Source organism: Lethenteron reissneri, chromosome 67, assembly GCF_015708825.2.
Source record: "Lethenteron reissneri isolate LAM-NWPU_2019-01 chromosome 67, ASM1570882v1, whole genome shotgun sequence".
Classification (NCBI taxonomy): Eukaryota; Metazoa; Chordata; class Hyperoartia; order Petromyzontiformes; family Petromyzontidae; genus Lethenteron; species Lethenteron reissneri.
The window spans coordinates 2,894,025-3,038,203 of record NC_083845.1 but is presented as its reverse complement, the minus strand read 5'-3'; the positions used below and the strand labels follow the sequence as shown (position 1 = coordinate 3,038,203).

The following is a 144,179-nucleotide window of genomic DNA, read 5'->3' as shown; positions in this document are numbered from 1 at the left end:
ATATTATTTTATTATGTTTTATTTTTATTATTTTATTATTTCCATTCTACGTGACTTTTTCCGAAAGAACCAAGAAGATATTGCAAAGACCCCCCTGTAGGTTTTGAACAGACTATTGGGGCGAGTGCTATTAGCTGTTAGCGAGCGCCTATGAAGGGGGTGGGTGGCCACAGCACCACGCCCGGCCGCCTTTGTCTCCCTAGTAGCGATGTTTTTACACAGTGAATAGGTACTAATCTGCGGCTGAGTCGACATAGGAGAGGCCCAGGACCGGTTCAGTTAATCGTCACTGGTGTTGGCCGTGAGCGTGAATCAAACTCGGACCACCGAGTTCGTAGCGCAGCGTTAACCGTTGCACTACCGCTCTCTACAAAGACAGAGACCCCCCGCGCACAGAGACACACACACAGACAAAGACACACAGACAAAGATCCCCCGTATAGCCTTAACAGACTGTAGGGGCAAGTGCCGTTAGCGAGCACCTATGAAGGCGGGGGGTGGGTGGCCAACACCACGCCCGGCCCCCTTTGTCTCACCAGTGGCGATGTTTACACATCGCACCACGTACTCATTCGAGGCTGAGTCGACCTAGGGGAGGCCCGGGACCGGTTCAGATAATCGTCACCGGTGTTGACCGTGAGCGGGAATTGAACCCGGGTCGCCAGGTTCGTAGCGCAGCGGAGCGCTTATCACTACACTACAGACAAAGACACATACACATACAGACATACACACAGACACACACACAAACACAGACACAACAACTACTACGCCACAAAGTGGCGGTGACGTCACCACGGCGCCTGTGCCAGGCTAGGTGCATGTTAAGGCCACGTGAAGTGTCGAACGCCCGCTAGCAGGAGGTCACAGAACAAACCCAGCAGGTGCCACGGGTTGACTGACTGAGACGACTGGCTGACGCACCACCTGTGCCCCCTACTGTGCCAACTTGATGCGCATTAGCCACCCGGCGCTCCTCTGCCCTCCGTTGTTGCTGTAGGGCGACTGCCTGAATACACACAGACACACACACACACACAAACAGACACACAGACACACACACACAGACACACACACAAACAGACAACAACAACCGCCATTCGCCACTAAGTGGCGGTGTCGTCACCACGACGCTTGTGCCAGGCCATGTGCACCTTGAGGCCACGTGAAGTGTTGAACGCCCGCTGGCAGGAGGTCACGGAGCAGACCCAGCAGGTGCCACGGGTCGACTGACTGAGATGAACGCTGAGGTTTGTAAAGGCACCACGGGATGACCAATAAGCTCTGAATTGGTCTGTAACAAGGTCGGGCGCTGATAAGGGTTTGACAAGCTACGTGTTACTTGACACCTGACGGAACAGTTCACCTGCCAACGTTCCCACAACGTTGGCAGTGACAACGTTCCACGTGGACTGGGAGGTCAGGGGGCGATGCAGTTCCGAATGTTTCCGAAAGTTCGCTCACGATCCGGAAATGTTGCGGCACGCTCTGACCGAGCGCACGAGCCGCGCGTGTGAGGCCTTCATCCAGCAGTGGATTGACCATCGCTGCTGCTGCTACTGCCACTGCCGCTGACGACGAAGATTAAATACTCCACCAGCGCCACACGCCCGTGTCGCGGCTGAACCCGAGGGGTCACGACGCACGTGGCATTTGCCAACTCGTCGTCGGAATGTCTCAAATGTAGTTTTCTCATCCGTCCGGTGCGGGAGGGAAGAGGAGTGCGGGCGGGAGCGGGTGTCAACAATTAGTCGACGGTAAACACGACACTTGACCGACACAATTCTCACTCATGGCTCCTCGGCTGTGATTATTTTATCTTGGGGGAGGGGGTGAGATTTGTGGGGGGGGGGGGGGGTTAACGAGAGCCCCCCCCACCCTCTGGCTTCTGTCGTCAGAGTTCGCTGCTGCACGTGGCCGCCTCCGACCCAGCGCTGCGTGTGGAGGTGGCAGCAGCAGCAGTAGTAGCAGCAGCAGCAACAGCAGTAGCAGCAGTAGCAGCAGCAGCAACGGCAGTAGCAGCAGTAGCAGCAGCAGCAACGGCAGTAGCAGCAGTAGTAGCAGCAGCAACAGCAGTAGCAGCAGTAGCAGCAGCAGCAGCAACAGCAGTAGCAGCAGCAGCAACAGCAGTAGCAGCAGCAGCAACAGCAGTAGCAGCAGCAGCAACAGCAGTAGCAGCAGCAGCAACAGCAGCAGCACAGCAGTAGCAGCAGCAACAGCAGCAGCAGCAACAGCAGCAGCAACAGCAGCAGCAGCAACAGCAGTAGCAGCAGCAGTAGCAGCAGCAACAGCAGTAGCAGCAGCAGCAACAGCAGTAGCAGCAGCAGCAACAACAGCAGTAGCAGCAGCAACAGCAGTAGCAGCAGCAGCAACAGCAGTAGCAGCAGCAGCAACAACAGTAGTAGCAGCAGCAACAGCAGTAGCAGCAGCAGCAGCGTCGGTGTCGTGGTCTTGGTGGATCACCGCACACACAGACGTCACGTGACACCCTCCGCCTCCCTCCCCCGTGGGTGCGCGTTGAGCAGGAGGGGGGGTCGAAGGGGGTGATGCAAATGTGCGTGGACTAATCCCCATCTGTTCCACACTCCCTTCCCTCCGTGGGGGGGGGGGGGTGAAGATGCGAGTAGGGAGCTGCTGTGAATTGGCTCGCCAGGTAGAGAAGGGGGCCCCAGAGAAAAGTGCGTGGACTCCATCTGTCCCACCTCCATGGACACGCGCAGATTCCCCCCCCCCCCCCCTCTTCTGGCACGCGTGCACGAAGCGCTCATTCGGGTCGCCAGCTTCGTGCGGCTGGCCGAGAACGCCTAGGGCAGTGCGCACAGGCCGGGGGAGACGTCTCAGCGCCCCCGAGGCGCGGGCTCGCTCGCTCTGCTGTTGCCCCCCCCCCCCCGCCAACTCGCTCCGTGAAGTCGTCGCGCGTCCTCCACGGAATCCACAGAACGGACGTCAGCGGCGTGCGGTGCGCGCGTGTCGCGTCGCGGAGCTCGATGGGGGCGGTGATGAGCGCGCTGCCAATACCCCCCGTTCACGCTCAGCGTCAGCGTGGGATGTACAAAACTCGTCCTGGGCCTCCCTTCGGTCAACTCGGCCGTCAATGAGTGAAAAGGGACAGAAACAAACACCATCGCTGGGGAGACAAAGGTGGCGGAGCACCGGCCTTCACGGACAGTTGCTCTGCTAGCAGGCAGCACTCGCCCCAGCGGACTCGTGTGGGCTACGCGGGGGGTGCGGGCGCGGGTGGAAATGCGTTCAGCGAGAAGGCGTGAGCGTGTATATGCGCGTGGGTGTTGGAAATGCACCTCGGTCGTTGGGGCCTAAATCTCTTCCAGACTTCCCCTGCCCCCCCACCACCCCCTGGTGAACTGTGCTCCGTTTCTACAGCTACGATTGTTTGGGGAGCGAAAGGGAGAGTGGGGAAAGATTGGGGGGGGGGGGGGGGTAGGGGTGGGCAGCGTCTCTAAATTGCTGGGTTGAATCCCTGGGGCTTGGTGTTGTCCCAATAATTACAGATTGTTGTTGTTGCGTTGTAGTCACTTTAAGATGTTTCTTATTTGTTCGTGTTTTTGTTTTGTTGCGGTTGCACCCGAGTCAAGAGCCGCATGGCTCACGGGGTTTTACCTAATAAATGAAACTGAAACTGAAAACTACAACTTAGGACAGTCGGCGTTAATCGGTTGCACAGTGCGGAGCGAGCATCACGAGTTGAGTGCGCTGCCGATGTTTCGCAGACAGCCGGCGGTAGTTTCACCGCAGCTGGCCCAGCCTAGGGCACCCTCAGTGGCAGCTGTCTCTGTGTGGCGCAAGTGGACTGCGAGTCGGCATTAGTCTGCCGCTAGGGTGGCGATGATCGCTGCTGCTTGTGCGGCCCAGCCTAGGGCACCCTCAGTGGCAGCTGTCTCTGTGCATGACTCTGGCATCCCGCTGCTGCCGTGTGCGATCCCGAATGAACACATTTTGATATGCATTCTTTTGCTTTTTCGAATTTGGTAAAACGCGGACCCGTGGCACACGCTGTGGCACACACTGGCATTCGCTGTGGCACAAGCTGTGGCACAAGTTGTGGCACAAGCTGTGGCACACGCTGTGGCACACGCTGTCGCACACGCTGTGGCACAAGCTGTGGCACACACTGGCACACGCTGTGGCACACGCTGTGGCACACGCTGTGGCACACGCTGTGGCACGTGCTGTGGCACAAGCTGTGGCACACGCTGTGGCACACGCTGTGGCACGAGCTGTGGCACACGCTGTGGCACGAGCTGTGGCACACGCTGTGGCACAAGCTGTGGCACACGCTGTGGCACGAGCTGTGGCACACGCTGTGGCACGAGCTGTGGCACACGCTGTGGCACACGCTGTGGCACAAGCTGTGGCACACGCTGTGGCACGAGCTGTGGCACAAGCTGTGGCACGAGCTGTGGCACACGCTGTGGCACACGCTGTGGCACAAGCTGTGGCACACGCTGTGGCACGAGCTGTGGCACAAGCTGTGGCACGAGCTGTGGCACACGCTGTGGCACACGCTGTGGCACACGCTGTGGCACGAGCTGTGGCACACGCTGTGGCACACGCTGTGGCACAAGCTGTGGCACGAGCTGTGGCACACACTGGCACACGCTGTGGCACGAGCTGTGGCACACGCTGTGGCACACGCTGTGGCACACACTGGCACACGCTGTGGCACACGCTGTGGCACGAGCTGTGGCACACACTGGCACACGCTGTGGCACACGCTGTGGCACAAGCTGTGGCACACGCTGTGGAACACACTGGCACACGCTGTGGCACACGCTGTGGCACGAGCTGTGGCACACACTGGCACACGCTGTGGCACAAGCTGTGGCACACGCTGTGGCACACGCTGTGGCACAAGCTGTGGCACACGCTGTGGCACGAGCTGTGGCACACGCTGTGGCACAAGCTGTGGCACACGCTGTGGCACAAGCTGTGGCACGAGCTGTGGCACACGCTGTGGCACACGCTGTGGCACACGCTGTGGCACACACTGGCACACGCTGTGGCACAAGCTGTGGCACACGCTGTGGCACACGCTGTGGCACACGCTGTGGCACAAGCTGTGGCACACACTGTGGCACACACTGTGGCACGAGCTGTGGCACAAGCTGTGGCACAAGCTGTGGCACACGCTGTGGCACACACTGGCACACGCTGTGGCACAAGCTGTGGCACGAGCTGTGGCACACACTGTGGCACACACTGTGGCACGAGCTGTGGCACACGCTGTGGCACGAGCTGTGGCACACGCTGTGGCACAAGCTGTGGCACACGCTGTGGCACAAGCTGTGGCACGAGCTGTGGCACACGCTGTGGCACAAGCTGTGGCACACGCTGACCTCACTTCTGCGAACCACGTTACAGGGCGGGGGGTCTTTAACGTCCACTGAGCACCACATGATTAACCAGGAGGAGGAGGAGGGGGGGGAGGCGAGTGGATTGCCACCGTGGCGGCGACGACGCCGACGGCCGCGTGCTGCAGCTGCTCCGCGTCACCGCTCCTGCTGAATCAGCGAGGTTCGAAACCCCGGGGGGGGGAAGAGTGGGGGGGGGCTCTCTCCCTGCTGCTCCCCCCCCCCCTCCCTCACTGCGCTGTGGCTCGCCTCGTGTGGGAGCTCCGCCAGGCGAGCTCGGGAGGAGCGCGGCCCCCCCAAGTCCCGCGGAGGGCGGCCGGGAGAGACGAGGAGAGACACCAACCCCCTCGCTCACCACGTCGACCCTGACAGGCGTGGCGAGCGACAGGTGAGGGGGGGGGCATTGCCTCGCCCGGCGCACGCAACGAAGGAGCCCCCCCCCCCCCCGTGTCGGTGGTAGCGGCAAGTTGCCGCGAGCGAGCGGCACGGCAACACGTGGTGTGTGGGGGGGGGGGGTCAGAAAACCACGCCCGGCCGCCTTAGGGGTCGTCCATAAATGACGTCACGCACCTAGGGGGGGTCATACATTCGTAGCGATGTGTGTCGAGGGGGGGGGGGTGGTGGTTGAGAAATGTGACGTCGCATAAAAATGCGCAACTTTAAATAAATATAGACAACACCTTCTACGTAATTAATTAGACTTTTTAATAAATGTTTTTCCTACAACATTAGAGTGCAGCGCCACATTAAATACGCACTACAATGACAATAGTTTAAAGCGATTTGAAGCATGTTTTTTTTTTTTCGGGGGGGGGGGGCAGAGCTTTGTGACGTCATATTTGAGGGGGGGTCTGACTTTTCGTGATGCCGTGTGACTCGGGGGGGGGGGGGGGAGTCAAAAATCGTACAAAATCGCGTGACGTCATTTATGGACGGCCGCCTTTGTCGCCCGACGTTTACACAGCGGAGCGGGGACCCAGAGACCGGTTCCAGATAACAATCGCCGCCGGTGTTGCCCGCGAGCCGGAATCGAACTCGGGCCACAGCGCTCACGTGCCCCAACAGTGCGAGGCAGGCTACACGGGGGGACCTGTCGGGTGCTTGGTGCCTTTGGTGGACGTCGTGCGCCACGTGATAACCCACTGCGGACATAAGCAGCGCCTTGTTTGAGCAGCTGGCACACCACCCCCACTACCCCCACCACCGCCACCACCACCACCGCCGCCACCACCACCACCGCCGCCACCACCACCGCCGCCACCACCACCACCACCGCCACCACCACCCCCACTCCACCACTCCCCCACTCCACCACTCCCCCACTCCCCCACTCCACCACTCCCCCACTCCACCACTCCACCACTCCCCCACTCCACCACTCCCCCACTCCACCACTCCACCACTCCCCCACTCCACCACTCCCCCACTCCACCACTCCACCACTCCACCACTCCACCACTCCCCTACTCCACCACTCCACCACTCCCCCACTCCACCACTCCACCACTCCACCACTCCACCACTCCCCCACTCCACCACTCCCCCACTCCCCCACTCCACCACTCCCCCACTCCACCACTCCACCACTCCCCCACTCCCCCAATCCACCACTCCCCCACTCCACCACTCCCCCACTCCACCACTCCACCACTCCACCACTCCCCCACTCCACCACTCCCCCCACTCCACTACTCCACCACTCCCCCACTCCCCCACTCCCCCAATCCACCACTCCCCCACTCCACCACTCCCCCACTCCACCACTCCCCCACTCCACCACTCCACCACTCCCCCACTCCCCCACTCTACTACTCCACCACTCCCCCACTCCACCACTTCCCCCACTCCCCCACTCCCCCACTCCACCACTCCCCCACTCCACCACTCCCCCACTCCACCACTCCACCACTCCACCACTCCCCACTCCACCACTCCCCCACTCCACTACTCCACCACTCCCCCACTCCACCACTCCCCCACTCCCCCAATCCCCCACTCCACCACTCCCTCACTCCACCACTCCCCCACTCCACCACTCCACCACTCCCCCACTCCCCCAATCCCCCACTCCACCACTCCACCACTCCACCACTCCACCACTCCACCACTCCCCCACTCCCCCACTCCACCACTCCCCCACTCCACCACTCCACCACTCCCCCACTCCCCCACTCCACCACTCCACCACTCCACCACTCCACCACTCCCCCACTCCACCACTCCACCACTCCCCCACTCCACCACTCCACCACTCCCCCACTCCCCCACTCCACCACTCCACCACTCCACCACTCCACCACTCCACCACTCCCCCACTCCACCACTCCCCCACTCCCCCACTCCCCCAATCCCCCACTCCCCCACTCCCCCACTCCACCACTCCCCCACTCCACCACTCCACCACTCCCCCACTCCCCCAATCCCCCACTCCCCCACTCCCCCACTCCACCACTCCCCCACTCCACCATCCCCCACTCCCCCACTCCACCACTCCCCCACTCCACCACTCCCCCACTCCACTACTCCCCCACTCCACCACTCCCCCACTCCACCACTCCCCCACTCCCCCACTCCCCCACTCCACCACTCCCCCACTCCACCACTCCCCCACTGCGCCTCCTACCTTCACCTCCCCCCCACCACCTCGCACCCTCCTCTCCATCGCCACCCAAGGGCCTTCCCCGTCGCAGATGTAAAACATAAAAATCCCACATAAATAGCTTTTCTTTTTTCAACTAAAAGTAAAATGTATTTTTGTTGTTATTATCCATCCAGGTTTTTTTTACCGACCAATTCGCCTTGCTGATCGCCATTGTCGCCCTTCAAGTGACGCTAAAGTCACGCACGGATCGGGCACGGGGAAGTGGATATCACAGAACCACCTCTAAGATCTCCCGCCCTTCAAGTGACGCTAAAGTCACGCACGGATCGGGCACGGGGAAGTGGATATCACAGAGCCACCTCTGAGATGACACCAGAGCCCTGCGTACGATCATCAACGGGCTACCGCGGGGCAAATTGAGGCGGAGGTCAGCCACCCGGCGGAACCGAGCTCAATTCCCGCTCCACAGCCAATGACGGTGGCTCGTAATCTGAACCGATCTTGGTCCTCCCTTAGGTCGACTCGGCCTGAGATAAGTACCCAGCATCGTGGTTGATAAAACATCATCGTTGGAGAAGACAAAGGCGGCCGGGCGTTTGGTGCTAGCCACCGACCACGACCGTGTGGCCGTTAGCGGTCCTTCGTAGGCGGTCATTAGCTGCAGCACTTGCCCCAGAAAGGGATCTCAGGGGTATCTTTCTGTTTGTGTGTTAAAGCGGATATGGGGGTGGGGTGGAACAAGCGGTGGCCACGGATGGGGAGGAAGGAGGGTGGAGAAGGAGGGGGGAGGAGGAGGAGGGGGCGGGGGAGGAGGGGGGGAGGAGAAGGGGAAGGAGGGAGGAGAGCGGACAAATGTATCACATTGGCACCCCCCCAAAATACATCACCACCAAATGTCACCGTTTCATCGCCGCAGCTCTTCACCTGCGTGCCCGTGCCAACCGCGACCCATCTGCTGCCCGTGGCGCATGGCGAGCAAGCGGTGCTGGGTCACTGGGTCTGAGGCCTCGCAAGACTCCACCCCCCTCTCTGCCTATCCTCGCTTCGTTTACAGACGGTCCGGCGGGGTCGTCGGCTTCCTGCTGAACGTCGCCGATGAGTGCCGTCGTTGAGCAGCGGTGGGATTTTAACTCCCACTTTTTGTTGAATCATCACCGAGTTCTGCAGCACAACTTTGTTTTTTCAAGAGGGTGCAATGCCGCTTGTCCCAGTCCCATGAGTGGTTCATAGCACGCGGCAGGACACCGGAGAACGCGGATGAAACCCAGAGCTCGCGCGAGGGGGCAACGCTCGATCCCCTCCTCCCGGTACAGATGGAGAAGAGATGGCGACCAGTCAGCACGCGTTGCTGTACCGCCTTCTCCTGGCGGGCCGGGGTAACGGCACCTCATCCTCACCGACGCTCACGTGAAGGGCAATCTCACGCAACATATGTCTGTGTTCGTTTGCTATACAGCCAGATAATACGACAAATCGCTAACCTTAAACACGCAGTCGTTTATAAAAGTTGAAGCCGGTGTAGTACTAAAGCAATAGAGCGAGTGCAGAATCACTGAACCGGAATTGATTGCTTGAAAGTATTTAGCGCGGAGCTCTTGAAAGTGCGGGGCCCGTAGCTACTAGTAGTAGTAGCTACTACTAGTAGCTAGTAGTATCTACTACCACATAGTAGCAGCTACTACTACATAGCAGAGGTGGGACAAAGTCATTGTTATGCAAGTCCAAGTCGAGTCTGAAGTCATCAAATTCATGACTCGAGTCTGACTCGAGTCCAAGTCACATGACTCGAGTCCACACCTCAGAGGTGGGACAAAGTCATTGTTATGCAAGTCCAAGTCGAGTCTGAAGTCATCAAATTCATGACTCGAGTCTGACTCGAGTCCAAGTCACATGACTCGAGTCCACACCTCTGCTACATAGTACTGCACCAACCCCTCACGTTGTTGCTTCCTCGACAGAGCTGGATCGAGACAGGCTGATGCGGTTCGCGCTCCGAGCGATGACGTCGTTGCGTGACGTCATCTCGTCGTGCATCTTCCGGCGACGTTTCGTTACCGTCGCTCACTCAGCAGCACTTCACCCTGCGGGCGGACGCGCGATTTTATAGATTTTTTTTTTGAAAACCGTTACATAATCCGAGCAAGTGGCATGCTTTTTCTTCCTTGTTTTTTTGCGTTTAGCTTGTTGTCATTCTTGAAAACACAACAACGCTTTTCAAAGTTCACGATTCCCGGACTAACCACGCATTCCTTTGGCTCCTGAGACAGCGGCACCGCAACCCGCAGGGCCAACGGCAGCAACAAAGGGCGTCGGCGAACCGGCGACCAACGCGATGGGGTGAGCGGAATTCCACCACCAACACCACCACCAACACCAACACCACCACCAACACCAACACCACCACCAACACCAACACCAACACCACCACCAACACCAACACCACCACCAACACCAACACCACCACCAACACCAACACCACCACCAACACCAACACCACCACCAACACCAACACCACCACCAACACCAACACGACCACCAACACCAACACCAACACCAACACCAACACCACCACCAACACCAACACCACCACCAACACCAACACCAACACCACCACCAACACCAACACCAACACCACCACCAACACCAACACCACCACCAACACCAACACCACCACCAACACCAACACGACCACCAACACCAACACCGCCACTACCACCAACACCGCCACCACCACCAACACCACCGCCACCACTGACACCACCAACACCACCAACACCAACACCACCACCAACACCGCCACCACCAACACCACCACCAACAACGCCACCAACACCGCCACCACCACCAACACCGCCACCACCACCAACACCGCCACCACTGACACCACCAACACCGCCACCAACACCAACACCGCCAACACCGCCACCAACACCAACAACACCACAAACACCGCCACTAACACCGCCACCAATACCACCACCAACACTGCCACCACCGCCACCACCACTGCCACCAACACCATCGCCACCACTGCCACCACCACCAACACCATCGCAACCAACACCAACACTGCCACCACCACCACCGCTGCCACAGCTGCAGCCGCCGGAACGCGTGATTAAGCCAATTTGGTTTTTGCCGAGACGTTTGAGAAACACCGGTGGGGGGGGGGGAGGGGGGGGCACGTCTCTGGCAAGCAGCGCGAGGCGGCGGTGGTGGCAGGGGGGCACGCCGGGGGACAGGCCGGGGGACAGGCCGGGGGACAGGCCGGGGGACAGGCCGGGCGCATCCCTTGGCACTGCCCACCGCTGTGAGCTCTGGTCTCGGTGGGCAAAACCAAGCGAAGAAGCGGCGTGGGGTGAAGGTGACGTCACAGGCGGGTGAAGGTGACGTCACAGAAGGGTGAAGGTGACGTCACAGGCGGGTAAAGGTGATGTCACAGGCGTGTGAAGGTGACGTCACAGAAGGGTGAAGGTGACGTCAAAGATGGGTGAAGGTGACGTCACAGGCGTGTGAAGGTGACGTCACAGAAGGGTGAAGGTGACGTCAAAGATGGGTGAAGGTGACGTCACAGGCGCGTGAAGGTGGCGTCACAGGCAGGTGAAGGTGGCGTCACAGGCGCGTGAAGGTGGCATCACAGGCAGGTGAAGGTGATGTCACAGGCGGGTGAAGGTGATGTCACAGGCGTGTGAAGGTGACGTCACAGAAGGGTGAAGGTGACGTCAAAGATGGGTGAAGGTGGCATTACAGGTGCGTGAAGGTGGCGTCACAGGCAGGTGAAGGTGGCGTCACAGGCGGGTGAATGTGACGTCACAGGCGGGTGAATGTGACGTCACAGGCAGGTGAAGGTGGCGTCACAGGCAGGTGAAGGTGACGTCACAGGCGGGTGAATGTGACGTCACAGGCGGGTGAATGTGACGTCACAGGCAGGTGAAGGTGGCGTCACAGGCAGGTGAAGGTGGCGTCACAGGCAGGTGAAGGTGACGTCACAGGCGGGTGAATGTGACGTCACAGGCAGGTGAAGGTGGCGTCACAGGCAGGTGAAGGTGACGTCACAGGCGGGTGAATGTGACGTCACAGGCAGGTGAAGGTGACGTCACAGGCGGGTGAAGGTGACGTCACAGGCGGGTGAAGGTGACATCACAGATGGGTGAAGGTGACGTCACAGGAGGGTGAAGGTGACGTCACAGGTAGGTGTAGGTGGTGTGGTAGTTACGCTACTGCTGCTGCAAGTGGTTGAAGGCAGCAATCAGCAGCGAGCGGTTTGTGTATCACTGCACACACACACATGTGTTGTGTGTGTGTGTGTCACCACACACATACACAGGTGTTGTTGTGTGTGTGTGTCACCACACACATACACACACATGTGTTGTGTGTGTGTGTCACCACATAACACACAGGTGTTGTGTGTGTGTGTGTGTCACCACACACAACACACAGGTGTTGTGTGTGTGTGTCACCACACACACACAACACCTGTGTGTTGTGTGTGTCACCACACACAACACACAGGTGTTGTGTGTGTGTGTGTCACCACACACAACACACATGTGTTGTTGTGTGTGTGTCACCACACACAACACACAGGTGTTGTGTGTGTGTGTGTCACCACACACAACACACAGGTGTTGTTGTGTGTGTGTCACCACACACAACACACAGGTGTTGTTGTGTGTGTGTCACCACACACAACACACAGGTGTTGTGTGTGTGTGTGTCACCACACACAACACACAGGTGTTGTTGTGTGTGTGTCACCACACACAACACACAGGTGTTGTGTGTGTGTGTGTCACCACACACAACACACAGGTGTTGTTGTGTGTGTGTGTCACCACACACAACACACAGGTGTTGTGTGTGTGTGTGTGTGTCACCACACACAACACACAGGTGTTGTGTGTGTGTGTGTGTCACCACACACAACACACAGGTGTTGTGTGTGTGTGTGTCACCACACACAACACACAGGTGTTGTGTGTGTGTGTGTGTCACCACACACAACACACAGGTGTTGTTGTGTGTGTGTGTCACCACACACAACACACAGGTGTTGTGTGTGTGTGTGTGTCACCACACACAACACACAGGTGTTGTGTGTGTGTGTGTGTGTCACCACACACAACACACAGGTGTTGTGTGTGTGTGTGTGTCACCACACACAACACACAGGTGTTGTGTGTGTGTCACCACACACAACACACAGGTGTTGTGTGTGTGTGTGTGTGTCACCACACACAACACATAGGTGTTGTGTGTGTGTGTGTGTGTCACCACACACAACACACAAGTGTTGTGTGTGTGTATGTGTGTCACCACACACAACACACAGGTGTTGTGTGTGTGTGTGTCACCACACAACACACAGGTGTTGTGTGTGTGTGTCACCACACATACACAGGTGTTGTGTGTGTGTGTGTGTGTCACCACACAACACACAGGTGTTGTGTGTGTGTGTGTCACCACACAACACACACACAGGTGTTGTGTGTGTATGTGTGTCACCACACACATACACACACACACATGTGTTGTTGTGTGTGTGTGTGTCACTGTACATACACACAGGTGTTGTGTGTGTGTCACCTTTGAGTCGTCCCCACTCTCTGAGTCTTCCAATCTCTCTCTAAGTCGTCCCCTCTCTCTCTGAGTCGTCCCCTCTCTCTCTCTGAGTCGTCCTCTCTCTCTCTGAGTCGTCCCCTCTCTCTCTCTCTGAGTCGTCCTCTCTTTTTCTCGGAGTCGTCCTCTCTCTCTGAGTCGTCCTCTCTTTTTCTCTACGAGAGTGAAAAGATGATACTGGGCAGGAGCAGCGCAGCGTTAGGTCCTCGCTAACACGGCACACGAGGGGGTGGGTGGCCAACACCACGCTCGGCCGCCTTTGTCTCCCCGGTGGCGATGTTTACACATCGCACCAGCTACTCATTTGAGGCTGAGTCGACCTAGGGGAAGGCGCAGGACCGGTTCAGAAAATCGTCACCGGCGGTGTTGGCTGTGAGCGGGAATCGAACTCGTGTCGCCGGGTTTGGGGCGCTAACCGCTGCGCCACCGCTCCCTACCACCGCATTCGCGTGCATTGAGCGGAGGCGTCACGCCGATGTTTGTTTTCTTTGACCGCGTCGATCGTGACACGAATGGCTAGAAGCCTAAAGTGCATTTTAAGTTGTTTCATTGACTCACTAAACTTTTATAGACAGGCTGCCTCTCTGTCTGTAAATGAAATACTTGCTGTGTTTACGGGAAGCCCTTTTGACAAGCCCTCACGTCGAGAAGCCGTATACATCCACATTGTGACTGAGACCTGTGGCCTCACACAGAGGCCCCGAGGCTCACACAGAGAATCATAGACTTACACAGAGAATCATAGACTCACACAGAGAATCATAGACTTACACAGAGACCCATAGACTCACACAGAGAATCATAGACTCACACAGAGACCCATAGACTCACACAGAGAATCATAGACTTACACAGAGAATCATAGACTCACACAGAGAAGCATAGACTTACACAGAGACCCATAGACTCACACAGAGAATCATAGACTCACACAGAGACTCATAGACTCACACAGAGACACATAAACTCACACAGAGACCCATAGACTCACACAGAGACCCATAGACTCACACAAAGACCCATAGACTCACACAGAGACTCAGAGACTCACACAGAGACCCATAGACTCACACAGAGACTCATAGACTCACACAGAGACTCGTAGACTCACACATAGACTCAGAGACTCACACAGAGACCCATAGACTCACACAGAGAATCATAGACTTACACAGAGACTATAGACTCACACAGAGACCCGTAGACTCACACAGAGACCCGTAGGCTTACACAGAGACCTATAGACTCACACAGAGACTCAGAGACTCACACAGAGACCCATAGACTCACACAGAGACCCATAGACTCACACAGAGAGAGACATAGACTCACACAGATAATCATAGACTTACACAGAGACCCATAGACTCACACAGAGACTCATATACTTACACAGAAATCCATAGACTCGCACAGAGACCCATGGTGTCATAGAGACATGTCGACTCAGACTGAGACCCAAAGACTCACACAGATGCCCATTATCTCACATAAAGACCCATAAACTCACACAGAAACCCATAGACTCGCATAGAGACCCGTAGACTCGCACAGAGACACAGAAACTCACACAGAGACACATATACTCGCATAGAGACCCGTAGACTCGCACAGAGACACAGAGACTCACACAGAGACCCATAGACTCGCATAGAGACCCGTAGACTCGCACATAGGCCCATAGACTCACACAGAGACCCATGGCTTCATGGAGACTTGTAGACTCACATAGAGACCCACATACTCACACAGAGACCCATAGACTCACACAGACCAGTAGACTAAGAGACCCATAGACTCACACTGAGACCAATAGGCTCACACTGGGACCCATAGACTCACACAAAAGCCATTAGACTCACACAAAGTCCCATAGACTAAGAGACCCGTAGACTCACAAGAGACCCATAGACTCATAGAGACCTGTAAACTTACATAGATATCCACAGACTCACACAAAGACCCATAGACTCCGACAGAGGCCCATCGACTCACACATAGACCCATAGACCCACACTGAGGCCCATACATTCACACAAAGACCCATAGACTAAAAGACACGTAGACTCACACAAATACCCATGGACTCATAGAGACCCGTAGACTCACACTGAGACCCATAGACTTCACTGTAAATGTCCCCTCCATAAACAAAAATTCAGCCGGGTTGTTAAATAACAACAGGTAAAACCGGTAACCGTTTTAATAATCGATCACCGGTTTCCGAAAGTCAGGATAATTACAGCAAGAACGACTGGGGAGAGACATCTCCACCTCCACCATCCCTCCTCCCTGCTCCGGCGATCAACCTGCTTGCAGGACCCTCCTGCAACAGCATCACGAGCCTCTCCCGGATAGCCAAGCGGGGGTGGGGATCGGGGGGGAGGGGGGATAGCCCCCACCCCCCCTCACCTCCCCTTCTGCCCGGGGCTCCACTCTGTATTGTTGTTTTATCCCCCACTCGGCACTCGGGAGGAGATGGTGAATGTTTAGGGTGAGTGGCTCGTTGATGTTAACCATCACAGCTGCTTGTTGGTGGTGGTGATAATGGTAGTGGTGGTGGTGATGGTGGTGGTGATGGTGGTGATGATGGTGGTGGTGATATTGATGATGATGGTGGTGGTGATGGTGGTGGTGGTGATGGTGGTGGTGATGGTGGTGGTGGTGATGATGGTGATGGTGATGATGGTGATGGTGGTGATGAACATGATGCTCGCCTCCATCATTGGCTCCACGTGTCTCGCGCATTGGGATTTGGATTTTTTTCGAGGAATTTTATGCAGCAGTGACCCCCCCCACCCCCCCCACATTGAGTTTGAGGCAGGCACGCGACAGGGCAGTGATCACGTGACAGGGCAGATGGGTAAATAGTTGGTCAGATGGGTAAATAGTTGGTCAGATTGACAAATAGTTGGTCAGATTGACAAATAGATGGTCAGATGGACAAATCGTCCTCTGCTCAGCCGCGTCGCCCGGTTCAGACAATCATCACCGGTGTTGGCCGTGAGCGGGAATCGAACCCGGGCCGCCGGGTTCGTAGCGCAGTGTAGCGCTAACCACTGCGCCACCGCTCCCCACTACACGCACACACGCAGCTGTAAGTCCACCAACACGAGCATTATACTCTCATATCGCAATGACACGCGTGGTGGGGTGACGGAATGGCCCCGTGAATTTGCGGTTGGGGGCCGACGTTGACAGCTCTTGGAAACAAAAACACATTACGAGTGAAAGTTATTATTTTAATAATACATATATAGCGTCATGGTAGAATTAGAGAGCCCGGCTCTCATTGTGCCTTCGGCGAGCCGGAGTTGACAATGGAAAGTATCTCAACGATGTGTCCATTCACAAAAAAAACCTCAAATCACGGAACGAAAAACCTAAAAGTGCACAAAGTTGCGTGGGGATGAGACGCGTGCTAGGAATGACGCCTCGAGACAGAACCCAGGGGCGCATGGATCGGAGATCGCGCGCAGGATACCAATTCCAGCATCACCACCACATTCATCACCGGAATGACACCACGAGACAGACCCCAGGAGCGCATGGATCGGAGATCGCGTGCAGGATACCGATTCCGACATCGCCATCGTCGTCATCAACATTCACACGGGGCAGGAGGCGTCACGGCCAGAAGGGACAGCGGCCGATGGTCGAGGCCGATCGCGGAGCGGCAGACCAAGGTGGGGGAGGATTTGGAACTAGCCCAGCTCGATATTGCGAACCAGCTCACCGCTACGTCGCGAACGAGACCCATCCCGCGGCTGAACGAGCAACGTGGACCGCAGCGCGTTCGAGGTCGAGGACGCCCGCCGTGGAGACGGAGCGGCGAAAAGTTCGGCTCGTCGCTTCTGGACGCGACGCATCCCGCCCGAGACCACCCCTCCTCCACTCGACGTCTCTCACCTGTGTGTCTCTGTGTGTGTCTGTGTGTCTCTGTGTCTGTGTGTGTCTCTGTGTGTGTCTGTGTGTCTCTGTGTCTGTGTGTGTCTCTGTGTGTCTGTGTCTCTGTGTCTGTGTGTCTCTGTGCCTGTGTGTATCTCTGTGTCTGTGTGTGTCTGTGTCTCTGTGTCTGTGTGTGTCTCTGTGCCTGTGTGTCTATGTGTCTGTCTGTGTGTGTGTGTATATATCTGTGTCTGTGTGTGTCTGGGGAGCGGTAGTGTAGCGGTTTGCGCGCTGCGCTACAAACCTGGCCACCCGAGTTCGATTCCCGCTCACGGCCAACACCAGTGACGATTATCTGAACCCTGTTCTGGGCCTCCGCTACGTCGACTCAACCTCAAATGAGTACCTGGTGTGTAAACATCGCCATTATGGAGACAAAGGCGGCCGGGCGTGGTGTTGGGCACCCACCCGACCTTCATAGGTGCTCGCTAACAGCACTTTCCCCAACAGTCTGTTAAGGATATATGGGGCATCTTTGTCTTGTGTCTAACCCTCGAAAGGCCTTGGGGGCACACACAGAGAGAGTTGAGAGCACTCCCCATCATCACCATCATCATCACCACCACCATCACCACCACCACCATCATCACCACCATCATCACCACCACCACCATCATCACCACCATCACCACCATCACCATCACCACTATCACCACCATCACCACCATCACCACCATCACCACCACCACCACCATCACCACCATCACCACCACCATCACCACCATCATCACCATCATCACCATCATCACCACCATCACCATCATCACCACCACCATCACCATCATCACCACCACCATCACCATCATCACCACCATCACCATCATCACCATCATCACCACCACCATCACCATCATCACCACCACCATCACCATCATCACCACCATCACCATCATCACCATCACCATCACCACCATCATCACCAGCATTATCACCATCATCACCATCATCACCATCATCACAATCGTCGTGCTGCCGTCAAACCTCCAATGGTTCCCAATGGCGTGGCGGCGCTCACTCACTCGCGCACACTCCTGACGATGTCTTACCGGCGAACGCGGCCCCCATCCTCTGCACGCGAGTGAAGAACACCGACTTTGAAGCTGCGTGTGCTCTAACCCTCTGCCGTGTCGCGGACATCGCGGTGATGGTGATGCCGCTCGCGGAACAAGAAGAATTAACAAATTCCTAATCAACGATTTTTGGGTTTAGATCGCGTCTAAACCCAAAAATCGTTGATTATGAATAACATTGGTCGCGAAAGCCTACGTGTTAAACTGAAGAATTAACAAAGATGACGCCAACACGCTCATCAAGAACACTGGGTGACCTCAACATGAAGACCAATACACACATGCAATAGGCGACGTTCCGGGAAATGGGCCTTCCGCGTAGCACATAGCACACATTGCATCGCAGGATCGAAAAAAGTAGCGGTGCCATGTGGTGGCCTTCATCCAGCAGTGGATTTGCCATGGCTAATGAGTTGACGAAGGACGACATAGCCGTGTGGAGGGCTTTGTTGAGATGCGTTGGGATATTCGTGGGGAGAGCCTGTGGAGATTAGTGGGGAGAGCCGTGGGGGAAATTCGTGGGAAGAGCCGTGGGGAGAGCCGTGGGGGAAATTCGTGGGAAGAGCCGTGGGGAGAGCCGTGGGGGAAATTCGTGGAGAGAGCCGTGGGGGAAATTCGTGGAGAGAGCCGTGGGGAGAGCCGTGGGAGAGCCGTGGGAGAGCCGTGGGGGAATTCGTGGGGAGAGCCGTGGGGAGACGATGAGCAGGTGTCTGGGATGTCCACGAGCGTGTGCCGAGCGCACGTGTGACCCGCAGTCTCCACGTCGCATTCCTCATCGGTTTGCTTTGAACGACGCCGCCGAGATCCACGTTGGCCTCCTGCCCCGTCCGCTCATGCGGTTTGACTTCGTCGCAGTCCTTGACCGCTAAGTCGCCGACATCCTTCGCGTCCGACGATATATTAAATCGGCTTCATATCGACGGATCATGTTTCCTCAAAGTACACGCGCATCGAATAAAGTAACCAGTCCCCAGAACTGTCTGCGGATTTTTTTCCTCCCCTCGGCTTTTAAAGCGATTGCCTTGGCGTGGTATTTATTAACTTTATTACAAAAAGGAAGGGAAGAAGAAGAAGAGAAAGAGAGCCGCATTAAAACTCGTAAAGTTGCAATAACATTTGAGGGGCGGCGAACACGCGTGTGTTCGAGAGAGCGAGCGAACACGAGCAAGGCGCATGACGCGATTCGAACGCTGATGAAGAACGCGTGGCGGGGGGCTCGGGTGGAGGAGGAGGAGGAGGAGGGAGAAGGGAGGAGGAGGGAGGAGGAGGGAGGGGGGATGAGGAGGGAGGAGGAGGGAGGGGGGATGAGGAGGGAGGAGGGATGAAGGGGGAGGAGGAGGGAGAATGAGGGAGGATGAGGGAGGAGGAGGGAGGGGGGGATGAGGAGGAAGAAGGAGGAAAGAGGAGGGGGGATGAGGAGGTAGGAGGGAGGAGGAAGAAGGAAGGAGGAGGAGGGAGGGGGGATGAGGAGAGAGGAGGAGGAAAGAAGAGGAGGGATGAGGAGGGGGAGGTGAGAGGAGGAGGTAGAAGGAGGGAGGAGGAGGGAGGAGGAGGGGGTAGGAGGAAGGAGGGGGAGGAAGGGAGAAGGAGGGAGGAGTCTCTGTGTGAGTGTCTCTGAGTCTCTGTGTGTGAGGTTCTGAGTCTCTGTGTGAGTGTCTGAGTCGTTTTGATAGTCTCTGAGTGTTTGTGTGAGAGTCTCGGTGTCTCTTTGATCATCTCTGTGTGAGAGTTTCTGAGATAGTCTCTGAGTCTCTGTAAGAGTCTCTGAGTCTCTGTATGAGACTCTGTGTGAGTCTGAGTTTCTGTGAGAGTCTCTGAGTCTCTGTATGAGACTCTGTGTGAGTCTCTGTGAGAGTCTCTGAGTCTCTGTATGAGACTATGTGTGAGTCTCTGAGTCTCTGTGAGAGTCTCTAAGTCTCTGTATGAGACTCTGTGTGAGTCTCTGATTCTCTGTGAGAGTCTCTGAGTCTCTGTATGAGACTATGTGTGAGTCTCTGAGTCTCTGTGAGAGTCTCTAAGTCTCTGTATGAGACTCTGTGTGAGTCTCTGAGTCTCTGTGAGAGTCTCTGAGTCTCTGTATGAGACTCTGTGTGAGTCTCTGAGTCTCTGTGAGAGTGTCTGTGAGTCTGTATGAAACTCTGTGAGTCTCTGTGAGAGTCTCTGAGTCTCTGTATGAGACTATGTGTGAGTCTCTGAGTCTCTGTGAGAGTCTCTAAGTCTCTGTATGAGACTCTGTGTGAGTCTCTGAGTCTCTGTGAGAGTCTCTGAGTCTCTGTATGAGACTCTGTGTGAGTCTCTGAGTCTCTGTGAGAGTGTCTGTGAGTCTGTATGAAACTCTGTGAGTCTCTGTATGAGTCTCTGAGTCTCTGTGATAATCTCATCCCGAGCCGCTCCACTCCGATCGCGCCCTCCAACTCTGCTCCACCGTCTCCCCGCCTGTCCTATGATCCGCCAGTCTCCCTCTCTGCTTCTTTTTTTAATGGCAAATTTCATTCTTTGATAGAAGTGTGTGAGAGAGCCGGGGCGTAGCGATGTGACTACCTGGTCAGGCTTGGGTGACCACAACTCTCAAGGCCGCACAGACCATGGCAGGTGTTAACGCACATCCTTCATACAAGGCCACCCATGCAGTAGCATCCCAGTGCAATAAAAAAAGACAACTCCCAATTAACACATCTAATTAACCCCTCTATTTCAACAACAAAAAATTATACAAGTTATGGATTGAGACTTTTTAAAACCATAAACTACAGAATAAGTTCCTCAAATACAGTAACTGATTTCAAACGCTTTGCATGGAGCATGTCATTGTAAGACAAAATAATGATTCAACAGTTATCAAAGTAAAATCTGCACATTGTAAATTGCACGAAATGACGACCAGAACGTGCTGTGGCTTAAATAACGAAATGTGAGGGGTGGACAATAACCGGTGGTTAACAGACGAAGAAAGCTTGGCAATGGTTAAGCTTAAGCATGAAGGGCATGCTTCTGTTACAGGCAAGGGTCACGCTAAGGGCATATCAGTGTCGGTCCCGGTCGCAGTATGCCACTGCAAGAGACACGGTGAATCACGTTACGGATAAAGGTCACGCGTGGCGTTGGGTAGATGGATGTGTTCGACGCACAGCGGCGTTACAAGCGCTCCGGTTCATGTTTCCACTTGGGGGCCGTCCATAAATGACGTCACGCACCTAGGGGTTGGGGGGGGTCAGACATTTGTGACGATGTGTGACGAGGGAGGGGAGGGTATTTGAGAAATGTGACGTCATAATCAAAATTCGCAACTTTAAATGAATATAGACAACACGTTCTACTTAATTAAATAGACGTTTTAATAAATGTTTTCTCCTACATCAGAGTGCAGCGCCACATTAAATACGCACTACAATGACAATCGTTTAAAGCGATTTGAAGCATGTTTTATTTTTTGGGGGGGGGGGGCAGAGCTTTGTGACGTCATATTTGAGGTGGGGGGGGGGTCTGACTTTTTGTAACGCCGTGTGACGAGGGGGGGGGGGTAAAACATCGACCAAAATCGCGTGACGTCATTTACGGACGGCCCCTTGATGATGCTCCACTCCTCGTCCGGCAGCTTCAGCACGGGGTCCGCACCGCGCACCGACCTTGATCGTGAGACCTTCCAAACGCGCTGGGCTTGTTACTCCGCACAAATCCTGCAGCCTGCACTTGCGGCAAACCGGCCCAGTTCTCATCCACACACTTCAAGAACTGCTGCACGATAAAGCTGCAGAGCGCACTCTTCCAGCGGCGCTTGCAGCCAGGGTCCAGTTGGTCGAGCCCAACCTGGGACAGCGAGTCGCACGGGCTGCAGGTTACTACTGGAGAAGCACAGGTCTCTCTGCATGCTTCCGGCGTTAACTCCGTGGCATACAAAGACATCGCCTTGAGCAGCAGCAGCAGCAGGAGCACAGGCCACACCGCCCGCCATGTCTGCCGCTCTCCCTCCCAGTCTCCCTCTCTGCTTCTTTCGCCTCCTCTCTGTAAGCCACGCTGTAATCGTGAATATTTAAACACGACGTGGTAACGGTGATAAAAACATTGTCTGCACAAAAACCCCACGCCTGTTTGCCCCTCGCCTGTTTGATGCTTGCCCGAGGCATCGTGGCAGGGTCTCGTATTCCCTCCCTCCCTCTACATCTACAGAACATGACGATTTCGTGGCATCTACATCTAAATAAGATTATACAACTTTTGAAGTCATTCCCCGTGTTTAGTGTACACGCCGTACAACATGTTTGGAATCGACGGGAGTAATGTTGGACTTACGAACAAATCGACTTACGAACAGACCTCTGGAACCTAACTAGTTCGTAAGTAGATGGATGAATCGCTGTTTCGAATTCATCAGAGATTGAATTGTGCCAAATTAAGTGCAGACAATGTTTTGAACATCACAGTTTATGAGTGTGTGTATGTGTGTGTACAATTGTACTCCCAATTGGTAACGGGGCAGTTGTGGAGAGAGTGGAGAGTTTCCAATACCTGGGCAGTGTGCTCATGACCGGCTCCAGTTTGGCAGCAGAGGTCTCACTCAGAATCAGTCGAGCGGCATTATCTTTACATCGGTTACGTAACGCTGTGTGGAAGCTACCTGGTCTGTCACTCCACACGAAGCTTCAGGTCTTCTCGGCCACAGTCATGCCCTCCCTCCTCTATGCTTGCGAAACACGGACCCCCCTAATGGAGCATCTTCGCAGGTTAGAAACATTTAGGTTGGCCTGCCTACGATCCATCTTGGGTTTAACCAGGATGGATTGTGCGAGGAGCTTACGAATCCCTGAAAGATCTGGGAAAAGTTCCATCGGTGAGCTCCTCCGGCAGGCAAGGCTGCGCTGGCTGAGTCATGTAGCCCGCATGCCCAGCCACCGCATGCCTAAACAGCTTTTGTTCGGCCGGATCGAGGGGGCTAAACTGGCGCGGCACGGGCTGGAGAAGAGATGTAATGATGTGGTACAGGAGGACGTGGAGCTGAGTGGACTTGCCGATGACTGGTGCCAGCGGTGTCAAGATCGGCCTCTGTGGAGGAGGCTCGTGAAGGACGCTACTGGGCAGTTGGAGGCAGTCGCCCTCCAACAACAACAGAGGGCAGAGGAGCGATGCTCACAACAACGAGCGGACCGCCGGGTGGCTAAAGCACATCAAGTTGGCACGGTAGGGTGAACAGGTGGTGCATCGACCAGTCATCTCAGTCAGTCGACCCGTGGCACCTGGGTCTGCCCCGTGACCTCCTGCCAGTGGGTGTTCGACACTTCACGTGGCCTCAACGTGCACCTAGCCTGGCACAAGCGCCGTGGTGACGTCACCGCCACTCAGTGGCGAATGGCGGTTGTTGGTTGTGGTAGGTGTACGTATGTGCAGTCATTGGGGAGCGGTGGTGCAGCGGTTAGCGCGCTGTGCTACGAACCCGGCGACCGGAGTTTGATTCCCCCTCACAGCCAACACCGGCGACTATTATCTGAACCGGTCCAGGGCCTCCCCTAGGTCGACTCAGCCTCAAACGAGTACCTAGTGCGGTGTGTAAACTTCGCGACTGGGGGAGACAAAGGCGGCCGGGCGTGGTGCTGGCCACCCACCCCCTCGTGTGACGTGCCGGCCTTCATAGGTGCTATTCGCTAACAGCACTTGACCCAACAGTCTTATACAGGCTATACGGAGGATCTTTGTCTTTTTTTTTGGGCAGTCATTGGTAACTGGACTGATGTCATTAACGCGTGACAATTGAGGGCCCAGTTTAATCGCAGCGTCGCTCTCCTCCATCTCTCTCAGCCTTCGCCACGCGGTCTACCCCGGAGTCTCCGTGTAGGGTTTCACCAACACCCGAATGTGACTCGTTCGTCGTGTGCAGGGAGTCAGTCGGTGGCTGGGTTGAGACCGTCATCTCCACGTGCACTTCCCGCACGTGGTTTAATTACGATCAGACGGACGCCTGTTCCTCCGAGGAGGCTTCGCTGAGCACACCCTCGTCTCTGTGTTTTCTCACGAGGGTCCTTGCCAAGCGTTTCGCATTTGGGGTGCGACATCGCTGCTGTGTGATCCCCGATCGAGTGATGCTGCGGGGTATTGCTGCGCTCGTATTGGGATGTTTTGGCTAATGCCCGTCACAATGTTGGGTTGTTGTTGTTTTTAATACCTATGAGAGGGAGCTGGAGAACTCGGAGAGAAAAAAAACCCCATTCAGGTGGTGGGTGGTTGGGTGAGTGGATGAGTGGGTGGATTAGTGAGTGGGTGGGTGGATGAGTGGGTGGGTGAGTGGGTGGGTGGGTGAGTGGGTGGGTGGGTGGGTGGATGAATGAGTGGGCGGATGAGTGAGTGAGCGGATGAGTGAGTGGGTGGGTGAGTGGGTGGATGAGTGGGTGGGTGGGTGAGTGAGTGGGTAGATGAGGGGGTGGATGAATGGGTGGATGAATGGGTGGGTGGATGAGTGAGTGGTTAGTGGGTGGGTGAGTGGGTGGGTGGATGGGTGGGCGGGTGAGTGAGTGGGTGGATGAGTGGGTGGATGAGTGGGTGGATGAGTGAGTGGGTTAGTGGTTGGGTGAGTGGGTGGGTGGATGGGCGGGTCGGTGAGTGGGTAGGTGAGTGGGTGGATGAGTGAGTGGGTGGGTGGATGAGTGAGTGGATGAGTGGGTGGATGGGTGAGTGGGTGGGGAGAATATACAAACTCCGCAAAGGGCACCCGAGTCGGGAATCGAGCCCAGGCCCTTCTTGCTGTGAGCCACGGGACCGCCGCCACCACCCGGGCCGCGCTGGAGCAGCGCAACGCCTCTGGACGAGAGGATTCCAGATCTCAGGAGTGGTTTTACCATCTGATGGAGGGGGATGGCAGGGATGGCTTTCCCGTTTTAATTTGTGGTAACGTCCAAATAACCCTGGCACCGTATTAAACAGCGCCGCCTCCTACCGCATTTGTTTTTTTTCTTCATCAAAAGGACCGAAGCCTAAACCTCATCAAAGATTTTGCTTTTCAGACCAACTCTTACGAGCACTGTATGTCTGCTCTCTTTCACTACAAACTCGCAACGGACCAGTCAATGGGGCGGAGGGGGGAGACGGAATTTGTGGTCCCATGATTCCGTCTCTCCCTGGCTAGATCCGCGTTCATGTGATGAGAGAGCGTGTGAATGTGAGTGTGTAAGTGTATGTGTGGGTGGGTGGGTGAGTGAGTGGGTGGGTGAGTGTGTGGGTGAGTGTGGGTGAGCGTGTGTGGGTGAGTGTGTGTGTGAGTGTGTGGGTGAGTGTGTGGATGTGTGAGTGTGTGTGGGTGAGTGGGTGGGTGAGTGTGTGGGTGAGTGTGTGTGGGGGTGAGTGTGTGGGTGGGTGAGTGTGTGTCTGTGGGTGAGTGTGTAAGTGTGTGGGTGGGTATGTGGGTGAGTGTGTGGATGTGTGTCTGTGGGTGAGTGTCTAGGTGTACCGTGCAGGCCTTCATAGGTGCTCGCTAACAGCACTTGTCCCAACCGTCTGTTCAGGCTATAGGGGGGATCTTTGTCTTTGTATGAGTGAGTGTGTGGGTGAGTGTGTGTCTGTGTGGAGTGGTATAATATCGGCTAGCGCACCGCGCTATGAACCCAGCGACCTGAGTTCGATTCCCGCTCACGGCCAACACCAGTGACGATTGTCTAAACCGGCCCTGGGCCTCCCCTAGGTGAACTCAGCCTCAAATTATTGCCCGGTACGATGTGTAGTAAACATCGCCACTGGGGAGACAAAGGCGTCCGGGCGTGGTGCTGGCCACCCACCCCCTCGTGTGCCGCAGTGCCGGCAGCCTTCAGAGCTGCTACTCGCTAACAGCACTTGGCCCTACAGTCTGCACAGGCTACAAGGAGGTTCGTCGTTGTTTGTGGTGCTCGTGTTGAGTTTGCACGATCATCACAAATGAATTATTGCAGCGCCAGGGCTCCGTCTGCCGTTGTTGCCGCGTCAAAGCGTCGCCGTCATCACGGCGCCGTTATTGGTGCGTGGCTAATATCTTGGCATTGCTCTGAGGATCTTGATTTAGTTTTTTGTGGGGGTTTTTTGTAGCACGAAAAACATGGGGACTGGCTTCAAAATGTACCAAGCGCGAAGTTCAAGTGGGAGTTTGCGGAGGGGGGTGGGAAGTGTTTTCTGGAATTCGGCCCCTGACAACTCCCGCGGACATTTAAGCCCTGGGGGTTACTGTTTTGGTGTACCCGTGCCAACCTGGGGTCGGGCCAGTTGTGCAGCGGGGGACAGCGTTACGTTTCATTTCCGGCCGCGGCTAACATCAGTGGCGACAGAGATCTTGAGCCCTTGCTGGGCCTCTCCGCCTTTCACGAAGCGGCACTCGCTCCCCGCGTGAGCGCGGATTTCGCCCCTTTTGGAACAAACGTTCCGCGCGACTCACCCGCCGAGATGGCGCCCTCAACTGGGTGAAAGTCGCTCTGGTTTTTACCGAAAGGAACAGAGAGTATGGATTCCTGCAGTCACGAAAGCTTCAAATCAAGATTGTTGAAAGTCGCCTACCCGCCGGGCGCGACCGCGCACTTCGTACGAACGCGACGAATCCCAGCGTCGAGCGAGCCGGAAGTGTGACGTCACGAAGACGTCACAATGGTAACGTCACTTCCGTGTGGTTGTTTTTTCTCTCTTCCCCCCCCTCAGCGAAGGTGGTGCCACGTGGCGTTGAGATGCGTTCATTTACTACAAAGTAAATGTTTCGTGAGAAAGCAATAAAAACTCCATTTATATCGCGTAAATATAACTGTGTTGTTCAACCCGCCACCACCCAACACAGCCACTTAGTAAAGTTTGTCACGTTCCTAGTACAGCACACCGGTGTGTAGGAGAGTGAACCCACAACATACTCTTGGGTTCTTTCGGTAAAGTCACGTAGGTATAAAATAAAATAAATCACGACGTTTCGGGCGCAACACAAGCGTCCGTCATCAGGTGTGAAAACTACGGCAAGAAAAGTTTAGCTGAAGTGGGAGAGATGCTGTGGTAAGGGGTATATATAACCCCAAACGTCGTGAGAATTTTTGTTTTATTTTTATTACTTTATCTTTCCCTTCTACGTGACTTTACCGAAAGAACCAAGAATATGAAACTTACTAATTGGCTGCATCGGGTTGGTGGCGGGCTTAACGACGCATTTATATTTACGCAATCTCACCCCAAAAAAAACCCTGCGCTATGGATATTGGTCGTGAAAGCCTCCGACTCAAGCGTTCAACTCGTTTTACACCACGTGTCAACACGGCAAGAGTTTAGAACTGGCAATATTTGGGGTCTCACTGCCACCTTGTGGCCTACAGCAAAATAAAAACCCTGACCAGTCACACTCGGGCGTTCCTCAACATCCAGGGTGACCTGCAGACCCACCCCCCACCACCCCCGCAATTCATCGTCAGAGTGATTTCCTGCTCAAATGAGCATCGAGGGATGTTTACTTCCCGTTCACAGCCCCTGAAGCCAGTGGTGACACTTACACGTTCCTATGGCAGGTGTGAGTGGGGGAGCGAGGCTATTCCGTAGAGCAGTGCTTCTTCTCCACCACCCAACACAACCAGTGCGAGATGCCCTTTCTGGGGGGACGTGGGCAGATTTTTTCGTGTAGAAGGTAAGTCATTGAAAACGCAATTTCAGCACGGGGCATGCAAGTTACAACTTGCTTTGTTTCTACATCGTTAGACCTCCTTTGCCAGTACCAAAATATAATTGGGTTTTGGCAAAGAAGGTCTAATGGTGTAGATTATTACCCCGAGCTCTCATTACTTTCATAGTGCATTGTCTTGGAGCTGTACGCCTTTTGGCGTCCTCTGGTCTAGCACCAATTGAGACGAGGCTCCAAAGTAAGCCGTCTCTGGTGTGGACCAATCAGTTTCAAGGACAATGCATATATTACACTGGTCAACACACTTTTTCTGGCTAAAGGTATTCCAACGGTTCTAATGTAATTGTGGGGTGCTGATTCCAAATCTGGCATCAATTTTTGTCTATCACATCAGGTTTTTGAGATATCAAATATTGCATTTTCAATCAAAACTGCATAAGAAAAATATTAAATAAACGTGGACATCTACATAAAATGATATTAAAAACACACTATCCTAAAATACAGCACCATATTTTAACATTAAAGCAGTCACTGACTCGCAACAACTTGCAATCATAAGTGACAGAGTTAATTTCGGGTAAAATCAATGAAAATGGGGTATGACGATAGCATAAAAATGAGATGTGGTAGAGCAAATCTGAGACCAGATTTGGAATCAGCACCCTGAAATTAGTCTAGAACAGCTGCAAAAGTCCAGGACAGAAAAAAATGTTTTTGTTTTGTTGACCAGTGTTATCAGTGTTTTTTGTTTGCATTTTGACCACAAGTATTGTGGTTAATGCACGCATGATTCCTCGTAAAAAGGTTTCAGTTTTGTTGCCAGAATAAAGGGGAAACCCCTATTATTCCTTTGTTCCATCAAACCCTGTGCATTTATAAAAAAAAAATATGATTGAGAACCAAGCGGGTACAAGGCTGCAGCAATAGGTGAAAAACCACTGCAACAACGCATCCATCAATCCATCCGCTGTCGACTTCTCCAGAGTGGCTACTCGTATTTAGAAGCGAACCCGGAGGGTTGATGGGGTCGAGCCAACTCCCCCCCCCCCCAGCCAGAATGTGAACTCGCGAACTTTTCCCGATCGCGAAGCCACTGGGCCACCCCCCGTAGCACCACGTCCATCTCCAACGAGCCCGGAGCCGTTCTTTCTCGCCCAGTGGCATTCGCAACGAGAGATATTTTTCGAACGGATTTTTGTAATTCAATACTTTTCGTTGGAGATTGGTGGGTGGTGGTGGGGGGAGACGTGTAAAGAGGCCTTGAAATAAAGTGTGCATTGTCTTTGTCGTGTAATCACCCACCTGTTGTAACGTGTTTTTTTCGAGTGGGGTATCTGTAAATGGATCGCCCTGTATAATTGGCAATTCGTAAAAAATAATAGGTATTCTTGGTTCTTTCGGTAAAGTCATGTAGAAGGGAAATAATAAAATAATAAAAATAAAACAATGAAATTCTCACGACGTTTCGATTGCAACACAAGCAATCGTCATCAGGTGTGAAAACCACAGCAAGAAAAACATTTTCACAGAAATGTTTTATTACATTTTCTTGCTGTGGTTTTCACACCTGACGATGATTGCTTGTGTTGCAATCGAAACGTCGTGAGAATTGTATTGGTTTATTATTTTATTATTTCCCTTCTACGTGACTTTCCCGAAAGAACCACGAATATGAATCCCTGCAGTCACGAAAGCTTTAAATCGAAATATAATAATCGGCGTTTACCATTTTGCGTAAATAAAACAGGAGTTGCGTTAAGGATGCTCAAACACCAAAATAGAAACCTTCTTGCCAGGAATCAAGTTATTGCATTAACCACACAAACAGTAGTAGGGTGAACATGCAGACAGACACGGCTCTGATACTAATGTATGATGCGTTGTCTTTGAGACTGATTGGCCTACACCAGAGAGAAAGCCGCGTTCTTCACGTCCCAGTCCCACCATCAGTGTCAGACCAGAGAACAACGCCAAAAGGCGAACAGGACAATGACAATGCCACGCGTCTCAGAGCATTCATAGCTCGGTGTGAGCAGCTATAGCATGGGACCTTTTTCCAGTTTTAAAGTATCAAAAATAAGAGTAGATTTGATCCTTTCTGGCAATAGGAGGTATTACATTCCAACACCACAATAGAAACCTTTTGCAAGCAATCAAGTTGCTGCATTGACCACACACACTAGTTGAGGTGAACATGCAATAAATGTACTCTGGTAATCTATGACGCGTTGTCTTTGAGACTGATTGGTGGCTGCTAACGAGCACTGCCGTCAGAAGGGCCTCCGGTAGAGCGAGCTCCGTAGGGGGAGGAGCTCCTCTATCTCGGGAGGTTGTTTTTGGTCGACTCTTCCATTGTGTCTCTGTGCGTCTCTCTGCGTGTCTCTCTATGGCTCTACCCCATGTGTGTCTCTCTCTCTGTCTCTCCATGTCTCTCTCTCCCCGATGTCTCTCCGTGTCTGTTTGTCTCTGTCTCTCTGTGTCTCTGTCTCTCCCCGATGTGTCTCTGTGTCTCTCGGTCTCTCTCTCCGTGTCTCTGTTTGTCTCTCTCCCCGATGTGTCTCTCCCCGGTGTCTCTCTCTCTGTTTGTCTCTCTCCCCAATGTGTATGTCTCTGTCTCTCTCCGCGTCTCTGTGTATGTCTCTGTCTCCGTGTCTGTGTTTGTCTCTCTCTCCCCGAGCTTGCATTCATTCACACCTGATGGCGGTTGCTTGTGTTGCAATCGAAACGTCACATTCTATTATTTATTTTATTTTCTTTCTACGTGACTTTACCGAAAAAACCAAAGAGTAATTCCTGCAGTCACGAAAGCTTCAACTAAAGTTTCTTCCATTCAAGGCCAGACGTCTTGGTAAGAGGGTGGTAGTGCCCACCACACTTTTCCCCACCTGCAGATTCACCAACTGCGGAGTTACCCATCTGCACTGACGAGCGGACAGAAAACAGAAACTGCCACCAATTATTTCAAACGCCGTGCCGGACGATCGTACCGATCCGACGACCTCTGGATTCATCAAAGAGAAGAGAAAACAAGACCCCGACGTCGTTTAAAAGTCTACAGTTTAATGTGTTCACAACCTGCCTCTGATCCTTCTAAAACACGTTACAAAAAAACCCTCAAACCGTTTCAACAAATGCCCAACAGTTTCGCTCCAGCTTAGCGGAGGCACGCAGACCAGAGCCATCGCTCCAGACTGGCGTCTCTCAAAACTCCAGTCCCACCGGTGTGCTGGCTTTCCTCGGTGACCAAATGCCGAGCATGTGCAGCGCGTAGCAGAACAATCCGTAGACCAATTAAATGTTTACGGCAAGGGCGGGGAACCTTTTTTTTGCCAAGGGCCATTTGGATATTTATAACATCACTCGCGGGCCATACAAAATTATCAACTTAAAAATTAGCCCGTTATATTCGGTCAAACATTTAATTAACTCGCCCCTAATGCGATGGCTGGAACTGCTTCTCTTTGGCGAGGCGTGTGATGTTAGCTGGTATTGATGATGTTGCTGCTACTCGCAACTGCTTTTCCAGGTTGGCTCCGAGATTTATTGAATTTCGAGTCCCGCCTGCGGTTGCCTTGGCAGGGCCACACCAAATGATTTCGCGGGCCTCATACGGCCCGCGGGCCGAACGTTCCCCACCCCTGGTTAACGGGGCAATTGTATGAGAGGGTTCGCGGCGCGAGCCCAGCGACCACCCTGGTCAATACCTGCGAATGCAATGGCCAGCTGGAATGGCCGCGTGTTAAAGAACGCCGCGACGTTATTCGAGAAGGGAAGGTCAAGGTATGCTGGCGTCACGTTTAGAAACCCGGCAACTTTGAAAACTAAATCTCGCAAATTACTCAACCGGGTAAAAACCGCGTGGCAACATCGCCCCCAACAGGCAGCCGAAACATCGTGGCAGCCTTGCGCTATGAGTGCGTCGCAAATATCAAACATTTTCAATTGTCATTATTAAAATTATTAATAGTAGTGGAGACGGGAGTTCGAGAAACACTGCGGGTTTGGATTGACATGTCAAGATCGTGCGGGGGGGGGGGATCACAATCGCCGTTGCCAGATCACCGAGCCAGCATCGCTGCCTGGGATCGTGGGTTCGAGTCCGGGTTCTAAAGCCACGCGTGATTCAACCGCATCCCCAGGGGAGAGTGGTCTGCTGGTCTCAGACCCGGCACGCCGTCGAATGCACGCAAGTAATTAGGACGTCAATAAAAATTAGGTTATCGACCGTTTGCATATTCCATTTAGCGAGTTACAAAACTTTCAGTTTCACCATCGACGCGTGACGAACCACGCTCTTTTAAGGATATATAAAAAGGTTTAGCACCTCGCGTAGACGGACAGATACGTCGGGCCTGACCACTCGGGGGACGGTCTCTCCGCTGTAGACGTGTGGTGGCACTGCCGGGTAGGTTTACAGAAGATGTGCGCTACCCCCCCCGCGCGCTCCGACGCGTTTCACTTCCGTCACGTTGCGACGTGCGCCGCTCCGCGGGCGAACCGCGCTACGAAGCCGGCGGCCCGAGTTCGATTCACAGCCACGGACAGAACATCGGCGACGAAATATCTGAACTAGTCCTGGGCCTCCCTCAAGGTCAGCTTGGCCTCAAGCGAGTACCTGTGCAGGGTCAGTTGACATCAGCAGCGGGGAGACAAAGGCGGTCGTGCGTGGTGCTACCCACTCCTCGTGACGTTCAACACGTAGGCTTTCGCGAACCAACATCATCCATAATGGGTTTTTTTTCATAGGTTAGAGCGCGCAAATATAAATGCGTCATTACCCCACCACCAATCGCCAAAGCCAATGAATGAAGTTTGTCACGTGAACAAAACGTGTCAGTTTCTACTTCAGCACACCGGCTGTGTCGGAAAGGAAAACCCACAACATTTACAATCCGAGTGCCGTGAAGTTTCGCCGGGGATTGCCACGTTGGCCTTCACAGGTGCTGCGCTGACAGCACTTGCCCCAAATGTGGGAGTCTCTGTTTGTTTGCCCTCCGCCAGGAAAAAGCGGGTTAGCTTATTGTTTAGGGTCGCTTCAGAAACTGAGAGTATTGGGTCCAGAATGTCCACAGGCCGATAGGCTAAGACGTGGGTTCATGGGTTTCTTGTATTTGCACGTGGAGAGACTTATGTCTGTATTACTTTATTACCCATCACCGTCCATGGTGGGGGGGGGGAGTAGTGGCACAGTGGTTAGTACGCTTCACTATGAACCTGGCGACCGGAGTTTCATTCCCAACCATTGCAAACATCAGTTGTGGAGTGGGGGGGGGACAGAATATGAATTTCTCTTCACCAACTCGTACTAACCAGCATGGTGAAGTATGGTCAAACAATCCCCGCGACCGAAGCTGCACTGGGAGGCCTTCATCCAGCAGTGGATTAACAAAGAGGTTGAAAATCATCTCACCGATCTTCCAGGACGGTGCACGCTGAGTTCGCGTACGGAACGACGCAGCTCCTACTCATTCACCGCAATCCTAAATGAAGGAAAAAAAAGAACCACGAGCGAATTTGTCGGGTAGCAGGGTGGCGTGGCATATGCTCGTGCCTCACTGCATGAAGGGCCTGGGTTCGATTCCCGACTTGGGGCAAACCGTTCCTTCGCGCAAAAGTTCCAAAATCTCTCCCCTGTTCTGCGCGGGGTTTTCTCCGCGTTCTCTGGTTCCCCCTCCCCCATAGTTAATCACGTACAAGTCATACTGGCCAAGACATCACCAAAAGTAGAACCCTCCCAGAAACAGACTCAAGTCTTCAAGACTTCAAGTGTGGGCCAAAAAAAATAACAACGTAATTACAGCATTCCACTTCCTGGTCATGCGCGTGGAATTAATGTTTTTTTGGTTTCGATTGGCTTTCAAACTCACGTAAGACCACGCGCCTCCCACCGGGTCAAACGCCGTTACATTGCCGGCAAATTCGAAACTGGGCACATTCACCCACTCCCATGCGTTGGCGCGGAGACTGGCGAGAGAGACGTCAACTCCTGCCCAGAGAGGTTCGTGAGAGCCACGGCGCCCACGGCCTCCCGTCCACGGTGAACCTTGCGCGCCCCAAAGCGGAACGAGGCGGCGGGAAAAATGTCTAAATCCGTGTGCTGCCAGAGAGCACGACAACTCGTAAAAACCCCGACACCGCAACGGATTTAAAAACAAAAATCTAGATTGTAAAGTAATTAAATTTCTGAAGAACTGATTTTCGTGTGTTTAGTTTGTTGTCATTCCTCCCCCCCTCCCCCGCACCTCCGATTAGCACGGTTAGCGACGTACTGTGCGGAAGATGGTCAGCGTACGCACGCGCACGTGCCAACAGGTAGAGGCGCAGCCCTGGAGCGTCTAGCTCTCGCCCCTGCTGGCGGATGGGCTCCCACCAGCAGGAGCTCCACGGTGGGAGTTGGCCTACGGTTCCACGCTGCCCCAGACGTGCTGGAAGAGGTGAGGGCAACCACGGCTTGACCCCACCAAAACGCAACCTTCCGATCACAAGGCATAACTGTGGTGGATCCGCTTACACTGCTGGGCGGACAGCGGCAGCAGGAAACGGCATTGACTAACCGGCGACCCCCGTAGTGCGTTGTCCATTGAGCTTCCAAGCGTTAAACCAGTGGCAGGCAACCATCTGTACCTTGCTGGTGTAGCCCCTGATCACGACGTTTCTAGCACCTTCGCTTGAAATAAAACAGCGAAATTCCACCACGAGCCGAGCACATTTTTTTTTTCCATGGGATAGTGACATCGCCACTCCAGATGGGAACGCAATGACTACCATCATCACCATCATCATCGTCGTCATCACACACCTGACCTCTTGCAGGACACTCTTTATAAATATTCGAGGTGTCTCCAAAACAGGAGCAGGTGAATAGTGTGAAGGTGCTCATATCAATTGGGCCAATGGTGGAAATTCTACATTTCTATGGCAAGAGCAAGTCTCTCCAAAGAGCAGCCACTGCTGACTTCTCAGAAAGTAGTACCGTTTCATGAACCGAAACTAAAAACTAAATTTTTTTTTTACTTTTTTTACCGATCTAAACACATTTTCTATCTACCAGGTAAGGCCCACTGAGATATGTAATTATTTTTATGAAGCAAACCTGACCATCACAATTGATAGCCCAATGAAGCGGCTTAGCTCGCGGGAAAAATATAATAGCAGCCGAATAACTCTAAACGCATAGTGACATTGATTCTAAATGTAGAGGGGAAAACACGGAGGACCCGGACATAAATCCACGCGACCACGGGGAGAACACGCACTTTACCGGAAGAACCAAGAATATTCCTTTGTTTCGTCAAACCCTATGAATTTCCTCACAATTCTTTTTACGATTCAGAAACAAAGGGGGTGCAAGGCTGCAGTAAATGTTAAGAACCACTGCTCTGGGAACTGCCCCGATGGCAGTGACATAACATCACTACTACTGGACACGATAACACCACGGCTATAAATGTGGGCCATGCCTCACACATACCGTCAACATGAGCTGGCCCCATAGCTGCAACATCACTCATGTAGTGTACAATTACTGCAATATGAATGTAAAAGAGCTTTTAGAAATGTGATAGGAGGAATGGGGAGCCTAGGACCAGACCACCCGGAATGCACCCGATACGGTGATTCCAAGCTAAGCAGCGTCGAGCTTGGACAGTGCTTGGATGGGTTATCGCCATGCATAACAGGCGTTATAGGCGTTGTGGTTAGCGGGAAGGCAGCGCAGAAAATCTGTCGCGCGTCCCGCACTCCCACTAAAACCTTCACCGACCTGCATTGACCAGCGTGAAGTATGATCAAAATCTCACATGTGGCCCGCAAGGTGCGGGGGAAGGCCCCCCCCCCCTTGTGCAGCAATGTAATGACAAACGGGCAGAGTGGGCCAGCACTCCCGAGACGGCGATTAAAACACAGCGTAGTGGTCATCTCCCTCCTCCGACAATGACAACAGAGATATCATGGGGGACCTCTTTTGCCAGTGTCGAAGTATGACAAATAAAATTATGCTTTAACCTTTCTGGCAATAAAACAGGTGGTGTGAAGATGCTCAAAAAACCAAATAGATGCCGTTTGTAAGGAATCAAGACTGCATTGACCACACACGGAAGGCAAATGGAGTCCGGAAGATCCGGTAGAGCTCACCAAATCGGCCAGAATGGGATTCAAGCCTGCCAAGTCCAGAAGCCTAGTCCTGAAAACGGCACTTGTCCAGGAAAGGTACCGATTTAAGATCGGAGAAGAGACCATCCCTCACCGTCAAGAAGCCTGTGAAGAGGTGGCACAGGGCCGAGCTCAACGACAAGAAGAGTTTGAAGGAGACGCTCTTGCAAGCCAACACTTGGATGACATCTCTGGAGAAGAGTGGCCTACCTGGCAAGTTTACGGCCTGGGGCTACCAACACGGGGGACTCCTCTGCTGCCCGCTGCCTATCTATGGAGATACCTCTGTCAACCCTTCTGGAGGCTCTAGAGAGGACAACCAACAACTTCCTCGGGAGATGGACGGCGCTCCCAAGAAGCTTCCGCTCCATCGGCCTGTACAAGGCAACGAAAGCTCGTAAGGCCACGATGCTGCGGGGGACATCATGCACGATAACGTTCGCCAGGCAAGAGATCCGAGTAAGAACGGTTCGCAAGTGGTCCAGCCAGCAGAGCGCTCGGGGAGGCGGAGGAATGGCCGCAACGCGCGGACATTGTCGGGTCGGTGAATCGAGGAGGCAGGCTGGGCCGGGGATGTACGACCAGGTGAAGCTGGAACAAAGCGGATCCAAAAGAGCGCCGTGGCATAGTGCAGAGAGAGGTCCGACACGCTGACGAAGCTGTAGCCGTGAAAGAAAATGGCAGCTGGACACGCCAGGAGAGCGTACGAGAGAGGGCACAGACCGAGCAAGACATCGGGAACATGGAAGGGTAGCGGATTATGTTTCTGCCCTGCTCTGTGTATGATGTGTTGCCCACACCAACAAATCTCCACACGTGGGGGCTGGAGGAAGGCCAGCCAGCCTGGAACACGTGGCTCTCCTCCTGCCAAGCAGGTCTGGCAGATGCAAAGTTCAGGTGGCGACATGACCAAATCCTCACTCAGCTGGCCGCGGGACTGGAGAAGCAGGTAGATAGCCAAGCCAACTAACCCAGGGCCCCTGTTTCATCCACTCAGGTCAGGAGAGAGGCTCCTTGCTACAGCAGGTGACTGGGAGATGTTGGCAGACCGCCGGAAGCAACATTGGTTCCCAGAGGTGATAGCCAGCACAAGCCTCAGACTGGACATCGTCCTTTGGTCTCGAGGAACCAAGCAGGTGGTCCTCATCAAGCTCACAGTGCCCTAGGGGGAGAGGATCGAGGAATCCCCATGAGCGGAGGCTCAGGAAATATCAGTGCCTCATCCTTGAGAGCCAGCAGGATGGACGGAGAGCATGGAATCTACCAGTCGAGCTCAGCTGCAGGGGGCTTGGCAGGACAAACACTGCGGAGGGCCCTGGGTGCTGCTCGGCATCGAAGGGGTGGCAAGGAAGGAGTCGGTGGCCGACGTCGGCAAGCAGGCTGAAGCGGCAACCCGTTGGATCTGGCTCAAGAGGAACGAGCGGTGGCAGAGCCAAACAGGCAGCAGGGAGGGGCAGGGCTGAGCGGAGGGGCGGATCGAGGGGCAAGTTCCAGGACGCTGGTTCTGCCATCGAGCCCCCCCTGAGGTGTCGTGGGCTCATCGACGAAACACCGGTGAAGGGGGAGGAGGGGTGCCCACTTGAGAACTCAGCTCAGTCCCAGTTAGGGGAGCAGTGTCTTGAATGAGGAACGGGGAGCGATTGAAGTGACACTTGGCCAACAGAAGCCACAGGGAAGCGAGTGCCTGTCAGGTGAGCCGGCAGCGATGATCCCCATCGCATTTCGGTTGTGGTGAACATGCAAACAAACATCATCCGATAATTTCTGCATTGTTTTTGAAACTGACTGACCACAAGTATTTGTGGTTAATCTATTTTGTGTTTGAACATCTGGACACCTGATTTTATTGCCTGAAAGGGTAAACTATTCTTATTTTTCAGACGTTCACAATAGCTTCGATACAAACTGAAGTTGTCAGCGAACGAACGCTTCAGATAGTGTTCGGCAGGACGCACAAAAGGCGCGCCTATCCGTCAAAGTCACGCATCGATTCTTGCGCTTCGCGACAGCGTGGCGCACCGGAGTCCTGATGGGTCTGCTTGTTGCAGGCGACCAGTTCGCATCAACCTCGCGGCCACGGGAGGCGGCCGGCTTCGCTCACCACCATGACCGGGAGAAACAAAATAATTCGATTGAAGCGCGACCCCTTCCCCCTCGATTCGTGACAAATCAAGCGAATCGCTCCCGGTTGATGGCCATAAATCGTTACCATTACAAAATGTTCGTCATGGGCGTACAAACGATATAAACCACACGTGACGTCCGTGTGGCCACCCCCCACTCTGACCCCCCCCCATACCCTCCACCGCCCACTGTGAAAACAGACTCCACTCCTATGCACAGCAGCAGTGGCAGCGTCCAGGCGCTGATGCAACCTCTCCCTCCTCCCTCTTCTCTACTCTGTTGAACCCTCCTTGACTCTACTCTCCTTCCTGTGGTGTAGCCACCAGTAAAAAGTTGCAAGTGCTTTTTCTTTTTTAGCACAGAAATGCTGATCCAACTACACGTTGTCCGCAAACGTTTCATGCACTGTCAAAATTATAATTGTGGCAATCTGGGCCAAGTCAACACAACTGCACACAAACGCGTCCACACACACACACGCACACACACATGCGCAGACACGTGCCTACACACACGCGCGTGCGGTAGCGTACGAGTCCAGTCCCACTAAACCTCCACGGTGCAAGCACAAATCCCATCATGCCTTGCGTGCACCTCCCATTAATGTAACAGCCGCATTGAATGAGCAACGCTCTCAGCGTTGTCCAGACCGCCAACTCAAGGGCTGAATGTGCGACACCCCTGAACACTCGTTAGGCCACCCACATCTACAAGTTGGAAAAATGTGGCCATCCCAACATGCTGCTCAGCGGAACGGAGACCCAATAGGAAGCATTGAAAACAGAGAGGGCTGCAAACGGGCTCCGTCCTAATTAGGTTCGGGATGGCCACACTTTAGGGATGGCTGGGCGGGCGTTTCATAGGCTACGGAAACCACTTTGGATCCGGGAGCTGGACACTCAGCAGCTGGAAAGGAATTCGCTGACATATAAGCACGTGTGCCCAAGACATCTGCTGTGAAGTTAGTGACAAGACAGGAAAGGCAATGCACACGTCCGCAAGAGAACATGGCAGGTAAGTGGTGCAGATGGGAAGCAGGAAGGTGAAGGTTGCGCTGCAGGACATGCGTGCAGGATGTTAGAGGGCCGATTACCGTGACCTGCGATGGAGGGGTCTCCACGAGTCCGGTGACCTGGGGGAGGAAAACACCGAAAAGCAAGTGGTGGGATACTCTTGTCAGGTGCAGATCTATGGGTCTCTGTGTGAGTCTGTGGGTCTCGATGAGTCTGTGGTTTTCTGTGTCAGCATGTGTGGGTCTCGGTGTAAGTCTGTGTAAGTCTGTGGGTCTCGGTGTGAGTCTGTGGGTCTCTGTGTAAGTCTGTGGGTCTCGATGTGAGTATGTGGGTCTTTGTGCGAGTCTGTAGTTCTCGATGAGTCTGTGGCTCTCTGTGTGAGTCTGTAGGTCTTGGTGTGAGACTGCGGGTCGCTATGCGAGTTTGTGGGTGTCTGTGTGAGAGTGTGGGTCACTTAGAGTCTTCAAATGTATTCCAGGACACTGTTAAGTGCAGAGCTTGGGAGGTCGCTCTGCGTGTACTGTGCAGAAGCAGTGGGTAGAAAGCATTTGTTGCAAGGTGTGGTGGTCACATAAATGGCTTTGAATGTTGATCTTGAATGAACCCCAGGTTTGGCGGAGTGGGTGGATGGGTAGGCGTTGAGCTCTGGGTTGGCGTTGGCGACCGATTTCCAGAATCGATTCTCAGAATCTGCCGCAGGCGAACGCGTTGATCACGTCCAGGGCGGCCGCGTCGAAGCCGCACACGTGAAGCACGCCGGCGTCGTCGGCGTCGCCGGCGGCGGCCACCGCCACGTCGCGGGTGAGGGTGCACACGACCAGCCGCGATGCCAGCCCCGTCTCCTACGACCGTCGCGGCACCGGGGAGGGAGCGGGCAGTCGAGAGTCGTCCGCTAACAGCTACTATTTGTTAAATGATTTTAATCGGGTGTAAGGCCCCCCACTGAGCTGCATAGCTCTTATTCAGAAGTGACGTGGCTGTCGCAAACGATAACTCGACAAAGTGACGCATCGTCGTCGTCGTGTGGTAATTCATAGTGGCAGCCAAACACTCTGAAGGCGTGTTGGTTGATAAACGTGGAGGTGAAAAAAAATCAGAGGACTCGAAGAAAAATCCACGCGACCAGGAGTAGAGCATGCAAACTATGTACAGCAGGCATCACCGTCACGATCGAAGGCACGGCCTCCTGTATACCAGGCGAGGTAGTTAACATCCCGCCATCATGGCCTAGTTATAGTCACGCGCGGCATGTTCACCAGCAAGACGCATGCCATCCGCCGCAACTTTCCGCTGGTGGGTTACCGGAACAACGCCACACAGCGAGTCGATTTTTATTTAACGAGGTGGGAGCTCAAGAGACCAGGTCGAGGCCTCGTTTGCAACAGTGACCTGGGACATTGCGTATAGCGTGATCCCAGCTGGGTCGTCCGTGGTCTCGCTTTCACGAGTTCGGCAAATTTGGGCCCTGGCGCCAACGCACGATGGCCAGCGCCGAGAGGGTGAAAGTTGGGGCGAGAGTTAACAAGAGATATAACATGACGATACCATGAGGGGTGATGGAAATTACATTTAGCCGTTTTTTTATTGGCATATGAACAGTTAATACTAATTGGTGGCTATCTAATAACAGACAAACCCTTCAATAATCCCAAAAATATTACTCCTAACATAAACCCGTTCGCATTAAAAGTAAAATGTTAACATGTTGAGGTCAGAGGAGCGACGCTCACAACAACGAGCGGAGCACCGGGCGGTTAAACCACAGCGAGTTGGCACAGTGGGGGGCACAGGTGGTTTATCGGCCAGTTATCTCAGTCAACCCATGGCACCTGCTGGGTCTGCCCCGTGACCTGCCAGCGAGCAGTCGACATTTCACATGGCCTTAAAGTGCAAATAGCCTGGCACACGCGCCATGGTGACGTCACCACCACTTCGTGGCGAATAGCGGCTGTTGTTGTGGGAATATCTGGTGCGGTAAGAAAAAGGGCACGGGGCATTGCCGAGTGGAGTGGCGATGGCAGCGTCACCGAATAATGTCGTCTCTTTCAGTCGGCCTGAGCGGCGCACGGGGTGGGGGGGGTGAGGGGAGGTGAGGGGGGGTCGGGGGTCGAACCTTGCGGTATTCCTGCAGGGCGACGGTCGGGTGGACGGCTCCCCAGGCGGCCTTCCTGTCGGTGAGAACCAGGAAGACGTCGACCGGCGTCCCCGTGTCACGTGCCCACGCCAGGAGCTGTGCGCAGTCCGTCGCGCCACGCGGGACCTGCTCAAACGCCGAGGCGGGCACCACAGTGGTTTAGAGGTGTTAACTACCTCGCCTGGTATGCGGTAGGGACGTGGGGTCGTTCCTGACCCTGACGCCACGGTGGCTAGGAGATGTTAACTACCTCGCCTGGTATGCGGGAGGGTCGTGGGGTCGATCCAGACCCTAATGCCACGGTGGCTTAGAGATGTTAACTACCTCGCCTGGTATGCGGGAGGGTCGTGGGGTCGATCCCGACCCTGACACCACGGTGGCTTAGAGATGTTAACTACCTCGCCTGGTATGCGGTAGGGTCGTAGGGTCGATCCCGACCCTGACGCCACGGTGGTTTAGAGATGTTAACTACCTTGCTTGGTATGCGGGAGGGTCGTGGGGTCGATCCTGACCCTGACACCACGGTGGCTTAGAGATGTTAACTACCTTGCTTGTTATGCGGGAGGGTCGTGGGGTCGATCCCGACCCTGACACCACGGTGGTTTAGAGATGTTAACTACCTTGCCTGGTATGCGGGAGGGTCGTGGGGTCGATCCCGACCCTGACGCCTGCTGCTGTATATTTTGCACGCACTGGAAGAGGCCGTCGCATGGCTCTGTGGCTACGTGGGCTCACGTCCACTGACGTAGCATTGACATGCGTACATATACATTTTATTTAGTGTTCTCGTGTATCTGGTGCTCTGTGTAAAAGTTATATGTAAAAGCATTCATTTTAACACGTAGGCTTTTAACACGTAGGCTTTCGCGACCAATATCATCCATAATACAGATTTCTTTTTTGGGTTAGATCGCGTAAATATAAAAAAAAGCATTCGCTAAATAAAAAAAATGTCTCTCTCCCCGTGGCCGTGTGGATTTTTCTCCACGTCCTCTGGTTTTTCCCCTTCCACATTTAGAATCAACGTCACGTGTTTAGAGTACTTAGCTGCTCATGTAGATTTCCACGTGGTAAGCCACTTCATTGAGCTATCATTTGTGGCCAGGTAAGTTCTGAAAAAGATCTCAATAGCTCAGTGGACACTTACCTGGTAAATAAACAAAAATGTTAAAATAGTTTATTTTACTCATAATAATGATGGTTTGCACTTATTAGGCGCCTTTCGCCGTCGCCAGGAAAGCGGAGATCAATGCGTTTTAGGAACCATCACAGAAAGCAGTCTAGTCCACGATTGCGTTTTGAAGGTCTCCTTTTTAACCCAGGTGAGGAACTTTCACCACAGCACAGAGAGGTGGCAAGACGCGCACAGCAAACGAGCGGAGCGCCGGGCGGCTAGAACGCAGCGAGTTGCCACAGAGTGCGGCACGGGTGGCGCATCTGCCGGTCATCTCGGTCAGTCAACCTATAGGCCCTAGGTCTGGCCAGTGACCTCCTTTCAGCCACGCTTCGAGCGATAGCCTCAAAAGTGCACCGCCACTGACAGTCATCGCCAGAGAGAGCGGTGGTGCAGCGGTTATGGCGCCGCGCTAGGAACCCGGCGATCCGAGTCCGATTCCCGCTCACGGCCAACACCGGTGACAATCATTTTAACCGGTCCTAGGCCTCTCCTAGGTTGCCTCAGCCTCAAATGAGTACATGTTGAGGTGTGCAGTAAACATCGTCACTGGGGAGACAAAGGCGACCGGGTGTGGTGCTGGCCACCCACCCCCTCGTGCGCCGTGTCAGCCTTCATAGGTGCTCGCTAACAGCACTTGCCCCAACAGCCTGTTAAGGCTACACGGGGGGGGGATCTGTCTTTTTTGCAGTGTTAGGGTCACCGTGCTCGGAACCCGACAGCCTGAGTTCAAGTCTCGGCCGCTGTTAACACATCGTTGGCAAGCAGCATCTCATTTGACCATGGGCCTCGAGTTGACTCGAGTCTTTTTTTTTCATCTGCACCTAGCCTGGCACAAGCACTCTGTGGGCAACGGCACCGTCACTTTGCGGCGAACGGCTGCTGCCGCCGCTGTTTTTAGTAGGAGACGTCCGGCGCCCACCTGGTCCATGATCCTCAGCACCTGGTCGAGCCGTAGGGAGGGGTCGATGGGCAGGGGGAGGAGCGTCTGCGAGAACGCCAGCACGGTGGCGCTCTGCTCCGTGTTGACGATCACCTGCAATCCCGCACGCGCGCGGACGCAAGCTGAGTGACGTAGTGCCCGCCGTACGTACGTACGATACATAGGCAACCGTGCTAATCGGAGGTGCGGGGGGAAGCACAACAAACTAAAGGCGACACAACCTACGACAAAAGTACATGCTAAACGATGAAAACTCATGCGCGCGCAAAGACCTGCCGTATCGTCCGTAACAGACTATTGGGGCAAGTGCTGTTAGCGAGCAGCACCGCGCCCGGCCGCCTTTGTCTCCCTAGCGGCGATGTTTACACACCTCACCAGGTATTCATTGAGGCTGAGTCGACCTAGAGAAGGCCCAGGAGTGGTTGAGATAATCGCCACTGGGTGTTGGCCGTGAGTGGGAATCGAACCCGGGTCGCCAGGTTCGTAGAGCAGCGTGAAAAACCGCTACACTACCGCTCCCCCCCCCCCCCACATACACACACACGTGGATTCTGAAACGCTATCCATGGCGCATTTGTCCCAGTAAAGTATTTATTTGGCGGTAATTAATTGGTAGCACTCTGCCAGGGGGGGATGCATCCCGTTATTACTCCGTCGCGAGTTCTCGACAGGGGGACACGTAACTTCACGCTGAAGTTTCGTTCAGATCGAATCGTCTTAACGAGCGCTACCGTAGTTGCCATGATTGTAAAGCATTAAACGGCAAGATTTAAAATATGAAAGTTCTATTGGAAAATATTTGTTTCTTTGGCAGCAAACGGTGGCGCAATGGGTCAATACACTTAAGCGAAGTGCGCTATGAACCCGGTGACCTGGGTTATAAACCCAACCGAGGCTAACATCAGTGGCGAGTGATGCTGGTACCCATCCCACCCCCAACCCCTTCACCAACACGCGCTCAACAAAAGAAACCCCACAACGTGTGCGGCACGTGGTGAAAAATCCACGGAAAAAAAATTCCACGGTCAAAAAAATCCGCCCACGTCACTCTGAAGGCACGCTGGCGCTTCAGCTCGTCGCACGAGCCCCTCTCGTCCACGTGGCCCCTGCTGCGTCTCACCCAGGCTAAACGATGAACCAGGTCGGTGTTGCACTCGTGGCTTTGTGCGTGCGTCGCTCGCTGCCTGTGCGGATGGCCGGGTCTTGAAAAAAAACACCAATTTTTACCGCGCGGGTGCCCAGTTCTTTTCTGCGCCGGTGGTTCTGGGCGAAGGCCAAGAGCTGTTGCGCACGCGACGCTACACACCGCACATGCGCCCCCGTCGCGTCTCATCGAATCCGTCTCACCAGGCTCAGAGCGGCCGCCAGGGTCTTGGCCATGAGCACCGGGGTGCCCAGGACGCCGCCGCACATCGAGATGCTCACGTCCACCGCCAGCAGGAAGCGCTTGCCCGTCGGCTGCACAACCTGGACGGCAAAGATTCAGGATGACATCAACGATGACATCCACAATTACATCCACAATGAGATCCGCGATGACATCCACGATATCATTGTGGATGTCATTGTGGATATCATTGTGGATGACATCCACCCACCCTCCCCATCCCCCATCCCCCTCCCCGACCTGCATGGAGGAGTAGAAGGTGGCGTCCAGGGCCTGCAGCACCGCCGGGTTGGGCCTCCACTTGAGCCGCCCTGTGCCCGCTTGGCCACGCTCGTAGGTCCTCAATGCCACCAATACGTGGAGTGGGTGCACGCGGGCCTTGTGGTGGGGGCGGACGGGCGGTAGAGGTCAAGGGCAATTGGGGATGGGTCGCGTTCGCTCGCTTCGTTGTCAATGACTGGTGGTCCGGTGTCTTTGTGCGTGTGTGGTTGGGGAGCGGTGGTGTAGTGGCCAGCGCACTGCCCTACGAACCCGGCTATGACCCGAGTTCGATTCCCGCCCACGGCCAACCCCGGTGATGATCATCTGATTCGGTCCTGGACCTCCCCTAGGTCGACTCAGCATTAAATGAGTAACCGGTGCGGTGTGTAAACATCGCCACTCGGGAGACAAAGGCGGCCGGGCGTGGTGTGACCCACCCACCCCCTTCGTGCGCCGTGCCAGCCTTCATAGGTGCTCGCTAACAGCAATTGCCCCGATGGTCTCTTACAGGTTATATGGGGGATCTCTGCGTTAGGCACAGAGGGGAGTACAGTCGATGCATCTGCCGGTCATCTCAGTCAGTGAACCCATGGCACCTGCTGGGTCTGTCCCGTGACCTCCGGCAGTAAATTTTCCTGCATTGCCCTCGACTGCCCACCGCGTAGCGCAGCCCCGCAGCTGCCGATGACGTCGAGGCATACACGGTACCATCTCCCACTCCCGCCCCCATCCCTCTTCCTCCCTACTACGCCTCCTCCACCCAAATTCATCCGTGCTTGGTCGCTCTGCTCCGATCGGGAAGGAGCGGTGTGAACTGAGATGATTTCGATGATTTCGCCGCTTTAAATGTCCACGTGATGATAGGCCGCTTCATTGAGCTATCATTTGTGGCCAGGTAGCTTCTGAAAAAACACATTCCTGCGGAGGGAGCTGGTAGTAACGTTGGGTTGCTCGGTCAATGGCCAGGGTCAACGGCGGCGTGGTGTATTCCGCAAATATGCCCGACTGTAAGGGCGGGCACAAGCCGACGTGAGTAGGTTAAACGTTGAGTTTTACAAAGGCACCACGGGGTGACAAAGCCCTCCCCACCCAGCCCCACCCCTCCCACCCAGCCCCTCCCCACCTTCCCCACCCAGCCCCTCCCCACCGTCCCCTCTCCACCCAGCCCCACCCCTCCCATTTTTGGATGCACGACGGACGACAGAATAATTCCCTGTGGGCTGGTGGAACCAGGAGGTTCCTACCAGTATAAGTTTACATCTCAGAAAGCTTTACTTGGTAAGATGCAAAATAACTTAGCTGTATTCACAGCGATTTTTTACCTTTCCTAAACTTGGCACTCCTATCGTGCTTATCGTGTCATTTGTTGTTGTAACGTTCTGACCCCGTGCCCCCTACTGGACATCTGTGATAAGTATAACCAGTAAAAACAAAGTTTTTCACTATAAATCCTTTATATGCATGGCGGCTAGAGTCCTCTCGTCCTCTGGCTTGAGATGGCTGCCACCTATGGGTCAGATGATTGCATCGCAGCATTAAGAAATTGGTAATTAAATACAATATTTTTGTCCTAAAAAGTGTAAAAAAATTTTTTCACGAACATTGTCGCGCACAACGAGTCTGTGTGGAAAATGTCAGCTCGATTGGATCACGGGAAGTGGGTTAAAAAACGACCGAAAATTTTACACGGTCGTAAGCAAGCAAGCAAGCACGCAAGCAAGCAAGCAAGCGAACTTAATATAAAGGATTTAAAAAAAGAGCTCTCATCGGATTCCTCCTCCGAGGATAAATACGATAGAGGGACTCCTCTGCTTACGAGCGAGTTAGGTTCTAGAAGTCTGTTCGTAAGTCGATTTGTTTGTAAGTCCAAATTTACTCCTGTCGATTCCAAACATGCTGTACGGCATGTACTCTAAACACGCGGAATGGCTTCATAAGTTGTTAAATCTCCTGTAGGCGTAGATGCCACTGGTTCATCATGTTCTATAGATATAGATGCCACTGGTTCTTCACATTCCGCAGATGTAGATGCCACTAATTTGTCACGTTCTGCAGAAGTAGATGCCACTGGTTGTTCATGTTCTACAGATGTAGATGCCACTGGTTCTTCATGTTCTGCAGATGTAGATGCCACTGGTTCTTCACGTTCTGCAGATGTAGATGCCACTGGTTCTTCACGTTCTGCAGATGTAGATGCCACTGGTTCTTCACATTCTGCAGATGTAGATGCCACTGGTTCTTCAGGTTCTGCAGATGCAGATGCTACTGGTTCTTCATGTTCTGCAGATGTAGATGTCACTGGTTCTTCACGTTCTGCAGATGTCACTGGTTCTTCACGTTCTAGAGATGTAGATGCCACCACCGCCATCTATTGCACGGCGGTTGAACTTACGACTCTCGGTCCGAACAGGCAACTGGACATACGGACCAGGTTTGTTTGTGTTTCTGAAAGCTTTTTAGTCGAATGTCCATAAGTCGAGGAGTCACTGAACCCTGATACTGATTCTGAACGCTTGTTAATGTCGTCCGTCGAAGCTATGCTAAACAGTTCTCTCCGGCTATCGGCAAGGAATATTCCCTGCTCCCCTCCCTTGCCTCTGCCTGAACGGTTCCTGGGGGGGAGCGCAGCGTCACACCCAGCGCGGCTCTGCACCCAGCGCGGCTCCGCACCCAGCATGGCACGGTACCTCGCGCAGCTCGTCGGTCTCCGCAAGCCTCTGGCACACGAGCGCCGCACCGGCGCTCTCGGGAGCCAGCAGGTCCAGCGCGGCCATCTTGCCCAGGCTCCTCAGCATGGCCGACACCGGCATCTCCTTCAGCAGCGCCAACCACACCTGGCATGGACCCCCCCCCCCACCCCAGCACCGTGAGCAGAACCCAACGCACGAATCTGGTCTCGTGTGCGTACGTTCAACACGTGACGATAACCACCGTTTGTTTTGATGGAACCGCCCGATACACCGGGGCGTCTCGGAGCACTTCACAATGCAATAGGCTCCTCAACACAATTGAAACATGGGGTGCCCAATCACCTACACACAACAACAACAACCGCCATTCGCCACAAAGTGGAGGTGACGTCACCACGACGCTTGTGCCAGGCCATGTGCACCTTAAGGCCACGTGAAGTGTCGAACGCCCGCTGGCAGGAGGTCACGGGGCAGACCTAGGTTCCACGGGTCGACTGACTGAGATGACCGAGATGACTGGCTGATGCACCACCTGTGCCCCCTACTGTACCAACTTGCTGTGCTTTAGCCACCCGGCGCTCCGCTAGTTGTTGTGAGCGTCGCTCCTCCGCCATCCGTTGTTGTTGGAGGGCGACTGCCTCCAACTGCCCAGTGTCGTCCTTCACGAGCCTCCTCCACAGAGGCCGATCTTGACACCGCTGGTACCAGTCATCGGCAAGTCCACTCAGTGCCACGTCCTCCTGTACCACATCACTCCATCTCTTCTCTAGCCCGTGCCGCGCCCATTTAGCCCCCTCGATCCGGCCGAACAAAAGCTGTTTAGGCATGTGATGGCTGGGCATGCGGGCTACATGACCCAGCCAACGCAGCCTTGCCTGCCGGAGGAGCTCACCGATGGGACTTTGCCCAGATCTTTCAAGGATTTGTGAGCTCCTCACACAATCCAGCCTGGTTAAACCCAGGATGGATCGTAGGCAAGCCAGCCTAAATGTTTCCAACCGGCGAAGATGCTCCATTAGGGGGGTCCACGTTTCGCAAGCGTAGAGAAGGGAGGGAATGACCATGGCCGAGAAGACCTAAAGCTTCGTGCGGAGCGACAGAACAGGTAGCTTCCACACAGCGTTACGCAACAGATGAAAATATATTGCCGTTCGACTGATTCGGAGTGAGACCTCTGCTGTTAAACTGGAGCCGGTCATAAGCACACTGCCCAGGTATGGGAAACTCTCCACTCTTCCACTACGTGCCCCATCACCGATTGGGAGTTGTGGGGGTGGAGTGTCCGATGGTACAAAATACCCAGGCAGGTGCTTAGTTTTGGTGGGGCTGATGGTAAGGCCACACCTCTTAGTGGCACGCTCCAGTCTCAGCAGCAGCAGTCTCCAACTCCTCTTCTGAATGAGCAGCTATTACCAAATCATCGGCATACATAACGTGGTTGACCAATAGTGAGCCATCCCTTGATCGCACCCGGGCATCGATCAGCCTCACATTATATCTGTACCAAATGGAAATTCCCCCGGTACAGCTATTGAAGGCTTCATGAACTACGTGGTCAAAATAGATGTTAAATAATGTGGGAGCCAGAGGACATCCCTGTCGCACCCCAAGGTATACAGGGAAAGGCTCCGACTCCCGGCCAGGTAGTTTTACCTGGGCCCGCTCACCATCATGAAGGTCCTTAATGATCGTGAGCAGAGGGTCAGGGACTCCAAAAGCACGAAGAACAACCCAGAGCCCAGGCCTACTGATGGTATCATAGGCCTTGACCAAGTCAATAAAGCAGAGATGTAGGTCTTGTTGGAATTCCCTACATCTCTGCTGTAGCAGACGGACAGAAAATATGGCATCCGTGCAGGACCGCCCTTTCCTGAAACCGCATTGGGGCTCCGCAAGCCTCTCGTCAGCGTGCCTAGCAAGGCGATATTGAATAATCCTTGCCAGGACCTTTCCCGGCACACTGAGGAGTGAGATGCCCCTGTAGTTGTTACAGTCTGTGCGGTCCCCCTTCTTAAAGATGGGGACCACCAAGGGCATCCTTCCAATCCTGCGGAACCCATGCAGTGGTCCAGACTGTTGTTATGATGTCATGTAGGGCAGTCTGTGCACAAACGCCATCCTCTGCCCGATGCCTTTCCTAGTCTCAGACTCCGGATTGCCTTCAGTACTTCCTCAACAGATGGCACCTCAGCCGGCCACTCACAGGGGGTGACCTCCAACACATACACACACAATCACCTACCCACACACACACACAATCACATGCCCACCCACACACACACACAATTACCTGCCCACCCACCCACACACACACCCACCCACCCACCAACCCAACCACCAGCCCGCCGAACTGCCCACCCGGGCGCGTGCCTCGCTCGCTTCGCCCGCCCAACAGCGCGCCCGCAGCGCCCACCTGCGGTGACTTGAGATGCTGGGTAAGCAGATGCTGCCACACCAGGCCGTGCTCGGCCACCAGCACCTCCACCTCTCCGCAGTCGCTGGCCCTGCGCACGCGTTCCACGGCGCTCAGGTAGCGCAGCATCGCGCGCAGCTCCTCGTGTCCATGGCCGGGCGCCCACGCTCCGTCTCCTGCCACCGCCGCCGGGCCCAAGCCGTCGCTCGGCCTCTCCCCGCCACCATCCTCCCGCTCCTCCTTCTCCCGCTCCTCCTCCAGCTGCCGCCGCCGCTGGGCGCGAGCGCCGCTTCCGCCTCCGCCGCCGGCGCCGGCACCGTCCGCGACTTTCTCACAGCCATCGTCGACCCCCGGGGGGCAGCGGTCGTTGTCCGCGCTGGCGACGTGCGCGTAGGCCTCCCTGGTCGCCTTCCAGCCGCGCGTGACGTACTTCGCCACCAGCTGCACGGCTAAGGGCGTGAGGGTGCGAGCGTGCAAAACGTTGGGGACGACCGGGGCACGTTTGGCGTTGGCGTCATGGGGGGGGGGGGGGGGTAACGTTGCTGCTGCTCTTGTGCAAAATCCCAATTGAGTAACGTGCCAGTTACCTTACATTGTTTTCTTAGCTATGGGAGGAAATCGGAGAACCCGTAAGAAACCCACGCAGATGGGCGGGAGAGAACACACGGAACTCCACGCCAGGAAGGCGCCCGGGTCGGGAATCGAACCCAGGCGCTTCTTACTGCGAGGAAAAAAATTGTTCCTGCCGGGCCGCCACCCTGCCACCCTCGCGACGACGACGGCGACGGACCGCAGTGGGAGCCTCACCGGGCGTGGACGGCTTGACATGCGCCAGACGCAGCAGGTCGCGGTGCGCGTAGCCGCAGCGCGCCCGGCACGCGGTGACGGCGCCGACGAGCGAGCGGCCCGTCTGGCCGTGGTACCAGCGGGACACGGCGCGGCGCTGGGCGCGGCCCCAGCGGCCCACGGCACCCCTGCCGCCTCCACCGCCTGCCCGACCTGAGCCACGCAATCACCGAGTCACCGCCGAGCGTTTAAACCCAGGGGTGGGGAATCAATGGCCCGCAAGATATTATCCAGCCCACACGGCCTTCATCCAGCAGTGGATTACTAAAGCCCCGAAAAAAGCATTATTTGAAGATAAAGGTGCAGCCCTGCAATTGCTCGCTCACGCTACTGCTGGTGACAGGGCATCCACTGGAGGGAAATCTGGAAGGTGTTTGACCGACTTTTTCACGTTGGTCAAGATGTACGTATGTAGAACTTCTTTCGCACCGCACGTAGCCAACCGCGCATTAGCGCGGTTGGCTAGGTGCAGGGGAAGGACAACAGTTTAAAGAAATTAGTTTTCAATTTGCATGACTTAGGAGAGAACAGTACACAATCTTTACCCCACTCTTTACCCCACCACCACAAAACCTACTGAGCGGAAGATTAAGAAACTTGCAACATTCTTTCAACTGGTTGGCGAGGCAGCGGAGAGACGTCTCGCCGTAGTGGATGAGTAGGCCAAGCAGCCCTCCTCGAGGGGAGGACAGTCCGCCACCAGCAGAGGCACGAGCATCCAATGGCAAGCGCTGTACCTTTACCCACTGGGCACCCTTGCGGACACCCTGCACACTCCATAACTTCCTTCAACACTCAACTCTGGCCACCTTGTCAACGTTCAACAGCAACAACAACAGCCCCCCCCCCGCCGCCCCCCCCACCTTTGGCAATCTCGTCGCGGCACTTCACGAACAAGAAGAGTTGTGCCGGGGTGCGGCACACGTCCGGCAGAGCCGCAAATGCCGCCCGCCGAGTCCTCTCCGCGGGTCCCGGCTCCCGGTCCTCTCGGCTCCGCTCTCCGGCAGCGCCGGCTCCCCCTTCTCCCCACCCCGGGGTTGCCTCCTCCGTGCCGGCGTTCGGCGCCGGCCGGTCCGCCGGATTTGCCGCGACGGTCTCTTCGGCGCCGTCGGGGCCGGCGCAGGAGGAACAGACGGCGAGGGCCAGAGCGGCGGCGTCGGCGTTGACCGGGGACCCGACGGCGGCGGCTGAGACGATCTCCCGGACGGCCGCCTCGCCCTGCCCGCTCTCGACGAGGTGCAGCAGCAGCAGAGCCTGCGCCAGCGAGCGCCGGCAGAAGTGGGGACAGCGGAAGTTATCCCCGGGCCGATACGGGTTTCACTCGTAACTGCATAAAGTGTGATACAGGGACTCCTCTACTTACGGACATTCGACTTACGAACTTTCAGAGACACGAACAAACCTGGTCCGTGTGTCCAGTTGCCTGTTCGGACCGAGAGTCGTAAGTTCAACCGCCGCGCAATAGATGGCGGTGGTGGCATCTACATCTCTAGAACGTGAAGAAGCAGTGGCATCTACATCTCTAGAACATGAAGAACCAGTGGTATCTACATCTGCAGAACATGAAGAACCAGTGGTATCTACAATATGAAAGTGACTCTTGTAGAATACGCTGACGACTTTCTCCTCTTCTTACAAAGCCTTTGACGATGTTGAACGGCTCTGCGATTGCCAGGGAGGTATATTCTCGTGCGACCTGCTCCAGGATTAATTGGGAGAAATGCAGCGGGATAATCGCGTGGGGAAGCGTGACGAGGCCCATTTTACCCCCGAGTTGGCCAACACCGTTGTGTGGAGCGAGGGAAGCCTTCGACATCTTGGCGTGCTCCTGGGGCCTGGAGAGAAACCACTCCAGAGAAACTGGGATCTCTTGGAAGGGTGTGGAAATGACTGGAACATTGGGGGGCCGCCTAACGTCAAACCCTCACGTTCAGAGGCAAAAACCCTGGCAGTGAACCGGTTTGGTTGCGTCCGCATTGTGGCACCGATTTTTGTTCCATCACTCCGCCCGCTCAATTGATCGTCAAGCTTCAGAGGATGACAGCGAATTTATTTTGGTCACATAGGAAGCACCGGGGGGTTGTTTTAGCTTTGCCACGGCGGGGAGGCGGGCAAGGTCTAACGTGCGTACGGAGTCAACTGTCCACCTTCTGCTTGCAAGCCGTGCAATTTGTTCCTGTACACAGCCCCACCACCCAAGTGATGTTTCACAGCACCTCTTTTTCTAAGTAATTTGGGGGGCTGCAGTGCAGCAAACAACTCGTCTATATGAACATTACGGGTGTCACGCTCGCTAAAGTGGATTCCCCATTTGTAGAGACCAGGGATTTCCTCGTCACTACCCGGGTGAATATACCCCGGTCAGCATGGGACCGCTGTTGCGGAATCCTGACAGGCGACTCCCCTCCCTCGTGGGTTTAGCTATAGAGAAGCGTTACAGTTGATGCGCGTCTCACCAAGGTAGGCGATCTGGTGAAACCAGGCACGCACGGTCAGTGACTTCTCCCGACTGATGGCTGCAATGACGGGACTGCATTCAATAAGAACTGAAACAGATGCCCATCAGCATGTACATTGTAAAAGCCTAGGCTCGCTTTTCAAGCTCCTACGCAATATCTTACTGAAATGTAAACTTTATAGAGGGCTTGGTGAACTTCGTCACAATGCGAAATTGGTGATCTAGAGGCCGAAAAATGCACAATTGAGGGAAACGGCTTAGACAGCCACTGTCGCATAATCAAGGTCCTGGTTTCTGCCAGAATTTGGCTGGAACGTCGGTATGCTCAGTTCATGAGGGGGTGTTGCAACCTTTTTGACACGTTGGGCTATAGAGGGTGCTCTGTGTAATGTGACTGACGGAGGGAATCTAGCAATGAGTTTTTTAAGGTGATTGTTTGTTTGTGTCTGCGAACACAGCAGTACACAATGGGACTTACGTTACATTGGAAAAGGTGTAAATGTGTTATATTTTTTGTGTAAAAAAGGCCATTAAAGCCAAAAATTTCAAACAAAAACGACATGATGAACGAAGCCAAGTGCCGAATAACCAATCTTGATTTGAAGTTTTCGTGACTGCGGGGATACATACTCTTTGGTTCTTTCGGTAAAGTCACGTAGGTATAAAATTAAATAAATTAAATCATAAATTGTGATTTAATTTATTTTAACCGAGCATCTTTTTCCTTCTTCTGATCGTAATAAAAGGAAGGAGGGAGGGAGGTCAAAGACTCCTCCGCTGTACATGCACAATCCGCTCTCTGGATGAGGGCCTCCCCACGCCGTGCTCATTGCCTCACAGGCACTTCACCTGAGCGTGCTCCTTAGTTGGTGGATCCACGCGCGCACGGTAAACGCTGCCCTCCGAGCCAAAGCAGAGGAAGCGGCGCAGGCGAGTGAGGCCGCTCACTCCCCAGCTCACGGGGCAGGAAGAACGTGCGGGATCCATGCGGCTGCCTCCTGAGAAGTGGGGGGGGGGGGTGGAGGAAATTGCGCTTTATTAACAGTCCTAATCAAAGGGCAGCCCATGACCAAATTAGCCGGCAATGCATACAATCTCGTCAGATCTCGAAGCTAAGCAGGGCTATGCCTGCTTAGTACTTGGATGAAAGGACTGCCTGGGAATATCGTGTGACGTAATCTTGGCATGCAAGATGGCCAGGAAATAGCAGGGCAGCAAGGGATGACATTTATATCCATCTGTGTGGCTTTTTCATTCAGGTTTTTACCCCTGCTATGTGTGGGCGCTTTGTCCGTGCGCTCCCGTTTCCTCAGACGCGGGGCCAATCTCTAATTCCATGGGATTGGCTGCACATCGCAATGTGGCAGCTGCCTTAGTGATGCTTGTTTTCCTGGACAAAGGGCATTACTCATCTCTGAGAGAAGCCACAAATTACGCCTCCTTTTTTTTATTTGAATGGATGCAAAAATGACACAACATTCACTCGTGAAAATCTCATTAAGGAATGGGCTGATATTCAACACGGTTTCCATCATTCTCTCATCGCCTGTGCCAATATGGAACCAGGCCCACGCTTGCCGTGGCCGCGTGTAAATATTAAGCCGCAGGCGTTACGGAGTGAAGTCTCGCGCCATGTGAAATTAAGTCATCGTATTCAAAGTAAGTCAGGAGCGTATAGAATTGAAGTTGCGGTTAGCAAGCGGGTTCAACACCCCTGGTTGATGCTCACAACAATGATCCTCGCCCGATCGAGCAACCCTTGAATTTTTCAAAGCACGTACAGTCAGCCACACACACCCGGCTCTTATGATTATATTAATACCTGCCGAGCCATTCACAATCTCAAGAATGACCATAACGGACGTGAGGGCCTGGTTACTAGGGTTCAATCACCAGCTATACCATGTGAGATATATCATAGCCTCAGGTACCTTTCTTTAGACACACGATGGTGCACTACTCACTGTGAGAGTTCCCAATGCACATGTTCTTAGTTCAATGACTTGATACAGACGGTAGAAAATAGAATGATTGGAGAAATGTGTTTTAACAAAGGGGCCGTCCATAAATGACGTCACGCGATTTTGGACGATTTTGACCCCTCCCCCCCCCCCCTCATCGTCACACGGCGTCACAAAAAGTCAGACCCCCCCCTCAAACGTAACGTCACAAAGCTCTGCCCCCCCCAACAAAAAAACATGCTTCAAATCGCTTTAAACTATTGTCATTGTAGTGCGTATTTAATGTGGAGCTGCATTCTGATGTTGTAGGAGAAAACATTTATTTAAAAGTATATTTAATTAAGTAGAACGTGTTGTCTATATTTATTTAAAGCTAGCGGAAGTACCCGGCGTTGCCCGGGTAAAAAATATATTTCTTAAAAACCTTACATATATACACAGATACTAAGGTATTGTCAAAGCCTGGTGGGCCGTTTGAACATTTCTATACCAACAAATATATAAGAGGCTTGCACAAGTCCAAAAAGTTGTAGAAAGTGTGGGATAAATAGTTGATGTAAAAGGTTTCCGAAAATTGTGGACCCCCCCCACTCAAAAAATATCTTTACCCGTCGTAGGTATATATACCTACACACCTTACATACAACAGAGGAAGTAGTATCTATTGACTCTGTAGTAGTATCTACTGACTGTACCGTCGTATCTACTGAGCCAGTAGTAGCTACTGACTGTGTAGTAGTATTTACTGACTGTAGTAACTACTGACCATCGTAGTATTTACTGGGCCTACAGTATCTACCGACTATATAGTAGTAACGACTAACTGTATTGTATCTGCTGACTCTATAGTAGTATCCACTGACTATAGTAGTAAGTACTAACTCTATAGCAGTATATACTCACTCTATAATAGTATCTACTGACTCTAGTAGCTACTCACCGTGGTAATATGTACTGACTGTATAGTAGTATATACTGACTGTAGCAGTATTGACTGACTGTAGTGTTATATACAGACTGTTTTAGTATCTACTAACTCTATAAAGCATTATCTACCAACTCGATAGCAGTATCTACTATCACTACAGCAGTGTATACCGACTGAGGTGGTACCTGCTATGATTACAGCAGTGCATACCGACTGTGGTGGAACCTGCTATCACTACAGCAATGCATACTGTGTTGGTACCTATGACAGCAGTACATACCGAGTGTGGTGGTACCTGCTGTGATGACAGCAGTACATACCGAGTGTGGTAGTACATTCTAGATTTGAAGCTTTCGTGACTGCAAGGATTCATATTCTTAAAAAATAATAAAAGTAAAATAAAAAATATTTTTATTTTACTTTTATTAATTAAAATGTTTTACCTACGTGACTTTACCGAAAAAACCTAAGAATATGTGGTAGTACATATATTACATACACAAATACAAAAAGTTAAATGTACGTAAAAAGTATTTGTGTATGAATTTAACGTGTTTAGGAGAATAAAAACTGTAATACTAAATAAGCAATGCAACTGTGAACCCAAATGATGGACCACATAATAAGCCAGTGTAGTCTCCGTCTCTTCAATGTAGGAATAGCAGGACTTGCATAAGCTCTCTGCTGAAGCCTTTTCGTTGCCAGCAGACCTGAACATTGACATTTAGCTCTCCAAAAGTGCCATACGCAAGAAGGCAAACAGAAACATGTATTTAATTGTAGTTAACATTTATTTAGTGCCTTTTTATACAGCTTTTGACTCAGGTGCAACCGCAACAAACAAAAACATGAACAAAGAACATCTTAAAGTGACGACGCGCGACAGAAACATCCAGGAAAAAACAGCAAAATCTTCCTGAAAAAACACCGTATATTAACGCTGTGCGCAAAAATCCCAGTGGGATGCAAGTCTAACAAAAACAACCACAAAACAATTTTGATTAAAGTTATCAGGCTAACTCTGTACTACTACATAACATGTACATGCCTTTGTCTTATATCGAATCCAATGAGTCATAAGTATATGGTCAATGGTAGAAAAACATGTATATATTTGTACTATAGTAAGGCACTACAAAAAACACAAGACTATGTAACTTGTAATAGGAAAAAGGGGGAAATGGGGAGAAGGGAAGTAGGGCAGGTAAGATCCGAGGCAAAAGAACAACAGCGCACGGGCGGTGCCGCAAACAACCTCTGGCTGCAAGATCGCGGACAAGAAAAACTGCCACTTTTTTCTGACCAACACCCCCCTATCAAAGAGCTTCTTTGTAAACAATATTTCTGGTCCTGCCTGCTGGTGCAAAGTAATGTAAAGAATTTCCATTGCCTACACGAGAGCATCCAACATAAAGTTGGCCATGAGAAAAGCACTGATTTGCCAAATTCAGTCCCACCACTTTTAAAGATTGTCCTTGCGCCTTGTTAATGGACATGGTAAAGCTAAGCTGGATGGGGAATTGAAGCCTCTTAAATTCAAAGACTGTGTCATTTGGGATTATAGGTATGCGAGGGATAAAGACGTCCTCACCTTTAGAATGGCCTGTAATGATTGTAGCTTTGATAACATTTGAATGTAAATCTTTCACAATTAACCTTGTGCCATTGCACAGTTTAGGTGGGTCCAAGTTTCTCAATAGCAAGACAGGTGCCCCAATTTTTTGTCGTAAGTTGTGTGGTGGAACAACCGGGAGCTGCAGAGAATTCAAGAATTCTACTGGATAGTTAACAATTTGATCATGGTCCAACACTGTCAATAGATTTGTAGGACTTGCTTTCTCCAGATAATTTCTGCAACAACATAGAATTTATTCTGTGAACGGCATCATTTTTTGGAGCCAAAATGGCCCTCTCCTCTAGCCAGACAACATCTTGAAAGTGTTGTTGCATGTTTGGGTAAGCTTTTTCCTCCAGTTCCTCTTCTGAAGTGGAAAGGATGCCTTTAGGCATGGTGATAAGTCCATCTGTTCCGTCAGCAAGAATTCTGCCATTTCCAATATCAAGAAGAGCTTCAGCAAAGTTTCCTGCCTCTTGGTCTCCATGGAGATATACACGCATGTTTGTAGTTAGTCTCAGTTTCAATACGTGGCTCCAGAAGAATGCAGACTTGATGCAGGCATTTAACTCATCAGCTTTGGTTCCTCGAAGTACCACAGGTAAGGTTTGTCGGAAGTCACCAGCCATGAGAAAAGTTACACCACCCATAATCCTGGAATTGTTGCGGAGGTCCTGCAATGTTGTGTTGACAGCCTCAAATGCTCCCTTGTGGGACATGGTGCATTCATCCCACACTATTAATTCACAATTAACCAGGACTTGTACAAGGGCAGTCCCCTTTGAAATATTGCAAACAGGGTTTTCTTGTCAGGATAGATCTAATGGAAGCTTGAATGTGGAATGGGCAGTTCTTCCTCCAGTAAGCAGAGTTGCCGCAATCCCTGATGATGCCACAGCCAGGGAAATTTTCTCCTTTTGGTGAACCTTAGCCAGGAGCAGGTTGAGGACAAAAGTCTTCCCAGTACTGCCAGGTGCATCAAGGAAAAAAATGCCTCCATTTTTTGACTAAATGTCTTCCAAGATGTTTGTGTAGGCTTCTCTTTGTGCATCCATCAGCTTTGGTTCATTTTCCTCAATAAATTTAAGAAGCTCTAAACCATCATAGGATGTTTCACGTAGGATCTCTTGTGCAAGGCCATGCATATTTTCCCTGGAGGGTGTGGGTAGTCCGATAGCCCGGATGTCTTTCCCAGCAATGGATTGAAGTTTATTCTCCAGGAGGATGAGGGTCTGGTTAAAGATGTCATTATTAAAGTGCACATCGATGTTTGGATTTTCTCGCTGAGCTTTGTGGAGGATGTCCTCACTCATGACCTCTTTGTATTTTTCCCAAAGTCCTGTGGGGTTTGAAGGGCTGCAAACTTGAATAATAATGCAAAAGAGCATTCTGAGTTGAGAAGAGGATTGACTAACAGAAGCCTCTGTGATAGCTTTGTCAAGATGCTGGTCATCCTCAAGTATTCCACGAAGACTGCAAGCTTCCCTGTATGTTTCGCACACAACCCCTTGCACAGTTTTTAGGTCTTGGAAAGATTTGGGCCCTTTGACAACATGGAGAAGCATTCTCAGAAAGTAGCACTCCTGATAGTTGGGATGAACCGTGTAGACTCTTCCCAAAGCATCAGATGCACCGTCACGAGCATGCCGCTTAAATGTTTTTTGCGCAGTCCACGTATAGTAGGAGGGAACCTCATGGTAGAGCAGGTTAGCAGCAAATGGGTCACTTTGGCACAAACTAAAAAACGCCATGAGGGTTGTATCGCGTGGAGCCAGGGCTTGTTGTTGGGCATTTCTTTCGCTGAAGTTGATGCGTTGACCATTTTCTAGGTGGACTGCCAATTGGACGACTGTGGGGTAACGTTCATGGATGGGGAAGCCTAAAATTCTCCAAATGGCCTCATTGCTGATGTATCTTCCTTTGACAAAAAGTTCAAGTTCATCCACACTTTGGCCCTCTTTTTGTAAGGCAAACATGGCCATGTCAGAGCCTTTGTTGATGTATTTGCAAACATATTTGATGGCTTTCACAGAATTGCAGAATTCGACGTTAATGTGCGCCTCGAAGATCTTGCACAGAAGAGGGCAGTACGGAACGATCCACTGGTTGTCAATCTTCATTTCAGAGTTTGTGCCAGGTCTGAGCGTAGTTTGAAATCCACCGTCGTCAGTATTTCTGCGACGATATAGAGGATTGCCATCATGGCCTGCCTGAGTGTCTTTTAGGAAGTGTCTGGGATACTTTTTGGTACACTTGCGGTCTTGCATACATGGCAAATTAGGATTGAACTCTCCACATGGGCCATGGACCATTTGCTTGTAGACGACATCAAAGAGGGCAGGGTCTTGATCGGGGTCTGGTAGCTCGGCACTGATAAAAGTGTCTATGTCACTTGCATGTATTTTTTCCCTCATCCATAGCAATATGTGAACATGAGGAAGACCACGTTTTTGCCACTCAATGGTGTGCAAGTCACATCTTGTCTTCCCAAAGACGCCGCCTTCCTCTATAGTGAAAAGCCTCATGAGTGCATGAACTTTGAGTTTAAAAACCCTTGCTATGATGTCATGTCTATCGGTTGGTTTTTGGTTTTGATAAAGCTCAAACTGTATCTCTTTCCATTTAGGATTGCAAGTGAAGGTGATGAAGAGACCGGGTCTGCCATATTGCCTGATGTAGGTCATGGCATCTTGAGTCCTCTCGTGCATGTAACTTGGTCCACCTGTGAAGGATGAAGGCAAAATAACTAATCTCCCCACATTCTGAGCATTTGCATCTCCGTCAGCATTGATAGCATCCCTGAGATGAGCATACTGTTCAACACGCAAGCGTGTTTGATTGAGTCGAATGTAAAGAAGGCGCTCACTCTCAATTTTGGCATACTCATCGACAACATACTGGTGAAAGAGGTTGGCGCACCTGAGTATGTGGTTTCCTCCTTCTCTGTGCATTATCATGAAGGAATAGAAGTCTTTAGAGGAAACAGTTTTGTGAGGATGACTTAGTCCTGTAGCTTTGATATTTTGAGGTATCTGGATGTGGTAGCCATCTTGTCCTTGCCACAGAATAATGGGGTATTTTAGGGCATCATATGCTGTTTGTCTCCGAAATTTGCTTGATGGTGTTGTCTTGTCTTCTTGGTTCTTTCGGTAAAGTCACGTAGAAGGGAAGTAATAAAATAATAAAAATAAAACATAATAAAATTATTCTCATGACGTTTCGGCCACAACGCAAGCAGCCGTCCTCAGAGTCTTGGTAGCGAAGCACAATGTCTCTCTTACCATGTTCCTCACCCACCATAATAACAGCAACCTCACCACAAGTTGGGGCATTGAACCTCCGTGCATGCTCCCCAATTGGGACCTTGGATGCACTGATGACAACCTGATAATCATGCGAGGTGACTTGTTGTGCTGCATGTTTGAAGCTTGAAATCAATAAATTGTGTTGGCTGAGCATCCCTTGGAGTGAGAGGACAATTTTGAGTCTTACACCAGGAATATTGCTGCAGCGCTGGTTGCCTTGCTGACCGTCATCTCCCATGAAGTATATCTGCAAAAACTTTGGTTGTTTGCCAGTCAGTGGCTGAATGGATCCGATTCGATGATAGACTTGTCCCTGAACCTTGAATGTGGGCATAAAGCCTGTCTCCACTATCTCCTTAGTCGCACCAAAAGAAGTCATTTGAAAGCAGGAAGTGTACTTCCTGATGTTGGTGAGAAAGTGTTTAGACTCAGTGGTTTGTCCCAAGACTAAGGATTTAAGTGGCTCAGGGGGCGTCTGCACAAGGCAAAGTTTTACTTTGCCATCACTGCAGCACATTCCCTTGCTTTCTGCTTTCCATTTTTTTGCACCACAATCTACGCAAGTAATCGACATACAGCCTAATATGGCCATCGATTGAAAATCAATATCTGGTTGGTAGATAAAAGCTGCTCTGTTCCATTCCGGGTTATTTGCTCTTGTTCTAGATGCAGCAGCATGACGGACTTGCGTTATGCGCGCCACCTGGTGATGTTGTGGTTCGTCAGCCCGTGCTGACGCAGTGGCTATGCGGTCCGTTGTTTGGCGAGATGCACGATGTTCATAGTTTTCTTCAACCCGTGCTGCCGCAGTGGCTGTGCGGTCCGTTGTTAGGCGAGATGCACGATGTTGAGGGTTTTCTTCAACCCGTGCTGCTGCAGTGGCTGTGCAAACCCTTGTTTGGCGAGATGCACGATATTCAGGAATTTCGGCAGCCCGTGCTGCTGCAGTGGATGTGCGGTTTCTGGCTTGCCGAGATGCACGCTTTTCAGGATTTTCTTTAGTCCGTGCTGCTGCAGTGCATGTGCGGTTTCTGGCTTGTCGAGATGTACCCTATTCAGGATTGACTTCAGCTTGGGTTGCTGCAGTGGCTGTGCAGTCAGTCGTTTGTTTTAGTGCACGCTGCTCATCAGTTTTTTCAACCTGTGCTGCTGAGACACCTGCGTTGTTTGTTTGAGAAAGTTGCTGCTCCTGCGTTGTTTGTTTTGCGTGGTACAGCGCCACTCTATTCGGATGTTTATTTTTCTTGGAAAGGCTTGATTTTTTTCTTTTTGGCATTTTTTCCGCGAAGAAAAACCTCACTCCCGTCACCACTCGGCAAGTTTGTTAGCGTAATCGGCCTGGCCTATGTCTCTCCTCCTGTGATTTTTATTTCCAAGTTTTCTTCAGAGGAGCATTCATGTATCTGTAATTATGAGATGCACACCAACGAAATTTTTTTAAAGCATAAAAATGTGACACCTATCATTTTACCAACATAACAATACAATAACCTCAGTACTATATCTAAAAAAATATTATTCACTTATCAAACTATAAGTGGATAATAAATGAAGTAGAATCATGAGGGTTTTTCCGGCAGGTTGTTTTTCAACTTTGCCAAGGAATAATTTCAAAACGAAACAAATAATGAAAAGGGAAAAAAAGTATCATACCTGTAAATATGAGCAGATGCGCAGCAATCAAAGCCGGAGTGAAAAATAAATCTGTATTAATTTATAATTTATTTTAAAACTGAAAAAAGTTAAAAAAGATCTAATTTTGTATCGTTAATAAACACTGTGTAAAAGAAAAGTGATGCTTTTTTTAATTCCCTGGGTAGTCAGTGTTACACACACACTTGGACTTACACACCTAAAAAAAATGCTTCAAACAAACAGAATGTATTGTCCTTATGTTTCTATTTACATGACATTACCGAAAGAGGCAAATAATAAATGAAAGGCACCCGTTGTAAATAATAAATTAAGTACGATAATACATTTTCCGCCATTTTGATTATTAAATTTACTGCCAGCGAAAGTGTGAAATAAAAAGTTACTCATATTAATAAACTTATGTTACCTGTAACTATGTCCAAATGCACACAAATTAACCAGAATCAACAAACCTTACTGACCAACCCCCGCAAGGAGGAGGGAAGTGTGAATAAGCTGGAGCGAAAAAGAGATGTATTTATTCTTTATTTAAGAAATGAAAAAAGTCGAAAAAGATAAAATGTTGATTCGTTAATAAACACTGTGCAAAGGAAAAGTGATGATTTTTTTAGTCCCTGGGTAGTCAGTGTTAAACACACACTTGGACTTACACACCTAAAAAAAGGCTTAAAACAAACTGAATGTATTGTCGTTATGTTTCTATTTACGTGACATCACCGAAAGAGGGAAATAATAAATGTAAGGCACCCGTTTTAAATAATAAATTAAGTATGATACATTTTCCGCCATTTTGATTTTAAATTTGCCGCGAGCTAAAGTGTGAAAATAAATTTTAGTCATCTTAATAAACTTATGGTACTTGTAACTATGTCCAAATGCACACAAATTAACCCGAATAAACAAATCTCACTGACCAACCACCGCAAGGAGGGGGGAAGTGTGAATAAGCTGGAGCGAAAAAGAGATTTATTTATAATTTATTTAAAATAAAACTCTTAAAAGATCAAATTTTGTACCGATAATAAACACTGTGCAACAGAAAAGTGATGATTGTTTTAGTCCCTGGGTAGTCAGTGTTACTTTTTACATGCTTATGCCTCAAAAGTACCAAAAAGGCTATAATTCCCCTCAAACTTGATATTTAGAAATATAGCTATGTTCAAAGATAAAACGCGGTGTGCATTTGTGTCATTCCTTCACGTAAAGTCCTGGTCACAAAAGCAAAGTTTGTGGGGAATTGTAGCCTTTTTTGAACTTTTGAGGCATAAGCACGTAAAAGTTAACATTTATTACCCAGGGTAAAAAATCGTGTTACATCGTGTACGATCATCGAACATTGCTCAACCTCTATCATCTTATTACCTAATAATTCAGAGTAAGAAAAAGTAGTAAACAGTAATATCTATCTATGTTTTAACGGAGATGTTAATAAGCGCGACCCACCTTGTAAGCTTGCCCACGGAATGAAAATGCCCCTCCCCATCCACCGACGGCAACCCCCGTCAACGTTTCGCGCATGCGCAAATGTCGCGCGAGGAGCGGCACGGAAAAGAAATAAATAATGTTGAATATCATTTAATCGATAATTAAACCACTTTAAAGGTGACGGATAAAAAAACGGACATGCCTATTCCCACCGCGGGGCAAGGGACGTGCCTCCCGGCAAAAAAAATTCGGCCTAAACCCCACGGTCCGAGCGCCAAATCCCTCGCAAGCGAGCGTACACAGACGGACAGACAAAAAATGACTAACTTTACTTAATAATAAGGCTACAGTCTACATTATAGACTGCCAGTACGCTCACCCAGCTTTAAAAACAGGCTACAGTCTACATTATAGACTGCCAGTACGCTCACCCAGCTTAATAACCAGGCTACAGTCTACATTATAGACTGCCAGTACATTCACTCAGATTAATAACCAGGCTACAGTCTGCATTATAGACTGCCAGTACACTCACTCAGCTTAATAACCAGGCTACAGTCTGCATTATAGACTGCCAGTACACTCACTCAGCTTAATAACCAGGCTACAGTCTGCATTATAGACTGCCAGTACACTCACCCAGCTTAATAACCAGGCTACAGTCTGCATTATAGACTGCCAGTACCTCACTCAACTTAATAACCAGGCTACAGTCTACATTATAGACTGCCAGTAGACTCACCCAGCTTAATAACCAGGCTACAGTCTACATTATAGACTTCCAGTACGCTCACCCAGCTTAATAACCAGGCTACAGTCTACATTTTAGACTGCCAGTACACTCACTCAGCTTAATAACCAGGCTACAGTCTACATTATAAACTGCCAGTAGACTCACCCAGCTTAATAACCAGGATACAGTCTACATTATAGACTGCCAGTACACTTCTAGATTTGAAGCTTTCGTGACTGCAATGATTCATACTCTTAGTTTTTTCGGAAAAGTCACGTAGGTAAAAAATGAGTGGTGGTGGTGAGGGTGAGTGTTGAGGGTGAGTGTTGAGGGTGAGTGAGGGTGAGTGGTGGTGGTGAGGGTGAGTGTTGAGTGTGAGTGGTCAGGGTGAGTGGTGGTGGTGAGGGTGAGGATGATTGGTGAGGGTGAGTGGAGAGTGTGAGTGGTGAGGGGTGAGCGGTGAGGGTGAGTGGGGAGGGAGAGTGGTGAATGTGAGGGTGAGGATGGTTGGTGAGGGTGAGTGGTGAGCGTGAGTGGTGAGGGAAAGGAGTGAGTGGTGAGGGAGAGTGGTGAGGGTGAGTAGTGGTGGTGAGGGTGAGTAGTGAGTGGTGAGGGTGAGTAGTGAGGGTGAGTGGTGAGCGTGAGTGGTGAGCGTGAGTGGTGAGTGGTGAGGAGTGAGGAAGAGTGGTGAGTGGTGAGGGTGAGTGGTGAGCGTGAGTGGTGAGGGAGAGGGGTGAGTGGTGAGGGAGAGGGGTGAGCGTGAGTGCTGAGTGGTGAGGGTGAGTAGTGAGGATGATTGGTGAGGGTGAGTACAGTCAACATGCACTGCTGTAATCATAGCAGGTACCACCACCACCACAGTATGTACTGCTCTCATTAGAGCAGGTACCACCACCACAGTATGTACTGCTGTCATCATAGCAGGTACCACCACAGTATGTACTGCTGTCGTCATAGCAGGTGCCACCACACTCGGTATGTACTGCTGTCATCATAGCAGGTACCACCACCACAATATGTACTCCTTTCATCATAGCAGATACCACCACAATATGCACTGCTGTAATCATAGCAGGTACCACCACAGCAGTATGCACTGCTGTAATCATAGCAGGTATCACCACAGCAGTATGCACTGCTGTTATCATAGCAGGTACCACCACAATATGCACTGCTGTCATAATAACAGGTACCAACACAGTCAGTATGCACTGCTGTAATCATAGCAGGTTCCACCACAATATGCACTGCTGTAATCATAGCAGGTATCAACACAGCAGTATGCACTGCTGTAATCATAAAAGCTATCATTACAGCAGTATGCACTGCTGTAGTGATAGCAGGTACCACCTCAGTCGGTATACACTGCTGTATTGATAGTAGATACTGCTATCGAGTTGGCAGATACTGCTATATAGAGTTAGTAGATACTAAAACAGTCAGTATATACCACTACAGTCAGTACATACTACCACGGTGAGTACCTATTAGAGTCAGTAGATCATATTATAGAGTGAGTAGATACTGCTATAGAGTTAGTAGTTACTACTATAGTCAGTGGATACTACAATAGAGTCAGCGGATACTATACACTTAGTCGTTACTACTATATAGTCGGTAGATACTACTGTAGGTCCAGTAAATACTACTATGGTCAGTAGTTACTACAGTCACTAAATACTACTACACAGTCAGTAGCTACTACTGGCTCAGTAGATACTATGGTACAGTCAGTAGATAATACTACAGAGCCAATAGATACTACTTACTCTGTTGTATGTAAGGTGTGTAGGTATATATACCTATGCGAGGGTAAAGATATTTTTTGAGGGAGGGGGGTCCACAATTTTCGGAAACCTTTTACATCAACTATTTACCCCACACTTTCTACAACTTTTTGGACTTGTGCAAGACTCTTATATATTCGTTGGTGGAGAAATGTACAAACGGCCCACCAGGCTTTGACAATACCTTAGTATCTGTGTATATATATGTAAGGTTTTTAAGAAATATATTTTTCACCCGGACAACGCCGGGTACTTCCGCTAGTTTTAATATATATTGGGGGGGACAAACCCCCCCCCCGCCCCCCAATATTCAAATATGCTCAAAATGTCCCCCCGCAATATATTCCTATAAAAAATGTTATTGCTATGCTATGTAAATAAAAACAACAATTTGCTAAACCTTGGCCACAATATCTGGCATTGTCTTCATATAAATCAATGCGTAGATTTATGTGTATATGATTGTGGATATAGGTTGTGCTTTATTAATCCCTAATCTCTGCCATTACATTCAATGAAACAAGAAATGGTAAAAAAAAAGTAAAAACAGAGCAATGTAATACAATACACTATTAGACATTATTGTTAAAAATAAACAAAAAGTTTATCCCATGTGTTAGTGAATGTTTTAATATTTTAGGCAGGAAATTAGTTTCCAAATGTAGATATTTTTCTGGGTTGGGACCCCAAGACACCTTGGAAGATTTGGTCCCCCCCAATGTTGACACCATGGCTACGGCCTTGACTTAAAGTGCAAACTGATTGCAATACTTCATGGCAAAATGTTTGACTGCACCGTATAAAATAATGCACGCCAGATTTAAGAATGAACTACTCTGTGTGTGGAAGAGTAGGCCAAATACCCTCTCTAGAAGGGCTCTAGCGGAGACCATTCTGAACCGGTCCCGTGCCGTGTGTAAACATCGCCGCTAGGTGAGACAAAGGCGGTCGGGCGTAATTTGAGGCCGAGTCGACCTAGGGGAGGCCCGGGACCGGTTCAGATAATCGTCACTGGTGGTGTTGGCCGTGAGCGGGAATCGAACTCGGGTCACCAGGTTCGTAGCGAAGCGCGCTAATCGCTGCACCACCGCTCCCCACCACCACCACCATCATCACCAACCCGCATTGACCAGGGTGGTGAAGTATGGTCAACCAACCCCCCCAATACGAACCCGTACGGCGTCAAGAACCCCTCGTTATCCAGCAGAATATTTATATTTTGTTATCGCAAAATATAAAAATTAGATGCCAGTGCAGCGTGTGGGTTGGTGAACCCATCTGCGCGGATATTCGAGATATTGTGGTGGTGGTGATGATAAGGGTCATATTAAGAGGCCTTCATCCAGCAGTGGATCGATTATGGCCGATGGATGGATGGTAATTGACGCCGGTGGTTACGTAAGATCACATTTAATTGCTGTTCACGAAGTAAACTTAATGTGGTTACCAATAAGCGCATCGGCTAACGGGTATCATTGCATGCACACTGTACGCGATTGTACTTTGATAGGATCATTATAAAACGTACGTTATGAATGAGTAAAACAATAACGTCTCGGTCAGAAACACAACAGCAGCAGTAACAAAATAAAAAAGCGACGATAATAATCATAATACAATAAAAATATTTAATAACATTAAACTCACCGGAGCCAGGATTCGAACCGCGCTCAGCCGCTAACGACGGGGAGTGACTCGGGCGGCGCGCGGACCAATCAGGGGGCGGCGTTGCACGCGCGCCGACCAATGAGCGTGGGCCTTGTTGAGAATTGTGACGCCTTCTTCCGAGGGACCGAACTCTTTGTTTTTTATGACGTAAGATTTCTTCCTATTCCAGAAGATAACTTCCCATTCCGGAAGATATTTTATACCTATTCCAAGGAGACCGCTTCCTATTTCAAGTTCATTTATTAGGTACAGCCCTGTGAGCCATTCGGCTCTTGAATCGGGTGCAACCGCAACAAACAAAAGCATGAACAAGAAAACATATTAAAGTGACTATGTGACTAAGTGCAAACAGAAAATCCAAGAAAAGACAGCAAAATATTGCAGAAAAGGCACCGTACACCAACACTGTGTGCATAAATCCTAGTGGGATGCAAGTCAAACAACAACAACCACAAGAAAACTTAGATTAAGGCCATCAGTCTAACTCTGTACTACAACAAACAAACATGGCCAAACCAAAAAACTCTTCGAAAATCACCAAAATAACGCCATGAAAGCAATGAAACAGTGATCATAGGAACTGTGACCGAATTTTCACAATAAACGACATAAACAACATGTACTTCTAAACTCTGCAGCCATAGCTGGCTGCATGAGTCACTCCACAACAGTAGGAGCATCAGTCGGAGTATCAACATTTTTCAATGCACCTTTAAGATCATCACACTAAATCAAAACACAGATCATACTTTGCAGCGATCATCCGGAGCGAAACATTGTATTTTAGGCCACTGAATTGCAGTGGCAGCTAGGGGTGTACAGCTCCTCTAGAGCAGTTTTGAGTGAAGATCTCATAGATAGTGATTCAAGTTGCAGTTTATTGGCAATAGCATTCCAGACTCTGGGGGCATCAATAGCAAAGGCCCTTCCTCCAGTATTTGTACAGCAATAGGGAATGTGAAGCTGGTAAATGAGCGAAGACCTTAGGTCAAATTTGTTTTTTGAAACAGAGAGGAGATCCAGCAGGTAATCTGCGGATTTTTTTGTAAGTACATCATGAATAAATAAGATCTAATGCACAAGCCGTCGAAAATTGAGAGATGTTAAGTTTGACCCAATGTAGAGATCACAGTGGTGAGTCCTATATGGGAAGTTCAATGCAAATCTTAAGGCCGAGTGATACATTGAGTCAAGCTTCTTCAGTACAGTACTTGGGGTTGATTTATACACGATGTCACAGTAATCAAGTAGAGGCAGTACGGTAGCTTTTATCAATTCCAAACGGAACATAGGGGGGGAAGCAGTGCTTGTGTCGATATAGAAAAACAATTTTTATTTTTGTCTTTTTACCAATATAATCAATGTGATCTTCAAAATTCAGTTTTGAATCAAGAATGACCCCATGATACTTATAGATCTTGACTTGCTCTATTTGATCATTATTTAAGGAATGTAATTGGGGAAAAATAACTTCCTGCTTTAGTCCTGGTGAGAAGCATAGCACCTTGGTTTTGGAGGTATTCTGGACTAGTTTAAGAGCAACTAGCTGATGTTGTAGTTTGTTGAAATCACACTGGAGCTTAGAAATTCCTGTCCATTCCGGAAGATCACTTCTTATTCCAGAAGAAGTATTTCAATTCCGGGAGATATTTTTTACCTATTCCAGGAGACCGCTTCCTATTTCAAAAGATGATCAGCATATTCCGGAAGATTACTTCCTATTCCAGAAGAAATTCCTGTCTATTCCGAAAGATCACTTCCTATTCTAGAAGAAGTATTTCAATTCAGGAAGAGCACTTCCTGTTCCGGGAGATTGCCTCTTCATTCCGGAATGGTGCTACCTATTCCAGAAGAACATTTCCCTTATTCCAGAAGTTGCCTTTACATGCCGGAAGATATTCACCTATTTCGGAAGATGTCTTCCTATAACGGAAGAAAGTTTTGGGCGAACGTTGCAGCAACGTTGCCGTGCGTTTCAAGTTTCATTTATTAGGTGCCATGTGGCTCTGAAGTCGGGTGCAACCGCAACGAACAAAATTTGAACGGAAAACATCTTAAAGCGACGACGCGCAACAGACACATCCTGAATAAACCAGCAAATCTTCCCCCCAAAAAAACCGCTGTGTGCAAAAAATCCCAATGTGATGCAAGTCAAACAATAACAACCATAAGACAATTTAGATTACCCATATGTTTTCGAAATCACCAAAATAACACTATAAAAACAATGTAACAACAGTAATCATAGGAACTGTGATTTAAATTTTACAATAAACGATGTACTGTATATAACATGTACGACCAAACTTTGCAGCCATAGCTGGCAGCATGACACTCCCAGTGTATGATGCGTGAGTGAGTCAGTGGTAGTGTGAGTGAGTTAGTGGTAGTGTGAGTGAGTGTATGATGCGTGATTGAGTCAGTGGTAGTGTGAGTGAGTTAGTGGTAGTGTGAGTGTATGATGTGTGAGTGAGTCAGCGTACGATGAGTGAGTCAGTGTATGATGTGTGAGTGAGTCGGTGTATGATGTGTGAGTCAGTGTAAGATGAGTGAGTGTATCACGGCCTCCTCCACGCCATCACGGCTTCTCCCCCTCGGCTTCATGAGCCCCCTCGGCTCCCCCGGCTCCGTCGGCTCGCGCCTCTCGCCCACCGCACGCCATCACAGCCAAGAGGCTGCGTCGTCGCAGGAGCTTCTCCTCGGCAGAGAGATGCGGGAGCCGCTGCCTCTTGCGGGGCCGCCAAGGCCGCACGCACGCCCAGCGCCTCGTCCCTCATCCTCCGAGCCCGAAGCGTCCTCGGAGCTCGAGTTCCGGCCGGACCACGGTGAGCCGAACCCTGCCGCCGAGCTAGGCGAGACCGAGGCTCCCCGGGGCACCAGGCCGCAGTGCTGGGACTCCACCACGACCATTGTCATCCCCTAACCCCCCACACACTCATTCCCTCACTCATTCCCTCAAACACTCACCCCCTAACCCCTCACACACACTAATTTCCATCCACACTCCCTCACACATTCATTCCCTCACACATTCGCCACTCGGGTCGACTCCTCGCTCGCTATCCACAGCGAGCGAGGAGGCGGCCATCTTGCACGTGTGCAGGAATCATTCCAGTGCTTTCTATCCTCAAGAAACTTTAACTTGCGGCTCCCTTCGTTGCACGAGCCTGAAACTAAAGGCGCGTGTGTGTGTGAGAAAGAGAAGCGGAGAAATTAAAAATGTACAAACGCTTGTGTGATATATTTGAAAGAAATCGTCAATAAACCACCACCATCATCATCATCCACGAGACGACCATCACTCACGATTGCACGGACAAGAAAGTTTTCCCGCGACAAAAGTCTGCAACAGATATTCTGCGGTTCAGCCATCCCTAAAGCACGATTTCGTGACAGTGATTTTACTACGATTTAGAATGCACGAAACGGCTTAGGGGCCGTCCATAAATGACGTCACGCGATTTTGGACGATTTTTTACCCCCCTCGTCACACGGCGTCACAAAGTCGGATCCCCCCTCAAATATGACGTCATAAAGCTCTGCCCCCCCCCCCCCCTAAAATACAACATGCTTCAAATTGCTTTAAACTATTGTCATTGTAGTGCGTATTTAATGTGGCGCTGTACTCTGATGTAGGAGAAAATATCAAAAAGTCTATTTAATTAAGTAGAACGTGTTATCTATAATTTAATAATTTATTTAAAGTTGCGCATTTTGATGTGACATCACATTTCTCACCCCCCCCCCCCCCCCATCGTCACACATCGTCACAAATGTCTGATCCCCCCCCCCCGAGGTGCGTGACGTCATTTATGGACGGCCCCTTAATACGAACACATGTATACGGTACTGCGTTGATCCGAAACTAACGTCAAAAGTTAGGCCGCTACCAAATAAGCCTCGGCGAAATTTCCGAAAATAAACCCTCCATCGCCAAACCCGGACCTTAAAGCCAAACATTCGAATCGTCAGGGCCGGTGGAGAGGGCCTCGTGGTGACAGGAAAATATCGGAGGGGGGTTGAAGTGGCCAGACTCCCCCCCCCCCCCCCCCCCAAAAAAAAACTAAAACAGTTGCGAATAATATTGGCTGCGGAAAAATAAAATCCCACAAAACTACTGTTTACACGAACACGTCTACCGCAGCCCACTGGCACATACGGCATTCGAAATATATAAATTCTAAGTCTTCTTCTTCTTCCTAGCGTTGTTCCCGCTGTGGCGCAGGGTCCGCTTTTCGGCATTGTCTTCTCCATTTGGCTCAGTACAGGGCATCTTCAGGGGATGCGTTGACCATCTTCATGTCTTGCTTTATTCGATCCATCGCTTCTTCGGACGTCCGCGTGGACGGCGGCCCTCTGGTGGTGTCGTGACCCTGCCCAATGCCTACCACGCCCACTGACCCCCGCCGGAAGAAGGAGGTGGGGCCTGCACTGAAAGAGGCGGAGGCTAAACAGAAAGAGGCGGGGCTCACGCAAAAAGAGGCGTGGCCTAAAAAGGAAAGGCGCAGAGCCTCAAGAGGAAGAGGAGATGCTAAAGGAAGGGGGAGGGAGTCTAAGGAGTTAAGTATGGTGGGGCCTAGCGAGGAATTGGTAGGACCTGCAGAGGTTGAACTCTCCTGTTAATTCAAGGTAATATAGGCATAGAATCACACCCAAGTAGCAAAGCTTGGAGTGTCGCAGATGCGGTCAAGGCCAAATGGTCAGTACGTTCGCGCGCATTGTCACTTTTTCACAATAACATGTCAATTTTCACGATTTTGACGATCATCACGATATCAGGAAGGCACCTTAGCTCCGGCCACCACGCGGCGAGTAGCTACGGCTCGCATGGAAAGTCCCTCCTGGTACGAAATTGGAAAGTCGTATTAACTTCCACCGTCTGGTTCATATCCACGAAATTATGAGTATGGAAAATCGCCTCCATCCAGTGGCGTAGCGGGGTTGGGCAATGAGCCCCAGCGAAACGAATAAAAAACGAGGAATCACCCCCACGACAGACAACTCTCCGCCTCTCTGTCGCCCGCCCGCTGGGCCTGTTCCAGCCTCGCAGAGGAAGAGAGAGCGAGAGAGAATGACTCAGAGGCGCCGGAAGCAACGACGAAACGAGTGTGAAGGGCAGGAAGGAGCCACCAAGCCAGGTGGTAAACCGGTGCCAACAATTATCCAAGCTTTGCCCTCTATATATCAAGGTGTTATCGGCCAATTGATGTGTTTACACATAGGTAAGTATTTCTCCCGTCTGTATTGGGGAAACACTCTATCCCATATAGACAGAACAGATGGCATCATACCTGTCAACCCATATTGTGTACTCCGTATTATTGTAGAGGGATATTGAGTTTTCAGGTCCATAAGGCAGAAAGCTGTTTCAATATGGGCATTTTTGGTCTATTTGTTTGTGTTTCTCCCTTGTGATGGTACTTTGTAGAATGAACGTTGAGATGTATAAGGGCAACAGGGTGACCAATAAGGTCTGAATTTGTCTGTAATAAGGCAGGGAGGGCACTGATAAAGGATTGACAGGTATGAGATGGAGTCCACATTTTTGCTGTGCCGCCATCTCCTGGCAGAGCCAGGGTACGGCTCTTCCTCGACCCCCACGGGAAGGGAGGTGTCACACATCGCCTCTGTCTGCGGTGATCCACCAACCCTCTCTGCTGCTGCCTCCACAGCGCTCGATCACTGCAGGCAGCCACGTGCAGCAGCAGCAGCGTAGCCACCGCCGCCACCGCCGCCGCCACCACCACCGCCACCACCACCACCCCGGCTAATATCACAATATGAGGCTGACCGATCCAGGTAATATCTAAGCAAAGGCGTAAGTCAAGCTACGATAATATTCACAGCAAAGCGACGCGTGAAAATTAATCTTCTACGTGCACACACTTAGCTTCACAACAACGTTATACATGTCTAACCTTTTTCTTATGACATTTGCTACTTTTTTGGTTAATTGGGTTTCTTTATTCTATGTAAAATATTTATTTTAGATGTAATATCTCTATTTCGAATACTTTAATGTGTCCATGTCTCTATGTGGGTCTGTGTTTACGTAAATATATTGAAGTCTGTGGGTCTGTATGGGAATCTGTGGGTCTCTATTGGAATCTGGGCATCTCTATGCGAGTGGTTTGTGCGATATGAATTGTCTGCCGATCTCTTTTCTTCGAAATTTTGGAGTGGAACTGATGAGCGCACGTCGTCTCACCAGGACCACAACCTTGAAATGAGATGTACATATTATTTAAGGTCAACTGGTAGCCCACAACGCACAGGCAAGTAAGCCACCACTGCCAACAATTAGCCTAACTCTCTGGCCCTCGATATATTAACGTACCTGTCAACCCATACGGTTTACCCTGTATTCCTGTACAGGGAAATTGAGTTTTCAGGTCCATACGGCGTACAGCCGTTTCAATACGGGCAAAACGATTTTGTCTGTTTGTGTTTCTCCCTTATGACGGGACTTTGTAGGATGAACGTTGAGATTTGTAAGGGCACGGGGTGACCAATACGGTCTGAATTGGTCTGTAATAAGGTAGGCACTGATAAGGGGTTGACAGGTTTGGATTAAATAAGCGCATTTTGGAGGGAACTGGAGCATGTGAAGGAAGCTCACGTATATTAGGGAGTGACACTAAATCCCACACGGAATGGACGGATGACGGCATGCACGTCCGTAACTTATGTACTGGGTGATTAATATGATTTGTCGAGCATTATTATATCACACAAATTGTATTTGGTATAGTTGCGGTATTTGACCCAATTCGCATTTTCGCCAACGGTAATGAGAAATTACTACTGCCGATCACACATTTCTAAAACAAAATATGTAAATGTAAAATTGGCTTGCTTAGAAAATGTAACGAAACTGAAAGCTTTCCTGTTGTTTAGATATATGCATCGTTTTTAAATGCACGTCACAAACGAACACACAACAGAGGTCGCAACCGGGTACCCGATACCCGTACCCTACCCGATACCTGGCTACCTGTACCCGGCCGGGTACGGGTACCTGTTTGCGACCCTGGTGCGGCCGGGTACGGGTACGGGTAGACCGTGAGTCACTGGTGAGTAACTGTTTGTCACTCATTTCCCAACGTCTTGTCTCTTCTCACAATTCAACTTCCTAGAATCAACCCACCCGCGCCTGCAACATGGCTTCATCCCAGAGGTCGCAATCAGGTACCCGATACCCGTACCCGGCCGGGTACGGTTAGGGTACGGGTGCGGCCGGGTACGGTTAAGGAATCAAAACCCGTTTGCGACCTCTGACACACAATCCTGCCACACAAGCCACGATACACTTGGAAGAGTTGGGGGGGCGGGGCTGGTTGGGGGTGGGCTCAATTTTGACACACGTGGGGAGCTGTAAGCCCCTCCCACGTTACTTTTACATAGCCACGGCCACCCAGCTGCTGGCCACGCCCACAGCTCCACGTAGCTCCGCCCACTGCTCAGGTGGCGCCACCTACCGCTCGCATCTTTAACTCAGGAGGTTTTCTATGTGTTCAGACAAAAATGAAAACTTGGGGCGGGCGGGGGAGGGGATAGTGGGTGGGGGTGTGACACTGGAAGTGGATAATGTGGCCAGCAACACACAGGAGCGAACCCTCTTAACGACCAGCCCAATGTGTAGTGTATAGTGTAGTGTATAATATCGGAGTATAAAGTGTAGTGTATAGTAGTGTAGTGTATATTAGTATAGTGTATAGTGGTGTACAGTAGAACTCCTCTTAACGACCACACGTGTTAATGACGAATCACATAACGACGGACCTCCATAGAGCCGAATGTGTAGTGTATAGTGTAGTGTATAGTCGTGTATAGTGTCGTGCATAGTAATGTAGTGTATAGTATTGTAGTGTATAGTAGTGTAGTGTATAGTGTAGTGTATAGTAGTGTAGTGTATAGCGTAGTGTATAGCGTAGTATAGTGTATAGTAGTGTAGTGTATAGTAGTGTATAGTGTAGTGTACAGTAGTGTAGTGTATAGCAGTGTAGTGTATAGTAGTGTAGTGCCTCCATAGTGCCCAATGTGTTCGCTTACCGATCATTCCCCTGTTAACGACGGGCTGTTGTATGTACAGTAAATATGTATTAGTGCATTTAATAACCATGTTTATTTTAATATTACGTGTTTACAATGTTGTTAGTATATTTACGTTTTATTATCCATTGTTTAAATACGATAAAGTACGTTTTTTTGTGTGAAAATGGGGTAACTTTCGATGCTATTGGAACGAATTAAGCATTTCACGTGTATTTACTATACTCGCTTAACGACCAAATCGCTTAACAACTGGTTCCGTTGAACCAATTACCATCGTTAAGAGGGGTTCTACGCACCCTAAGTGAGTACAGTATGTTTATGAATACGCAACGCTCGTAACCTAGGTTGTCTCGCCAGCGCAGTCATTGACAACGTCGCTGCCGTGTGCTCATTTACTCTCAAGTCAAGCGAACCGAGGCGGGAATGACGACTTCGGGTCAGGGGTCAACCGGACAACCCACGTAGCCGGCATTGTGGCTCAGTACAGGACAAGGCGAGCGTCAGGGCGAGGTTTTCGCGTCTTGTTTCGCCCTCCCCTCTTCCTCGGCTTCCATCTCGGTCACAGCTTGGTGTCGCCTGCGTCCAGGGCGCTTGAATCGCGTTGCGAAAGATCCTGAGCCACGGAGGTCAGAGGGTCGGGCCGGATCACGTAGCTAAAACGAAAGATAACAAAATAATTCATCATTGTCATCACGATCCATGGGGCAGATAGCCCATAGGTGGGTGTCCCCTTCACATATCGTCATTTTGTTTTCGCTTTTCTCTGCCTTGTGGCAATATGCTCAAGTAGTAGCCACATTCTACTGGCACCAATCTCTTATGTCATCAAGGCTTTCTCTGGTAGGTCTTCCTCTCTTTCCACAAAATAATTACAAACTTGTAGCGACTGGCTTTCCAAGCTTATTTTGATTAACCTGACGCAGTTTCAGAAGAGCAACTTCATATAACCTATTGATCTAACTTTGCTTGTGAGAATTATCCAAGTTACCACCAGTGAGTGAGCCAAAGTGAGAATTGGTGCACGGTTTAACGCTTGTACACCACGTGACAATTACATTTCTTTGGCTATGTTGGGTGGCGGAGGGTCTTAACACACAGATTTGGTCAGATCATTTCAAATTTGGTCAGATCAAATTGGTCAGGCCCTAACTGTAAAATCGATTCTGAATCAAGACAACAATGATTCAATCTTCTGCAAAGCTTTGGGGCGACAACCCTAACCGCATCCGTACACAAACCATGGCAGCGGCAAATGCAGAGGCTTGACGCACAAATGTAAAATGTAAAAACTCTCCGATCGGTGTGCGAAGAGACCGTGGTCACCACCCTGGGAGAATATTAACGTCGACTCAAGGCCCGATTTCACAAACGAGGAGAAGGAGAAGAAGGAAGGATGCAGGCAAGGGAGTTAATGATGACGTCACCCTGCTGCTGCTCTATATAAGAACGGGAGACACAGGAGAGCCTCACCATTCTGGCGAATTGCCCGATGATGCTGGTTGCAATTACCAGCGAAACGTCGTACTCAAATTGTAAATGTTGTGGCTTCAACACACCGGTGGGCTAAAGCAGTGAACTATTTGTCTTTGTCAACGTGACACATTTTTACTGATTGGCCGTGTCGGGTGGTGGAGGGTTACGACACATTTATAAACGCGATCTAAACCCAAAAACGTTGATTATGAATAACATTGGTCGCGAAAGCCTACGTGTTAAAGGGAGAGAGGGTTCATCACAGCAGCGATGCACTCCACTCCACGATGCCTGTACGCAATGACCCTGGCTCACTAAACCACCTCGATGTAACACAACAGCCATCGCTCTGCATCAACTTGAGCCGCACGACGACGCGCGAGGCGGCGGGGCGTGTGGGCGGGTGGCGAATCGAGAGACGGGAGCCGTTCCGCTCCGTGGGCCACGTCATCGGCTCTCGGGCGTGGGCCCCGCAAGAGGTTGGGGGGCGGGGTAGGCGGAACGCCGCCACTCACACGATGTCGTTGAGCTCCAGCGGCGTGTCGGGCGGCGGGTTGACGAGCACGTACGACAGCATGTTCTCGTTGTCTCCCATCTCATCTGAAGCGACACGGCAGCGTCTGTTCGAGCCCGTTGCGTAATTCACGACCGGCGCCACATGGCAGCATAATCGCTGCTGGCAAGCGCAAAGGCTTGGGTGGCTTGGCAATGAGCGGGCGGTTACTCGCCGGCTCGTCACCGTCCACATTTGGCACCACAAAATGTACACAGTCGGGATGAGTGAGCCGAGAGGAGGCCCAGGACCGGCTGAGATAATCACCACCGATATTAGCCCTGGCTGGGAATCGAACTCAGGTCTCCAGGTTCGTAGTGCGGTGCGCTAACCGCTGACGTGCTTCAAACACGAGTAGAAGGATTCACTTCAATGTTCTTTGACTGCAGTTCACTCAACACGAGCCTGCCACGAGTAGTTTTATCACTGCAACATTTGTTTGTATGTTGAACTTTTTTCACACCGTACGTAGCCGACCGTGCTACTAATCGGAGGTGCAGGCGAAGAATAACAAACTAAACACCAAAATCAGTTTATCAAATGTTTAAGATTCAAAAATTAACAGTTCCATTGGCTTCCTAATATCAGGAGGAGCGTTCCAGACGGTCCATAAAGCGCATCTGAAAGCGCGTGACGCAGTGACCTTCCCTGGCTACAATCACACAACGCGCATGTGGTCAGAAAACCGACGACACAAGCATCCGCCACGCCTATCTGTAGATAAAACCGATTTGGCAAAGACGGCGCTCGTTCAAAAACCGGACGGACATTTAATCACAAATCTAACTACTTTTTCTCATGACATTTGCTACTTTTTTGGTTAATTGGGTTTCTTTATTCTATGCAAAATATTTATTTCAGATGTAATATCTATATTTCGAATACTTTAATGTGTCCATGTCTCTATGTGGGTCTGTAGATTCCCTATACAAGTCTGTGTTTACGTAAATATATTGAAGTCTGTGGATGTGTATGGAAATCTGTGGGTCTCTATTGGAATCTGTACATCTCTATGCGAGTGGTTTGTGCGATATGAATTGTCCGCCGATCTCTTTTCTTCGAAATTTTGCAGCGGCGCCTGCCGCCCCCTCCACGCCCACCCCTACCGTATCCCTGCGTGGGCAGGCCCAGGTGGCGCATGCGCCCGCGCACCAGCTCGCCCAGCTCCTGCCTCTCCGAGCGCCGGAACAGCGCCATGCGCTGCCAGTTGATGCAGTCGGCGGCGCGGCGAGACGACCCCGGCCGGCCACCGGCGCCGCCGCCGCCCCCCGCTCCTCCGCCCCCCCCGCCGCTGGCGCCGCCACCGCCGGCGCCGCCGGCGCCGCCGCCGCTGCCGCCCCCGAGGCTGGAGACGCTGACGCGCGGGCTGCAGCGCGTGAAGCGGCGGGCCCACTGCAGGCTCTTGCGGCGCAGCAGCGGCACATCGGAGGGGGGCTCGGAGGCCGGCGAGCGGGGCAGCGAGCGCTCGCACGGGAGGGTTGGTACCGGGAGGCTGAACCGGCGGCAGCCGCCGCCGCCGAGATTCAGCAGCGAATCCTGAGGGTGGTCTCCGCCGCCCCTGTCGAATGTGTCGTAGCCGCCCATGGACACCCGGGACTGCGGGAAGGGGGCGGTGGGTGAGCGGGGAAGAGGGCAGCCGTGGTGGGGGGAGATGTGGGGGGTAGACACGGAGTGATGGGAGGTGGGCTACCTCTGAAATCCCTTCTTTCAAGTGACGCTCTGGTCCACTCACACCGCACCAGGTACTTATTTGAGGCTGAGTCGACCTAAGCTCAGGACTGTTGCAGATAACCGTCGCTGGTAGTGGCTGTGAGCGGGAATAGAACCCGGTTCGCCGGGCTCGCAGTAACAGTGCGCCACCCGCTACACTACGGCTCCCCACACGCTCACTCCGCAGAACGGGCAGAACGCACAAACTCCAAGTGGAGAGAGGCGCCTTGGCCTCGGGAGTCGAATCCAGGCTCCCTGTTGCTGCGAGGCGCGAGCATCGCCGCCGCGCGCCGCCTGGCTTAGACGCTTCGTCGATTCACGCGACCACCTCACCCGGACCGACCGTTGGAAGGACGAGGGCATAGGTAAGAAGGGAGATCACTTACGTTTGACTTCATTATCATCTGGGACTGCGAAATAAAAACAACAACAACAAATCACGACCGTCGACAGGACGTCAACTTCTGTGAGATGGCAGCAGCAGCAAAAGCAGCAGCCTGTGGGAGTCTCGTCGAGTCCATGGGGTCATTCTCTTAGTCTGAATAGTAAATTCGTTTTGCTTTGGGTATGATCGCCCGCAGCAGGTCACACGTCGAATGTTTTACGACAGCCCTCCAGGACCCGACGGAGCCGATCGAATCAAGTTGTCACGTACTCGACATCATCACCATCCTCGTCGTCGTAGAACTGATTTTTGTGTTTATTTTTATGTCCTTCGCCCGCACCTCCGATTATCACGGTTGGCTACGTACGGTGCGAAAGAAGTTCAACATACGGTACATACGTTGTCACTTTCACCATCGTTATAGTCTTCATTCATCATCACCACCGTCGTCACCATCATTACCATCATCACCATCAACATCGTACTGATTCATCACCACCATTACCATTGCCACCATCGTCATCGTCACCATCATCACCATCAACATCGTCCTGATTCGTCATCACCACCATCATCACCACCATCATCACCACCATCATCGTCGTCACCATCAATACCATCAACATTGTCGTGATTCATCATCACCCCCACCATCATCACCATTACCAACATTGTCCTGATTCATCATCATCATCATCGTCGTCGTCGTCACCATCATCACCACCAACATCGTCCTGATTGATGACCACCATCACAGTCACAATCATTGACATCGTCGTCGTCGTGGTGGTGGCCAGCATCATGGGTGCACCTGCCTCGGCCATGGGGAAGTCGTGCGACTCGGTGCGGAAGATGCCGATGGGGATCTCTCCCGAGGAGGAGCACAGCTTCTGGTAGAGCCGTCCGTACGTGCGGATCCACAGGTCGCCCTCCGTCACGCGCACCTGGCAACAGACGCCACCTCCCTCGGCTCGTGCATGGTAGCGAGCGAGCGCGCGTGAGAGTGAGCGAGTGTGCGTGAGAGTGAGTGAGTATGTGTGAGAGCGAGCGAGTGTGCGTGCGTGAGAGCGAGCGAGTGTGCGCGAGAGCGAGCGCGTGTGCGAGTGAGTGAGTGTACGTGAGAACGAGTGTGGAAGCGAGCGTCAGAGCGAGCGAGTGAGCGAGCGTGAAAGCGAATGAGCGAGCGTGGAAGCGAGGCTGCGTGCGTGGGCCGCCGTTACTGCCGAACCCTGGCGGCGGAAATTCCACATTCCCACGTCGCGGTCGACGTTTTTCTCTGCTCCTTGCGGCATGAACGACGGCAAACGGTACGCGACAAAGTCTGCCGATGTGGAAATAACGGGGAAGTAATAATAATCTGCAGATCTTTCTCAATCCGCTGCTGGATCATGAACATTTTTTTGTTGATGGGGAAGAAATCTAAGGGAGGCCGACGTGAGGACGCGATGCCGTAGGGGTCGATACGTACGGCGCAGAGATAGCCGGATCCGGGGGTGGTGTCCAGGCCCAACAGCAGCCTCATGATTGGGATCATGAAGTCCTTCACGTACGACTGTGACAAACAAACAGGGTCGCAGTCGAGAAGTCAGAGTGCCCAAGGCGGTTGATGCCGCCGCCACCACCGCCTCCAGCGCCGCCATCACCACCACAGTTACCACCACCATCACCACCGCCACCACCATCATCAAGACCTCCGCCACCATCGCCACTACCGCCGCCGCCACCATCACCACCACCGTCACCACCACCATCAGCACCGCCACCACCATCGCCGCAACCATCGCCACCACCATCACCACCACCACCACCGCCACCATTACCGCCGTCACCATGACCACCACTGCCACCACCACCATCACCACCGTCACCACCACCATCACCACCACCATCGCCACCACCGCCGCCGTCACCATCACCACCACTGTCACCACCACCATCACCGTCACTACCACCACCGTCATCACCACAGCCACCACCGCCACCACCAATGATGATGATGATGATGAGAGGAGGGAAGAGAGGGACAAGAGAGAAGGAGCGAGTGGCAGCAGTTAGCTGCACGGAGCGGGCAGTGTCTGTTTTCAGAGTGGGCGGTGATTGTGGGCTTGAGGGGAGGGGTTCAGAATTGGTGGGGGGCGGGGGCACGCACAGCAGTCACGTGGTGTACGGGAGGCTCCAGCCGGTTTAGAAAGAGAGACAGGGAGATTATCGCGAAATTAAAAGGTACATAATTCATTTTTTTGTTAGTTTTTTTGCAGAAAGGTCGTCTGCGATGGGTCACCTGGTAGAGCAGCGTGTCCAGCATGCTGACGCTGAACACGCGGCCCGCGGCGAACGGGAGGCGGAACATGTAGGGCAGGTTCGAGCCCTTCTCGCGCTCTTGCTGGGAAAAGCAAATGGAAAGAGAACACGCGCAGAATAACGGTCGGTGGCGGGTCCCAGTAGACGTGCAATGGTCGGGCCAACGTCGGGCCAACGTCGGGCTCACGTTGGGCTAATGTTGGTCCGACGTTGCATCAACGTTGCGCCAAAGTTGGTTCAACGTCGGGCTACGTCGGGCCAACGATGGGCTAATCTTGACCCAACGTCGGGCTCACGTTGGGCCAACGTCGGGCCAACGTTGGGCTCACGTTTGGGCTCACGTTGGCCCAATGTTACCGTGCTTAGTGGGGTAGTGCTAAGCGTTAAGCAATGTTTAGCAACAGAGTAGGGGCCCAAATAGCTGCAGGGGGCTCGGGATTCTTGAAACAAATTAATACGAGTGAAACAAATACCGCCACCACCGCCACCACCACTGCCACCACCATCACCACCTGGACCTCCACCACCATCATCATCTCCACCACCACCATCACCACCCCCGTCACCACCACTACCATCACCGCCGCCACCACCAGCAGCGCCCACCTTCTCCAGCTTGGCGAGAGCCAGCGAGTAGCTGTCCTTGGCCCGGAACTGCATGAAGCGCATGTTCGCCGGGTGTGTGAGCTCGGTGATGATGTTCAGCCCCGGGAAGAGCCTGCAGTGAACAGGGAAACAACAACACTCCATTGGAGCCACCACTCTCATGGTTCTCTATAACTCAATGCCAAGAAACGATCCCAATCACGAACATGAGAACGCCGCCACTGATCATGTCGATGATGATGTTCATTACAAGGATTAGCATGGTTGGCTACCTACGGTTAAACATACATACATGATGATGTCGATGATAATGATGTTGATGACGATGAGATATCAATGATGATAATGATGATGTCAATGATAATGAAGATAATGCTAATGTGGATAATGATGATGTCGATGAAGATGTCGAGACATCGATGAAGTTGATGATGATGTCGATGATAATTATAATGATGTGGATAATGATGATGTCGATGAAGGTGACGAGATGTCAATGATATCGATGATGATGTCGATGATGATGTTGATAATAATAATAATGATGTCGATGAAGATGACGAGACATTGATGATGTCAATGATGATGATATCGATGATAATGATGACGACGATGATGTCGATAATGATGATGTTAATGAAGATGACGGCGATAATGTCAATAACGACGATGTCGATAGAGATGAGACGTCAATAATGTCGACAATAATCTTGGTGGTGTCAACGATGACAATGGTGACAATGAAGAAGATGACGATGATGATGTTGGTGTCATCACGGCCGCTGGTAAGGCCCCCCCACCGGAACATGGTCTGCACGTTGACGATGGTCTTGGCGTCGGCCATGTACTCCTCCTCGGCGCTCATCGTGCTCTCCTTGTCCACCACGACGATGTTGTCCGCGCGGATGATGCCGCACTGCAGCAGCGTGTCCAGGCTGCCGGGTCGCCGACAGACCGCCGGACAGAGAGAGGAGTCGGGTGAGAGAGAGAGAGAGAGACGTTTTTCCACCGGCACAGCCGAGCCGAGCCGGCGTGTCGCCCTCTCGGCACCGGTGATTTTCCCACTCGGGCCTCCTCTTTCCCGTCCGGACCCTGGAGCCGGATCGCAACATGTCACCTAATTTGTCTCGGGGCCAAGCAGGGCCAGGGGCGGGGCTGATGACTCGTTTCACTGCGTGTGTGTGACGTCGGAGGGTACGCGGTGATGACGCGGGCATTACCGCTTCACCCACACGCTTCTCTGCTCGCTCACCGCGTCACCCACGGGCGTCTCCGCTCGCTCACCGCGTGTGTGTGTGTGACGCCGGTAGCTTACTTGTCAATGGAGCCCACCATGTAGTAGACCATTGGGAAGTAGCAAATCGCCTCCAGAAAGCTCGACTCGGGCCTAGCAGGAACAAATGCAACACAGACCAACAACTAGGCAACATCTACATGACGATGAGAAGAACAGATTCACGGTTTGCTGAGCACAGGCCCAAAGGCCCAAAATGGTAAAGTGGCCAGCGAGAAGCGGCACCGTTGAGGATGTGTTGCAAACGAGTGTTGACGCACTGCTTGAACTGAGCGGAGGTCATTATCGTAAGATCTTGGTGAACTGGCGAGCGAGTGGGCGGGAGGGTGAGTGGGTGAGTGAGCGAGCGAGTTGTGACGTTGGAACCTGCAGTATGGTGGTGGTGCTGCTGATGGTGGTGGTGGTGGTGGTTGAACGCGGTGTAGATGAGACAAAGCAGCCGGTGTCTGCTAGAACGAGCCCTCAACACAGCTGGTGAGGAATCCCGCGAACCACGGTAGTATCGACAGAAGAGTGATAAGGATGCAACTGACTGCCAGTGAGCGAGCGAGTGACCGGAGCGAATCAGCGAGTGCGGTATCATCAAGCTCTATTCTCAATCTGGCTGAACAAAAGCTGTTTAGGCATGCGGTGGCTGGACATGCGGGCTACATGACCCAGCCGACGCAGCCTTGCCTGCCGGAGGAGCTCACCGATGGGACTTTGTCCAGATCTTTCAAGGATTTGTGAGCTCCTCTCGATGCTACACCAAAAATGTGACAGCAGCAGCAACACGGTTTCAACCTCAGCCAACTGACGACGATGATGGTGATGATGACGATTACAAACTAATCTAAACTTTTTATCGCACCAGGTATGGCCCACTAAGCTACACAGCTCTTTTTCAGAAGCGACCTGGCCACAAATGATAGCTCAACGAAGGGGATTATCACGTGGAAATTTATAGCAGCTAAATACTCTGAACACGTGATGTTGATTCTAAATGTGGAGGGAAAAACCGGAGGATAATGAGAAATAAGTATAACCCGTAAAAACAAAGTTTTTCACTATAAATCCTTTATATGCGTGGCAGCGAACTTAATATAAAGGATTTAAAAATATATTCGCCTGTGGAGGACGCGGGGATCGATCCCGCGACCTTTGGCATGAGAAGCGACGGCGCTACCAACTGCGCTACTCCGCCACGGCCTGTGGAGGGGTTACGCTCTGGGCTCTTATACTGTGACGTTCAACCAAAGCCAAGAATGAGTTCTATTTGAATATATGTAAAATAATTTTTTTTTGCCTAAAAAGTGTAAAATTTTGGGAATTTTTTTTCACGAACATTAATTGTCTGGCACAACGAGTCTGTGTGGAAAATGTCAGCTCGATTGGATCATGGGAAGTGGGTTAAAAAACGACCGAAAGATTTGCACGGTCGTAAGCAAGCAAGCACGCAAGCACGCAAGCAAGCAAGCAAGCATGCGAACTTAATATAAAGGATTTAAAAATCCACGCGACCACAGGGAGAGAGATACACGCAAATTCCAAATATACAGCAGCAGGCATCAGGGTCGGGATCGAACCCACGACCTCCTGCATACCCGGCGATGTAGTTAACATCTCTTAGCCACCGCATTTACGAAGGATTTTTTTTTGATCAGCGAAACGTCCAGCGATGCTCACGGGTTGTCGAGCAGGAGGATGATCGGGTTGAGCTCGCGGCGTGGCCTGTAGTAGGCCCGGAGAGGCACGATGAAGTTGTAGAGGCCGTTACCGGCGGTCTCCGCCGACACGATGATCAGTTTGTTCTTGAAGTTGTAGGCCTGAGCATCTTCGTGGCTGTTGTGTTCGCACGCCTGACGCCCGTGCACAGAGAGCAACACAGAAAGCAACGCGGAAAAGGTCAGCGTGACAGAAATGCTACGGATGAACGTCATCGCTACACCACCCCCCGCCCCGCGGCGTACGTGCACTGAACTTTTTTCGCAGAATGTAACTCGGTTCGGGATGAGTTCACCGAGAGGAGGCCAGGGACCGGCTGACATGATCACCACCGATATTAGCCCTGGCCAGGGAATCGAACTCGGGTCTCCCGGGTTCGTAGTGCGGTTGCACTAACCACTGTCGTGCTTTGAATACGAGTAGAGAGATTCGCTTCAATGTTCTTTGACTGAAGTTCACTCGACACGAGCCTGCCACGAGTAGTTTTTTTTGTATAACTGCACGTTTTGTATGTACGTATGTACGTTGAACTTCTTTCGCGCCGTACGTAGCCGGCCGCGCTAATCGGAAGGTGCGGGGAAAGGACGAACAAACGAACACATAACAAGAAGCGGCTTTAAGGAAATGAGTTTCGTCAATCTAAATGCTGATTTAAAGTGCCACAGCTCTCAGCGGCCTCCTAAGAGGCGTTCCAGACGGCCGCAGAAGCGCATCCCGAAGCGCCGCTGTCTTCGTTCGATAGCCAAAAAGCTGCGAGCATCGCCGGAGTTCGCGTGGTGATGGGTTCACAGCTCCTTGACGAGATCAGCGAGGCAGTTGCGGTAAATTGTTTGTGGGTGCAATGAGTGGCCACTTCATCATCTCGGCTCGACCTCGGCGTGAGCCGCGGTCTGATCGTGTGACAAAAAAAGAGGAAACGCAGCCGAATTGCACACCGGCCATCCTCATCACCCGCACTGGCGGCCAGTTGAACAAATGATTGGGGTGACAGGCTGTGCGCATAGCCGTGAACAGACTGTTGGGGCAAGTGCTGTCAGCGAGCACCAATGAAGGTCGGCACATCACACGCGGAGGTGGGTGTCCAGCACCCACGCCCGGCCGCCTTTGTCTTCCCAGTGGCGATGTTTATACATTGTAGCAGGTCGACCTGGGGGATGCCCAGGACCGGATCAGATAAGCGGTGTTGGCCGTGAGTGGGAATCGAACCCGAGTCGCCAAGTTCGTAGCACAGAGCGCTAACCGCTACGCTACCACTCCCCGAATTCATAGACACACACACACATACACACGTGTGTATGTGTGTTACAGTCTGTGCGGCCCCCCTTCTTAAAGAGGGGGACCACCAGGGCATCCTTCCAATCCTGTGGACCCATCCAGGGGTCCAGACTTATTATGATGTATTTTAGGGCAGTCTGTGCACGAACGCCACCCGCAGCATTTCGCTTGGGAGATTATCTCTGCCCGGTGCCTTTCCTGGTCTCAGACTCTGGATCGCCTTGAGCAACGGTCCCCAACCTTTTTGGCACCAGGGACCGGTTTCGTAGAAGACAATTTTGTCACGGACCGGGATGGAGGGGGGGTCATCATTGGGTCTTTCCCCCTTTTCAAGAAGCTCTCCAGCGACGTTTGTTTTTTACTCATTTTGGCTACTAGGGGTTAGCAGCTTGTGTTTGTTTTTCACTCATTTTGGCCAGGGGCTAGCTTGTGGACTTACCAACACTGTGACTGAGACAAGTGCGCAGTGCGGGAAAGAGGCGCAAATGGAAGTGGTGAATAAAATAATGCGCGGACTCACCGCTCACTTCCTGCTGTGCGGCCCGGTTCCTAACAGGCCACGGACCGCTACCGGTCCGTGGCCGGGGGTTGGCGACCCCTGGTCTTAAGTACTTCCTCAAAACATGGCACCTCAGCCAGGAAAATCACAGGGAGTGACTACTTCTTCCAATATTTGAGGCACGGCAGCTTCAGCAGGGTCATCCCCACTTTGCCCCATGATGTTTTCCAGACTGAGGGATTTCCCCTCCCCCAATTCCTCAGAAATGCTCAGCAAATTTGCAAACCTGCTCCTGGAGGTCGGAGATTGGATCATCATTCTTTCCCCTAATGATGACTCTATCCCAAGGGGCCACTTTACTCACCCACCCACTCACCTACTCACCCACCCACTCAGCTACTCATCCACTCACCCACCTACTCACCCACTCACTGACCTACTCACCCACTCACCTACTCATCCACCCACTCACCTACTCACCCACCCACTCACCCACCCACTCACCCACTCATCCACCCACTCACCTACTCACCCACTCACCTACTCACCCACCCACTCACCTTCTCACCCACTCACTCACCTACTCACCCACCCACTCACCTACTCACCCACCTACTCACCCACCCACTCACCTACTCACCCACCCACTCACCTACTCACCCACCCACTCACCTCACCCACCCACTCACCTACTCACCCACCCAATCACCTACTCACCCACCCACTCACCTACTCGCCCACCCACTCACCTACTCACCCACTCACCTACTTACCCACCTACTCACCCACCCACTCACCTACTCACCCACCCACCTACTCATCCACCCACTCATCTATTCGCCCACCAACTCACCGCCGCTGCGCGATGTTCGAGACTCTTCACAGACATTCAACGAGTTCAGTAGAGAATGCAAGACAGAAGCGTTTACGAAGAGCCCACGCGTGATAACCTAAGTTGTGAAAGTTGCGCGTTTATAAATGTCCTCACCAACCCTCGTGTCGCACGCTCAGGGAGGGGGGGAGAGGGAGGGAGGGAGGGGGAAGGGAGGAAAAGAGGGAGGTATGGGGGGAGGGAGGGAGAGAAGAGGGAGGTATTGGAGGAAGGGAGGGGAGGAGGGAGCGGGGGAGGGAAAGAGGGAGGGTGGGTGTAAGGGAGTGAAAGCGCGAGTGAGGGGGGGGGGCATGGGGGGAGGAAGGGGAGGGGGCCACCGCACCTGGTCGAGACGCAGGCAGCAGGGCGGCACCTTGCCCAGCAGGAGGTGGCACAGGGTGGGGGAGCTGCCGATGTAGGGGAAGCTCATGGGGTAACCCTTGATCCACCTACGGGGTTGGGTGGGTGGCGGGGGGATCGGATCGCAGCGTGAACGAGCGGCTCAGGGCTGGGTTGCGTGTCGGGTAAACGGCAGCGCAGTGGTCAGTGGAGTTGACGTTCGAGTTGATGTATTTTGTACAAATATTTTTTTTAAGATTGAAAACGCAATTCTTTAGAACTGCTTTTTGTGCTCCGTTTGTTGTCCTTCCCCCACATAACTCCGATTAGCACGGTTGGCTACGTACGGTGCGAAAAAAATTCAACATATCTACATACTGCCCAGAGACGAACACTACCCATAGACTCAACACTGCACCTTCGATTAGCACGGTTGGCTATGTACGGTGCGGAAGAAATTCAACATACGCACATGCACAGCGACATACATAGTGAGACGTCGTGAGACGCTGACAAGAGTGGACCCTGGGACGTTCGTCCGCCGGCAGGGGGCGACGATTGTGACGGCTGCTGCTGCCGCTGCTGAGTATGAAATCCCAACTGAGAAAATTGGGATTCACAAACGTGAACCCTGAACGTCGGGTGGCACGGGGATCTTTCACGTCCCGCTGTGAGCGAAGCGGACGGGCGCGCGGTCGTGGTCGTGGTGGTGGCGACGTTTTCACGGTTGACGCGCACACACCGCAGTACTAACCAGGGCGGCCGCTTGGAATTGATACCACGAACCATAACCGTATTTATTTTTTGTACCTAATATCACCTCCACTGAAGGGGAGGGGGGTGGTGTCAAAACATCGTACAATGAAATAAAATGCAAAGACAAGAAAATAATGCTAAAGTAAAAGCCATGAGAAAACGGTGGCCCGTGCACTCCCCTTCCTAAACACAGCGGAGCTCCTAGCGTGCCGGGTCACCGCCCCCAAGGCATTGCAGATATTCGGGGCAACGCTTGAGAAGGCGCGACACCCCACCCAGCGTCGAGGGCAGGAGGCGAGGCTGTGAGAGGAGTCGTAAGGTCCTGCTCTGAAGAGCGTGCGAGAGGAGGAACCCATAGTCTTGGCTCTTTCGGTAAAGTCACGTTGATGTCCGTGACTTTACCAAAAGAACCAACAATACGAATTCCTGCAGTCACGAAAGTTTTAAGTCAGAATAGGAACCCCTCGTCGTCGTGTGGCAGATCAGTCGGGCACGCCGGGTGCATTGGCCCAAGACCACGCAGAGATTCAGAGCCCGCAATGGCTAACTTGGACTCCGCAGCGAGCCTGCGAACGCGCTCCGGCGAGCGATTGGAGTCGGCTCTCCCGGGCCACGGCGAGCGGCAGCGGCGAAAATGCGCAATCGAATTGCATTTTCATCGCGTATCCTCACCCGCTTGCGTATTAGCAGTGCAATCGCCCGATATCCGTGCAGTGTTCCCGTAACTTGGTTGTAATCGCACGAGAATCGGTCCGAAACACAAGCTGCCCCAGCCGACCTCTGTAACAGGGGATTCATCATTTCTCGTTGATTCGTGTTGGTGCGATAATTTCGGTTTTCGAGAGCGACAGACAGAGAGACGCAGCCGTTGTTATATTTTTCACGCCGATTGAAGCTTCCTCCATCGCCGTTCTATATCTTCCCCGTTTTTTTGCTCCTCTCATTTCCGAAAGCCGGGTCACACTCACGGACACGAGAACCATTACCCGGCCTCTGGAGTACCCCGTCCTGGCTCGAGCAAACAATCAACTCGGCTTGCTTCGGAAAACGCGGACCGCCCGTGCCACCCGTTCAGCCTCCCGCACCAAGCGACGCGGTCAAGTGTGGACGGAGACATGGAGGGGGGCCAGGGTGGCCGCCTCCATGCCTCAATGACGATGACATCGATGATGTTGATGACAACGATGACGATGATGACAACGACGACGATAACAATGATGACAACGATGATGATATTCTTGGTTCTTTCGGTCAAGTTACGTATAAGGGAAATAATAAAATTATAAAAATACAAATAATAAAATAAAATTCTCACGACGTTTTGGCAACAACGCAAGCAGCCGTCCTCAGGTGAAGAAACCGAGCTGTCTTTCCGACAGCTCGGTTTTATTTTTATTATTTTATTATTTCCCTTCTACGTGACTTTACCCAAAGAACGAAGAATATGAATTCCTGCAGTCACGAAAGCTTTCAATCAAGACTAATTAATACTAATATTTGATTTAAAGATTTCGTGACTAATAAAATAACAATAAAATTCATCTTCTTGGTTCTTTCGGTAAAGTCACGTAGAAGGGAAGTAATAAAATAATAAAAATAAAACATAATAAAACAATTCTCACGACGTTTCGGCCACAACGCAAGCAGCCGTCCTCAGGTGAAAACCAGGTCCGTCGAGGCGACAGAGTCTGAATGAAACAGCACACGAGCTTGGAGCATATATATAAGCTGGGCGCATTGACAAATGAATTTGCATATCAAAAGGAATTTAGCATATTTGTGGCAAATGCAGGAATGTGATTAGTACTGCATATGCATGTGCATTATGCAGGATTAACAGCATCAAAGGGAGCTGCAGTTACTGCTGCTGCAGTAGTTGCTGCTGCTGCTGCAGTTTCTGCTGCTGCTGCAGTTGCTGCTGCTGCTGCAGTTGCTGCTGCTGCTGCACTTGCTGCTGCTGCTGCACTTGCTGCTGCTGCTGCAGTTGCTGCTGCTGCTGCACTTGCTGCTGCTGCTGCAGTTGCTGCCTTATCCATTTTAATATAACACTATGTATTATTCTACCCACCCTAATGTGTATCATACTGCTATATGTTTACTGTACAATTACGACACCATACATTACTCTGCACACTGCACCATGCCAGTGAATGGAACGCGGTCTGAAAGTCACCGTTCCACTCACTGGCATCGTGCAGTGTGCAGAGTAATGTATGGTGTCGTAATTGTACAGTAAACATATAGCAGTATGATACACATTAGGGTGGGTAGAATAATACATAGTGTTATATTAAAATGGATAAGGCAGCAACTGCAGCAGCAGCAGCAAGTGCAGCAGCAGCAGCAACTGCAGCAGCAGCAGCAAGTGCAGCAGCAGCAGCAAGTGCAGCAGCAGCAGCAACTGCAGCAGCAGCAGCAACTGCAGCAGCAGCAGAAACTGCAGCAGCAGCAGCAACTACTGCAGCAGCAGTAACTGCAGCTCCCTTTGATGCTGTTAATCCTGCATAATGCACATGCATATGCAGTACTAATTACATTCCTGCATTTCCCATAAATATGCTAAATTCCTGTTGATATGCAAATTCCTTTGTCAATGCGCCCAGCTTATATATATGCTCCAAGCCCGTGTGCTGTTTCATTCAGACTCTGTCGCCTCGACGGACCTGGTTATCACCTGAGGACGGCTGCTTGCGTTGTGGCCGAAACGTCGTGAGAATTGTTTTATTATGTTTTATTTTTATTATTTTATTACTTCCCTTCTACGTGACTTTACCGAAAGAACCAAGAAGATGAATCCCTGCAGTCACGAAAGCTTTAAATCGAAACAATAAAATTGTTTTATATTTGTATTATTTTATTATTTCCCTTCTACGTGACTTTTCCGAAAGAACCAAGAATATAATTAATACTAGTTATTGAATTAACTGGTCCTCATTAAAACTGGTTATATAGTTAATTGATCCTCATGAAGACGCCACGGTGGCTGGATATTAACTATACAGGAGGTCGTGGAAACGATGATGATGATGACAACGATGACGATGATGACAACAACGACGACGACGTGCGACATCTCACGCAGTGCCCGGAGAGTCCTCGTCATCGCAGGTCATCGCGTCGTCGTCCTCCTCGTCGTCCTCCAGGAGGTCAGAGGGCAGCTCAGCTCCGTTGGGGTCGGGCAGTTCGAGCACCGGGGCGATGGAGCAGCGGCGACCCTCCGACATGGACATCCAGATGCCGCCGCCGCCGCCGGGCCCGGCGGCCCCCCCGGGGCCACACGGCCCCACGGCGTGGCCGGCCGACGAGGACGAGCAGCGGCGCTCCATGAGGGTCCGCAGGTCCAGCGACACGGAGCCTGGGCGAGGCGCACGGTCGGAGCGCGGCCGGCAGATGATGACACCACCACCACCACCAAAAAAAACCAACGTGGTAAGTATCACACGCGCGCACACGAATGCGCATTATGAAACACTTTTGTGCCCGGACGTGTTAATAAAACTAACTAGAAATATAAACAAAATTGGTTTAACCAGGTAATACCCACTGCGCTCTATATCTCTGACCAAAAATGATCATGGCCACAAATGATAGCTCAACGAAGTGGCTCATCTTCTGGAAATGCATTGCAGCCAAATACTCTAAACGCATGTTTAGAGTAACAAACTGGAGGACCCAGAAAAAAATCTACGTGACCAAGGGGAGAGAGGCACGCAAACTCCATATATACAGCAGCAGCGGGCGTGAGGGTCGGGATCGAACCCACGACCTCCTGTATACCGGGCGAGGTAGTTAACATCTCCTAGCCACCGTTGCGCCCCTTATTATTACACCCAGCAGCAGCAGTGGCAACATCGTCGCCTCCGCCCTCCCTACTGCGAAACACGTGAGCAGCACCCTCCTGACCAAAGAGTCTTGAGACTCGGTGAGGCTTTCCTGGGTAAAGCGATTGTGATCGCAAAAAACAACAACAATTAACAAACCACATTTCTCAACTCTCGACTAGTTTGTTCAAGTGTCCACGTTTAGACAACTGTCCCCCCCACCCCACTCAGACCCCCCCACCGCCATCCAACAACCACCGTCCCCCACCGACGATCCCAATAGCGTCGCCTCACCGATCGTGGCAGCAAACTCCCTGCCGTCACTCTCACGGGGTGGCCCGGGCGGGTGCCCCAACGGGTGCCCGGATAGGTGCCCGTTGGGCGCGTTGCCCACGGGGCCAGAGCCCCCCGCCTTGTTGGCGCCGCTGCCGCCGCCGCCGGCATGCCGGACGAAGAGCGCCGAGTTCTCCTCCTTGGTGATGCTGATGTAGAAGCAGATGTCGGCGGCGGAGAGCAGGTGGCGCTGGCCCGGGTTGAGACGCGTGGAGCCCCCGTCGCGCCGCACGCCGATCAGGCACACGCCATATCTACCGCCACCACAGCCACCGCCAGCACGACATGATGAAGGTCTTTTTGTTTGTTGGGTTGGATCGCGTGTGGATGAATGCATTGTCAACCCCGCCGCCCGCCACCGCCCGACACGGCCAACCGCAGTAAGATTTGTCAAGTAAACAAAACGCGCCGTTTAGTTGATACTACAGCACTAAGCGGTGCATTGGGAGAGTAATAACCCGGCAACATTTACAAACCCTCGGCAACGTTTGCAATTCGAAGCGTGATGCGTCGCTAGAGATTACAACCAGCTTCATCAGGCGATGAGCCAGAATCGTTCAACTTTGCACGAGAGCAGCGTACAGGTCCGACCATCTCTGCGAAAGTGACCCCCCCCCCACGATGAACGTGTCCGGGTTCCTCTTAGGATGGGTCCTCGCTAGCGACGCAAACTTGCCACCAGAGTTTCATCTCAGATCGGATGGACTTCACCAGAGCTATCGTGACCACCCCTTCCTCCCACACACCCACCAACCCGTTCCAGACGTACACACAGACGGACGGACGGAGCGAACGGTGAAAAGCCTTTGACGAAAGTCAATGAGCGTGAGCGTGAACAATCGTCGCAATCAGCGCACTCTAAACTACAAAAACTATTTTTATTTTAGATTTGAAGCTTTCGTGACTGCAAGGATTCATACTCTTAGGTTTTTTCGGTAAAGTCACGTAGGTAAAAAATAATAATAGTAATAAATGAAAAACAACTAAATTAAATCACGACGTTTCGGAGGCAACACAAGTCTCCGTCTTCAGGTGGAACCATCACAGCTAAATTACTGTTTCAAGTAAAGAGAAATCCAAGAGACAAGATCTTATATACTGGTTAAGGGGAGGGGGGAGGAGCTTATCTAAATGTGGCAGTCAGGGACTGGGAGGGTGGGGGGGCGGGGCTAGAAGGGGAGGTCCAAGTGAAGCACCTCCACAGGGATTACGGCCGATGTTGGCTTCCAAAACCAAACAATAGCAGCACTGTTAAACGCGGTGGATGTCAACAACTCGGTAAAATAGACTAGTACCTGTCAAATAAGATGGTTAATAACATATTTCCAATGATTGCTCAATTTGTACCCATCGTCACGGTTGAAGTTATGTCTATGTTTGTATATTTGGATGGCTTCATGCACAAACCTTTGATGGTAGCCAGAAGGTTTGCAGAGCACCTTGGTCTCGGAAAAGACAATATCATGAGAGCCCACAGTGTTGTAACAGTGATCAGCTAGGTGGAAGAATCAGTTTACCAAGTAAGGCGCCCACTGAGCCATGTAGCTCTTTTTCAGAAGCGACCTGGCCATTAACGAGAGCTCAGCAACGTTGGCGGCTTATCATCATCATCACGTGGAAATTCATAGCAGTCGCCAAATCACTCTAAACGCGTAGTGACGTTGATTATAAATGTGGAGGGGGAAACCCGGAGGACCCGGAGGAAAATCCACGCGACCACAGAGAGAGAGACACCCAAACTCCAAGTATGTAGCAGGCGTTAGGGTTGGGATCGACCCCACCGACCTCCTGTACACCAGGCGATGGAGTAAACATCTCCTAGCCACCGTGAGACCTGGTATACGCCACGTTCGCCAAGAGTTTATTACGGAGGGGGGTGGGGCAGGGGGGGAGAGGAGCTGGCCTCTTTCAGTGTCACCGGAGTGGGAAACTAATCCGAGATTTCTGTTAATCGGCTCTCGGCAGCCAGGCCACACGTCACACAGAGGGAATAAACCATGCCAGCGAATATTTGACTTGATCTAAAATCCGCGGGGAGGTGGTGGCCACGCACCTCCCACCGGTAACCCCCCGGTGACCACGGTTTGACTCCCGACCTCGGCAAACAACAAACCCCCCCCCCCCCCCCCCGCGTTGGCCGTATGGCGCCGGTCTTGCGAAGCACCAATCGAGGTGTCTACGACATCGCTTCTGTTGAGGGCAGTCGATCTGATTTTGAGTGGACACCACCGGCTTGTATGGACTCAACCTGCAGAGTCGAGGTTCGAGCGCGGAATCGGGATTAGGATTCCGGCGAGTGACTGCGCCGACTGAGATGGCTAAGCGCACCGCCGATCGAGTGAGTCCCACTGGGTCACCGTTGCGCCGCGTGATATGCGAGCAACCGCCTGCCTCTCGTGATTGGCAACTATCTCGGGCAGCGTTCTTCATTGCGAGGCCCGCAGCGGGCGACCGGCGGTCCCTGGTGGCCTTTAGTGCGGCCCCTAGCGTGCGGTCCCCCCGTGACAATACACAACAGAGTGAGAATAGCCCCCATCATCATCACCGTTATCATGCTGCTGTCAAATCCCCAATAGTTTGGGATGGTGTGGCAGCCCTCTTCACATCTCACGACTGAAGATGTCTTATCGGCGACAGTGACCCCGGCCTCTGAAAATGTAGTGAAGACCGCTGGTCTAGACGATCGGCGATTCCGTTGCAGTCCGATGTCATCGCAGTTAGGAAAGCAATGAAAACTGTGACACTCTTTCTCTTTAACCAGCTAAGGCCTCGACTGAGCTGCGTAGCTCTTTTTCACAAGCGACCTGGCGATCACAAATGACAGCTCGACGGAAGTGGCTTGTCGTCATCGTCACCACGTGGTAATTTACAGCACGTGGATTCTAAACGTGGAGGGCAAAAAACTGGAGGGCCCAGTTTGCTGTCGCCCCACCCCCCTCAAACTACGCCCAGGCCTATCCCAACCCCTCCTTATCAATCCCTTTTGTTTTACTGCATCAAAACTACACCAACACTCACAATACACCAATTCTTCATTTCAAATTATTGTCATGCAATGTACAACTTTATAATTGCTGTAAAGCGCCTTGGCAAAGGCGCCATATACATCTCATGGAGGTGAAATTAGAAAAAAATCCATGCGACAACAGTGAAAATTAGACAGTGCAAACTAAAAATATAAAGCAGTAGGCGCGGCAGGGTCAGGATCGAATTCACGACCTCCTGCGTACCAGGCGAGGGAGTTAACATCTCGCCACTTGACGGGGAGAGGATCTGGGCCCTTTCAGTGTCGCCCAGGTGGGAAACTAATCCTGGATTTCTTACGTGCACGTTCATTATTACAACAGCAGGCATCGTCAGGGTCGGTATCGAACGCATCACCTCCTTCAAACCAGGCAATATAGTTAACATCTCCTCATCACTGTGATGATTTTGAGAGAGAGATAGAGAGACACTCAACTCCAAATATACAACAGGCGTCAGAGTGGGGATTGAACCCACGACCTCCTGTATACCAGGTGAAGTAGTTAACATCTCACCACCGTGAGAGATAGAGAGAGAAAACGAAACGCCTGCATTACTTCTTGTGCGCGTGGAAGGCGGCGTACGTGAAGCTCTTGCCCTCGTACTCGCGCAGGAACTTGCTGTCCGACAGCTGGATGTGGTAGATCTCGTTCCCTGAGCACCGCCCGTACATCCGCTGCCAGGGGTCGTGGGACTGTCGCCCCTCTCTGGGGGGGGGGGGGGATAAGGACGGGGGTGGGGGCGAGGCAAGGTGGGACGGGGGTTAGGTCAGCGGGGTACAGGTTAACCGGACGACAACGTACACACACACACATCGACCCACACACAGACACATCGACTCTCATACACACACACATTTACTCACACACATACATCGACTCCGACACACATCGACTTACACACACACATCGACGCAGACACGCACATCGACTCACACACACACATGGACTTAGATACACACATTATTATTGTAAAAATTACTAACTTAATTGTTAAATATTAGTTGCATATGTAGTGGTGGTGTTGACGTGCGCCGACAGTGATGGATCACGGGGCGCGGGGTTGGGCACGCGATGTGGGCGTGGTATGAACGCGCACGCCGGTGGTGAGGCGCGCTGATACAATCGGGGAAAAGAGGATCGTAGCCAGCGCGCGCAGTGATTGGTCAATAAGATGGGTGCTCTCTGCGACGTCCGCAGGAGGGGTATAAAGGGAGACGCGCGAGAGCACTCGTGGTCAGTGTTAACCAGTTGAAGACCGAAGACGGAGTGGAGGAGGTAGTGGCCCGAGACCCCTAGTCCCGCTGTCCTTGTCGGGACCGGGGCCCTGTGTGGCTCGGAGCCGAGACTGGGGAACCCGTAGTCCGACGCCCGCGTGGGTCGGGACGGTGGTACCCAGAGCCGAGACGGACACCCCAGCCGGGTGTGTTCCGGAAGGCTACGGGGCGTAAGAGCCCGTGTCAGTATAGCTGAGTGGGTGTTAGTCACCCGAGTAGCTGAGTGGGTGTTAGTCACCCGAGTAGCTGAGTGGGTGTTAGTCACCCGAGTAGCTAAGTGGGTGTTAGTCACCCGTGTAGCTGAGTGGGTGTTAGTCACCCGTGTAGCTAAGTGGGTGTTAGTCACCCGTGGAGCTGAGTGGGTGTTAGTCACCCAAGGGGCTGAGTGGGTGTTAGTCACCCAAGGGGCTGGGTGAGTGTTAGTCACCCATGTAACAGTTTGGTGTCAATAAAAAGGAGTGTGCTACCCGTGAAGACGTCTCCCGCCGAGTTACTACTTTACACATACACACACACCACACACACACACGGACGTACACACACACACATCGACTCACACACACATATCGACTCACACACATATATCGACCCACACACATCGACTTACGCACACACACATCGACGCACACAGACACATTGACTTATCGACTCACACACACATCGACTTACACACTCACATATCGACGCACACACACACACGTAGAATAACACACACATGTAACTACACACACACAAACATACGGACTTACACACACACATATCGACTAATCACACATGGACTTACGCACACACACATCGACTTACACACACACATGGACTTAAACACACACACATACATAGAGTCACACACACACATATCGACTTACAAACGCACATGGAACTACGCACACACATATGGACTTACACACACACATATCGACTAACAAACACACATGGACTTACACACACACATCGACTGACACACACCGCACACACACACATGGACATACACAAACAAACACAGCGACTGTCACACACACACATTGACTTGCAGACACATTGATTCACGCACACACGGACTCGCACAGACACAACGCACACCCATATATGGACTCACACGCACACATGGACGTACATACGCACACTCGAACTTTAATATAGACTAAATAAGTTTGTAAATAATAGTTTTGTATGTGCGTGACTTTAGCGAAAGAAGCTAGGGAAAGGGGAAATGCACGCGTGTATAAACACATTCCTGTGGAGGGAGCTGGTAGGAACGTTGGGTTGCTCGGTCAATGGCCTGCAGGGTCAACGGCGGCGTGGTGTATTCCGCAAATATGCCCGACTGTGAGGGCGGGCACAAGCCGGCGTGAGTAGGTTAAACGTTTTATAAGGGTACCACGGGGTGACCAGCCCCTCCCCACCCAGCCCCTCCCCACCCAGCCCCAACCCTCCCACCCCCCACCCAGCCCCACCCTCCCCACCCAGCCCCTCCCCACCCTCCCCTCCCCACCCAGCCCCTCCCCACCCAGCCCCTCCCCACCCACCTAGCGCCTCCCCACCCCACCTAGCCCCACCCTCCCCACCCAGCCCCACTCCCCCCCTCCCCACCCAGTCCCTCCCTCCCCACCCAGCCCCTCCCTGCACGACGGACGGACACAATAATCCCCTGTGGGCTGGTGTAACCAGGAGGTTTCCTACCAGTATAAGTAATTAGGAGCGACTGCGAGGGTGTTCCGCCATTTTGGTTGCAAACATTTGCCGCGAGCAAGATCGGCAAATAAATGAAAGTAAACAAATACAAAATGAACCTCACCTGACTCTAACTATGAGCAGATGCGCACCAATCAAGCGTAATTGACATCACGTCACTGCCCAAACCCCCCTACTGAGTGGGCAATTGTTAATATGATAGAATGAAGACGTAATTTAGTATATCTATTGGTTTGCCCCTGTACAGTGATATTGCGTGGTTGCTTATGCATCAAGATTACAGAAAAAGGCTATTCTTCATAAACATTGGTTAATCCCTGTCATTAAATGTAACCTATAAAATGGAATTTGTAATGAGTAAACAATCATGATAATAAATGTTTGAAGGGAGCTGTCAATCTGTGTGTGTTCCCCTTCGCAGTGTCTACACGAAAGAGAATCCCCCCCTGACCCCCACCGAACGCGTGTGAGTTGGTAGGGTCGAGCACGCAATAAGTAACGGAAATAGCACAAAATCGCGAATCAAACTACTTTGAAGGTGACGGACGCGAAATCGGAATAGCACTGGCTCAGCACGGGCTTATGGCGTGATGCCTGGCTACTTCTTTAAAACGTGAACCCCATGGTTTGCGAGCCAAATTCTTCGCAAGTTTCGGCCAAAACGCATACAGACACACAGAAAAACAATGAAATTTATCGGTAAAAAAAAAGAAATACTGGCAAGGGAGGTCCCATTACATGCTTATATGATCAGAGCATGTTTATTTACATGTTCACCATAAGTGCCGTGTGTGATCAATGCAGAATTGACGCCTTGAAAAAATTGTCTATTTGGTGTTTGAACATCTCAACACCGCCCGTTGTGTTGCTCAAAAGGGTTAAAAACTATTCTTTTCATACTTTGATATGATGGCAAAAATGTCCCACGATATACTGCGGTCTGTTCTCCGACAACGCCGCATGTTGTTTTCATGACGCAAAAATTGGGTACAACGCGACGAATGTGTTAGGGAACACATTTCTTCGTAACGTGGATGCGAATCGGATATGCTGGTGTAGTGCCGTAGATGGGCCACGCTTACCGGCAGTGGGAGATGAGGTCCATCTGCAAGGGTGCCGCGTACCGCCAAGGGGGGGGGCTGCGGGGGATCTACGATCCTACACAACGCCACCCCTCGATGGGGACCCCAGACAGCTAATCCCCTCGGCGCCACCAACGGGGTGGGCTGCGGGGGATCTACGATCCCACGTAACGCCACCCCTCGATGGGCAAAGGGGCATCAAAGGGGACCTCCCCTGCCGATCGGGACCAGTCGCAACTCAAGACCCAAGACCAGCCAGCTTAGGACCCTGGATCCCCTCGCCCCGCTTGTCCTTGAAAGGGCCGGGACGCTGTGCGGGCCAGCGCTGGGACTCTGGGACTCCCGGCTCTACGCCCTTGTAAGGGCGAGTTCCGAGGAAGCCAGAGTCTAGACCCGTACCTTGGCTGGGTCGGGTCAGGTAGCCTCCCCTAGGGTAGTTGTAGCCGGAGGACCCGAGAGCGTAGCCGGAGGACCCGAGAGCGTAGCCAGAGTAGGCTGTGTCCCTAGGCTGTGTCCCTAGGCTGTGTCCCTAGGCTGTAACAGAGTATCAGGACTTTAATTCTAGATTTGAAGCTTTCGTGACTGCAAGGATTCATATTCTTAGGTTTTTTCGGTAAAGTCACTTACGTGACTTTACCGAAAAAACCAAAAAACCTAAGAGTATCAGGACTGTTGGAGTGTGGTATCGTAATAAAGAAGTTACCTCTACAAGTGTCTCAGGAACCCATTACACTGGTGACCCTCGACTTAACGACGCCTCGACTTGCGACCTTTCTATATCATCAGTAAGACGCCCCCCACAGCACCGACCAAAACTCGCATCTACGGCCGCCTCGAGACTGCTACCGACGCCGAGTCGATTGGCGACGAGTGTGCCTGTGTATAGTATAGTGTATAGTAGTAGTGTAGTATAGTATATAGTAGTGTAGTGTATAGTAGTAGTGTTTAGTAGTGTAGTGTAGTGTATAGTGTAGTGTACAGGCGATATGTCGTGCTGCAGACTCGTCGCCTGATGGTACTGCTTTGCTCTTCCGTCGTATGCGTGTCTACGGTGTAGCCCGACCGTCTGCGCCGAGAGTGAACGCAGCGGCGTCTCTTTCTCGACACTTTTGACTTCTTTCTAAATTTTCTTCAACTTCTGAAACATTGTCGCCTTTCACTACTGCGTCCGAGAAGAAGAAATGTGACGCACGTGCAGAAAAGTACTTGAGGATTTTCAAATGTGTTTGTTTTTTACTTAATAAATGTTTGTAAAAGTTACGTTAAGTTGCGATAAATGTTTGTTAGGGTGACTTCCATTCAATTTCGTGGTCAATTTTGGTATTTCTAACGGCACGTAACGGGTTTCCAGGAACGGAACCCCATCTTATAACTTTGTTACATTGGGGAAACGAAACGTCATGTCTCCAATCGTGTCCGCGAGCACAAGTCAGATCTGAAACATGGCAAAATTGAGTCTTCCGCCGTTGCCGATCATTGCTACAACGCTGTGGGCTCTCATGATAGTGTCTTTTCTGACACCAAGGTACTCTGCAAACCTTCTGTCTACCATCAAAGGTTTGTACACGAAGCCATCCAGATATACAAACACAGACATAACTTCAACCGTGATGATGGGTACAAACTGAGTAATTATTGGAAAGATGTTATTAACCATGTAGTAAAGATTTAACTACACATATTTGTCACATCTTATTTGACAGGTACTTTTCTACTTTACCGAGTGTTGACATCCCCAGCGTTTAACAGTACTGCTTTTTTGTATTTGGATTTTCAGCCAACACCGGTTTAGGTCGAGGTACACCGATTGTTCTCTTGCACAGGTCGACGTTCGCCAATTTCTCTTGTAGCCCCGCCCACCACCTCCACGTTCCATTCCCTGGTTACTACATTCAGATAAGCCCCTCCCCCCTTAACTTGTATTTAAGGGCTTGTCTCTTGGAATTTTGCCTCACTTGATGCAGTAAATTTAGCTGTGACGGTCCCTCCTGATGACGGAGACTTGTGTTGCCTCCGAAACGTCGTGATTTATTATTTTATTCATATTATTACTTCTATTATTTATTTTTTATTTTTATTTTTACCTACGTGACTTTACCGAAAAAACCTAAGAGTACCCATCTTATAACATTGAGCCCTATGGGAGATAAGGGTTCGACTTACGACGGCTCCGCTTGCGAACATCGTCCAGGAAACAAATTACTTTGCAGGTGCGGTGGTCGCCTGTAACGCGATCGAGCGAAAGGAACTGCGTCGCAGCGCGAGTGGGAAGGAGCGGTCGTATGGCTGCCCAGGCGAAGCATCGCCACACGAGCCGCCGGGATGCTGCTGGATGCTTCTAGATGCTACCCAGGCGCCTCGGTCTTTGTTCTGCCTGCGTTGCGCACCAAGCGCGTGATCACGGCACTGTGCTTTACCCATCATGGGATCTCCTTTGCCAGTACCAAAATATGAGAATAGGTTTTCCCCTTTTTTCTGGCAATAAAACAGGTGTTAAGATGTTAAAACACCAAACTGCATCCTTTTACAAGGAATCATGTCTGCATTAACCACAATGCTTGTGGTCAGAATTCAAACGAAAAACACTGATAATATATATGCATTGTCCTTGAAACTGATTGATCCACACCAGAGACAGCTTTATTTTAAGCCTCGTCTCCATTGTGCATTATTTATTGTAACGAGATTTTTCAAAGAAGGCAGCGTTCTTCGCCAACTACTACTATTACCGCTTGCTCACCCTGACGAGCCTCGCCGAGTCTCAAGACTCCTTTACAGGAGGGTCCTGCCGAGTTTATTTTTCGCAGAATGGTGGGGAGGGGGGGGGTGATGCTCCCGCTGCCACCACCATCGCCGTCACCGCCGGGTGAATCCCCCAGTGAGCGATGCGCAGGGCGATCGTCCCCCGGCACTGGGGGATGTTTTTTGGTGCGAACACGCGGCCGGCGCGCTCGCGATCACTCACTGGCCGCGGGACGTGTGCAGCAGCAGCGTCATGAGCGTGGACGTGGCGGGGCACACGCAGTTGAGCGCCAGCAGCGCGTACTTGAACTCCTCCTCGCACACCACGTGGTCTGCCCGCACGCACAGACGGAGAGTTCGTTGCAGCCCACACGGACCGGGCAGATCGGATGTGTCTGGCTACGTACAGTGCCAAATAAATTCAACACACACACGTACATACTGCCCATAGACTCAACACTGCCCATAGACTCAACACTGCCCATAGACTCAACACTGCCCATAGACTCAACACTGCCCATATCCATAGACTCAACACTGCCCATAGACTCAACACTGCCCATAGACTCAACACTGCCCATAGACTCAACACTGCCCATAGACTCAACACTACCCATAGACTCAACACTACCCATAGACTCAACACTACCCATAGACTCAACACTACCCATAGACTCAACACTGCCCATAGACTCAACACTGCCCATAGACTTAACACTGCCCAGAGACTCAACACTGCACAATAGACTCAACACTTCCCATAGACTCAACACTGCACCTCCGCTTAGCACAGTTGGCTACGTACAGAGCGAATGAAGCCCCACGCACACAACGCGCACACCATCCACTGTCGAGGCACGCACCCGCGAACTTGACGTGGAACTTGTTTTCGGGTCTCAGGATCTGCACGTAGAGTGGGCAGCCCGGCGCAAAGTCTTTCACGGCCCACGCCCGCAGGATGGTTTGCTGGTCCTGCAGGAGTAAGGGTTTCTTAATGCCAGGGGGTGGGGAACCTTTTTTCTGCCAAGGTCCATTTGGATATTTAGACCATCATTCGCGGGGCCGTACAAAATGATCAAATTAAAAATTAGCCCGTTATATTTGGTCAAACATTTAATTAACTCGCCCCTAATGCGATGGCTGGAACTGCTTCTCTTTGGCGAGGCGAGCGATGTTAGCTGGCATTGATGATGTTGCTACTCGCAACTGATTTTCGAGGTTTGCTCCGAGATTTATTGAATTTCGAGTCCCGCCTGCGGTTGCCTTGGCAGGGCCAGACCACCCCTGATGTACGCACACCGCGGGTACAGGGTGAAGGCGGGAGGCAAAGTAGCCTGCACCTCCGCCTAAAGGAGGCTCCGGTGACCTCGAAGGTGTTTGGCCGACCCACTAGGAGGGACCTCACGGAGCAGCTCCGCTCACGTCAACCTCATTCGTTCCACGGGAGGAGGTCGCTCCCTCTCGCGTTCTGCTCCTGCTGTCTGGAATTATCCCCCACCTCCTCCTCCTCCTCTTGAACTCGGCGTGGTTGAGGCCCTGCCGTCCTGGTTCAGGTCGAGACTTAAGACCCCCCCTCCCCGATTGTTTTCATCTGCATCAGTGGCTTTTGGGGCCGTCCATAAATGACGTCACTCGATTTTGGACGATTTTTGACCCCCCCCCCCATCGTCACACGGCGTCACAAAAAGTCAAACCCCCTGAAATATGACGTCACAAAGCTCTGCCCCCCCCCCCCCCAAAATAATAAAACATGCTTCAAATCGCTTTAAACTATTGTCATTGTAGTGCGTATTTAATGTGGCGCTGCACTCTGATGTTGTAGGAGAAACTTGTATTAAAATGTCTATTTAATTAAGTAGAACGTGTTGTCTATATTTATTTAAAGTTGCGCATTTTGATGCGACGTCACATTTTTCAAACCCCCCCCACCCTCGTCACACATCGTCACACATCGTCACAAATGTCTGACGCCCCTCCCCCCTAGGTGCGTGACGTCATTTATGGACGGCCCCTTTGCCTTTCTTCCCTGCAACCCCCCCACCGCCCACCAAGCATCTGAAGATGCGGCTGGCATTGAGACGCTGCGACCTGAGCGTCCATTGCGTCTCACCGCTGCCCCCCTCACACAGGGGCTCTGCCCCGGCCCGACTCGCGTCACGCGGCTCTGCGGAGACTCCACAAGAGGGTCGGCCGATGCCGGACACAGCGAGCGGCAAAACAACTCGGAGACACCGCGGTTCGAAACTGACCCGCTACACACACACGCGCACGCGTGACGGACATCACGGATCACGAGCGGCTCCCACCCTGCCCCCCCCTACCGGGAGGCGGTGCTCACCGCGGCGATGCGATCCTCGTTGCGGCTGGTCAGCACGAAGCACACCTGGGCGCTGTCGATCCTGCAGCCGCCGCGGGACAACACAGCAGGTGGGACAACACAGCCGGTGGGACAACACAGCCGGTGGGACAACACAGCCGGTGGGACAACACAGCCGGTGGGACGCCCATTCCGTTCAGAATGACGACGACTTTGGCACTTGGGAGAACGATTTTAAAAGATAACGGACGAACAAGCTCTCCACACCTAGAGATGAGGATGCTCAGATGGAGCCTCGGGCTCACTCGATGGGATTGTGTCAGGAACGAAGACGTTCGGAAGCGACTTGGTGTGGCCCCCATTGCGGACAAGATGCTTGAGGCAAGGCTTCGGTGGTACGGCCATGTGATGCGAAGTGAAGAGTCATCAGTGGCCAAGACTGCCGTGCGTATTGAGCCAGAGGGCCGCCGTCCACGCGGACGTCCGAAGAAGCGATGGATGGACCGAATAAAGGAAGACATGAAGACGGTCAACGCATCCCCTGAAGATGCCCTGGACCGAGCCAAATGGAGAAGACAATGCCGAAAAGCGGACCCTGCGCCACAGCGGGAACAACGCTAGGAAGAAGAAGGACGAACCCGTGTTGATTGTCCCACGCAGCGGCACGGAGACACACGGAGACGTGGAGATGGACACACAGACACGGAGACACACGCAGAGACACACAGACACGGAGACACACGCAGAGACACACGGAGACATACGCAGAGACACACAGACACGGAGACACACGCAGAGACACACGCAGAGACACACAGACACGGAGACACCTGCAGAGACACACAGACACGGAGACACCTGCAGAGACACACAGACACACAGACACACGCAGAGACACACAGACACGGAGACACTTGCAGAGACACACAGACACGGAGACTCATGCAGAGACACACAAACACACAGACACACGCAGAGACACACAGACACAGAGACACTTGCAGAGACACACAGACACGGAGACTCATGCAGAGACACGCAGACACGGAGACACACGCAGAGACACACAGACCCGGAGACACATGCAGAGACACATGCAGAGACACACAGACACATGCAGAGACACACAGACACGGTGACTCATGCAGAGACACACAGACACGGAGACACCTGCAGAGACACAGACACGGAGACGCATTCAGAGACACACAGACACGGAGACACACGCAGAGACACACACACGGAGACACACACAGAGACACACAGACACGGAGAATCATGCAGAGACACAGACACGGAGACACCTGCAGAGACACAGACACGGAGACGCATTCAGAGACACACAGACACGGAGACACACGCAGAGACACACACACGGAGACACACACAGAGACACACAGACACGGAGAATCATGCAGAGACACACAGACACGAATGCACTCACGCCACCCGATGTCGTTGTTGTCGATGCGAGATCGGCGTGAGCGAAGGAACGTGAATTCACTCTCTGCTACAATGCATTCCCACCCACCCACCCAGCCACCCACCCACCTAGCCACACACCCACCCAACCACACACCCACCCAGCCACACACCCATCCAGCCACCCACCCAGCCACACACACACCTAGCCACACACCTGCAAACCCACCCACCCATCCAGCCACCCACCCAGCCACACACACACACACCCACCCACACACCCACCCACCCACACACCCACCCACACACCCACGCACACACCCACCCACACACCCACCCATCCAGCCACCCACCCAGCCACCCCACACACCCACCCACCCACACACCCACCCACACACCCACCCACCCATCCAGCCACCCACCCACCCACACATCCACACACCCACACACCCACACACCCACACACCCAGCCACCCACACACCCAGCCACCCACACACCCACACACCCAGCCACCCACCCAGCCACACACACACCTAGCCACACACCCGCAAACCCACCCACCCATCCAGCCACACACCCAGCCACCCACCCAGCCACCCACCTAGCCACACACACACCCAGCCACACACCTGCAAACCCACCCACCCATCCAGCCACCCACACACCCACCACTCTACCCACACACCCACCCACACACCCACCCACACACCCACCCACCCAGCCACACACGCACCCAGCCACACACCCACACACCCACCCACCCACACACCCACCTACACACCCACCCACACACCCACCCACCTAGCCACACACACACCCACCCACCCACACACCCACCCACACACCCAGCAACCCACCCACACACCCACACACCCACCCACCCAGCCACCCACCCACACACCCACCCACCCAGTCACACACCCACACACCCACCCACCAGTCACACATCCACACACATACCCAGCCACACACCCAGCCACACACCCAGCCACACACACACCCATCCACCCACACACCCAGCCACACACCCAGCCACCCACCCACACACACACCCACACACACACCCACCACCCACACACCCACCCATGGAAACCACCCAGGCGGGCCCCACAGCGAGTCTCTGGCTCTGCGTGGCCGGGGTGACAGCGAGCGGTGCAGCGAGAGGGAGGGCGGGGTGCACCACTCGGCGGTGGGGTTGGGGGGAGCGTTTGGGGGGGTGGGGGAGGGGTTGGGGGGGAGCGGTTGGGGGGTGGGAAGGGGTTTGGGGGGGTGGGGGGGTTAGGGGGTGGGGGGAGGGGTTGGTGGGGTGGGGGGAGGGGTTAGGGGGGAGAGGTTGGGGGTGGGGGGAGGGGATTGGGGGGGTGGGGGGGAGATGTTTGGGGGGGTGGGGGAGATGTTTGGGGGGGTGGGGGGAGATTTTTGGGGGGGTGGGGGGAGGGGGTTGGGGTTTGGGGGAGGGGGTTGGGGGGAGGGGGTTGAGGGGAGGGGTTGGGGGGGTGGCCTCCCGTACTTGGCGCGTGCCAGGTCCTGGTCCTTGAGCGCCGAGCCTTGCACGTAGATGACGCGCTGGTACCACATGGGGATCTGCAGGACGTGGCGAACCTGCGGGTCCATCTCCGACGGGCAGAGGATCACCACGAAGCAGTCCTGCGGCACGGGGGGGGGGGGGGTGGGGGATGGGGGGGTGGGAGATTGTATGGGAGGGGTAAGTTGGGCAGGGGTTGAGGGATCAGAGCGTGATGGTGAGAGAGGGAGTGTGAGTGAGGGAGTGTGATGGTGAGTGAGGGAGTGTGATGGTGAGTGAGGGAGTGTGAGTGAGGGAGTGTGATGGTGAGTGAGGGAGTGTGAGTGAGGGAGTGTGATGGTGAGTGAGGGAGTGTGAGAGAGGGAGTGTGATGGGGAAAGAGGGAGTGTGAGTGAGGGAGTGTGATGGTGAGTGAGGGAGTGTGAGAGAGGGAGTGTGATGGTGAGTGAGGGAGTGTGAGAGAGGGAGTGTGATGGTGAGTGAGGGAGTGTGATGGTGAGTGAGGGAGTGTGATGGTGAGGGAGTGTGAGAGAGGGAGTGTGATGGTGAGTGAGGGAGTGTGAGAGAGGGAGTGTGATGGTGAGAGAGGGAGTGTGATGGTGAGTGAGGGAGTGTGATGGTGAGTGAGGGAGTGTGAGAGAGGGAGTGTGATGGTGAGTGAGGGAGTGTGAGAGGGAGTGTGATGGTGAGAGAGGGAGTGTGAGTGAGGGAGTGTGAGTGTGAGTGAGGGAGTGTGATGGTGAGTGAGGGAGTGTGAGTGTGAGTGAGGGAGTGTGATGGTGAGAGAGGGAGTGTGAGTGTGAGTGAGGGAGTGTGAGAGAGGGAGTGTGATGGTGAGTGAGGGAGTGTGAGTGAGGGAGTGTGATGGTGAGAGAGGGAGTGTGAGTGTGAGTGAGGGAGTGTGATGGTGAGTGAGGGAGTGTGAGAGAGGGAGTGTGAGTGAGGGAGTGTGAGTGAGGGAGTGTGATGGTGAGTGAGGGAGTGTGAGTGAGGGAGTGTGAGTGTGAGTGAGGGAGTGTGATGGTGAGTGAGGGAGTGTGAGAGAAGGAGTGTGAGTGTGAGTGAGGGAGTGTGAGAGAGGGAGTGTGATGGTGAGTGAGGGAGTGTGATGGTGAGTGAGGGAGTGTGATGGTGAGTGAGGGAGTGTGATGGTGAGTGAGTGTGATGGTGAGTGAGGGAGTGTGATGGTGAGTGAGGGAGTGTGATGGTGAGTGAGGGAGTGTGATGGTGAGTGAGTGTGATGGTGAGAGAGGGAGTGTGAGAGAGGGAGTGTGATGGTGAGTGAGGGAGTGTGATGGTGAGTGAGGGAGTGTGATGGTGAGTGAGGGAGTGTGATGGTGAGTGAGTGTGATGGTGAGTGAGGGAGTGTGATGGTGAGAGAGGGAGTGTGATGGTGAGTGAGGGAGTGTGATGGTGAGTGAGTGTGATGGTGAGTGAGGGAGTGTGATGGTGAGTGAGGGAGTGTGATGGTGAGAGAGGGAGTGTGATGGTGAGTGAGGGAGTGTGATGGTGAGTGAGGGAGTGTGATGGTGAGTGAGGGAGTGTGATGGTGAGTGAGGGAGTGTGATGGTGAGTGAGGGAGTGAGATGGTGAGTGAGGGAGTGTGATGGTGAGTGAGGGAGTGTGAGAGAGGGAGTGTGATGGTGAGAGAGGGAGTGTGATGGTGAGTGAGGGAGTGTGATGGTGAGTGAGTGTGATGGTGAGTGAGGGAGTGTGAGTGAGGGAGTGTGATGGTGAGTGAGGGAGTGTGATGGTGAGTGAGGGAGTGTGATGGTGAGTGAGTGTGATGGTGAGTGAGGGAGTGTGATGGTGAGAGAGGGAGTGTGATGGTGAGTGAGGGAGTGTGATGGTGAGTGAGGGAGTGTGATGGTGAGTGAGTGTGATGGTGAGTGAGGGAGTGTGATGGTGAGAGAGGGAGTGTGATGGTGAGTGAGGGAGTGTGATGGTGAGTGAGGGAGTGTGATGGTGAGTGAGTGTGATGGTGAGTGAGGGAGTGTGATGGTGAGTGAGGGAGTGTGAGTGAGGGAGTGTGATGGTGAGTGAGGGAGTGTGAGAGAGGGAGTGTGATGGTGAGTGAGGGAGTGTGATGGTGAGTGAGGGAGTGTGAGTGAGGGAGTGTGATGGTGAGTGAGGGAGTGTGAGAGAGGGAGTGTGATGGTGAGAGAGGGAGTGTGATGGTGAGTGAGGGAGTGTGATGGTGAGTGAGGGAGTGTGATGGTGAGTTAGGGAGTGTGATGGTGAGTGAGGGAGTGTGATGGTGAGAGAGGAAGTGTGAGAGAGGGAGTGTGATGGTGAGTGAGGGAGTGTGATGGTGAGTGAGGGAGTGTGATGGTGAGTTAGGGAGTGTGATGGTGAGTGAGGGAGTGTGATGGTGAGTGAGGGAGTGTGAGAGAGGGAGTGTGAGTGTGAGTGAGGGAGTGTGAGAGAGGGAGTGTGATGGTGAGTGAGGGAGTGTGATGGTGAGTGAGGGAGTGTGATGGTGAGAGAGGGAGTGTGATGGTGAGTGAGGGAGTGTGAGAGAGGGAGTGTGATGGTGAGTGAGGGAGTGTGATGGTGAGTGAGGGAGTGTGAGAGAGGGAGTGTGATGGTGAGTGAGGGAGTGTGATGGTGAGTGAGGGAGTGTGATGGTGAGAGAGGGAGTGTGATGGTGAGTGAGGGAGTGTGAGAGAGGGAGTGTGATGGTGAGTGAGGGAGTGTGATGGTGAGTGAGGGAGTGTGATGGTGAGTGAGGGAGTGTGATGGTGAGAGAGGGAGTGTGAGAGAGGGAGTGTGATGGTGAGTGAGGGAGTGTGATGGTGAGTGAGGGAGTGTGATGGTGAGAGAGGGAGTGTGATGGTGAGTGAGGGAGTGTGAGAGAGGGAGTGTGATGGTGAGTGAGGGAGTGTGATGGTGAGTGAGGGAGTGTGATGGTGAGTGAGGAAGTGTGATGGTGAGTGAGGGAGTGTGATGGTGAGAGAGGGAGTGTGAGAGAGGGAGTGTGATGGTGAGTGAGGGAGTGAGATGGTGAGTGAGGGAGTGTGATGGTGAGTGAGGGAGTGTGAGAGAGGGAGTGTGATGGTGAGTGAGGGAGTGTGATGGTGAGTGAGGGAGTGTGATGGTGAGTGAGGGAGTGTGATGGTGAGTGAGGGAGTGTGATGGTGAGTGAGGGAGTGTGAGATAGGGAGTGTGATGGTGAGTGAGGGAGTGTGATGGTGAGAGAGGGAGTGTGAGAGAGGAAGTGTGATGGTGAGTGAGGGAGTGTGATGGTGAGTGAGGGAGTGTGAGTGAGGGAGTGTGATGGTGAGTGAGGGAGTGTGATGGTGAGAGAGGGAGTGTGAGAGAGGGAGTGTGATGGTGAGTGAGGGAGTGTGATGGTGAGAGAGGGAGTGTGAGAGAGGGAGTGTGATGGTGAGTGAGGGAGTGTGATGGTGAGTGAGGGAGTGTGAGAGAGGGAGTGTGATGGTGAGAGAGGGAGTGTGAGAGAGGGAGTGTGATGGTGAGTGAGGGAGTGTGATGGTGAGTGAGGGAGTGTGATGGTGAGTGAGGGAGTGTGATGGTGAGTGAGGGAGTGTGAGAGAGGGAGTGTGATGGTGAGTGAGGGAGTGTGATGGTGAGTGAGGGAGTGTGATGGTGAGTGAGGGAGTGTGATGGTGAGTGAGGGAGTGTGATGGTGAGTGAGGGAGTGTGAGTGAGGGAGGGAGTGTGATGGTGAGTGAGGGAGTGTGATGGTGAGTGAGGGAGTGTGATGGTGAGAGAGGGAGTGTGAGAGAGGGAGTGTGATGGTGAGTGAGGGAGTGTGATGGTGAGTGAGGGAGTGTGATGGTGAGTGAGGGAGTGTGATGGTGAGTGAGGGAGTGTGAGAGAGGGAGTGTGATGGTGAGTGAGGGAGTGTGATGGTGAGTAAGGGAGTGTGAGATAGGGAGTGTGATGGTGAGTGAGGGAGTGTGATGGTGAGAGAGGGAGTGTGATGGTGAGTGAGGGAGTGTGAGATAGGGAGTGTGATGGTGAGTGAGGGAGTGTGATGGTGAGAGAGGGAGTGTGAGTGAGGGAGTGTGATGGTGAGATAGGGAGTGTGATGGTGAGTGAGGGAGTGTGAGTGAGGGAGTGTGATGGTGAGGGGGGGGGGCGAGGAGTGCCTGGAGCAGGGGGTGAGCGTAGAACTCGTTGAGGAAGTCGACGAGGACGTCGATCTTGAGGGAGCTCACGCACAGCACCACGTGGCGCTCTGTGAGCGCGCGGTAGCGGCTGTAGTTGCCGCCGCACTTCTGCCGCTCCATCCACAGGAAGGCGAGCTGCTCGAACTGCAGAGGGACAGGGGGTGGAGGAGGAGAGGCGAGGAGTGGTTTCGACTCATGCCCCCTACGCCAACCCCCATCGCTGCCACCGTGTTCAGTTTTTCATTTAAAATTTGATTGGAAACTAGCTTTACTACCCGGCTTCGCCCGGGACTTGGATTCACCACGCCTGGCCGCCTTTGTCTCCCCAGTGGCGATGTTCACACACCACAGCAGTTACTCGTTTGAGGCTGAGTCGACCTAGGGGAGGCCCAGTACCGGTTCAAATAATCGTCACCGGTGGTGGCCGCGAGCGGGAATCGAACTCGGGTCGCCGGGTTCGTAGCGCAGCGTAGCGCTAACCGCTACACTACAATGCGTGACGCTCCAACATGCGCGGGTCACGTGACAGATGTGACGTCACAGCTCACTTGGCGTGCAAAAAAATATGCATTATTGAGCTCCCCCCCCAAAAAAAAGAACCAAAAGTGTATTTTAATAATATCATTTGTGCATGGTGTACAGTCTGGAAAGTACCCACATGGCAAATTTCAAGTTTGTTGCATGTCGGGAAGTACGCTAAACATTTTGAACAGACACACATAATCACAACTTACCTTTTATATATACGGAGATAACCCTGTGAGCCAAGCGGCTCTTGACTCGGGTGCAACCGCAACAAAAACACAAACAAGAATCATCTTAAAGTGACTATGCGCATATTCTTAGGTTTTTTCGGTAAAGTCACGTAGGTAAAAAAATAAAATAAATAATAATATAAATAATAATATAAATAATTATAATTTATTATTCTATAATAATTTTTATTATTTATTTTATATTTTTTACCTACGTGACTTTACCGAAAAAACCTAAGAGTATGAATCCTTGCAGTCACGAAAGCTTCAAATCTAGAATGACCACGTGCAACAGAAAAATCCTGGGGAAAACAGCAAAGTATTCCAGAAAAAAGCACCGTATTTCAACGCTGTGTGCAAAAATCCCAGTGAGATGCAAGTCAAACAATAACAACCATAAGACAATTTCAATTAAAGTTATCAGGCTAACTCTGTACTACAACAACCATGGCTGAACCAAAACGTTTTCAAAATCACCAAAATAAAACTATAAAAGCAATTTAACAGTGATCACAGGAACTGTGATTCAAATTTAACAATAAACGAAATACATAACATGTACGACCAAACTTTGCAGCCATAGCTGGCTGCATGAGTCACTCCACAACAGCAGGAGTGCGTTGCCGGATTGTGGCCGCCCGAACTCAGAACTCTCGCGCCGTGGATCCGCATCCCGAGCGGCTCGCGTGCCGCGCCGGACGAACCACGGACCCCCCCCTCCTCCTCGCCCCCCACCGCCCTGGACACCCCGAATCGTCGTTGGCACGGAGAGAGGACCCATCACGTCCAAGGGCGATTCGCGGTGGATTTTCCTGCTCGGGCCGCGATTTGTGCCATTGACCCACCGCGATGCCCTCCCCACCCGCCTCCCCACCCTGGGCCTGCCCTCACCTGTACGGGCAGCACCATGAGTGCCACACAGATCATGAAGGCGACGAGGAGCTGAGAGGGCCAGATCTGTGGCGTCACGTCGCCGAATCCCACGGTGGAGAAGGTGACGATGCAGAAGTACAGGGAGTCGAAGAGCGACAGGCTGCCGCCAGCGCGCTCCAGGTGCTGGATGCCGCAAATGCTGCCGGCAGGGAAGTGGGGGCGGGGGGGGGGGGAAACAGGGACTTTAAAATGAATTTAATAAGTTATGTTTTAAAATATGCCGACCGATGATGCCCGTTGTGATTAGTGGCGAAACGTCGTACTCAGACTGTAAAGTTGTGGCTTGGCTCTCCAACACACAACCGGTGTGCTGTACTAGTATACTACACTATACACTACAGTATACACTACACTATACACTACACTATACACTACACTATATACTACTATACACTACACTATACACTACCCTACTATACACTGCACTACTATACACTACACTACTATACACTACACTATACATTACACTATACACTACACTATACATTACACTATATACTACTATACACTATACTATACACTACACTATACACTACACTATACACTACCCTACTATACACTACACTACACACTACACTATACACTACACTACACACTAGTGCTGTACTAGTGACGAATTGGCCACGTTCTGTTTACGTGACAAACCTTACTAGTTGGCTGTGTCGGGTGGTGGCGGGTTTAACGACACGTTTATTTATTTACGCGATCTAACCCAAAAAAAAAACTCTATTATGGATATTTTGTAAAATAAAAACGTTTCGCCGAAATGCTACGTCGAATGCGCTTTCCATAAGCGTTGCTTGTCGCCTGAGAAAGAATCCGTTAGGAAATCAGAGCACAGCGTGGAAGTGGACATCACAGACCTACCTCTGAGCTCCCTTCCTCTTCGAGTGATGCTCTAGTCCACACATAACGGCCTACGGAAGTGGATGTCACAGATCTACCTCTGAGCTCCCGTCCTCTTCAAGTGATGCTCTAGTCCACACATAACGGCCTACGGAAGTGGATGTCACAGATCTACCTCTGAGATGCTTTCCTTATTCAAGTGATGCTCTAGTCCACACATAACGGCCTACGGAAGTGGACATCACAGACCTACCTCTGAGATATCTTCCTCTTCAAGTGATGCTCTAGTCCACACACAACGGCCTACGGAAGTGGATATCACAGACCTACCTCTGAAATATCTTCCTCTTCAAGTGATGCTCTAGTCCACACATAACGGCCTACGGAAGTGGATATCACAGAGCTACCTCTGAGATCCCTGCTTCTTCAAGGGTGACGTGTGGTGAGGCGCGGTGACAAGCGGTGAGGTGAGCGGCCACTCACAATGTGAACATGAGGCAGACCAGCGTGGAGATGAGCATGAGGACCTGGTTGAACATGGCCGACTGGGCACGCTGTATGGCGCGGTGCAGATCGTTCTGGCGGCAGGGGAACAACAAAGCAACCGGTAAGCACGACGATGGCGAAGACGACGGTGATCATGACGATAACGATGTTGGTGATGATGACAATGATGATGATGGTGATGATGACGATGGTGATGACGATGATGATGACGATGGTGATGACGATGGTGCAGACGATGTTGGTGACGATGATGGTGATGATGACGATGGTGATAATGATGATGACGATGATAACGATGATGATGACGGTGGTGATGACGATGATGATGACGATAATGATGATGGTGGTGATGACGATGGTGATGACGATGATGACGATGGTGATGACGATGATGATGACGATGGTGATGTTGGTGATGTCGATGATGGTGATGATGATGGTGATGATGATGACAATGTTGGTGATGGTGATGATGACGACAATCATGATGGTGATGACGATGGTGATGATGGTGATGATGATGACGACAATGATGACGACCATGATGATGACGACAATGATGACGATGGCGATGGTGATGACGGTGATGACGATGATGGTGATGAGGATGGGGATGATAACGGTGATGACGGTGATGATGATGAAGATGATGATGACGATGATGATGACCATGATGATGACCATTATGATGATGGCGATGGTGATGGTGATAGTGATGATGGCGATGGTGATGACGATGATGATGACGATGGTGATGGTGATAGTGATGATGGCGATGGTGATGACGATGATGGTGATAGTGATGATGGCGATGGTAATGACAATAGTGATGACGATGATGGTGATGATGACAATGTTGATGGTGATGATGACGATGATGGCGATGGTGATTACGATGATGACGATGGTGACGACGGTGCGGTTGAGACTCAGCCGTCTTGGTTCAACTCAAGACCCCGTTTGTTTTCGTGTGCTGGGAGCTCGGTTATCGGTCTCCCCTGCGAAGTGTCTGGATACGCGCTTGCATTTAGGACATCATCATAGAAATTCTACTCCCGTATTTGTATTACAATGCTGCTGCTGTTGCGGGGACAGCGATGGGCCGTGGAGGAGGCAGCAATGGGCAGCACGGGGGCAGCGATGGCCAGGGACGGGGGCTGGGCAGCGATGAGCAACGGAGGGGGCAGCGATGGGCAGCGGTGAGAGCAGCGATCGGCGTTGGCAGGGGCAGCGACGGGGGCAGCGATGTGGGCAGGGATGGGCAGTGATGGGGCGCAAGATCAGCGATCCGCAAGGGCAGCGATGGGCAGCGGAGGGGGGCAGCGACGGGCAGCGGCGGGGTTGGCCGAGCGTGCGGGTGACTGTGCTCACGATGAGGTTTTGCAGTGCCAGCTTGGCGAGCCAGCAGTTGAGGAAGACCGGGATGAAGGCGCTGCGCAGGTGGGTGACGAATATCTGCAGAGCGACAACAACAACAACGACAACAACAACGTCATCATCGTCTTCGTCGTCGTCTTCCGTCGTCTTCATCGTCATTCGTTTTCATCATCTTCATCATCATCGTCTTCATCGGATTCGTCGTCGTCATTGTCTTCATATTCATCATCGTCATCATCTTCATCGTCATCGTATTCATCATCGTCTTCAGCGTCATCGTCGTTGTGACCACGTCACCATGATCTTCGTCATTGTTTGGTGCCCTTTGAAATGTTCTGAGATCCGATACAAGTCGGTAACAAGTCGATATTGTCGATACAAGTCGATAAGTCTATACAAGTCGATAACAAGTCGATATGTCGATTTTTTTCGATATTGTCGATACCAAGTCGATAATGTCGATCTTTTCGATATTGTCGATACCAAGTGGCAGTGCGCGTGTACATCTCTGTGAGGCTCCCCAGCGTGAGGGAGTGGCGGCCTCCACCAAATCACAGCTGGCGGTGTTGTTGGTGCAGTGTAGAGTCTATGGGCAGTGTTGAGTCTATGGGCAGTGTTGAGTCTATGGGTAGTGTTGAGTCTATGGGCAGTGTTGAGTCTATGGGCAGTGTTGAGTCTATGGGCAGTGTTGAGTCTATGGGTAGTGTTGAGTCTATGGGCAGTGTTGAGTCTATGGGTAGTGCTGAGTCTATGGGCAGTGTTGAGTCTATGGGTAGTGTTGAGTCTATGGGCAGTGTTGAGTCTATGAGTAGTGTTGAGTCTATGGGTAGTGCTGAGTCTATGGGCAGTGTTGAGTCTATGGGCAGTGTTGAGTCTATGGACAGTGTTAGTCTATGAGCAGTGTTAGTCTATGGGCAGTGTTAGTTTATGGGCAGTGTTAGTCTATGGGCAGTGTTGAGTCTATGGGCAGTGTTGAGTCTATGGGCAGTGTTGAGTCTATGGGCAGTGTTGAGTCTATGGGCAGTGTTGAGTCTATGGGTAGTGCTGAGTCTATGGGCAGTGTTGAGTCTATGGGCAGTGTTGAGTCTATGGGCAGTGTTGAGTCTATGGGCAGTGTTGAGTCTATGGGTAGTGCTGAGTCTATGGGCAGTGTTGAGTCTATGGGCAGTGTTGAGTCTATGGGTAGTGTTGAGTCTATGGGCAGTGTTGAGTCTATGGGTAGTGCTGAGTCTATGGGCAGTGTTGAGTCTATGGGTAGTGCTGAGTCTATGGGCAGTGTTGAGTCTATGGGCAGTGTTGAGTCTATGGGCAGTGTTGAGTCTATGGGTAGTGCTGAGTCTATGGGCAGTGTTGAGTCTATGGGTAGTGCTGAGTCTATGGGCAGTGTTGAGTCTATGGGCAGTGTTGAGTCTATGGACAGTGTTAGTCTATGAGCAGTGTTAGTCTATGGGCAGTGTTAGTCTATGGGCAGTGTTGAGTCTATGGGCAGTGTTGAGTCTATGGGCAGTGTTGAGTCTATGGGCAGTGTTGAGTCTATGGACAGTGTTAGTCTATGAGCAGTGTTAGTTTATGGGCAGTGTTAGTTTATGGGCAGTGTTGAGTCTATGGGCAGTGTTAGTTTATGGGCAGTGTTGAGTCTATGGGCAGTGTTGAGTCTATGGACAGTGTTAGTCTATGAGCAGTGTTAGTCTATGGGCAGTGTTAGTTTATGGGCAGTGTTGAGTCTATGGGCAGTGTTAGTTTATGGGCAGTGTTGAGTCTATGGGCAGTGTTGAGTCTATGGACAGTGTTAGTCTATGAGCAGTGTTAGTCTATGGGCAGCGTTAGTCTATGGGCAGCGTTAGTCTATGGGCAGTGTGTATTTATGTTGAACTTCTTTTGCACCATACATAGCCAACCGCTGCTAATCGGTGCCCAAACTGCTCCCGATCCCACCAGCCTCACCGTGATGATGAAGGGAATGGTCGTGACGACCTCCAGCACGAACGAAACCTGCAGCACCTGCTCCCAGATGTTTCCCTGAGAAACCCACCAACCACACACAGATGTCAAGCCCTTATCAGTGCCTCACCCTATTACAGACCCATTCAGACACCTGATTGGTCACCCCGTGCCCCTTAAAAATCTCAACGTTTATCCTACAAAGTCCCATCATCACAAGGGAGAAACACAAACACATAGACAACAAAAAGCAATGTGCTGCCCGTATTGAAACGGCTGTCCGCCGTATAGACCTGGATACTCAATTTCCCTGGACAAGAATACGGGGTGAACCGTGTCTGTTGACAGCTACGCAATCACAACAACAACAACCACCGCCGTGTAACTTAATCAAAATGACGACAACATTATTTACAGTCCCCCCCCTCCGTTCCTCTGTCCGTCAGTCGGTTGCCTACAGACGGTGGCAGAGACCGCTTCCAAATGTCCACCAGTGGAGGTCAAAGTCACCCACGGGTTAGGGAAGGGTCCAAAGGAAGTGAATAGATACAGATAAAGACAAAGGCGTCGTTTGACGCACCACTACAGCGAGTACTCACTTGAGGCCGAGTCGACCTAGGGGAGGAACCAGCAGGACTGGTTCAGATAATCGTCACTGATATTGGCCGTTAACGGGAATTGTACTCGGGTCACCGGGCTAACAGCGCAGTGTGCTAACCGCTGCACTACCGCTCAAAGACAAAGATTGTAGCCTTAGCAGACTGTGGGGGCAAGTGCTGTGAGCGAGCACCTATGAAGGCCGGCACGGCACACGAGGGGGTGGGTGGCCAACACCACGCCCGGCCGCCTTTGTCTCCCCAGTGGTTGTGTTTACACACCACACCAGGTACTCATTTGAGGCTGAGTCAACCTATGGGAGGCCCAGTGTCCTAATTAGAAAATCATCACTGGGTGTTGGCCGTGAGCGGGAATCGAACTCGGGTCGCCGTGTTCGTAGTGCAGCGTAGCGCTAACCGCCACACTACCGCTCCTCACTAACGATCTGGCTAAATGTGTCGTTGCGAAGCATCCCTGACACACACAAACACATGTACACACACACACAGACACATGTGTACATACACACAGACACATGTGTACTCACACACAGACACGTGTACACACACAGACACATATAAACACACACACAGACACATGTACACACACAGACACATGTGTACATACACACACAGGCATATGTGTACACACAAACACATACACATGTACACACACACACAGACACACACACACACAAACACTTGTGCACACACACACAATCACATTGGTACACACACACAGACACATGTGTACACACACACAGCCACATGTACACACACAGACACATGTGTACACACAGACACATGTGTACACACAGACACGCACGTGTACTTTGTATATTGTCGAGTTCACCTTGTAGTTGAGGAACATGAGAAGCATCGTTTCAAGGAGGCTGATGATGGCCAGAGCCACCTGCAGGAGTTGAACAAAGGCGGCCGTTTAGAACGACGACTTTCATTACTGCCTGGCCCGTGATGGTGGTGCTCGCAATGATGGCGGTGATTGTGGTGATGGCGATGGTGGTGGTGGCTTTTATGATGATGATGATGTGAATGGTGAAGGCGATATTGGTGGAGATGGTGGTGACGATGGTGGCGGTGATGGTGGTGGTGATGCTGATGGTGGTGCTAACGATGATGGTGGTGGTGATGATGGTGGTGCTGGCGATGGTGGTGGTGGCTTTCATGATGATAATGGTGTGGATGGTGAAGGCGATATTGGTGGTGATGGTGGTGGCGATGGTGGCGATTATGGTGGCGGTGATGGTGGTGATGATGGTGCTAGCGATGATGTTGGTTGCGGTGGTGGCTTTTATGATGATGATGGTGGAGGCGATGGTGGCGATTATGGTGGTGGTGGTGGTGATGGTGACGGCACCCTCAGTGTCGCCCGCTCACCTGGGAGACCCAGAAGAACATTCCCCTGTCCACCCACCAGATCAGCCGCCTGCCGGCACAGGCAGACAGACCCACAACGGGAACCACGACTTCTCGATCCGTCACCGATTTTGTTGTTGTATTAGGGGCCGTCCATAAATGACGTCACGCGATTTTGGACGATGTTCAACCCCCCCTCCCCATCGTCACACGACATCACAACAAGCCAGACCCCCCCCCTTCAAATATGACGTCACAAAGCTCTGCCCCCCCCCCCTTCAAATATGACGTCACAAAGCTCTGCCCCCCTCCCAAAACCATATTTCCATTTTTTTTAATAATCATGCTTCAAATCGCTTAAAACTATTGTCATTGTAGTGCGTATTTAATGTGGCGCGGCACTCTGATGTTGTATGAATGTTGTTATAACAATTCGATTTTTATTTAAAGTTGCGCATTTTTATGTGACGTCACATTTCTCAACCCCCCCCCCCCAGGTGCGTGACGTAATTTATGGACGGCCCCTTAGGCCAAGTGACGATTTGGCCAAATGTGTTGTTGCAAAGCCTCCCCGACACAAGCGAATTGCATTCTCGCGTGGTGCACAAGCATTTAACATTTTAACGACACACATACACGAGCGTGTGTGTGTGCGTGTGTGCGTGTGTGTGTGCGTGTGTGTGTGTGCGTGTGTGTGTGCGTGTGTGTGCGTGTGTGCGTGTGTGTGTGCGTGTGTGTGTGTGCGTGTGTGTGTGCGTGTGTGTGCGTGTGTGCGTGTGTGTGTGCGTGTGTGTGTGTGCGTGTGTGTGTGCGTGTGTGTGCGTGTGTGCGTGCGTGTGTGTGCGTGTGTGTGTGCGTGTGTGTGCGTGTGTGCGTGTGTGTGTGCGTGTGCGTGCGTGTGCGTGCGTGTGTGTGTGCGTGTGTGTGTGCGTGTGTGACCGTGCGTGTGTGTGCGTGTGTGTGTGTGCGTGTGTGTGCGTGTGTGTGTGCGTGTGTGTGCGTGTGTGCGTGTGTGTGTGCGTGTGTGTGTGTGCGTGTGTGTGTGCGTGTGTACGTGTGTGTGCGTGTGTGTGTGCGTGTGCGTGGGGAGCGGTGGTGTCGTGGTTAGTTGTGGGCCGCGCTTCGAACCCGGCAGAGAACCGAGTTCGATTCCCGCTCACGGCCAAAACCGGTGACGATTATCTGAAAGGGCCTCCCCCCTTGGTCGACTCAGCCTCAAATGAGTTACCTGGTGCGCTGTGTGTAAAAGACTTGGAAGACAAAGGCGGCCGGGCGTGGTGTTAGCCACCCATCCCTCGTGTGCCGTTCTGGCCTTCACAGGTGCTCGCTAGCAGCACTTGCCCTAGCAGTCTGTTTACGCTATACGGGGGATCTTTGTCTTTGTGTGTATACAAGTAGCCCACATGCCCAGCCACCACATGGGTTGGGGAAGAGATGGAGCCGATGGGGTACATGAGGATTTAGTGGAGCTCAGTGGACTTGCTGATGACCGCTAGTGGCGGTGTCAAAATGGGCCTCTATGGAGGAGGAAGAGGCTCGTGAAGGACGCCACTGGACAGTTGGAGGGCAGTTGCCCTCCCAGTGGGGAGGGTGGAGGAGCGGCGCTCACAAGAACGTCTAAAGCGCAGTAAGTTGGCACCGTTATGGGGGCAAGTAATATCAGTCAACACGTGGCACTGTCCCGTGTCCTCCTGCCAGCGAGCCATCGACACTTCACGTGGCCTCACGGTGCATTAAGGGGCCGTCCATAATTGACGTCACGCGATTTTGGACGATTTTTGACCCCCCCCCCCCCTTTCGTCACACGACGTCACAAAAAGTTAGACCCCCCCTCAAATATGACGTCACAAAACTTTGCCCCCCCCTCAAAAAAAAAATGCTTCAAATCGATTTAAACTATTGGCATTGTAGTGCGTATTTAATGTGGCGCTGCACTCTGATGTTATAGGAGAAAACATTTAATAAAAAGTATATTTAGTTAAATAGAACGTGTTGTCTATATTTATTTAAAGTTGCGCATTTTTACGTGGCGTCACGTTTCTCAAATCCCCCCTCGTCACACATCGTCACAAATGTCTGCCCCCCCCCCCCCCCAGGTGCGTCACGTCATTTATGGACGGCCCCTTAGCCCGGCGCAGGTGCTCTGGTTACGTCGCTGAGTGGCGAATGGTTGGTGTGCGCGTGTGTGTACGCGTCGTCGCGTGTGCTCGCTGAGCGTGTGCCAATCGACGCCCCCTGGACACAGATGCCAAGGAGATGACGCCTCCGTGCCACGGGATTATCCGGTCAAATGTGATTTGAAGCAGGGAGAAACTAACCGACGCGGAATGGAGAGGCCTTCATCCAGCAGTGGATTGACCAAAGAAGCAAGAAATAATGATTATATATAGGCACTCCTCTACTTACGAACGAGTTAGGTTCCAGAGGTCTGTTCGTAAGTCGATCTGTTCGTAAGTCCAACTTTACTCCTGTCCACTACAAACGTGTTGCACGGCTTGTACGCTAAACAGGGGGAATGGCTTTAAAAGTTGTATAATCTCCTGTAGCTGCAGATGCCACTGAATCTTCATGTTCTGAAGATGTAAATACCACCGCCATCTTTTGCGCGGCGGTTTAACTTAACGACTCTGGGTCCAAACAGGACACTGGACGTACGGACAGGTTTGTTCGTGTATCTGAAAGTTCGTAAGTCGAATGTTCGTAAGTAGAGGAGTCTCTGTATTGTCATTAAGATTGTTCACCTATCTATTTCATATATTCCACCTCTTACCAGTTAATTGGGGCGTTGGCATCAAATTCCGTGAAGTTCTGCTTGGGGCATTCCCAGCTAAGCAAACAAATGAACAACGACAAACACAAAAGAACAGCTCAAACTCCCTCATGTCATCACACAAACAACATCAACAATCCTCCTTCTTCATAGAATGGGTAGAGTGGTGGGTAGAGACGTGGAGAGAGTGGTTAGTATCAAGGCCGTAATTATAATATATATTTGGGGGGACACATCACCCCCAACATTCAAATATTCTAAAAATGTCCCCCCCCCAATATATTGCTATAAAAAAAATTGCTATGCTATGTAAATAAAAACAACAATTTGCTGAACCTTGGCCACAATATCTGGACTTGTCTTCATATATATCAATGCATAGATTTATGTTTATATGATTGTGGTTATGGTTGTACTTTATTAATCCCTAATCTCGGCCATTACATACAAAGAAACAAGAAATGGTAAAAAAGTAAAAACAGAGCAATGTAATACAATACACTATTAGACATTTTTGTTAAAAATAAACAAAAAGTCTATCCCATGTGTTAGTGAATTTTTTAATATTTTGGGCAGGAAATTAGTTTTCAAATGTAGATATTTTTCTGGTTTGGGACCCCCAGACCCCCTGGAAGATTTGGTCCCCCCCAATGTTGACTCCATGGCTACAGCCTTGGTGAGTATAGACGTGGGTAGAGCCGTGGTTAGAGATATGAGAGAAGGTGCATAGAGATGTGGGCAGAGATGTGAGTGGGTAATCGTCAGTGTCATCTTCAAGTGGCTATTTTAATTTTGCACAGCACGTTGACCGAGCAGGACTTCTGCATTTCAGACAGAAATCACTGTCCATCTTTTCCCGACACTGAATGGAGCTTCACGCGCTCCCAGGTAACATAGCCACTTCCGTGCCCTCGTCGAGGAGGCCGCTCTCCTATCCTACAGTTACATGCTAATTTCTCACATTAACATCACTAGCCCCGGCCACTTCTTTATGACCCTTGAGCTAGACCCATTTCAAACCTTTCAAAACAGTCTGCCTCAGCAGCAGGCCATGCTTTCCCACCTGATGACGGACGCTTGTGTTGCGCCCGAAACGTCGTGATTTATTTTATTTTATACCTACGTGCCTTTACCGAAAGAACCAAAGAGTATGGCTCCCAGGTGTTTATGTAAAGTTACCAAACGCAAACTCGCTATGCATTGCCAGGGAACATTATGGGGAAATAACATGTATAACTGTGCCTCTAGATATGAATAAAATGTATATGTTTAAGTCCGTCAGCTTACTGGCTTTGCGTCAGCCTATTTCACTCCAGCGGCATTTGGTTACGCAGGAAACCACTCCTGCCTGGCTTCAACCTTTTATGCGTCTCATCAGCAGTCAGCCTCGTGACACAGACACGAACTTCGCATGCTCCACTGCCGCCCACGTGTCGGCCTCTGCCACGTGTGTCGGAACGCCAAGTGAGTGGCAAATCTGGTGCAATTGCACAAGATAGACGTCAATGTCACCCCCCCCGGGTGAAAACACTGCAAACGATCTGAGCTGGGTGCGAGTGGATGCACCCCAAAGGTAGGGGGGAGGTGTTGTTTAACACCACCGAGATGTGGCCGTCATCCACTCACATGCGCGCGCTGACATTGTTTTTCATGGTTCGCAGTCTTTTAGGTTTTTTGTTTTGCGGAATTGGATTTCGGATCGGGGGTCGGAGCGACCGCGTCAGGAGCCCCACGGACCCGTCTCACCAGCCGTAGCCATTGTCCTTGGGGTCGTCCAGCACCACGCGGCACACGTAGAGCACGCACGTCAGCACCTTGAGCGCGAAGTTGAACACGCGGATGCGGAGGCCTGCAAACAGGATGCATTTGAGTCAGGAGAGACCACGGCAATATTACCTGTAGGTTTCGTGGCCACGTGAGGCCCTACGGCCTACGCAGGGCTTGTGTGGGTTCAGGACCTAAGCCTTGTCCTCGTCAACCTTGGCAGCGGTCAACGTTCGAACGTTAGCACTTTTATATTATACGTTCCATTTATTTGGAAAATTAATTGCCGTGGCAATGTTTGCATAGCCCCTTAGTGACCTTTCATTAATATTCAACGCTGCAAACGTTATATCTTCAGGTGCAGCCAACCCGTGCGTGTGTATGTATCTGTACCTGTGTGAGCGTGCGTGTGTGGGGAGCAGTAGCGTAGCGGTTAACAGACTGCACTACGAACCCGGTAACCCGAGTTCTATTCTCGCTCACGGCGAACACCAGTGACGATTATCTGAACCGGTTCTGTGCCTCCTCTAAGTCGACTCAGCCTCAAATTAGTACCCTGTGTGGTGTGTAAACATCGCCACTGAGGAGAAAAAAGCAGTCGGGCGTGGTGTGCAGTGCCAGCCTTCATAGGTGCTCGTTCACATCACTTGCCCCAACGGTCTGTTAAGACTATACCGGAGATCTTTGTCTTTTGTTTCTGTGTACTCAGTGGAAATTTTAGAAGCACATTGCTCAAGGCAGGTAGCTATAAAACGCAAACAATTATGACACTCATAAACAGGGCCGTATTTTCCCGAATGTGCCCATTCCGTCATTACTGCAAATTACAAGCACTCATTCAGGCTCACAACCCAACTGATTTGTTTTCGTGACTAAAATACCACCCCCGCCGCTATCAAACAAGACACAAAACAGAGCAGAATAACCAAAATCAACTGTTGTACCGTACAACTATGGCTCCCGGGCCTTCGTCAACTCGCACCAGGTTTGGCGGTTATACGTACAGGGACTCCTCTACTTTCGAACGTTCGACTTACGAACTTTCAGAGAAACGGACAAACCTGGTCCTGTATATCCAGTTACCTGTTTGGACCGAGAGTCGTAAGTTCAACCGCCACGCAATAATTGGCGATGGTGGCATCTACAGAATCATGACGAACAAGTGGCATCTACATCTGTAGAACATGAAGAACCAGTAGCATCTACATCTACAGAACATGAAGAACCAGTAGCATCTACATCTACAGAACATGAAGAACCAGTGGCATCTACATCTGTAGAACATGAAGAACCAGTAGCATCTACATCTACAGAACATGAAGAACCAGTAGCATCTACATCTACAGAACATGAAGAACCAGTGGCATCTACATCTGTAGAACATGAAGAACCAGTAGCATCTACATCTACAGAATCATGACGAACAAGTGGCATCTACATCTGTAGAACATGAAGAACCAGTGGCATCTACTATCTGCAGAACATGAAGAACCAGTGGCATCTACATCTGCAGAACATGAAGAACCAGTGGCATCTACATCTGTAGAACATGAAGAACCAGTAGCATCTACATCTACAGAACATGAAGAACCAGTGGCATCTACATCTGTAGAACATGAAGAACCAGTAGCATCTACATCTACAGAACATGAAGAACCAGTGGCATCTACATCTGTAGAACATGAAGAACTAGTGGCATCTACATCTACAGAATCATGACGAACCAGTGACATCTACATCTGCAGAACATGGAGAACCAGTAGCATCTACATCTACAGAATCATGACGAACCAGTGGCATCTACATCTGTAGAACATGAAGAACCAGTGGCATCTATATCTGCAGAACATGCAGAACCAGTGGTATCTACATCTACAGATAATGAAGAACCAGTGGCATCAACAGAATCATGACGAACCAGTGGCATCTACATCTACAGAACATGAAGAACCAGTGGCATCTACATCTACAGAACATAAAGAACCAGTGGCATCTACAGAATCATGACGGACCAGTGGCATCTACATCTGTAGAACATGAAGAACCAGTGGCATCTACATCTGCAGAACATAAAGAACCAGTGGCATCTACAAAATCATGACGGACCAGTGGCATCTACATCTGCAGAACATGAAGAACCAGTGGCATCTACATCTACAGAATCATGACGAACCAGTGGCATCTACATCTGTAGAACATGAAGAATCAGTGGCATCTACATCTGCAGAACATGAAGAACCAGTGGAATCTACATCTACAGGAGATTATACAACGTTAAAAGCCATTCCCCGTGTTTAGTGTACAAGCCGAACAACGTGTTTGCATTCGACAGGAGTAAAGTTGGACTTACGAACAAATGGACTTATGAACAGAACTCTGGGACCTAACTCGTTCCTAAGTAGAGGAGTCCCTGTACCGTGAAACGTTGTCTCCCGTGACTATGGCTCTAGAGCCCTGGTCAACGTGGTGAAGTATGGTCAAACAACACCCCTGTTGTTTACCGGCGATACGGATAAACACAAGGGGGGCTATCGATTACACATTTGTATTACACTGGTGGTGGTGATGATGATGATGATCTATAAGACAGGGCAAACCCTTACTCGATCGCTTGTTCTTGATGAAGAAAAGTTTGCAGCGTTCCTTGAACGTCTTTTCGTGCACGTAGAACTTCACATGCACCCTGGGGGCAACAACAACAACACACACACATTGTGAAACACCTCGCAACTGGCAAATTGCCCGATGAAGTTGAATGTAATTACCAGCTAAACGTCGTACTCGAATTTTAAATGATGTTGATTCACTCTTCAACACACCGGTGTGCTAAAGTAGTGAACTATTTGTCCTTTGTAAACGTGACACATTTGTTACTGTTTGGCCGTGTCGGGTGGTGGAGGGTTACGACACATTTATAAATAACGCGATCTAACCCAAAAACCTTTATTATGAATAATATTGGTCGCGAAAGCCTACGCGTTAAACTGGTCTCAGGACTCCACTAGGTCGACTCGGTCCTTAGAAAGGGTAGCTGGTACATCAGCATCGGGGGATGCGAAGGCGGACCCCGGACGCCCACAAGTGCTGTTCGCGTCCACAGGTGGCCGCGAACAGCACTTGCCGCAAAGAGTCAGTTCAAAAGGCCATATTGGGGGGTAGATCTTTGTCTTTGGGCCTTGATCTCCTCCCGTGTCAAGCTCGAGGCCCCCCCCCCCTACCCTTCTCACACAGCTGACGGTCGCCGGCCCTGCAATCGCCGTGTTAACCGCTGCGTTTGAGCGGTCGAATCGCGGGTGACTTGAAAGCCAGAATCTCGGCGGTGAGTGGCTCAGCGTCCCAGACGCGGCCACTGTGTCAGGTCGCCGGGCCCACCGCCTCGATGGAGTGTCTCGCGCTCGCATCTCCCAAGCGCGAAATGCTTTTGTTGTTATTGTTAAATGTTATTTTGACCAGGATAAAGTCCCACTGAGCTAATGGCACTTTTTTGTTTCTTTCAGAGGTCATCCAACTTGGCCGTATGCGTGATGACAGTGGCTTCGTCATCGCAGTGGCTGTTATCATCATCATCATCGTCGTCGTCTTTGTCGTCGTCATATCACGTGGGAACTCATAGCAGCAGCCAAATAATGTGAATGCGCGTTCATCCGAAATGTGGCAAAAACCGGAGAGCGATCCACGCTGCCGTCACCACAGGCGAAGAGAGATCAAGGGAGTTCACGCGGACTCCAAATATACAACAGGCATCGCCAGGGTCTGGGATCGAACCCACAACCTCACGCGTGCTGGGCGAGGGAGATCACATGTCCTTGCCAAACATACCAATTGGCGACGCCATGAATTGAATGTTTACACGTTAAACAGTTCACGCCCCACCGGCTGTGGTTTCCTCCCCGCGTAGTAATAATTTAAGTGGGTATTTATTAGAATGTCCATCAATATTGTGCCTATCATAATAATTTGCATAAATTGTGTTTAGTTTGCTGTCCTTCCTTCAACATGCACACATACTGCATATAATCAACACTGCCCATAGACTCACCATTGCCCATAAACTCAACACTACCCATAGACTCAACACTGCCCATGATTTAACACTGCCCATAGACTTAACACTGCCCGTCGACTCAACACTGCCCATAGACTCAACACTACCCATAGACTCAACACTGCCCAGAGACTCAACACTGCATCTCCAATGATCACGCTTGTCTACGTACGGTGCGAAAGAAGTTCTGCATACACACGTACAACACAATCGCGCTGCGCCAAACGTGTTGTCATCAGCGACGAGCAACGACAGTGAACCGCGCACGCGCTCTGCTGCGGTGTTGACTTTGTTTACAGCATGGCATTGTGTTACCCTCATTGTTTGACGGTGTGCGATTGGCCCCTCGGCACACAGCAGCTTCGCCTTCGGGACTCGATCTTCGATCCGTACACGGGAGGTAGCCAGAAGGCTCGCAGTGTCACAGCAACCGATGGGCTCAGCCACCGTGGGGTGCTGTGGGTGCCTCGTGACGCGTCTGTGCGTCATTGAGGCTATAGCCACCTCACCTGGTCTACAGGAGGTCGTGGGTTCGATCTCGACCCTGACGCCTGCTGCTGTATATTTGGAGTTTGCATGTCTCTCTCTCTCTCATCATCACGGTGGCTAGGAGATGTTAACTACCTCGCCTGGTCTAAAGGAGGTCGTGGGTTCAATCCCAACCCTGTCGCCTGCTGGATATTTGGAGTTCGCGTGTCTCTCTCTCTCATCCTCACGGTAGCTAGGAGATGTTAACCACCTCGCCTGGTATACAGGAGGTCGTGAGTTCAATCCCAACCCTGTCGCCTGCTGCTGTATATTTGGAGTTTGCGTGTCTCTTTCTCTCATCATCACCACGGTGGCTAGGAGATGTTAACTACCTCGCCTGGTATACAGGAGGTCGTGAGTTCGATCCCAATTCTGACGCCTGCTGCTGTATATTTTGAGTTTTTTCCCGTGGTCGCGTGGATTTTTCTCTCCCTCCACAGGTTTAGAATCGACGTGCAATTCGCGTATTCGGCTGCGAGAAATGTTCACGCGATGAGCCACTTCGTTGAGCTGTGATAGCCAGGTCGCGTCTGAGAAAGAGCTACATTGGGCCTTACTTGCTAAAATAGAATTTCGTCTGTCGCTCGCCACCAATGATTGCGAGCGATGGGCCAGGAATCGAACTCAGGCCGCCGGGTTCACGGCAAACTCGGCTTAAACCACAGCGCCACGACGCTCCCATCCAAATGACAGTGGTGATGTCGCTCATTGTTATCCGAGGTTCTCCTTTTGTCGTGTCGCTTTTGCCCGACGTTTTTCGCTCAAAGAAAAATTTACACCCCCACCCGCCCCCCAGAATGTGGGAGCGAAACGTTGGACATCGTGCTGGACAGAAGCATCATCATCAGCAGCAGCAGCAACGCGGCCGCCAAAACCTCATCGTAATGAGATCGTAATTCCGCTAATTCTGCACAACAACACCGGCGCAGTTCGGACTTGCCGCTTTCGAACACAAATTCTCTGGCGGTATTTGTCGGGGGGAGAGCGGGGGGGTCCCTAGTAGGGGTCCCACAGCCCCCCCCCCCCCTGTGGTGTTGTTAATATCAAGAAGAATTGAAACTGTGTTGAGCCAGGAGTCAAAAATGCAGTCGTGCCGAAGTTATTAAAATCCTGAGGGTCACACGCGCGGCGCGCTTAATCCGGGACCCGTACGTTTCTTCTCACCACAGAACTGCTCTTATCCGTCCGTGATATGTGGGGATGTGGGGATGTGGTTGCGGCGGGGGTAGGGGGGATTCCAATTTGGACCAATTCCCCCAAGGGGTTATCTGCGAAATTACAGGGTGTTTAAAAATGATTGACCCAATTTCAAAGCAGTATGTTTCACGATGGCAACATCTTACAATTACACAAAAAGTTACAAACGGTTTAATGAGTTATCAAGTTTTATTAACCATTTTATAAATGCTTTATGTGCCCTCCATCTGATGTACAGACAACATCGAGTCGATAGTTGAATTTGTCCCAAACGCCTCTCAAAGTGTCTTCTTCCACTGAAGTCACCGCTGCCGTGATTCTGTTTTTGAGGTCATCCAGATTAGTCGCTAGCGGTGGCACAAAAACACCTCGGTCTTTGACATATCCCCACAAGAAAAAGTTGCAGGGTGTGGTGACGTCTGGGGGTGATCTTGGGGGCCAAGAGTGTAACGCCAAGTCTTGGGGTCCCGTGCGACCAATCCAACGTTGAGGCAGTGTGTCTTGCGAATGACTGAGGCTAGGGGCTGTTTGTGCGCTGGGAGAGCCATCTACTGGTAATCATTTGAAACTCTATGCCCCGCCCTCTCTATGCCTCGCCATCTCCATGCCCCGCCCTTTCAAGTGGTAAGAGTTTCATTCATGGGCGGTTCGTGGTTGTTGCGATTTCAAATCGGGTCCATATTTTTAAATACCCTGTACTTCACTCAATCGCTTTGGGGTAGGCGGGGGTATAAGGGGCATCTTTGTGGATGATCACGGATAATAAGACGATGCATTAGCCGCTCAACTCCAATTATCCGAACAAAATAAATTGTCACGGCGAATTTTGAACCGTGACTTGTTGTCCCCGGGGTGCATGCTGGGAAAAAAGAGAGCGTCGTTCAATGCCCGCGGCCAGCGGGGCATTTGTGACGCCGCTCCGCTGTCAAACGATCTTGTCCGACGTTTCGCTGGCGATTACAACGGGCAACGTCAGCGGCGCTCTGTAATCTCCTGCGGAGCGTGGTACAGACGGGTCCAACTTTCGTTGACTTTGCAATACTCTTCATGCGGTTGTGCTGATGAACAAATGCCATCGGAACATTTGCCCACGAGGCCGCAGCCTGGTGCGTCTGGCTCTGTCGCTGGGTGGTGGAGTTGAAGAGTCAATTAAATTACCCTCTACACTACACGACGCGTGAGTGTTGAACTTCTTTCGCACCGTACATACGATCTCGCCCGAACAGAACGTAATTGCGAATTAAATGCTCATTCTTAGCTTCACGCTGACCGAGACACCCGCTTGACTCCTGGACCTTGTAACAGTTTTATTGGTAGAGTGATGACTGAACTAAAAACTAAACTTCATTTTATTTTACCAGTTAAGGCTCCACACTGAGCTCCATAGCTCTTTTTCTGAAGCGACCTGACCACAAATGACAGCTCAGCAAAGTGGTGGCTTATCATCATTACGTGGACATTCATAGCACGAGCCAAATCGCTCTAAACGCGTAGTGACGTTGATTCTAAATGTGGAGGGGAAAAACACCCGGAGGACCCGGGGAAAAATCCACGCGACCACGGGGAGAGAGAGACACGCAAACTCCAAATATACAGCATGCGCCAGGGTTGGGATCGAATCTACGACCTTCTGTATACCAGGCGAGGTAGTTAACATCTCCTCGTCACCGTGATGATGAGAGAGAGACACGCAAACTCCAAATATACAGCAGCAGGCGTCAGGGTTGGGATCGAATCCACGACCTCCTGTATACCAGGCGAGGTAGTTAACATCTCCTCGTCACCGTGATGATGAGAGAGAGAGACGCAAACTCCAAATATACAGCAGCAGGCGTCAGGGTAAGGATCGAACCCACGACATTCTGTATACTGGGTGAGGTAGTTAACATCTCCTCGTCACCGTGATGATGAGAGAGAGACGCAAATTCCAAATATACAGCAGCAGGCGTCAGGGTTGGGATCGAATCCACGACCTCCTGTAGACCGCGCGAGGTAGTTAACATCTCCTAGCTACCGTGGGGCTCTATAACACACGGGGAGTGAATACGCAGTTATATTTATTGTTTGTAGTTTAAAATTTTAAACAAATAAATAAAATTTACCATCACTCCGGCCGGGATTTTAGGTTTCAATGCGCGCATGTCATCTCGCGTGCCATCTCGCGTGTGTCGGCGATTAGCACCACTAGTCGCGGTCATTTATACCATGAGCTCAGACAAAAATTTAATTAACAGATTAGAAAGCGCGGCTCGACTTCCCCGATACAACCACGTGGTGCTCTGATGTAACGAGCGGACCACTCCACTCAGCTACTCCAATACAACCACGCGTAACCTGGTGTAACGAGTTGACCATTCCACTCAGCTACCCACACATTCAACTGTCGCACTGACGAAGAAGACTGAGGAAGGAGGAGGAAGAAGAAGGAGTTGGGGTTCTCAGACGTAGCTCTCTGATGTCCGCTTCTGCGGGCTGTTCTGTACGGACCAGAGCGTCACTTGACGAGGAAGGGTTCTCAGAAGTAGCTCTGTGATGTCCACTTCCATGGGTTCCGTTTTCAAATCGCACCGAGGAGGAGGAGGGTGGCGCTGGCTGGTGACTCCACCCCAACTGAGAGACGACCCCAGAGCTGAATGTTTTGTTAAACCGATTATCTTCGTTTGAGTCCAATTCCCCTTTGTCCACAGAAGATCGACCTCCGTGCCTGTGACGACTCCTCGCTTTTTTTCGGGGGGGGGGGGAGGGCGAGAGGGATTTTGCCGCAGCGTCTCAGGGGTTGGCCGCGGATCGGTGCGGACGCGGCCACGCGAAACCACTGCCCGTTGTCCCACGGCGCCCTGAGACATTCATGAAAAGACCCTTACATGTAAATTACCATCGTGGTTGTTGTTATTGTTTAAACACGAACAGAAGAGCCCAACGAAGATGCCCCCCCCCCTTCGGCGAGAGCGCAGTGCATGCCGGGGGGTTGACGACGACTCCCAAGGGAAGGAGGTCACGCGCGGCCTGCAGGTAAGGCGCGTCCAGTCGCACTCGGGATTCTCAGACCCTGCCGCTGCTGCTGACACACCAGGCTCTCAGTGGGTTAGCCCCCCGCTATGTCTGTAGAAACCCAGTCGCGTTGACACTCCTACGACTAAGGACTGCCGGGGTCAAGGCTCTGTTCCTGCAGGGGGGTGGTGGGGCTGTGAGACAGAGTAGTTCGAGTTGTATAAGTCCTGTCTTGTTGGTGAGTGGGTGAGTGAGTGACTAGGTGAGTGAGTGGGTGAATGGGAGATTGGGCGAGTGAGTGGGTGAGTGAGTGACTAGGCGAGTGAGTAACTGGGTGGGTGACTGAGTGGATGAGTGAGTGAGTGAGTGGATGAGTGGATGAGTGGGTGACTAGGTGAGTGGGTGAGAGGGTGAGCGAGTGACAGGGTGGATGAGCGAGTGACTGGGTGAGTGAGTGGGTGAGTGAGTGACTGGGTGAATGAGTGAGTGACAAGGTGGGTGAGTGGGTGAGTAAGTGACTGGGTGAGTGAGTGAGTGACTGGGTGGGTGACTAGGTGAGTGAGTGGATGAGTGAGTGACTAGGCGGGTGAGTAACTGGGTGATTGGGCGAGTGAGTGGATGAGTGAGTGAGTGGATGAGTGGGTGACTAGGTGAGTGAGTGGGTGAGTGGGTGACTAGGTGAGTGAGTGGATGAGTGGATTGAGCTGTTGCCACTGCCCAGCTCCCAGACTATGGAACGAGGCTCTGCGCCTTTGTCAATGAGACAATCGGAGTCGTTCGGGGCTGATGGTTATTTAAGTCCCGTCTTGAACATTCGCCACTTTTAAACCGGCCTTTCGCCCGTGCGCCTAGTTCTGGCTGGACACCCAGCGGGCCCCGCTTATTTCCTCGCTTTAAATTCACGGTGGCACATTGGCGGTGAGTTTCTGCGGATAAAGATGTGCCAACTTTTAACAAATTGTCATTATTATTGTTGTTATTGTGAGACTGGCAACGATTGCCTCTTGCGCGTGTCCACGCGGAGAGGCACGCGGCGAGACGTTGCCCGCTACTTTCACAAATCGTGGCCGCCGAGCAGAGGGCATTGGCGAGGCGAGGTTGGGAATGGTGTAACACCACCACCCCCCCCCCCCCGTGCCTCAATAACTGCTTTGATCGCTCTGCTCGGCCAAGACGGCAGAGAACGGAGCGCTCCGCGAGACCCAACAGACTGTGAGCTCGTGACATCACGAGCTCACAGTGGCAGCGGGATGAGGTAGCGAGCAGTTGCGATTTGAGGATTGGCCCAGGGTGAGGTTTGGCACAGGGAGAAAGAGAAAAAGCAAGCATCCAGGAGATAGACACCAGAGGACACGTAATTGGTAGAGAAGACATCACCGACTTAAATCCACGTGGCCCTCCCAAAAACCACAAGCCTCCCCCCCTCTCCATCCCACCCCCCTTCAGCCCCCCACCGCCCACCAAACATCTTGCTCTCACCTCTGCTCGATGTCACTGTCAAGAGACTCGCTCCTTATGAGGGGCAGCATGGTCCAGAGGCGCTCATCGTCACCACCATCACCATCGTGCGTCTTCGCTCGCCACCACCGCCACCACCGCCACCACCGCCACCACCGCCGTCGCCGTGACTGCTACCACCACCACCTCCACCACCACCAATGCTACCACCACCAATGCCACCACCACCACCAAAGCCACCACCACCAATGCCACCACCACCACCAACGTCGTCACCGCCACGCTCGCCGCTGGCACTTAGGCTGCCGGCGATAAATTCACTTTTTTCTGCTGCTGCTGCCCTACGAACGACCCACGGATAATTAAATTAAATATGAAAGAGGCGGGCGGGGGGGAGGGGGTGGTGGGGGGTGGTCAGCCGTAATCCGACGGTGAAAAGTGGCCACGTGAGAGGAGAAAACAACAACAACAAAACCCAACCCGGACAACCCCGACTGCGACCCACCCCGAGACAAAGGCAAAGATCCCCCGTGTAGCCTTTAACAGACTGTAGGGGCAAGTGCTGTTGGCGAGCACCGATGAAGGCCTGAACGGCGCACCAGGGGGGTGGGTGGCCAGCACCACGCCCGGCCGCCTTTGTCTCCCCAGTGGCGATGTTTACGCAACCGCACGAGGCACTCATCGGAGGCTGAGTCGACCTAGTGGAGGCCCGGGACCGGTTCAGACACTCGTCACTGGTGTTGGCCGTGAGCGGGAATCGAACCACGGGGTCACCGGGTCCACAGCGCTACCCGCTACACTACCGCCCCTCACTCCACGGTAGCGCTCACCCCCCACGCCGATCAGCACCCACCCCACCCCCACCCCACACCCACCCCACCCCACCCCCACCCCCACCTCACCCCCACCCCCACCCCACCCCCACCCCCACCCCCACCCCACCCCACCCCACCCCCACCTCACCCCCACCCCACCCCCACCCCACCCCCACCCCACCCCCACCTCACCCCCACCCCCACCCCCACCCCACCCCACCCCCACCCCACCCCCACCCCCACCCCCACCCCACCCCACCCCCACCCCCACCCCACCCCCACCCCACCCCCACCCCACCCCACCCCCACCCCCACCTCACCCCCACCCCCACCCCCACCTCACCCCCACCCCACCCCACCCCCACCCCACCCCCACCCCACCCCCACCCCATTGTGACGCTGAACCATCGCGCGTCCCGTGGCACTTGTTCGCACCACGTGTTGGGGAGCGGTGGCGCAGTGCTTAGAGGCCGTCCATAAATGACGTCACGCACCTAGGGGGGGGGAGGGGTCAGACATTTGTGACGATGTGTGACTAGGGTGGGGGGGTGTTTGAAAAATGTGACGTCACATCAAAATGCGCAACTTTAAATAAATATAGAATTGTTGTAAGAACACTCCTCCAAGATCAGAGTGCAGCGCCACATTAAATACGCACTACAATCACAATAGTTTAAAGCGATTTGAAGCATGTTTTATTTTCAAAATAGAAATATGGTTTTGGGGGGGGGGGGCAGAGCTTTGTGACGTCATATTTGAGAGGGGGGTCTGACTTTTTGTGACGGGGGGGGTCAAATATCGTCCAAAATCTTGTGACGTCATTTATGGACGGCCCCTTAGCGCGCTGCGTCACCGAACCTGGTGGCGGACCCGAGTTCGATTCCCAGCTCACGGCAAGTGGCAAGTGACGATCATAATCTGAACCGGTTGACCCGGGCCTCCGCTAGGTTGACTCGGCCTCAAATGAGTACGAGGTGGCGGTGTGTAACGAAAACACGAACATCGCAACAGGGGAGACAAAGGCGGCCGGGCGTGGCGTCGGCATTTGTGATTTGCGTGAAGGTGTGATGGGTCGTGCAGAAATACAATGATCACTACAAAGATAAATGAGGGGTGGGGAACCTTTCTTCTGCCAAGGGCAATTTGGATATTTATATAACATCATTCGCGGGCCATACAAAATTATCAACCTAAAAATTCGCCCGTTATATTTCATCAAACATTTAATAAACTCGTCCCTAATGTGATGGCTGGAACTGCTTCTCTTTGGCGAGGCGTGTGATGTTAGCTGGTATTGACGATGTTGCTGCTACTCGCAATTGCTTTTCCAGGTTTGCTCCTAGATTGATTGAATTTCGAGTCCCGCCTGCGGTTGCCTTGGCAGGGCCACACCAAATGATTTCGCGGGCCTTGTACGGCCCCGCGGGCCGGACGTTCCCCACCCCTGAGATAAAGGGGGCAGCCCTGCAATTGCCGGCTCACGCCACCAGAGGCTGTCACCCGCTCTCGGAAGCCGTGGTAGTTACCCACACTGCACCCCACCACCGCACGTGACTAGCCTGCCGCTCCACACATCGTCGAAACGACACTGGACACAGGAGGAATACCGTGAAACTCCGCCCGGTTAGGGACCAGAGCATGGACAATGTCAAAAACGGACGAATGTCAAAGCAGAGCATTTATTTACAAAAACAATAATTATTTTACAGTGATCACGAAAATAAGCACAGTATGAATACTGTACACGTGTTTTCTAATCACGAAAATAACACCGTAGTGTTATACTGTTATCACATACATAACTATTAATTGTTTACAGTATAATCCCAGAAGTACAGTATTAAGAATTTTGATTCATATGTTGTTTTATTCTGACTTTATGTGAACGAAAAGACACAAATTCGCCCGTTTTCTCATTTAAAATAGGTAAATTTCAAAATATAACTGGCCTGGTCACAAAAGCAAAGTTTGTGGAGAATAATAGCCATTTTCTGTACTTTGTGAGGCATAAGCAATTAGGAAATAACACTACCCAGGAGCAAAACATATGTTACACAGTGTAATATATGAATAAACACAAATATAAGAGATGCTCACCGAACGAATTATATTCAAAGACTGAACGAAAAAGATGGCGCGTGGCGCGAACGTCGTGGAAGGGTTGCGATGAAATCGGACGAGAGAGGAGAGCCGCGTGGACGAAAGTTGAAATGTGGTGATGATTGAAAACGGCCGAAAGAGCGAAGCAACGAAATTCTGGTGGACGAAAGTCTGGTGGACGAAAGTCAAACGGACGAACGTCAAGTGGACGTTAGTCAACGTATCTCTGTATTTTTTTCACGTTACCAGGTAAGCCTCCACACCGATCTACGTAGCTCTATTTCAGAAGCGATCTGGCTTCTGGAAAATAAATAACAGCTCGACGAAGTTTGATAATCATCGCGCGGACATTTATAGTAGCAGCCAGATACTCTCAACGCGTGTTTCTGAATGTGGAGGGGAAAAACCAGAAGACCCCTAAAAAAATCCACGTGGCCACGGGGAGAGAGACACCGCAAACTCCAAATATACAGCAGCAGGCGTCAGGGGTAGGTATCGAACCCACGACCTCCTGTATACCAGGCGAGGTAGTAAACATCTCCTAGCCACCGTGATGATGATAAGAAAGATAAAGGAACGCAAACTCCAAATATACTGCAGCAGGCGTCAGGGGTCGGGATCGAACCCACGACCTCCTGTAGACCGGGCGAGGTATTTAACATCTCGTAGCTACCATTCTGCCAGGTGGACAGACGTGACGGGATTATGGGGAGTAGGGGATGGATGGGGTTAAGAGGTTAATACACTTTTACCCTCATTTCAACTGCGGTGGCGCCAGGAGATGGAGTCGGACCGGTGGCCCTCTGGATGGCAAAGCCGCGCGGCGCTGCTGACCGTGACACGGCCACCTTGGGATGGGCTGCCTCCACGAGCGCGTGCACAATCGAGCGGGGTCGTGGAGCCGTAAAATTAATCATAAACGGCAATTACGGTGATATATCTATTAAAAGGAGAGTTGCAACATTTATAAATCGGCAAGAACATTGTTGCAAAATCCACGGCGAGACGGGGGGGGGGAGCATGGTGCTTGGCAGTTCCCGTGCCACGCGGTAAGCACCACGAGGGTTCGAATCCCGACTAATGTGACCCCATACTGTTCGGTTTGGACGGCTCAGCCACCCGCTATGCAGAGGGGAGAGTGTCGACGTTTGTGCGTGAGAGTTTGAGCGCCTTGGTGACGACGAATCTGAACTGGTGCTGAGCCGGTTAAATGCTGACTGATGAAGACCGCCAGCGTTGCGATCGAAACGTCGTGGTTTTTTTTTGCTTTTATTATTTTCAATCTATTTTTATTTTTCATTTTATTTTACTACTTTAATTTTTATTGTGGGTTTTTTTGCTTTTATGATTTAGAATTTATTATTTTTATTACTTTCAATTTTAATTTCATTTTATAATTTTTCTGTTTTATATCTCCGTGACTTTACCGAAAGAACCAAGAATATGGTGCTGAGCCGTGCCCCAGAGGTCGACGAGTTCGATTCCCGCTCCCGGGCCGACAAACACCAGCGAAGATTTCCCGAAACGGTCCCGGACTTCCCCTAGGTCGACTCGGCCTCAAATGAGTACTTGGTGCGGTGTGTACACATGAACACTGTGGAGACAAAGGCGGTCGGGCGTGTTCCTGGCCACCCTCCCCCTCGCGTGCCGAGTTGGTCATCAAAGGTGCGTGCTCACAGCACTTGCCCGAACAGCCTGTTAAAGGCTATCCGGGGGATCTTTGTCTCCTTCTTTGCGCGTGGAGTTTGCATGTTCTCCTGTTCACCCTCGCGTTCCCCCCAGGGTTCTGCGTTTTACTCCCATAGATACCCCCCCCCCCGCTCTCTCCCAACACAACGTGACTGGTGTCACGTTTTCAACACTGCACCGCGGATTTACTCGATCGCAAAGAAAAAAAGAGACCCCCCCCTCCCCGTAGCCTTTAACAGACTGTTGGGGCAAGTGCTGTTAGCGCGCAGCACCTATGAATGCCGGCACGGCACACGAGTTAGTGACCAACACCGCACCCGACCGCCTTTGTCTCCCCAGCGGCGATGTTTTTCCACACCACTGCACCAGGTACTCGTTTGAGGCTGAGTGGACCTAGGAGAGGCCCAGGACCGCTTCAGATAATCGTCACTGGTGTTGGCCGTGAGTGTGAATCGAACTCTGGTGGCCGGTGTTCGTAGCGCAGCGTAGCGCTAACCGTTGCACCACCGCGTCACAGCCTAACCCTCACCAAGACCAACCAATAGCCGCAATTCGCCACTAAGTGACGGTGACGTCACCACGACGCCTGTGCCAGGCCACGTGAAGTGTCGAAGGCTCGCTGCTGACAGGAGGTATCGGGACAGACCCAGCAGGTGCCATGGGTTGGCTGACTGAGATGACTGCTAGATGCACCAGCTGTACCCCCCTACATCGCCGCTGTATTTTATCCGCGCGGCTCTCCACTCGTTGTGAGCGTCGCTCCTCTGCCCTCTGTTGTTGCTGGAGGGTGACCGCCTCCAACTGCCCAGTAGTAGCAGCGTCCTTCACGAGCTTCCTCCATAGAGGCCGATCTTGAGACCGCGGGAGTAGTCATCGGCAAGTCCACTCAGCTTCACATCCTCCCGTACAGCATCAGCTCCATCTCTTCTCAAACCCATCTCGTGCCCGTTAAGCCCCCTCTATGCGGCCAAACAGAAGTTGCTTAGGCATGCGGTGGCTGGGCATGCGGGATACATGACCCAGCCAACGCAGCCTTGCCTGCCGGAGGAGCCCACTGATGGGAATGTGTTCAGATCTTTCAAGGATTTGTGAGCTCCTCACACAATCCAGCCTGGTTAAACCCAGGATGGATCGTAGGCAGGGCCAGCCTGAATGTTTCTAACCGGCGCAGATGTTTCACTAGAGGGGTCCACGTTTCACAAGCGTAGAGAAAGGAGGGCATCACTGTGGACGAGAAGGCCCGGAACTTCGTGCGGAGCGACAGACCAGGTAGCTTCCACACAGCGTTACGCAGCCGATGAAAATAGAATTCCGCCCGACTGATTCGGAGTGAGAACTCTGCTGTCAAACTGAAGCTGGTTACTCGCAAAATCAGACTCCACACACCCACACAGACACGTACCCACACACACCCACACAAAATATAAAAAGACAAATATCCACCATATAGCCTTAACAGACTATAGGGGCAAGTGCTGTTAACGAGCACCTATGAAGGCCGGAACGGTACACGAGGGGGTGGGTGGCCAGCACCACGCCTCACCGCCTTTGACTCCCCAGTGGCGATATTTACACACCGTACCAGGTACTCATTTGAGGCTGAGTCAACCTAGATGAGGCCCAGGACCGGTTCAGATAATCGTCACTGGTGTTAGGGACCGTCCATAAATGACGTCACGCACCTGTGGGGGGGGAGGGGTCAGACATTTGTGACGATGTGTGACGAGGGGGGGGGGGGGTTTGAGAAATGTGACGTCACATAAAAATGCGCAACTTTAAATACATATAGACAACACGTTCTACTTAATTAAATATACTTTTTAATAAATGTTTTCTCCTACAACATCAGAGTGCAGCGCCACATTAAATACGCACTACAATGACAATAGTTTAAAGCGATTTGAAGCATGTTTTATTTTAAAAATGAAAATATGGTTTTGGGGGGGCAGAGCTTTGTGACGTCATATTTGAGGGGGGTCTGACTTTTTTGTGACGCCGCGTGACGAGGGGGGGGGGTTAAAAAATCGTCCAAAATCGCATGACGTCATTTATGAACGGCCCCTTGGCCGTGAATGGGAATCGAACTCGGGTCGCCAGGTTCATAGTGCAGCGCGCTAACCACTACACTACCGCTCCCCACACCCACACACACAGCGCAACGGGTAGATTGTGGACCGCCTAGCCAGCCTCTCCAATGTTGCCGCGCGAGCAGGGATACCTCTGTAGTGACATCGCTGGATGTCGGGGACCCCCAAAAGGGGAGCTGCGGGGACCACGTGTCAAGCGGAGATCCTCCTCGATAGTTCGAGAAGGGGGTCGTGGCTAGGAGAGGAGCGAGCCCGGCCACAGAGGATAAAAGCCGGCCTCCCAGTGGGACCGGTTGCTGTTGTGATCCTCAAGACTCTACGTTCTATGCCTAA

The 144,179-nt window shown here is 51.9% G+C and overlaps 2 protein-coding genes across 2 annotated transcripts; both read right to left on the bottom strand.

The window, feature by feature from the left end:
• Positions 1-31,246: 31,246 nt before the first annotated feature.
• Positions 31,247-68,897, bottom strand: LOC133360059 (RNA-binding protein RO60-like). Its single transcript, XM_061578641.1, has 11 exons — positions 68,858-68,897; positions 54,650-54,798; positions 52,206-52,596; positions 51,304-51,495; positions 50,497-50,945; positions 48,081-48,227; positions 45,373-45,510; positions 45,093-45,212; positions 43,725-43,838; positions 41,608-41,754; positions 31,247-40,336 (listed from the first exon to the last, which is right to left on the bottom strand). Exons 2-11 carry the CDS (start codon positions 54,785-54,787, stop codon positions 40,178-40,180), a joined length of 1,995 nt encoding a protein of 664 aa, XP_061434625.1. The 5' UTR covers positions 54,788-54,798; positions 68,858-68,897; the 3' UTR covers positions 31,247-40,177.
• Positions 68,898-72,095: 3,198 nt separating this feature from the next.
• LOC133360217 (potassium channel subfamily T member 1-like) lies at positions 72,096-137,298 on the bottom strand. The gene is made up of 30 exons (XM_061578850.1): positions 137,177-137,298; positions 129,540-129,619; positions 126,919-127,021; positions 125,173-125,229; positions 122,424-122,472; positions 121,879-121,938; positions 120,433-120,507; positions 118,483-118,566; positions 117,088-117,182; positions 115,717-115,897; positions 114,050-114,214; positions 109,920-110,056; positions 107,008-107,068; positions 105,533-105,641; positions 104,893-105,001; positions 98,435-98,584; positions 94,815-95,107; positions 93,778-94,054; positions 89,948-90,053; positions 86,921-87,093; positions 85,277-85,348; positions 84,762-84,896; positions 83,962-84,073; positions 83,336-83,437; positions 82,523-82,606; positions 81,870-81,998; positions 81,056-81,079; positions 80,066-80,555; positions 78,922-79,006; positions 72,096-77,586 (listed from the first exon to the last, which is right to left on the bottom strand). Exons 1-30 carry the CDS (start codon positions 137,224-137,226, stop codon positions 77,493-77,495), a joined length of 3,741 nt encoding a protein of 1,246 aa, XP_061434834.1. The 5' UTR covers positions 137,227-137,298; the 3' UTR covers positions 72,096-77,492.
• Positions 137,299-144,179: the final 6,881 nt, after the last annotated feature.

What these genes read in the sequence shown, in the direction of transcription:
- LOC133360059 (XM_061578641.1), bottom strand. Translation starts at nt 54,787, where the DNA reads ATGGATCCCGCACGTTCTTCCTGCCCCGTGAGCTGGGGAGTGAGCGGC. An exon ending in CAACTAAGGAGCACGCTCAG is followed by an intron (nt 52,597 to 54,649) that starts GTGAAGTGCCTG and finishes TCGCTGGCGCAG; the next exon opens with GCTCTGCTGCTGCTGCACCT. An exon ending in CCGCGACGAGATTGCCAAAG is followed by an intron (nt 51,496 to 52,205) that starts GTGGGGGGGGCG and finishes TGCGTGGCTCAG; the next exon opens with GTCGGGCAGGCGGTGGAGGC.
- LOC133360217 (XM_061578850.1), bottom strand. Translation starts at nt 137,226, where the DNA reads ATGCTGCCCCTCATAAGGAGCGAGTCTCTTGACAGTGACATCGAGCAG. An exon ending in GTCTGCCTCATGTTCACATT is followed by an intron (nt 115,898 to 117,087) that starts GTGAGTGGCCGC and finishes CCCTGCCGGCAG; the next exon opens with CATTTGCGGCATCCAGCACC. An exon ending in GAGGACTCTCCGGGCACTGC is followed by an intron (nt 90,054 to 93,777) that starts GTGAGATGTCGC and finishes CCAACCCCGTAG; the next exon opens with GTGGATCAAGGGTTACCCCA.